This window comes from Perognathus longimembris, chromosome 28, assembly GCF_023159225.1.
Source record: "Perognathus longimembris pacificus isolate PPM17 chromosome 28, ASM2315922v1, whole genome shotgun sequence".
Classification (NCBI taxonomy): domain Eukaryota; kingdom Metazoa; phylum Chordata; class Mammalia; order Rodentia; family Heteromyidae; genus Perognathus; species Perognathus longimembris.
In genome coordinates, this window is record NC_063188.1 from 104,808,054 (window position 1) to 104,924,485 (window position 116,432).

At 39.4% G+C, this 116,432-nt stretch overlaps 3 protein-coding genes and 1 long non-coding RNA gene across 9 annotated transcripts; 1 reads left to right on the forward strand and 3 right to left on the reverse strand.

The window, feature by feature from the left end:
- Nucleotides 1-6,749: 6,749 nt before the first annotated feature.
- Nucleotides 6,750-36,853, reverse strand: Ca5b (carbonic anhydrase 5B). Of its 2 annotated transcripts, XM_048336271.1 has the most exons (9): nucleotides 36,748-36,828; nucleotides 31,384-31,612; nucleotides 27,989-28,160; nucleotides 18,717-18,914; nucleotides 13,003-13,121; nucleotides 11,778-11,873; nucleotides 10,939-11,001; nucleotides 9,759-9,914; nucleotides 6,750-8,232 (listed from the first exon to the last, which is right to left on the reverse strand). In XM_048336271.1, exons 3-9 carry the CDS (start codon nucleotides 28,122-28,124, stop codon nucleotides 8,053-8,055), a joined length of 948 nt encoding a protein of 315 aa, XP_048192228.1. In that variant the 5' UTR covers nucleotides 28,125-28,160; nucleotides 31,384-31,612; nucleotides 36,748-36,828; the 3' UTR covers nucleotides 6,750-8,052. The 2 variants fall into 2 exon arrangements, with proteins under 2 accessions (XP_048192228.1, XP_048192227.1); XM_048336270.1 differs by lacking the exon at nucleotides 31,384-31,612 and having other exon boundaries at nucleotides 36,748-36,853.
- Nucleotides 36,854-38,092: 1,239 nt separating this feature from the next.
- LOC125344173 lies at nucleotides 38,093-72,920 on the reverse strand. 5 transcript variants are annotated; one of them, XR_007209426.1, is made up of 6 exons: nucleotides 72,803-72,920; nucleotides 70,169-70,353; nucleotides 63,551-63,693; nucleotides 51,005-51,089; nucleotides 44,851-45,070; nucleotides 38,093-38,649 (listed from the first exon to the last, which is right to left on the reverse strand). XR_007209426.1 is itself a non-coding variant. In XM_048336792.1 (6 exons), the coding sequence occupies exon 6, from the start codon at nucleotides 55,102-55,104 to the stop codon at nucleotides 54,004-54,006; it is 1,101 nt and encodes a 366-aa protein (XP_048192749.1). In that variant the 5' UTR covers nucleotides 55,105-56,782; nucleotides 63,551-63,693; nucleotides 65,381-65,386; nucleotides 65,993-66,059; nucleotides 70,169-70,353; nucleotides 72,803-72,920; the 3' UTR covers nucleotides 51,327-54,003. The 5 variants fall into 5 exon arrangements, 3 of the variants coding, with proteins under 3 accessions (XP_048192749.1, XP_048192748.1, XP_048192747.1); XM_048336792.1 differs by lacking the exons at nucleotides 38,093-38,649; nucleotides 44,851-45,070; nucleotides 51,005-51,089 and adding exons at nucleotides 51,327-56,782; nucleotides 65,381-65,386; nucleotides 65,993-66,059; XR_007209425.1 differs by lacking the exon at nucleotides 51,005-51,089.
- A 3,477-nt stretch (nucleotides 72,921-76,397) lies between these two features.
- Nucleotides 76,398-99,499, reverse strand: LOC125344176. Its single transcript, XR_007209427.1, has 3 exons — nucleotides 97,817-99,499; nucleotides 92,310-92,316; nucleotides 76,398-76,408 (listed from the first exon to the last, which is right to left on the reverse strand). It is a non-coding gene; the product is annotated as an uncharacterized LOC125344176 (long non-coding RNA).
- On the forward strand, nucleotides 80,308-111,130 carry Cltrn (collectrin, amino acid transport regulator). Its single transcript, XM_048336793.1, has 6 exons — nucleotides 80,308-80,465; nucleotides 80,764-80,822; nucleotides 85,361-85,446; nucleotides 97,152-97,265; nucleotides 99,506-99,700; nucleotides 110,498-111,130. Exons 1-6 carry the CDS (start codon nucleotides 80,408-80,410, stop codon nucleotides 110,652-110,654), a joined length of 669 nt encoding a protein of 222 aa, XP_048192750.1. The 5' UTR covers nucleotides 80,308-80,407; the 3' UTR covers nucleotides 110,655-111,130.
- Nucleotides 111,131-116,432: the final 5,302 nt, after the last annotated feature.

Sequence of the window (116,432 nt, forward strand, 5' to 3'; positions counted from 1 at the left end):
CTGTAATCCCTCTGTATATCACCTTTAGAACAAAATTAAATTAAAAAATTGCCATGGGCCAGCCACAGCAGTCGACAGGGTAGAAAGAAGGAGTGTGGAGTCAGCACAGGAGTGAGAGACACGGAGTCAAAAGTGATGAGTTAGTCTCTGGCCCAAATAGCTCAGAGGTCTTTATTTATACTATTTTTAAGCAGCAAAATGGTTCCATAAAAGCATCTTTTTTTTAAAAAAAAGCAAGTATCTTTCACACATGACTCCAAGGTTCTTTTCTTTTCCAGTAAACACTAACCAATCATTTGCATATTGCTCAGCTGTCTATAGTTATTTAAATGTGTCCTGTCCAACTAGACATTGGGTTTCTGACCACAATAAAGCGTCGTCAGAGGTGTGAAACACGTCTTTACCTTAAAGCTTGCAGGTTCTGCATTATTTTTTTATTTATCCTACCAAATGCCAAGTAAATTAACCAAATATTTAACATGGTTAGTAATTGTAAAAGCTCAAAGGCCTTCTCCCTTTTTGTAATTGTGCTTTCAAATGCATTATCCTTTCACTTTACTGTCAGGTTCAAGATAGTCATAAGTACATCTTTTCTGTGGAAATTCTCCTGCACACATTTCCTTCTTTAAACACTTTTGTAACTGTTTGCATATTATTCTTTTATATGTTAAGTCATTTGTGCACCATGGCTTTCCAAATGACCTTATTTTCTCCCAAATACAAAGATTTGTGCATCTCACTGTCTTGCCATGAATTCTAACTTCCCTTTTTCCCTCATGGTCATAATATCCTGTTCAAAAATCTTTCCAGGCTAAGTGTGGTCAACAACCTTTTCCCATTAACTGCTGCTCCTGTGGGAGGCCTTCCAAATCCTACCTCCTATCATATATGCCTCATAGAAAGGTCCCCCTATGGTGGGAATTAACTGTTTCTCTTTTGTGGACGGGGTTGTAGGGCCCCAAATACCAAGTCCAAATTTGGGGATTTAAAATGGGTTTTCTAGCTCTTAAAGCTAGGAGCATGGGAGGCTTATTGGACTCTGGGTCTTTCTCTTCATCACTAATAGATTTCTTTCTAAGTTGTTCATACAGCTCTCTTGCAGGTTTTTCCCCTTGCAGCAATCCTGGGCTTTAACAGCTGCGATTTCCCCCACTGGTGAGGAAGTAGTTACTTTTGTGTCAGTCACATAGTCATGCACTTTCATCTCTACAATGCCCTTATCTCCTGGGAAATGTTACAAATACAAATATACTAGTTATAAGGCATGTCTTTAGCAATGCGAGAAGGAGTAGGAGAAGCAAACGCAGTCTAGGAGAAGCAAACGCCGGCCCCGGGCCTTGCCTACGAGGCTTTTCCTCCCGCAATCCATGTCAAACCGATGGAAGGTGACACGAGGCTCCTCCAAAAAATGTCTTCTAGGAAGGTACTCTTATTTTTAAAAGGATACAGATGTACACTTTATTTCATTTGATTTACTAATGAATGTAAATCTCCTTTGTGAAAGTTAGACCTTTATTTTCAACAGCCAACCACTGAATTTATTTTGATGAACAAGCTTTGGTTGCTCGAGTTAATTTCATTACAGAATGAACTCTAAAAACCGGTTCCACTTCCAAACTATAATTGCTATTATTTAAATTCAATACAGAAAGACAGTTTTCTGAACGTTTTTAGTAGAAGCTTGGTTTTGGAATACCAGCTTTACAATAATCTATGTGTGAGACACTTCTCCAGGTTACTTTGAACTAATCCAGGCTTTTCCCACTTCTAACTCGGAGTTCTCAAGAATAACTATAAGATATGCTGGAAATGCAATGTCCTGGACAAGAAGGAACTGTTTTGACCAGCTGCTCCACTCTTCACGGGAACAAGGATGTAGTTTGAAGTTTCCTAGACCCTAACCTACACAAAGAGGAGTGGAACCTGCCTTTTGGGGTCCCTTGGGTGTGATGGAAATGAAGCATATGCAATCAAGACTCCATTCACCATGAAGCTTTTTTGAGGGAGGGGCATATAAATGACCATAGACTTCTTTTGGCTCTTGCTGTGTTCCTATAAGTAACACACCTGCTCTGGGTAACTCCTTTCATATTAGTGGGTTCTGTTTTGCCAGACTCAGACAAGTTGGTAACCAGTAAACAATTAACTTGCTCTGCACCATGTATCTCCCTGGGAAAGAAGAAGGGGGCTGGAAGCTTGCCCTGTTTGGTGATGTTAGAAGAGTGTACACAGAAATAAGCGAGTTGTGGAAGATTGGCTAGTCATTCTTACTGGTTCTTCTCTAGTAAATATAGTTTGGATTTTCTGATGTATATGTTGAAGGGTGTCTCTAATTTTGCAAACTTCTGTGCCAAAACAACTAATGCAAATGAAAATTCATTCAACAGCCATTACTACTGTAAAGAAAGGGTTTACTGATTTTAACTTTAATTCAAGATGAGGAGCCAGATGGTAGAGCACTGGCCAATGAGTGAGAGCAAGCATCAGATACCAAGTTTGAGTCCTGGTCTAGGACAAAAAAAAGAGATGAGCAATGATTTTAATACACCATTCTATCTCAAGATCTTTGAGAGATCTTATGCCTTTTTTCCTCTTTCATGCATAGGAAGATACAAATTAAACACTTTGAAGGCATAAAAGTCATAAGAAGTTTTCCACTAGGATGTATTAGTAGCCAGGTAATCCACAGTACTCCTTGAAGGGTCACATAGCAAATACATGATGGTAGGAAAAACAACCCCAAAGCATTATTCATATTCTCTGTAGAGAAAATGACCAAGAATTGATCACATACACAGGAACTTGGTTGAGAGTGGAAGGGGATGTCATTGTAGTTACACTAGAACACCAAATCCAATTAAATAAAGTGTGGTAATCCAAGACACATGTGACTTATAAACACATCATTTGTATGTGTAAGATATAAAGGCAAGCCAGTCATTCTGTACATTGCTTCCTGCTCTAATCTGAAAGGTTAACTGTTATAAAGTTTTGCAGTGAGAGTTTGCAAGAAGGTAGAAAGAAAGCATGGGTACTCTGGAAAATGCATATATTGCATGTTTACCCTTTGAAAGGTAGCTATAATTTGAAATCAATGAATTGAATGGACATTTCTTTCCATCTTTGTTTTTATTTTACTTCATTTTATTTTGGAGGTGCTGGGAAAGGAATTTAGGGCCTTGAACATATTAGGCAAAGTGCTCTACCACTAAGTCATATTCTTAGTCCTCCATGTTTATCTTTTCAACCACTCTGGAAGGCAGTATGAAGGTTCTTCAAAAAGCGAATTACAGAACTATCCTATGATCCAGCAATTCCACTCCTGGGCATTTATCCCAAAGACCAAAAATCAGAATACAGGAAAGCCACTAGCACTAGTGCAGCACTATTCACTATACCCAAGGTAAGGAATCAGCCCAGAGGTCCCTCATTGGATGAATGGATCAAGAAAATGTGGTATATGTACACGATAGAATTTTATTCATCCATTAGAGAGAATAATATCATATCATTAAAAAAGAAACGGAAAGACCTGGAAATATTATATTAAGTGAAATAAGTTTGGCCCAGAGAAACAAAGGTTGCATGTTATCTCTTATATATGGAAGCTAGAATTCACTTATAAATGTTTAAGTAAATACATTAGGTGGTATGCAAGTAAACACAAATGTAACGGAAACATGGTGGATTCAAGAGAGAACTCAAATAATGTAATACCTTAGAAAGGCGAAGGCAAATTTCAACAAAATAAATACGAGGGATGGGCACTTCTAAGGAGTGGTGTGGGGTCAAGTGGAAAGGGGTAGAAAATGAAGAGGAGAATAGGGGAGAATGCAGTAGAGGAGCCAATGTATATCCTACAATATTGAGAAAAGCAAGGGGAAGAATGAGTGGGGAGAAATGTTGAAAGGGGTGACATTGATCAAGATGCATTGTATTCATAGACAGTGTTGTTAATCCTTTGTGAAGCTACTGAAAAATAATAAGAAATTTTATACATTTTCTATGTCATACTATTAAAAGTCTGAACCTCTAGTCTTTGTTTATTAAAGAGATATCTCTTGAAATTTGCATACACATTCCAAACCTTTCCCTATTCACTGAATTAAAATTTTTATATCTGCAATAAAATCCATATAAATGTTTCAGGCATTGGTGGCTCATGCCTGTTACACTAGCTACTCAGGAAACTGATAGATGAGGATCACAGCTCGAAGCCAGTCAAAGCAAGAAAGTTTGTGACACTTGTATTCAATTACTCACCAAAAAAGCCAGAAGTAGAGCTGTAGCTCAAGTGGCAAAGAGCTAACCTTGAGCAAAAAGCTCAGGGACAGCATCAAGACCCTGAGTTCATGCACCCGGACTTGAACACACACACACACACACACACACACACACACACACACTACCATTTTTTATTGGTATTACTGAAGTTTGAAGTCAGGGCCTTGTACTTCCTAGGCAGGCACTCTACCGACTGAGCCATACCCTTCTTGTTTTTGTTATTTTTCATATAAGGTCTCACTTTTTGTCCACTCTGGCTCAGACCTCAATTGTTCTATTTATGCCTATTTGATAGCTGGATGATAAGCATATGTCACCAGGTCCAACTTTATATTTCCCAATAACTTGCTTAGGGTGACTTCCATCTTCCCTCTCTCTGCTTCTTGGGCAGCTAAGATTAAAAGAATAAACCACCTTGTTCAGTTCATCTTTTTTTTCTAAGACATGATATTGTTATGAAGTACAGGTTAAACTTAAACTCACTATGTAGCACAAGCTGGCCTTGCACTCTCAAATCCTCTTGCCTCAGTCTCTTCAGTATTGGGGAAATTTACTATGTTAATGATGCTTCTTTTTTTTTTTTTTAAATTATCATCTTCTGGGAGAGAATAGGGGAAGGGGTAACATTGTCTAAAAAGAAATATGCTCATTACCTGATTATATAACTGTAACTCCTCTGTACATCACCTTTATAACAAGAAAAGATTTTAAAAAATTACCATATCTTTTTATCAATCAGTTTAGTGGTGGTAAGTGTGTTTGTATTCAACAGATCTCTTGAAATTTTTCATCTTACAACTCTGAAATGACCCACTTATATTAGACTTTTCACCATTAGGACTAAACCCTGAAACAGTTTAAAGCAGAAACACATTCCTTTTGGCTCATGGTTTCAGATATCAGCCTATGCTCAGTTGGTTCCATGTTTCTGGGCTTGGGGTGAAGCTGTAGATCATGGCAAATGGAATGGCAGAGGGGAACTATTCACCTCATGGCAGCCAGGAAGAAGAGCAGAGGGGTAAAAGGAAGAGGCCAGAGGCCAGATAGAGCCTCCAAGGACATTACTCCAGTCATCTTCTTCAGCCTGACTTTCCATAGTTCTACCACCTTGTAGTAATCTAATATTTTAATCCATCAATTGATTAAATTACTGGGTAGATCAGAGCTCTTATTATTTAATTGTCTGTGGAAAGCACTCCACAGACATATTTAGAGGTCGTTTTTTACTAGACTCCTAGGCATCTCTTAGTCTAATCAAGTTAACAATCATGATTAACCATTATAGTCCAAAAATGAATGTCCTCTTCTTTCCCTCTTTCCAACCACCTTTCTACTTTATTTCTATGATTTTAATGACTTTAGATACTTTATATGAATGAATCATACAGTATGTATTCTTGTGTAACTGGTTTATTTCACATAGTATGATATCTTTAAGTATTATCTACATTATGAATGTGAGAGTATTTCCACTAAGATAATGCTTTGCTTCCTTTATATTTCCTTTATACTCTTCTTCCTTTACCCATCCATTTGTTAATGGACATACATATAGGTTGCTTCTACCTCTTGGCTATCATGATGCCAAACATCTCTTTCAGAGGCTGCTTTAAATTCTTTTGGATATCTATCCAGAGGTGGGATTGCTGGATCACATGGTAATTCTTCCATTTTCAGTGCCTGTACAATGTTACATTCCTGCCAACAGTACACAAGGGTTCCTTGGAATACTTGTCATTTTTTTCTTCCTATGGTGGCTATCACAATGGGTATGCTGTGATATCAACAGGTTTAGGTATATTCATCCAATACTATTTTGTAAACTAGACAAGTAATACACTAATAAAATACTTCTAGTTTTGATGTAACATTGAATTTAAATGCAGTGAATCTAGAAATATTCTAAGATGTTTAGAAATAAAGCCAACTATGGCATGGAATCCCTCAGAATATATTGCATTTTCTACACTTTAACATACAAGTCTCTCTCCATCTTACTGTAACAAAAGTCTTCTAATCTACTGTATAAACTGGAGATTTAGGGTGATTGTCTGCTTGGTGAAGAACCATGATGAACGAGTAAATAAAATAAGTTCCACTGCAATGGTACACAAATAATGCAAAATAAGACTATAAAGTATGGACTAGATTCTAATCCTTTGAAGCATGTTTCTGTAAATGTACCATGAAAGAATTCTACATGCAAGCCAGGTACTGGTGGCTCATGTCTGTAATCCTAGCTACTCAGGAGGCTGAGATCTGAGGATCATGGTTCCAAGCCAGCCCAGGCAGTAAAGTCCATGAGACTCTTATCTTCAATAAACTACTAAAAAAGCTGGAAGTGGTGCTGTGGCTCAAGTGGTAGAGTGCTAACCTTGAGCAAAAGAGCTCAGGGTCAGTGCCCAGGCCCAGAGTTCAAGCCCCAGGACTGGTAAAAAGCAAAGCAAAACAAAAATTCTACATTGTGGCATTTAAAACATTTTATTAAGGCATCCTGCATATGCCTTCTATATGATTTCCAAGACTTTAAGTGGAATTATCTGATTTTCAAAAAATGTAAAAGGATTTCTAGAGATAGTAAATGTTCATATTATGCTTACGAAATTTCTTTTTTTTCTTTTAAATTAGCTTACATTAATACAGAGGGAGATTTTATTGTTACATTTCAACATGTGTTTACTATGTATTGTTCCAATCAACCTCACCACCTCTATTACTTAAATATATATATATAATAATAATTTGCTAATAGTTAGGCATTTCAGATGCTAGCAATGGGAGCTAAAAACTGGGGAAAATATGCTTACTAAGAAGCTATAATAAAAAATACACAGTCATGTTATGACATAAAATATATTTAAAATATGGCCAATGTTCAACCCGGCTATGGGCCTCACAGCTGTTTTCTTAAAGGCTTTATGTTCTATGATCAATGTGCCTTTACCAGTTAAATATTTTTTATTGTAATACTGGCTAAAAAAACTCTATAGAACCATTCATTGATGAACACAAAAAGATATCTAAAATATTTCAGATATAAAAATATATAAAACTACCCACTTGTTTCTGTAGAAGAAAGGTGTGTTTTGTGCTGATATTACAGTTGTTAAGCATTATTATCAATCAAATAAAAGAATTCATTTACTAAATAGCTTATCTCAAAGATGAGTAAATCACCCCAAAACAATGAATGTACACTTAATCCACAAATCAATGACCCCTGAGGACTGGCAGCCCAAAATGATGGTATTTCACAGTAGCACTAATGCATGTTGGTGGTGAAAGTCTGACCAAAGGGGAGAGACTACAAGCAATTATTTTGTACTAAACTCTTATAATAGGCTGCAACAAACTAAAGTCAAAATGGAGTCATTCACAATAAAGTTCCATTTCATCAAGCAGAGAATAAACCTATGTATTTTACCTTCCAGGAAATCAGGATTACACACAGAATAGTCAAATTTCCCAGAGACCAGTTTCAGTTGGCATAGTAACAACATCCCTTCAGCCCTAATCCTTTCACAAAAAAAGGGTAACATAAGTAGCTTGATATTAACTAATCAGTAATCTTTTCATAGAAAAAGGATAATCTAAATAACTTGATGTTAACCAATCAGTTATTTTGTTTTCTTCTGTCTCCCAGTCCCTGCCTAAGGATAACTTAGAAATGACAAAAGGTAATAAGTAATGTGCATTTGTGAATATCATGAAATGGAAGTGCTTAAAAGCTAATATGAATAAAGCAAGATACTGCCTATTATAAATAGTCTAGGGCACCATTTGGCTGGCAGCTGGCTTGGGTTTTGCTTGTATATTCAGCACATAATCATGACGGAAGGATGAGCGAACAGTGCGATTCATCAGTGGCTGGAGGGGCCGGAAGTTGTCCACCATTCGTTTCTCTTTCTCCCCTTTAGAAGTGATAAGAAGGGTCCGAAATTGCTCCAGCTAGAAATAGAATAAAAAATCATTTTGTCACTTATTGTTGTTGTTGTTGTTGTTGGTGGTGGTGGTGGTGGTGGTGGTGGTGGTGGTGTGTGTGTGTGTGTGTGTGTGTGTGTGTGTGTGTGTGTGTGTGCTGGTCCTTGGGCTTGTCAGGGCCTGGGTTAATGCCCCTTACCTTATTTAAGGTTGGCACTCTACCACTTCAGCCACGCCCCCTACTTTCAGCTTTTTGGGTTGCTAATTGGAGATAAGAATCTCATGGACTTTTCTTCCCAGGCTGACTTTGAACCATGATCCTCAAGTCTTAGACTCAGGGCTAGCTAGGATTATATTTACTTTTTTTTTCCCACCCTGGGGCTTAAACTCAGGGCTGCGGCACTGTTCCTGAGCTTCTTTTGCTCATGGCTGGTATTCTACCACTTGATCCACAGTGCCACTTTTGGCCTTTTCTGTTTATATGGTACTGAGGAATTGAACCCAGGGCTTCATGCATGCCAGGCAAGCACTCTACCACTAAGCCACATTCCCAGCCCACTTGAATTTGCTTTTGACCCGAGATAAAGCTCTTTTGTCATATTAAGGAAGTCTGTATTAATCACTAATTTATATAAAAAACAACCATACTAAAAACTGAATAGAAAATTTTGAAAATGTATTTCAAAATCAGTAATAATGACAAATTCACTGGTACAGTGAATTTTATTAATGTAATAAAGAGCCATTCCTTTTGTATTAGAATACTTGACTAAAGTATATACGTTAGTGTGCTGCTAGATTCTGTTTCTAAAGTTTTATTTTACATTCTTTCCTTATATCCTTCAGAGAAATCAATATTGGGGGGTAGATTTATCCTGGTTTCATAAAAAGAGTCTCAGAGATTTTGTTCTTGTGAATATGTTCCAGAATCAAAACATATCCCATAAAGCAAGTATTAGCAAATACTACTTAAGATTATGTCATATTATATTGTGAATTATATTATGAATTATATATTATAAATTGTATGTTATGAATTATATTATGAATTAAACAGCACTTTTTCAGATAGACATAGTAACTACCGCAGCTTCTTTTGTAAAGGAAAAACAGGTTAAAAACAATGAACTCACATTAAAATTTCTGGATAATCATTGCTGGACTGCCTTTATAATGAAATTCTACTGCCAGATTTTAAGGATTTGAACATGTCCATTTGTAGCTTTCATTTTTCCCTTTAAGAGGGTCTTGAATTTTTCAAAGATCCATCCTTATACATAAAATACATAGTACATAAACACATGTAATTGTCAAATATAAAATAGCTTATGTTCTTCCATGCTTTCTAGTTAACTTCGTGTAGAGATACAGCCTCAAATGCTCGCGTCTTGTGTGTTAGACCCTGTGTTTGATCTCTAGCACTAGAAAAAAAATCTACTTAATTGGAAGCATTTCCTAAGTCACATCTAAATAAAGATGTTAAAGTTTAGATCCAGCTTGTTTTAAAAGATCAGAGTAGGACTTTATGTATGTGAAATATGCAAAAACCATACCTGAGTATGATCAACCTCTACTGGCTGCTTCTTAATGATCCATGTTACAGACTCTGAGAGAGGTGGGGTCGTCAGAGATCCAGAGTAGGTCCAATAATCTGGGCAGGTGGGCATCAAGCAGGAAGGGTCAAATGAACCAAATTCTGCAAGGGTATCCTGGCCAAGAGAAAAGACCACCAAGTTGTTATTTACTGGAGAAGGCAATTAGGAATCTAACAAGGCCGCAAGTAGTATCCACTGACCGGCAGTGGTCTAGGGAGCTCTAGGTACCCTGGGCAACCTCCGTAACAATTATTAGCACTTAAAGAGCCAAGCTGTATATTCTATTCTGATGGTTCTCACTGGGAAAATAAGCAGAATTTTTTTGTCACTCAGTTTTAAGCAGCAGGTAGTACCCTGTAAGGAATATTGGGAGGTATTAGGTAATGGCTACTGTAGAAACAAGGAGGCTTCTCCCTTGCAAAAGAGACTAACCCATAATTATCCTTATAAAATGATGACAGAGATAGGAATGTAACTTAGTGGTGGTGCCTAAGGCTATGGATTCCCTCCATAGCATCATTATCATTATCATCATCAGTAAAATGCAGTACAAATAAGAAGGAGCTAGAATCTTACACCAAGGGAGGGGAGAAAGAGATGGAAAGGAATAGATAAGGGAAGTGCAGGAGGAAAGGAGAGAGAAGGAGAGAGGCATGAGCCCAGGCTTCTGGTGAGCAGCCCTTTGGGATTGGGAATATTGAGGAATTCATCTTGAGGGCTCAACAGAGGGTATAGATAACCATCTTTAAAGCCAGACAGCTTCAAGTTTCTGTGGACCTTTTCATTCTCTACTGGGTGACAGACGTAGCTAGAGAAAGGAAGACTGCTTTGAGTGTTTTGTCAGGAACAAAGGAGGGGACAGTCGTGGGTTCTTGAGTCCCTGAGAGCTCAACAATACAGCAGCAAAACCACTACTCAGTGCGGAACAGTGCATTGTTTCTGTGCCCTGCACCACGGAACACGGCCAGGGGCTCTGAACACAGCCTCATGCAAGGCAAGTGTCCACGTACCGCAAGGCTGAGCAAACCTGAACACAACTCACCTTAATTACACTTCCTGATTCAAAGTGCCTCGTTAATGTCTCCACTCTGAGGGTAACATTAACACATTTTTCAAGTGATTTAGGGAGGGAAATTACCTTATGCTTAATTGATGGCAAAGTATCAACCAATTTCTGTAGCTCTTTATGATGTTTGCCTAGCTAAAGAACAAAGAGAAAATATTAAAAACCATGGGCATCTCAGTGTAGAAAAGGCAACAGAAAGTGAATTAAAATTAACCACCTAGTGATTCTATATAAACAAACTACATGACTGAAATTAGACTTGAGCTGATAATTGAGATTATTATACACATCACTGAATTAAATTATACAAAGAACAAATGAGCAGGCTGTTTGCTGACAAGGCCATTGTGTCTTCTCAGGAAGGTATCTTTTGTATCATTTCTTACATTGTACTATTTCTCATTAATGAAATTATCTTGAAATTTATATTACTTAAAACAAAATCTGGTTTGCACATGAACTAATCATGTTTTTGTTTCTTTTGTGATAGGGTCTCAATTGCTACAGGTGGCTTATGCCTACTCTATTGAAATATATTCATGATAATCTTGTATTTTAACCATTGTTTATCTTTACCAGGATACTAACTTGAATATTCTTTTTTAATATCACATATTATACAGAATAACAGAGTTCACTGTGATATTTTCATATATGCATATAAGATACTGTCTCCTCCCCTCACATTGGTCCAAATATCCTTAAATAACATATATTGTAACATTCTAATGTCTATTATTCGCTTTAATTAGTTGTACAAAGGGGTTTCAATTCAATATGTCAGTTTATGAGTACAATGCATCTTGCTCAATGTCACCCCTTGCATCCCCCCCGCCCCCGACATAATGGTCTATCTTTTCATTCTAGAATATAATACATAATTTAAAGTTGATAAGGGGTTTTCTTTTTACCTTTAAAAACACTCCTATCACAGCCAATCCATTTTCTTCCAGGGCTGCATCCTCAAAACTTTCAAATTTTACTGCATTCCAATGTACCAAGTGCAGCTGAAACGTTATTAGAACTCTTTTTAACACATACCCACATAGGATTGTTCTCAAATAAACTGACAGCCTCATCCAACAACACAGTATTTAATTGTGTTTCCTATCCCAAACAAAGCCATTGAGAAAGGCATATAACAATCTTGTGTGAAATGAGACTGAAATAAAAAATAGAAGAAATTTTGGCAAGAGCAACAATTAATATTATTTTGGGAGACACTGATGTATTAGGAAGAAACATAAAATTCTTATAGCAAAGTAGCATTTCAGTGAGGGATCAACATTTCTTCATTCCTACCCTTATTTGCATGAAATACTAATATCCCAAATCCATTTGCATCCTAGGGGAGAGAAGGTGTTTCTATCAAGAGAAATAGATTCTCTCAGTGGAAATTACATAGGAGTTGAAGACAAATCTCTTCTCTGCTGGGTGACCTTTTAAAATGGTTTTTTTTTACATTTTTAACAGAAAAACTAAATTAAGGGAAATGTTGTAAGAAGAAAATCTATTTCCTTATGCTATTCCTAGAGTTCCCTTAGAAATCATTTCTCCTCCATCATTCATACATGATAGCATTATCACTCAGCCTACTAAGTGAAACACTCAAGGTCATAGTTAACTCTCCAGAAGAGGGTCCTACCTCCCAGTAATGGTGCTTTTATTTGACAAATATCTGATAAATATGTTTCTCTCTCTCCCTCTAACATTCTCTCTCTCTCTCTCTCTCTCTCTCTCTCTCTCTGTCACCACAGTCCTCATTTAGGCTCTCACCGTTTTTCTCATAGATTAATCCAAATTTGTGGCTCTGCAAGGTTGTCTGACTTGTTTTAGGCATTGATTCGAGCCTAGCTCAGAATTCTGGAATAGTTCTACTTGAAGATATTAAGTGTTATTTCAGCTATATAATTTAAGATATACACATTTTACATGACTAATCTGAGAGTACAAATTTGCCCCTAGGCAAGCTATTCGGCATTTACAGACAAGAGAAATAGACTGTCTTAGTAGAAATTAGATAGGAGTTGGAGACAAATTCCTTCTTGGCAGGATGACCACTAATTCTTCCTGATTATTTCCTTGAGCTAGAGATCTCAGAAATATCCTCATTTTTTCCTAACCTTCTCAACCTACCTCTGCTGGGTAGCATTTGCTGTCCACAGTATGCTCAGAGCCCCAGTCATCAATGGCTCCCCAGTGAAAATGAAATTGCTTCAATCGGTAGTTATTTTCCAGAGGTCCTCCCTCAATCACTGAAATAGCATATCCAACAATTCAGTTACTGTGGACAAAAGGTGGCCATTCTGTGTGAATCATCTTAAAATGAGTATGCTATATTATACATGAGCACGTATAAGCTAGATCCAGTGTAGTTAAGAGAGGATATGACATTGAGATCTAATCACAGAGGAAGCTACATACAAGTGTTAAAGGCTAATTTTTTGACTCATTTGGACATTGTATAGTTATTATGCCCAGTTTTCTTTTATGTGCATCGCCTTTCCTTGTAATCCTGCTTACCTAAGTCTCCCTAGTACTGAGATTATAGACAAGCACCATGCCCACTCTCTTTTCTATGCACTACCACTGTGCTTTTCAACTTTTACAAGCATTAGTGTTTCCTTCTCTTTCACCAAAATGGACTGGAAAATTTACAGGAGACATGTTTACTAAAGGGCATGCAGTCTCAGTGAGAGGGGGAGCACATTTTTAAGGTCTATTGTACACCACGGTTAACATAGTTAATAATAATGTATTTATAGTACAAATTTTCTAAAAAGTAAATTATACATGTTCTCACTACTAAAAATGGCATGTGAGGCGATGGATGTGCTAATTAGTTTGATATAATAATTCTACTGTGTATACATATATCAAATTATCACATTGCATAGCATAAACATATATAATTCTTGTCAGTTAATGAAAAGGATTACCCATCTCCTTTTGGACAGAGTAAATAATGTAAACCATCTACAATATTTAATACAATCATGGGCTTCTTTATGGTTTTGGATAATAAATAACTTTTACTTTATTTAGACTAGTGAAATAAAAACATTATATGAAAAATATTCAGAAAAAATAGATGCTTTTGTATTCATTTGTTTTGTGCTGATACTAGGGCTTTAACTCAGGGTTTCATACTCTTGCTCAAATCAAGATCCCCACATCCAAGCTTCCTGAGTAGCTAGAAATATAGTCACAAGCCACCAGCACCTGGACATTAATTGTTTTGATTGATTGGTTGGTTGGTTGGTTGTTGGTCTGCAGCTTGAATTCAGGGCCTGAGCGCTGTCCCTGTGCCTTTTTTCTCTCTCAAAGCTAGCACTCTACCCTTGAGCCATAGCTCCACTAGTGGCCTTTTGGTGGTAAATTGGAGATTAGAGTCTCATAGACTTTCTTGCCTGGGCTGGCTTCAAACTGCGATCCTTAGATCTCAGCCTCGAGTAGCTAGGATTACAGACATAAGCCACTGGTACCTGGCCACTAATTGTAAATGTAGGACCAAAAATTGAGAAGAAGAATAAATGTTTATGAAATTATTCTTACTAGATTCACTATCTGTTGATGTCTATAAACATGTGAAGTGAAGTAGTGAAGTAGGACGGGGCAGGAAACAACCATAAGAAAGCAGTGGCTCTCACATCTTCTACTTCTCAATGTTTTTGTTTGTTTGTTTGCCAGTACTAGGGCTTGAACTTGAACTTGGAGCCTGGGTGCTGTCCCTGAGCTTCTTTTGCTGAAGACTAGCACTCTACCACTTGAGCCACAGTGCCAGTTCTGGCTTTTTCTGTTGATGCGTACTGAGAAATCGAACCCAGTGCTTTGTGCATGCAAGGCAAGCACTCTACCATTAAGACACATTCCCAGCACTCCTTAATGATTTTTTTAACATTGCCTGTAAGAGGAAGTACAGGGCAGATAATTAGTTTATAGGAATCATCCATGTCAGCCCAGGGAGACTTGGGTGTCCTTCCTCATGATAGTTTTGTATTCCTCAAATGCATTCATGAAAATTGGTAACTATCCTATGCAGAGGAACCAGGTAACAAAGCCACCCCAGAAGAGGACAGCAGCATGAGATGCTTGCATACTTTCTCTTATAAATCTCTTGGTTTCTGTTGTCCCTGCTTTCATTCCAGATTTTAGTAATTTGAATCTTCTTTCACATTTTTCTTGGTCCACCTAACTAAATGTCAACTTTGTTGATCTTCACAAGGAAAGAACCTGGGATTTCATTGATTTCTGCTGCTGTCTTTTTAATATATTTTTTTTTGCCAGTCCTAGGACTTGGACTCGGGGCCTGGGCACTGTCCATGGCTTCCTTTTGCTCAAGGCTAGCCACACTTGAGCCACAGCGCCACGTCCTGCTTTTTCTGTTTATGTAGTGCTGAGGAATTGAACTCAGGGCTTCATGCATGCTAGGCAAGCACTGTACCGCTAAGCCACATTCCCAGCCCTTAACATTTTTTATGCATTCTTTCTTTTCTTCGTTTGGATTTAAATTATTGTTTTCTTTCTATTTTTTTAAGGTGGAAAATTAGGTTTATTGAAATGAGAAATTTCTTCTGTGTTATAGGTATTTTAGTCTATAAATATCCCTCTAAGCCCTGCTTTACCTGCACTCCATGATGGTTTGGTATGTTTTAGTCCCTGACTTTTTTCCCTTCGATTTATTCTTGGCTTGTATAAAACACATTGTAGTATCATTCCTTAGGGCGTTTTGTTTTGTTTTAATTTCTGGTATTTTGAAATTCATAGACATTAATATTAGATCCTTACTTTTCTAGAATTGTATCTTGCTTTTCTTTCTTTATTTTTTTAAATGTCCGTTTGTGCTTATTTTTCCTTTTTGAGTGCTATTGATTGTTTTTGAAACAGTATAGAGAAATACCAGCAAAAATAAGCAGGAAGTAAGAGGTAGTCACTAAAAGGAAAAAGAAACAGAGATAGAGAAAATTAGATACTTATCAAAGACTAATGGTACCTTATAGAAAATAATCACAAAAGCACAATAAAATGGGGTTACCCATTTTATCCTCTCTGACAAAGCAAGTAAAAAATAGCCTCTGTACAATTTTTCTTGAATATTTGTAAAGAAAGAAAGCTATGTGAATGATTCACCTAGAGTGGCTCACTTGGGAGACAGATTCGGGGTTGATTTAGTTACTTAGCTCTGTAAGTATCTAAAGAGCTATTATGATGAGAACACGGGTCAGTTGTTTTCCATCTGAGATTATTCATGCAAATGGTTGGTGAAGAATTCTCTCTTTTCTTTTGGTATTGGGGATTGAACTTAGGGCCTTGTACTTGCTATGCAAGTGCTCTACAAATGTTCTACCCTTGAGCTGTGCAGAATTCTTAAATCTATAGTTCCAAAAGAATGAGAAACTAAAAAATTAAAACAAAGAAACAACAACAAAAACCCTCCAACTCTTTGCCCTGAAAAACTCTTGGACTTGTTCGTTAAGAAATTCATTAAACAAATTCCTAAGATTTCCAACTCAACATACCAATGATATATTGATACCTGTCATAACATACTGTCCCTAGACTATCAAGAGCTCTAAAGGCTGGCCAACCCCAGGTTGGTAAACCTTTACAAAGGTATACAAAGGTTACTAGGGACTTAGACAGGTGTTGAAAAGATTGCTATTCATGCAGAATGTATGCTGAGAATAGCCATAGGGAAAATGTTAAGCAAGGCATGGGGACCCTGTCATACCATAGACATGGTGAGGCTCAAGGCCTTAAGGATAGATTCAAATACTTGCTGAACTGAAGCAGAATTGTCTATCAGAGAAAGAATGGGAGAGAGAGAGAGAGAGAGAGAGAGAGAGAGAGAGAGAGAGAGAGAGAGAGAGAGAGAGAGAGAGAGAGAGAAGAGAGAGAGACAGGGTGCCCACGGAGGAATAGCCTATGTTCAACTGGGACAGAGAGACCTTAAGTATCAGAGCATCACTACAAATGAAGTTAAAACAAAAGTGCTGCTGGCTCACACCTGTAATCTTAGCTACTTAGGCTGGGATCTGAGGACCACAGTTAGAAGCCAGCACAGATAGGAAAGTCCATGAGACTCTTATTTTCAATTAATCACCCAAATAGCCAGAAGTGGACCTATGGCTCAAGTGGTAGAGCAGTAGCCTTAAGCAAAAGAAGCTCAGGGACAGCACCCAGGCCCTGAGTTCAAACCCTAGGACTGGCATAAACAAACCAAAACCCCACAAACCCCACAAAGGTATAATTGAGACTCTTAGAGCCAGACAGAGTGAAAATTGATGCTTATGCTCTAAGTTTTACTTTTTTAATTTATTCATTAACACTTTTTCAGACTCATTTTATAATGTTCATGAGAAAAAAAAATTCAAATTTCCTGGCAGTCAGTTCTCAGCCTCCACTGCATTGATATTTGGGGTAGGATGATTCTATATTACTGTGTAGGATCTTGAGCACTATCCCTGATTTTATCCACAAGCTGCTGGCTGTATTCTCCTTCTCCACTGTCTGTTACAACTAAAATATACCAAGATGTTGCCAGGACACCCCAGTCCAGGTCAGAGGGATAAAGATATGAGGTTCCGGGCAGCAACATTTTCCTGGATTGAAAATCACTACTGTTTGAGAGCTATTTCAAATAATAATAGTTTGGGATCAATCATGACTATTTGATACCATCAAATTCAGTTGGGAAGCCAAGTACTGGTAGCTCAAACTTGTAACCCTATCTACTCAGGAGGCTGAGGTTTGAGGATCCCAGTTTAAAGCTAGTCTGGGCAGGAAAGTCCATGAGACCCTTATCTCTGATTAACTACCAAAAAAAAACTGTTAGGAGAGCTGTGGCTCAAGTGGTAGAGTGCCAGCCTTGAGCAAAAAAGCTGAGGGACAATGCCCAGGCCCTGAGTTCAAGCCCTAGTACTGACACACACACACACACACACACACACACACACACACACACTTCAGTTGGGAAGAAAGGTACAGCTCAGTGACAGAGCCCTCATCTATCCCACACAGTGTTTATTCTTCAAAACAGCAAAACATAACTAAAAGAAATAAGATTTAGGAAAAAAGGATACGCAAAGAGTTGATAATACATTATGTCTCCCATAGACACCTAAACATTCAGGTAAATTTGAAATCATTCACATTAGTTTATATCCAGGAAAGCTAAATAAATAATTAAAGTACAAAATAATATCTGAATGAAAAAAAATTCTTTCAAACTGTTTAAAATAAGGTAATACTATTTAAGAAAATTGAAGCAATGTAAGTTTCCACTTTTCTAATAATATGACTAGTCTTAGTAGGTTGTGAGGCTTGGTTCAAGTGGTAGAGCATCAGCCCATGAATGAAAGCATCATACACTGTTTAAGTCTCCGTCTCAGAAGAAAACAAAGCAAACCAAAAACGAAAAACAATGCAACTTAGTATATACAATAAGTATACATTCTGCCCCATTTTGCATGAATTGCAATCGGATAAGTTAAATATGATTAATAATAGTTCTATTTAATATAATAGTTTGCATAAATCTAGTAAGCAAGAAAAATGAGTGCATATTTAATATATGTATGCAAAATAAATTGAGAAAGGATTAACTTCACATCTTGTATATCAGCTATAGAATCTATGGAGATATATGCAATTAGTAATAAAAGTATCATCTACAATAGTGGCAGACTATGTGCATAACAACTAGAAGGGACTTTTCCATATTTGGACAAAGCAAGACCAATGCATTTCATGCCATTGTTACCAATGCAGTGGAGGGTGTTTAACATGTTCTATATTGGTATAGCAGGGTTCCTTTTACTAGAGACAAGAACACTGGACCTTGCCTTTACCTGATTTATCTGTAGAATCTTCAAATTCCACCAGGAAGGAGTACCCATTATTCCAAATGTGGAGACAGGTGGCTGGGTCATAGGAGATGGTGAGTGGTTTTAAGCCAGGGTCATAAACACTGTCCCTCCACCGGATGTTGATTGGTGACTGTCGATCACCTGCTGGAACAAGGTCGAGATTTTCCCAGAGAGGCGGCACTAGGAGAGAGCAGTACAGGCTGATGAGCAAGGCTGTCTGTCCACTATCCAGCATCACATGCAAGCCAATGCCACTGGAGAAGAAACCAGTGACAACTAAATAACGGTCTTAGAAATTAGCACTTAAGACTTTCAGTGTCTAAAGCAGAAGGTTAAAAAATGTCAAGGGAGGGAATTGTGAGGGGGAAAGGTGGGAGAAAAATGAGGGAGAAGGTAACAAGTTGGATAAAAAATGTACTCGCTGCTTTACATATGAAACTGTAACCCATGTGTACACTGCTTTGACAAGAAAGAAATTAATTAAAAATGTCAGAGAACACTTTGGGAAGGACATCATTCTGTTATCTTGTAAAATTATTGTGTCTCAGTCTGCACAATAATGTCACTTAAGCCCAATGTCATCAGTCAGTCGTTTATAAGTATTACAGATGGGAAGAATGAAGGCCAACAGGAAAAGGAAGAGAAACAAATTGACAGAAGCAATGACCCTACACATCTTGCTCAATCACTAAGAATGAGTCTAAGGACTTGGCTATTGTAGCTGCCTTGTTACCCAGTCAAATATGTCGGGATCGTCTTCCTATTTATATGAAAATAAAAACCCCAAATCTTGGCTCTGGTTAACTTTTATGTCCTAAAGCAGAGCCTGTTTGTTTGGTTGTTTATTAGCTTACTTGTTTTAGTTTTTTTGTCTGTTTACAAAAGTTTCCAAGCAATGTAGAAATCCACCTCTCCTGGGTAGAGCAGTGGTCCTTAATAGGAGTTAAGCAGCCTCTAAGGACATTTGGCAAGCTGTTGGAAACTGTTGCATGACAAAACTGGAGGAAAGCTGCTACTGACCTCTAGTGGATAGAGGCCAGAGGTGCTGATCAACATCCTTTATGGAAAGGTTGAATGAATGGGCTCCACTACCAAGAATTACATGCCTCTCCCCACAAAATATCAGCAGTACCAAAGCTGGGAAATGTTCCCTTGTCTAGAGCTCAAAAGTATGCATAAACTCATAGTATTTTTTCCTTTAAACATATATATATAACATAGTAATTTCATCTCTGGAGAAGTTTGAAGCCAATGTTTTATATTTACCTCCTCCCGATGAAAGCATGTGTGAAACACAGGAATTCACCTTTGAAAAGAACAAGAACTTCCTGTTTCAGAAATATAAAATAGGAAATAGGTAGGATGTACTATGATACCACCATATTTTAATTGGATCAGAATGCAAACTTGTGGTCAAGAGCCAAATATCATCCTCATCACCTTCATCCCCATCCCCATCATCATCATTCTCTCCCCCCTCCTGTTTCCCTGAAGTGCTGCTTTAAGTATATATCCTTAAATTTTGAGTATTGGTAATCCAATTGTTATGGTCAGGTGACAAAGCTATATTTGATTCAAATTGTGTTCTTTTTCTTAATTCATTTTTTAAAAACTCCTAGAAAATCTTACTATCCCTGGCACAAAAGAACCCACATCTAAATCTACTCAATCTATGTCTGTTAACTGGAGAATTCACACCCTTAAAAGCCAAGGAATAAGGGTCTCCTGTGGACTAAGGAAGAACTGGAACAGTGACTAGGTCCCCAAGATAATGTCCTTGGTCATCCTAAAAGGAATGGGAGTATAGGTTTTTCATTGTTTGTGTAGCCTCCCAAGCTAAGCTTGGTACCAGGCCCAAACAGGCACTAAATGCTTATTTCCCTGATAGAGAAAACTGGAGTCAATACCAGACTCTCTACCCTTACCTCACACTTGTCATCTCTAACAAGTAAATTGGTTTATCCCCAAAACTTCTGTAGTTCAAATGACCAGATCTGTTTCTCTCACACTTAAAAAAAATCTACCAGACTCATCAGGTTCAATAGCTCAAGCTTGCAATTCTAGCTCGGAAGGCAGGAAACAGCCTACCACTGTTTGACACCAGTCATGGCATAAAGTTGGCAAGATGCAGCTCAACTTAACCAATTGGCTGTACATCTCCAAGCAACAAGGGGAAGCACAAGTAGGGTGACTGAAGTCCAGTCCATCCTGAGCATCAAGAATCTACCCTGAGGGCTGGGGATATAGCCTAGTGGCAAGAGTGCCTGCCTCGGATACACGAGGCCCTAGGTTCGATTCCCCAGCACCACATATACAGAAAACGGCCAGAAGCGGCGCTGTGGCTCAAGTGGCAGAGTGCTAGCCTTGAGCGGGAAGAAGCCAGGGACAGTGCTCAGGCCCTGAGTCCAAGGCCCAGGACTGGCCAAAAAAAAAAAAAAAAAGAATCTACCCTGAAAATAACCAACGCAAAAAGGGGCAGGAGGCATGCTTTAAGTGGTAAAATGCCTACCTAGCTGGCATGAGACTCTGCGTTCAATCCTCAGTATTGACAAAAAACACCCCAAACAGTCTACTACACTCTCAAGGTCAGTTCAAGTTCCTTCTTCAACAATCTCACCCTAAATTAAACACCCCTTCCTTTGTTCTTACTGCTTAGCATCCACTGTCTTGTTAAGCAAACCTCTGAGACCAGACTACAGGGAATCTCTGAAAAGAAATAAAAGGGTTTATTGGGCCATTACAGATATTGGCCTGAAACAAAGGGGGTAGTCCTGGGCAAAGTTCCTATAGGTCCCTGAAGCAAGGTTGAATAGCAGTTGGGAAAATGTCTGCTGGACCTGAAAAAAAAAGACATAGTACTTTAAAATGAAAGAAAGAAGAAAGAAGGCATAAATTATTTACATTAAACCTATGTGAGCCATGAGTTAAAGGAACAGGAGTACTTAAAGCAAGGAAAGCTATGAGATGGGAAGACAGCCCATTAGGTAAAGCTATTAGCCTCTCCTCCCCCATCCTTCCTCCCTTCTAATCTTAGGCCCTTAGTAATTAAATTTAGGACATTTCAGAATTGTCTCTCTTATCACTCTCTACCTGAGACTTTCAATATGGTAGGTATTTACCCCATGTGGGTAGTCGAAATTGAGATGTGCTATAAATGAATGAAATTAGGGACTTTGAAGGCTTAGTTCAAAATAATACCAAAATCAAAATTTCTTTTGTAATTCTAATAGTAATTTTATATTAAAATGATAATATTTTGAAAATATTGGGCGAAATAAAATAGTTGAAATTGATTTTCTGCTTTTTTGTATTTTCTTTTTAATGTGTTTATTAGAAAATACAAAATTACCTATGTGACTCAGGCTATAGGAGAGGTGGGAAAACTTTTTTGTGCCAAAGTCCATTTGTATATTTATCATTCAAGCACCTTACAAAATTATTAATACAAGCATCCAACAAGAAGCATATGAGAAGCATATAGGCCAATCCTACCATATACCAAATTATTTGGGGGAGGGGCTTAGGTCCCCACCCCTAACGGATAACATTGCTTTATACCTTCATTTGTTTTCTACAATGTACCTTGCCATGTACTGATCTTTTTTTCTTTTCTTTTTCTTTTTCTTTTTTTTTTGCCAGTCCTGGGCCTTGAACTCAGGGCCTGAGCACTGTCCCTGGCTTCCTTTTGCTCAAGGCTAGCACTCTGCCCCTTGAGCCACAGCACACTTCTGGCCGTTTTCTGTATATGTGGTGCTGGGGAATTGAACCCAGGCCTTCATGTATACGAGGCAAGCACTCTACCACTAGGCCATATTCCCAGCCCCGGTCTTTTTTTCTTTGATTATGCTATTTCCTCACATCATTGAAGGCCATCTTTGCAGGCTTTGCCCTTAGTGCAGTGACAGGATACACAAGGACTCTTCAAGTGGCTTTGTTGAGGAGGAGGATGAATCACAAATTGCCTTGTGGGAGCATTAGTGCTTTAAGAGACACTTGGACACTGTGTCCATTATCCACAGCATATTCAGGCCATTATCAGCAGTGGACACTAAAACCCATATATCCTCTGGTCAGTTCCAGGGCTATTTGTTGGTCTCAGGTAGCTGAAGATAACTCTGAGACTACTATGGAATTCCAAGAGGCTCTTAATAGAGCTGTCATTTCTCTAGATATTTGAATGTTAAGAGGATAGGTTAGAAGTATTCTGGGTGTCTGTTATCTGGGGATTACCAGGTTTCTTTGAAATAACATGGCAACACAAAGTTTACTAATATTATTTGCCAGGCTTTATTTGTGTTATTCACAATAACATGGAAAAATAGTAGAACAATACTGTAACAGTTCAGTTATAATATAGATCAGTGATGTCAAACAGAGCTTTCTGAGGATGGAAATATCTAGTATCTATTAGGCACATACGATTATAAAATGTTAATTAAATGTACATGCAAATACTCATATGGAGTTAGTGGCTACTTCTTATATAGTTCAAGTCAAGGCCGAACTACCCTAAAATGTTTCTTTTTTTTCTTTTTTTTTTTTAACCAGTCCTAGGGTTTGGACTCAGGGCCTGAGCACTGTCCTTGGCTTCTTTTTTGCTCAAGGCTAGCACTCTACCACTTGAGTCACAGCGCCACTTCTGGCCATTTTCTATATATTTGGTGCTGAGGAATCGAACCTAGGGCTTCATGTATATGAGGCGAGCACTCTTGCCACTAGGCCATTTTCCCAGCCCTCTTTTCTTTTCTTTTCTTTTTGATTCTTCTTAATTATCTTTGAGCAGTCTTACAAAGGAATTACCATTCAACAAATTGTTTTAAAGTACAATGCATCTTGATCATCCCTTTCATCATTCTCCTCCATCCCTCACCCCACTTTCAAGTGCCAGTTTCCTGATGTTCATTTTTAGTACTATGAGTTTGTTTTTCTAAGGAATTACACTGTTTGAATTCTCCCCTGCAAATCCCATACTTCAGCTAATACATTTGTGTATACTTGCATACATCCACGTATGTGCTCATTTGTACATTCATAAATTGGTTCCCCATGTGAAAGAGAACATGTGTCCTTTGTCTTTCTAGGCCTGACTTACTTCACAAATTAGGATACAAGGAAATGTTTCTTTTCTAAAATTAGGGATATCATAAACATTAAGATATGCTCGGTTAAATAAAATACATTAGTAGAATTAATTTGATCTGTTTATTTGTACTTTTTTAAATGTGTTCATTAGAAAATAAGGATTACCTATATGGCTCATTACAGTAAGCACAAATGTATACTTTCTCCATTCTAAAGTACATTGCTTATAATTTCATTAACTTAAGAATTACTAAATGATCAAATTCATTTTCCTTTGGTCTACAACCTTATGTCTAATTTTTAAGTGTGTCAATTAGGCTAAATGTTACTAGATTATACTCTAAAAGAAATTGTTCTTATTTTCATCTAGGGTAATAGCTGTATAGCCTATTAAATAGCCTTCTTGAGATAACAGCAAACAACAATTTGAATTGATAGCCAATGATTACTTGGCAGGAGCTTAGGGAGCAAAGTAAAAACAAGGAGCAGAAGAGCTGTCCTAAAATGTTAGGTTTTATTAAGTTGCTACAACCTCCTACTTCAGGTTTTCTCTATTCTCTTATATTATAAAACAAATCATAATGTTAAAAGTAACTGCCAACATTGAGTCTCTAGTCCTCAACAACATAGGTTATATTGGTCACCAGTGTCACTGTGCCTTTAACAGGTGCTTAAAAGCTGATTTGGTAGGCAGTACTGACCCCTAACTTGTGTCCACAAATGAACTGAAGGCAGGCTAAAAGTTACACAGCCCAGGCTCCATTTTGTGTCTGTGTCCTTTGCTGAGTTAGGCTCTCCTACAACTACTGTGTAGCCATCTTGAAATCCAGGAAAGACTGGACTACCTGACAGAGGTTTTTGATGCCCCTTCTCCCCCTACATCCTTCCTGAGATAGTGAGCTGACAGACCATTATGCTGTTAGCCAGCTACACCTCTCACCTATGTGCCCTCAATTCTTCTTCCTATTTAAAAGCTAAAGAAAATGTCTGTTGAGGAAGATGTGCCAAAGTGTCCATGTCACTTCATAAATTTCCTTTTTCTGCTCTTCACCATCTCTCAACTCTTTATTTAAGGAGTTAGGGAGAGAAGATGGACCTTGAAGGATTGATTCCTGCCTTATTCCCCCAGGTCAAGCAAGACAACAGGTGTACGTGAACCGACTTGACCGCATGCCTGTCTGCAGGCTTGTTATTCCAATTTGGGCCTGGCCAAGGACACCACTCTGGGCCCCCAAGAGACCATAGCCCATTTTTCAATTTTCTGCTTCCTTGTTAAGACCTATACAAGCCCACCCCCAAATCCATTCCCTTGCACAACCTCCAAACCTGCAGGAAGGTCTGTGCCCCTGGCTGGCAATAAACAGTCCTAGCCTGTTGATGATCAAGTCCAGCCTATTTCTTTTCTGGTCTCCATTTTCCTAACAGACCAGACCTATGAAATTCGGGAGTTGGAGCTTAGGGCCTAAAATGTCCTGTAACTGGACTTTTCTCTTGGGCTACTGGGCTGCCAGAAACAATGAGTATTGTCCTTACCACTAGGCAGGTCGAGTTAAGACATCAAAAGAGGAAATATTCTCAGTGGGGCAACAAAGACCTAATAACCACTGGGTAAAAACAGGTTGGGACAGTGCAGCATGCCAAGAACTAACTAAATGGTAACTGTGCCCTGCTTTTTTTCTCTACTGATTTGCAAACATATGTTGTACAGTGTGAAATATTAAGTAAAGCCCCACCTCCTGAGGTCACAAATGTTCATTTTTTAACCACTGAAAGCAGCAAACTGTCCTATACACATAAACATACAAGATTTTACTCGTTTAACTTTTAGTGTTCTGTCTTTTTTAAAGGAAACTTTTTGTAGCTAGATAAGTATGACTAATTTTTTCTGTTTTTTGCCTTAGACCACAAAGTGCCAGAGTTGAGAATGAGCTGGTCTGGATAGGATGTGGGCATGCTGGTAGGAAGCCACACCCAACAACCAGAACTTTATTATGATTCCAGACAGTTTACTTTGATGAGACTATAGTCAACATTAAAGGGAAGGAAACAAACTTCCAATTAAAATATATTTATGAAGCTGTTTCAAAACCTTGGATTTATGGGAATTATCATTAATTACTAATATATTTTCCTCTTTTGGATTTGGGATTTTAAAAAACCACAAAACAAAACATCCTCTTCAAGTAATTGTACAAAGGGGTTTCTATTTAATAAATCAGTTGCAAATTTAACAAATCAGTACAAGGCATCTTGATCAATGTTATCTCTTCCATTGTTCTCCCCAATCTTTCCCAACCCACCCACACTGTATAGTTACATTGTATATTGTATATGTAGATTAAATATGTAGATTAAATATTAGGACCGTGTTCCCCTTCCCTTTCTCTCACCATTCAAAGCATTCCATTTTATGCATTCTTTTTATTATGTACATATATGATAAAAATGGAGAAATCTAGTTCTAAATGTAGACCAACATTAGAAAAGCCCATGTCCCTTTCTTTTAAATAATGGAAAACATGAATTAAATATTCTCTTTAATGATATGCCTTCAAAGAAATCATCTTTCCATAAACCCAAATTCAACTTTCTACAAATGCACATTTTATTCTCCAATTATCTTAATGGTTCATAACCAGAGGGCAATTTTGTTCCCTAGAGTGTGTTGGGCAATCGCTGAAGACACTTTTTGGTTCTTGTAACTGGTGGAGGAGGATGTTAAAATTATCTTGCCAGTAAAGGCCTACAATTCTCAGGACAGTCACTAAAGCACAGAGCAATCCATCCTCTATGTGAATGTCACAATGGAAAATTTCCACACTCTCATGGCATGGATACCACCTTCTATTTCCAGGGGAAAATTGAGAGGTTTGAAGAACATCATCTGCCTCCTCACTTACCTTCCATATTTAGCAAAGCATGCACCTGCAAGCCTGTCAGCCCGAACTGACTCGAGGATTTGCACCTCAGGACAGAATAGTCCAGAGCACAAAGAGCTTGAAAATATTAATACGTAACTTCCAGACACATGAGTCATTGGAATAATTTGCCCGCAGCCTATGAATCAAACTTAGTAAAAAAAAAAAAACTGCCAACAACAAGTGATAAAGATATAAGATTCCAAGATATTTGACATCGGATATCTGTTGCTCAGTTTGCCAATGAGATCATCTTAAAACTGAACAAGTTGGGTGCTGGTAGCTCCTGCTTATAATTCTAGAAGATCAAGGTTTGAACTCAACCTCAGGGCGAAAAGTCCTCAAGACTCCATCTCCAAACTTATACTAAGTGAAGTGAGCCAGACCCAAAGAAACATGGACTCTATGGCCTCCCTTATTGGGAATAATTAGTACAGGTTTAGGCAAGTCATAGCAGAGTATCACAAGGCCCAATAGCTATACCCTGATGAACACATAAGATGATGCTAAGTGAAATGAACTCCATGTTATGGAAACAATTGTTATATCACAGTTGTAACTACTTTCAACGTCCTATGTGTATCTGTATCTTCTATTATTGATGATGTTCTTGTATCACCTTCCTGTGGTTGTACCTACACTATCTCTGTAATCTTATCTGAGTATATTGGAAACCGTGTTTACTGGTATTGGAAGTAGGAAATTCAAAGGGAATACCAAATTTGAGAGACACAGGGTAAAAAAAGAGAAACAACTACAAAAGCAATACTTGCAAAACTGTTTGGTGTAAGTGATCTGAACACCTCCGGGGGGGGGGGGGGGGAAGGGAAAGAAGGGGAGGGGGGAGTATGAGGGACAAGGTAACAAACAGTACAAGAAATGTATCCAATGCCTAACGTATGAAACTGTAACCTCTCTGTACATCAGTTTGATAATAAAAATTTGAATAAAAAAATAACTAGCAAAAATCTAGGCTGGAGTGATGGCTGGTAAAGCACCAGCTGAGCAAGCAAGCAGAGCAAGTGTGAGGTCCTGAGTTTAAACAGTGTGCCTGGGTCAGGGGAGGATTGGTCAAAAAAGAACTTCCCACATTTACTTTAATGAATCATTAAAGAAACAGTTATTCTCCTGGGTCTTAGGCATCTAAGTCTGCACTGGAATGTTAATGACATCATACCTGCACATGTATAACACATGTGAATGTTATAAACTCAACAAGTATGTTTGCTCTATTTAAGGAAGTGGAGTACTCACAGGCTCGGTTGCGGGTTCTGTAGGTGCAGGTATAGAGACTGCAGGGCCTCACTGGCATGGACGTTGGAACCTGGAACCTTCTCCACAGCAAAGTGCATGGAGATGTTTGAAGGATCCCCCTCAGTCGATTCATCATCCTCTTTGAGTTGAAATCTCCGTGACTTGCAGGGACCTAAAAATCAGAGAAGGGCAGAGGAGGAAACCCTATGAGCAACAGAGACGAAAACTCATGTGGAAACATCTAAGTAGGACAACATTCAGACTGGTAGTTTAGCTCACACCCTGAGGTGGGGGGAGGGCAAACAAAAGTCAGTAGTTTATTTGCTCTTGTTGCTCAGTCTCATTGGTCCCTCAGTGGCAGGCAGAGTTCAGAAGACTGACTCATGTGCTTGGCCTTTCCCTCAGGGTTTTTCAAATATTAGAGGCCTAAAGAAAAGATTCTCTTCAGTCAGATGAATAAACTGACTGTTTAGGGTATCACATTCTAAAATTAAAAAAAAAAAAGACTCCCTCGAATCCCCATTAAGTATCCCAAAAGGAATTGAATAAAAACAAGCATATGCTCCATATGCTGAATTGCTTGAGAGAGAGAGAGAGAGAGAGAGAGAGAGAGAGAGAGAGAGAGAGAGAGAGAGGAAAAAAAACAAAAGAAGTCATATCCTGCCAATATAGTCATGGGTGGTTTTGAAATCTAAGTTTAAATATAATCTGTGACTCTGCCAGTATTTGGTGCAATGTGATGGTATGGGTATATGAAGGGTATGGGCAAAATTACTGTTTAATTCTCTCTCTACCTCTCTATGTTTCCCAATGAAAGTCTCAGAAGGCAATGGTTTCTAGGGTGTTCATTACAGAATCTTTACATTAAGGCAAGATTAACTTCAGATACTTCTCCAGCTCTCCACCCCTGCTCTGATATTGCTTCATCCACATTTCCTGAAACTCTCATCTCTGTACCAAGTGAACAAGCAAGTTCTGAAATTTAAAAAAAAATCTTAATTCTACATTCATTCCACTGAAGATTTTGAAATGCTTAGAATGACTATTTGCAATGCATTCCGAGAGCTGTTTGGGATACCACTTGGGCAACCATGACTGCAATGTAGCTGGAAGCTTTCAGAGCCTGGCTCTGTCGAGGTCTCAGCCTCAAGTCCATTTGTGTTTGGACCTGCTCACCTGCCACGTGAACTTCACTTTCTCCCATTTTTGTTGTCTCTGCCGGCCTGTGCAGACATTCTTCCTTGGCTCATACTCCCTCAGTCTGTGTTTGGTTAATTCCTGCTCATTCTTCAGGTGACTCGAAATTCACTTCCTTACAACTTGCCCTGACCATGTGACCAACAGGTTAGCCTAGCACTCTTTTTTTGTTGTTGTTATAGTGTGTATTCTAGTTGAATGAAGTACCTAATCAGTAATGTCCTCCCCAGATCCTAGCCCCATGTGGTCGGGACAGTATCTGTGTCAATTACAGCTGCATTACAGACCCTTGTAAAGATGGGTGTTGTTAGGTGGCCAGAACAGATGACAGAAAAGATGCTGATCCTTATTTCAAGAACCAAACCTATCATTTGGCTGACAGCACATTCTAGAATGGAAGTTTATGTTTAGCATGAACTGTAACACTTATAGATGAAGTTCAGCAGGACAAAAGGATTATATGAAATGAAGTGTTTAAGGTAAAGTCTTAATGTGTATTCTTAAACTTACTCAGGAATCTAGAACTAGAGGAGCAGGAAAAATAGCTCAGTTAACACTATACAAGAAGCTGACTCTATGACCTCAAATAGTACAAGTTATAAGAAAGCTCTCGGGGGCTGGGAATGTGGCCTAGTGGTAGAGTGCTTGCCTCATATACATGAAGCCCTGGATTCGATTCCTCAGTACCACATATATAGAAAAAGCCTGAAGTGGCGCTGTGGTAGAGTGCTAGCCTTGAGCAAAGAGAAGCCAGGGACAGTGCTCAGGCCCTGAGTCCAAGCCCCAGGACTGGCAAAAACCAAAACAAAACAAGAAAGCTCTCTGGAAAAGATGATAAGTGTTAGATAAAAACAAATTATTAGTGCTCAATGCCAAGATGCTACTCAAGATATAAATGCAAAAACTATTAAAATAGAAAGTAGTTCTGGATGACCTTTAATGTCCTTTCTTAAAGTCAATAACATCAAACAATTGGAACTAATCAAGTTTCTCTCTGATAAATTGATTTGACATTAAAATGAAATTTCAACAACAGTCAAGAGATGTGGGGGAAACATGCCTTATCACTGAGCTTCCTTTGCACTGATTTCCATTCCCGAATAGAAGGAATAATGCACAATGACCTTATGTACAACAGTGTACTGTTTTAGAAATGAAAAGGTCATGCTCTTCTTGACTCTCTAAATCTTGGAATCTACAAGGAAAAAATACATTTCTTTCTTTTCAGTCCTCTTTGAAAAAACAATGATAACACATACATAATATTTACAATGTAAGCAATCATAATTGTACAAATGCAGGGACACAAAGTATATTATATATATATATATGCCATCTATACCCAAACATCCTCCACCATCCCTCCTCCCCATATAAACTCTGTACTCAGTAAATACAACTCTTTCCCTGCCCTTTAGTGCTTGGCAACCTCTGTTCTACTCTATGTCTCTGTGTATTTGCTTATTCTTGCTCCTCATGTAAGTAGAATCGTATAATATTTGCTTTTCTGTGGCTTATTTGCTTAGCATAACTGAACAGGTATCTCTTCAAGTTGAATGCAATGACACTCTCAATCTAGTGCAATAAAAATATAGGAGTAAAGACTCAAAGTTTTGAAGAGTGGCGGTGCAGCTGGAACAATTCAAGAGGATGGGCCAAGGCCCTAGGACAGGGGAAGCTTCAGGAATGATGAGTATATAAGAGGGTGATTCGGCCTCAAGGCCAGAGGGGACAAATTGGGAGTGGAAATAGGCAGAACTTAGATGATTTCAGTGTTAAGGGGGTATGGGAAAACAATGGCTAAAGAAGCCTTTCTTTTCTACAATCTAGTTGAGAAGAGTGACTTAGTAACTTCCAAAGAGACAATGCTGGGTACAGTGTATAATCAAGAGAAGGGACCTGGCTCAGCCTTCACTGGGAAGGTTGCGATAAGACCGGGCAAGGACGTGTTGCTACCGGCAGAAATTGTACAAACAGAATGTCCAGAACACAGGGCCCTGCACAAGAAGCTGAATAGGGGATCTTAGGGTGGTTATTACAGGCTCTTGGAGAAGTCTGAATAAATGGCCTTTGGCCTCACTCCTCCGCCAGTTCTCAGGAGAAGATTGAGGCAAGATTGAGCTGGTTTGGCAGTCTGGGCAAAAAGCCAGGGCCTTGGTTACATCATAAGGACCACCCCATACTCAGTAGTCACCTATGTATGGACAATGTCAAGACTGCTGGTGGATGACATCTGATCCAGAGGAAGTATCACATGTATACCTTCAGCTCTTTAGTGTTAGAGGGCTTGATGTCACCTGCATTCTTTCAATCATTCACAAAGCTCACCACCTAGTGGTGGACTGCCTGTAGGGGCCTGGAAGTCTAAATCTGTTCCCCAGACAATTCCTGATCTCATTGTAGGGGGCCATGACTTTCTTTAGCATCCTGTAGATAAAACAGAGCAACAACAGAATTCCAAACGTGTGTGTGTGTGTGTGTGTGTGTGTGTGTGTGTGTGTGTGTGTTGGTACTGGGGTAGGGGGCTTGAACACAAGGCCTGGCCACTGTCCCTTAGCTTTGTTGTTCAAGGCTAGTGCTGTACCACGTGAGTCACATGTACTTCCAGCTTTTTAGTGGTTAATTGGAGATAAGTATCTTATGGACTTTTCTGCCTGGGCTGGCTTGGACTACAATCCTCAGATCTTGCCCTCTTGAGTAGCTAGGATTACAAGCATGGGTCTGACTCTCAAACTCATTGTGGAAACCATAGGGAAAGACTGTCTAAAGTTTCTTCTCATTATCCCATGTCTGCTGTTAGGATTTGTCAGTGTGCAGACCAAGCAGATGCCTCAGGATGCAGTACAAGGTGGGATTCCATGGTGATTTGAGATTATTTTGGGAACTATGAAGTTTCAAGAGTCTGGAAAGCTTTTATATTTTATTCTGTGTATATTGGGAAAGCAGAGCACAGGATGGATGGATGTTAAGCAAGGGGTGCAGCTAGAAAAGTCAAGAATGATGTGAGTCTTTAAACTGTCCCTTATTCAGTCCATTACTCTTTTATTCTTTCTTCCTTCAAGATAAGAAATGAAAATGGAGTCAATGTTGGGGAAATGAAACACGGACCATCCCTTTGTGATGCTTACATTCTAGTAGGGAGATACAGATAACAAACAACACATGTAATAAATAAAGCAGTTCTAGAGATAGTTTGAATATGTCCAGTGAAATGTAGAGCAGTATAAGGTGTGAATCTGGAGTTACACTGGGGACAGGGTGTTGTATTTGGCCTCATTGAGAAGGTAGAATTTGAGCAAAGGATTGAAAGAGGTAGAGAATGCACTATATACCTCTCTAAAGAAAGGTGAGGGAGGAGGTTTGTGCAAAGACCCTGAAGAAGGAGCACATTGGACACATTCAAAAGATGGCCATATAGTTGGAGTGAAGAGAAGATATTTGAGGTCCAGAAGCAATGGATGAGAGATCAATTTGACTTCTAGGTCATCATAAGGGTTCTTTTTCTCACTCAGAGTTTCTGAACCCTGGAATTACTGACCAGAAGGTTGAGAGGAGCTGTTCTCTGTACAGAAGAATTCCTACTGGCTAGTAGTGGCTAGGGGACCTACAAAACTTACAGTAGAGTTATGATAACAAAAAAATGTCTCCTGCCAATAATCCCAGTTACTCAAGAGCATGAGATCTGAGGATCACGGTTTAAAGCCAGCTCTGGTAGGAAAGTCTGTGAGACCCTTATCTCCAATGAATGACCCAAAAAGCTGAAAGTAGAGCTATGGCTCAAGAGGTAGAGGGCTAGCCTTGAGAAAAATGAAGCTCAGGGATAGCAGCCAGGCTCTGAGTTCAAGCCTCAGGCCTAGCACAACAGCAACAATGAAAAAGTGTCTCCAGCTATTGCCAAGTGTTGTCCAGTAACAAGTGAGCTGAGGTGGAGAACTACTGTTCTAAGTGAAATGAGATTTTTGAACAGAGGAACAACAATCTGATTTACAGTTTTATTTTTTTAATTTATTCATTAATTTAATTAGTGTTGGCAGTACTGAGGTTTGGTCAGGTCTGGTGCTTGCTAGGCAGGCGCTTTACCACTTGAGGTTCTGGGCCAGCCTGCTGATTTACATTTTTAGATTACTTGGTGTTACCTATGAAAAATCACCTTTGGAGTAGTAAGGATGTAGCACAGTGGTAGAGCACATGTGAGATCCCTGGTTAAATCTCCAGCAGGGGAAAAAAGAAGGTATCTTAGGATAATCCAGGGACATGACCTGAGCAGGTCACAGTAAAAGTGTTAAGATGTACTTGGATTCTGGATAATATCCTGGAGATACAGCTTATAAAATGTGAAAGAAAGGGGTTAAATATTGCTGAAGGATTCTTAGCCTAAGCAACTGGAAAGCTAGAGTTGCTGAGAGTAAAGAAAGTGGGGGAAACAGTTTTGGGGGTAGACAGGTCAAATTGGGGTCATGCAGACTTTGAAATAAAATTCCAGTAGTCCAAGTGAAAGAATATGAAGCAGTGAACTGGCAGTGCCAGCAGAGATAGGCAAGGTACATTGTGTTCAAGAAATAGTCATTTTGGTTAGGAGAATGGGTAGAAAGAAGAGGAGAATATGCTGAGCATAATGGCTCATACCTGTAATCCTAGCTGTTTGGGAGGCAAAAATTGGTAGGATCACAGTTGGAGGCCGTGAGACCTTATCTCAATAAATAAACAAGGCAGGGTGGCAGGCATACAACTTTGATTGGAGGTACATAGGAGGCATAGGTAGGAGGATCAAGGTCTGAGGCTGGCCCAAAGCAAAACCCCAAAAACCCTATATGATAAAATAACTAGAGTGAAAAAGGACCGGGAGCATGACTCAAATAGTAAATTGCCTACCTAGCAAATATGCGGCCTTGGATTCAATCTTAGTACCTAAAAAGAAAAGAAAAGGGGGTGGGGAGTAGGGTTTTATATTTGGTGAAGAAGTAGAGGCCTAGTGACTTTATGGCTGGAACAATGTTGGTAGAATGAAGATGAGGACCAGAAGTTGGTATGAAAAACAAGGAAGGGAAAGATTTGAAATGCCAATGGGACAGCCAGAAAGCAAGGTCTCTGAGAGGGTTAATAATGCAGCTCTTCTGTTCAGGAGCCATCACAAAGTTAGAGACAAGAGGAAAATCCCTCCCTGGATAAGTTACAGATGTACTATAAAAGAACTATTTTAAAGATGCCAGGACAGGTGCCTGTGACTTTTATCTGTAATCCTAGCAAATTACGAGGCTGAGATCTGAGGATAGTGGTTTGAAGTCCGCCTGGGCAGGAAAGTCCATGAGACTCTTATCCCCAATTAACCAGCAAAAACACTAAGGGATGGTGATCAGGCCCTGAGTTCTAGCCCCAGGAATGACTCCCACATACCCATATGCACACCTCCCCTCCCCCCACCTCCTGTCAAGATCCTAAGAGATTGTGTAAGAGCCAATAGTCATAAAAGGAGCAGAATCTGGAATATCAGAGATAAGGAGTGTTCTAGGAAAATCCAAATAGAGACTCAATTCGGAATCACTAGGCCACAAAACTTACAATAGATGAGGATTTTAATGCTCAGGGTTAAATTCAATCCCTTCTGTTAAATTCAAAATAATAAGTTATTGAGAGTTAGTTATTTATAGCTCCCTTGCTGAACTCATCATAGCTAAGTCTGTGATATCATAAATAGTAGTTTAGGCATTAAACATAGCATTAACAATGGACTACCACATGATACTGTAGTTCCTAAAAAAATAGCCTGTGTTTAAGTTTGTCTATAAAGACATACCCATGGACTCAATGGGTCACAGGAAACTAAGCTTTGTATGCTATAGGCACTTTGCTATAGCTGATTATTTATATGTATTCTCAAACTTGACTGACATGTCCCTTACCCGTTGTTTTTCAAACATAGAAATGTGTGGAAAAAAAGAAAATCTGAAAGCCCTTAAAGAATCATTTGAAAACTGTATGTTTATTATAACAAGTAGCTTAACCTCTACTTCATCAAATTATTTATATCTATGCAAAACAGATAGCAAAAAAGGAACCATACTCTGACTCTTGCATTGAAAGACATTACTTGGTTCCCATCAGATTGACCTTTCATTTCCTTGCTTCTTGATTTCCAAAAGAAGCAGATCTGTTGCAATTGCCTGAAATCTAGAGATTAGGTTGCCATATCTTGATAAGAAAGCTTAGCTTCCTCCTCTCACCCTTTTCTAGGAGTGTGATCCCAGTATGAGATGTTTCAAAATACATGTCTAATAATTGTTCTGTGTGGCACAAGTGTCTGCCCCAGTGAGGCCATGAGATGTAACGCATTTTCCTCTTTTCATCACATGTCAAAAATGCTCATATTAGCTTATTTACTCACAATCCACTCACACTTTATTTTGTTCCAGTTGTGAGCGCTCACAGTCTTTTGCCTAGCTTCAGGGAGAACAGAGCAACAGTATTCAGGCACAGACAATGGCACCCTTGCTGCTTTTGGTCTTTCGGCAAAGGTGAGTCTTGGCATAGGTATTGATTTTAAAAGATCTGAGAAAAGGAAGAAAGACCTAAAAAAAAAATCCTGAGAGGGCCTTCATTTTCAACAGACCCATGACCCCTCTGAAGAATGCAGGGTTATTTCTCTCCAGATTCTAGAAAGGCTTTAAACAGCAGTGTGAAGATCATTCCGATTATCAATCAGTAAAGCAAGTGGGGGAAAGAACCAAGGTGGTTTTCAGTGGTTGAGAGAACAAGTTCTAAGGTATATACATATACAATGAACACCTGGTATTTCTCAAACTTTCCCAGCGGAAAATACATGGGAGGGAGAACACTGACATTAATATTAATGTGTTGTCACTAGCCACTAAATAGAAGTGTTTAAGGATGAAAGCCACAAAGAATATCAGCTTCTAACAATTTTGTATTTGGAAGGTTCCTCTCCTTCAGCCCTTAGGATGGGGCACAAAACCAAAGGGCCAGGAGAAGAAGTTGGGGAGTGGAAAAACAAAAAAAGCTCAGATTTCTCCACAGGCACAGCTGTGATGGTAACTCCTGCCCTGGGGGTGACTAGGAGGCTGTCCCCAGTTCCTGGCACCGTGGGGATGGGGGTGGAGAAGAAGTACAAAGCAGTGCTCAGTGAGTTCCAGCATACTGCCTGCCTCGGTTTCTGGAACTGTAACTTAAGATGTGTCGCCTTTACCCTGGTCTGCAACTATTTCAGAGCCGGCTGGACTTGAATCGATTAGATTCATTCACCGCTGGCCACATGCCCTCTGAAGTACTTGGCCTTCTGTCCCCCACAAGTTCTCTGGGACAGCTATTTTGTGGTGAAATGCAAAAGACCATAGTAGAGGAAAAGGGCTGGGATCGAGAGTACGAAGTCCTAATAGGCCCTCTTCAGTCAGGGGCGCTCCCCGGGAGCTCAGGAAATACTGGGAGACCAACAGCTGCCGGGGCTTGAACACCGGGGCAGAGTCGTGGGGAGGGTCGCGGCTTTCTCTGGGTCTGCCCTTCCCGGCTCCGATAGGGGGAATCCCACTCCACCAGGCAGCCATCCTTACCTGAGGGTTTTCTTAAAGAGTATTCACTCAGCTCACAGTCCGCTAGTATCTCAGGACCCCGAACTGGCTATCCACAAAGCCACGCCCCACAAGCCCCGAGCCACGCCTCTTCCTCGAGGCCACGCCCCCAGCGGATTGTAGCAGGGCTCTGCTGCCTTCCTAGAACTTCAGCCCTGGCCACACCCTTCCCAGCCCAGTCACACCCCGTCGCCACGCCTCTGGGCTGTATTGCCGAAACTCCGCCTCCTATTCTCTGCCTGCTGCTGGCCACATTCGTGGGGGTGAAATCAAGACTAACCTAAGAGACTAGTCTAAAAAGTGGCTTTCCTACTTACACTTTCTGGGTAGCTGATCTGACAGGCCCGTGACAAACTGGCCTGCCCGGGCAAATTGGAAAAATAAAGAATGCTAAAAGGAGTATGGCATGGCCGAAGTGGTAGAACCCCAGCCTGGCTATGGCTAACAGAAAGCCCTCAGTTCAAATATCTGTTCAAACATCCGCCAATGTTAAGAAAAAGTGATTTTCCTCAGGTCTCTCCTGTCTCCAAACAGCATTTGTGGTAGGCACAGGCGACCCACTTGGGAAACAAATATGGAATGTATTTTTGTGTCCAATTGACTCAAGTTTCTAAACATCCCTTGAACTTGAATGGTGGGTCCTTGTTTCTTCTAGCCAGGTTTCAGGTGTTTTTTTTTTAATTGTTTATTTATTTATTCTGGTCCTGGGACTTGAACTCTGGGCCTGGGTGCTGTCTCTGAGCTCTTCAGCTCAAGGCTAGTGCTCTACCACTTGAGCCACACTGCCACTTCTGGTTTTCTCGTGGTTCATTGGAGATGAGTCTCATGGACTTTCCTGCCTGGGCTGGCTTTGAACTGCGATCTTCAGATCTCAGCCTCCTGAGTAATTAGAGTTATAGGCATGAGCCACTGGAGTCCAGCTTCATTTTTTAAACCAGAATATGTTTTTAGCTGATCTTAAATGCTAAGCGGCTGTATGGAGTAAGCACAATCCTCTATTGCCTGTTGTCTCTTCCCGGTGAGTTTTTCTAGGCACCCATTAACTTCTTGCTGTCTAAGACTTGTCTTGACTTCACCCCACTTACACTAAGATTCTGATTATGCTCTGAGACTATTCTTGTTCCCATTAACAACTCTGAGGTACACACACACACACACACACAGAGAGAAAGAGAGAGAGAGCGTGCAAAGATTATACATCTAGAAATCTTGTACTAGGGACTTGTGGGAGAAAAGCATTCTCCTTTAGCCACTCAACTACTCATTTATTCAAACTACACTTTTTTTAGTTAAAAAAATAAGACAAGCCTCAAGGAGTTGATCCAACTTGGAGTTTGACAAAGCAAAAACTGATGAGAAAGTAAAAATGTGTTAAGAGAGTTGATAGGTTAGAAAAGACTTGGTAATTACAGGCTTTGGTGTCATTAACAGGGTATTTGGGGTAAACCATTGGAAGGTACTTTCATATTCCTTTATAAAATCTTTCTTGTATGTATGCTGTTTAACATGTATAAAAACAGTCTCTTCCACCTTGTAAGCATCAAGTTTTTCTGCATATAACTCTTCATACGGCAGCAATAAATTTTTATGATTTTTATTAGCATACATTGGTGGTAGAAGGAAGGTTTCATTGTAACATACATACATACAATGTACCCTGTTCAAACTAATCCCCTCTATTGCACTACCTTATCTTCTATCCTTAAAACAATTTCAACAGGTTTCACCGTTGTTTTCATGAACACAATGAGCTACTTCGATGATATTCATACTCATTTGCCTTCTCCACTGGCCCTCTCCCTTTCCTGCTGAGGACACTTTCATTCTCTTCTTTCCCACCTCTCATTCCATCTTTCCCTTGGAAACAGTGGCAACGTCGTTGAGCTAGAAGGAACACAAAGAAAATAATTTTCAACAAAATATTTTTATTCAGTTCACTTTGACCTTGATGACTCTACCTTATTTATATAAAATGTCTCAAATGTATATCATTTCTTTCGTGAACAATAAATAAACATGAAATAGGATCAATTACAGCTTGGACAAGTTACAGGTGATCATCTTTAATGTAGCTATCAAAGAATTCATTTTCTTGTACAAATGATTTTAGGCATCTTACAAAAATAAAGCCAATATTGGATAAAAGAATCAGTCAAAGGAATCACAGGAAGAAGAGTTTTTAAAAAGAAAATAAAGCAGTAATAAAATATAGTTAGTGATAAACACTTAAGTAAGCAAACTAAACTTTTTCTTTCTGAACAAAAAGGAAAATGTCCTGGTTAAAAGTGAACCAGAGGGCTGGGGATATGGCCTAGTGGCTAGAGTGCCTGCCTCGTATTCATGAGGCCCTGGGTTCAATTCCCCAGCACCACATATACAGAAAATGGCCAGAAGTGGCGCTGTGGCTCAAGTGGCAGAGTGCTAGCCTTGAGCAAAAAGAAGCCAGGGACAGTGCTCAGGCCCTGAGTCCAAGCCCCAGGACTGGCCAAAAAAAAAAGTGAACCAGAGATTTGGCTGTATTATGTTTATTGCAGGAGAAAAGACAATCTTTTTAAGTTATTTTTAGTTCTCATAAAATAAAGGGCAAGACTTGGTTTGATTGTGTTTTTTTAAAATTATCTTTAGGTAGTTGCACTAAGAACTTAAAAAAATTAAACTCTCAAAAACTCAACAGCCCAATTAATAAATGGGCTAATGAGCTAAAGAGAATCTTCTCAGAAGAAGTAAAAATGGACAATGGGCACATGAAGAAATGCTCAACATCTCTGGCCATAAAGGAAATGCAAATCCAAATATTGAGATTCTACCTCACCGCAGTTAGAATGAACACATTTTAAAAATACCACAGAAAACAAGGATATGTTTGAATGATTTTTGAGAAGTCTAGTTTTTTTTTTTATTTTTATTAGCAAGAAAAAGTCCTGAGGCTGGGAATGTGGCTTAGCGGTAGAGTGCTTGCCTAGCATGCATGAAGCCCTGGGTTTGGTTCCTCAGCACCACATAACCAGAAAAAGCTGGAAGTGACACTGTGGTTCAAGTGGTAGAGTGCTAGCCTTAAGCAAAAAGAAGTAGGAACAGTGTTCAGTCACCGAGTTCAAGCCCCAGGACTGGCAAAAAAATAATAATAAAAAGTCCTGAATCCTTATGAAGATGTTGTAAACAAGAAATAAATGTCCCAAAGAACTACACACAGCTCCTTTCAGAGTATACTGTTGCCATCGCAACGCATAATGCATTAAATCAGTTGTACAAGCTCTCCAAATTTCCTTGTTTAACTGAGTACACAAGTTGTAGAGCGGCACACACTGGGTTACTTCATTGTAGCATTCAGATCACTATTTCTCACGATGGCAAGTAAATTTCAATCTGGATCTCAACTCTTAACCATTAGTATTAGCTGCTAGAATAGACATTCTCGTGAAATTCTGTGACTGAGTGTAGGCTCAGAAGGAAACAGTTCTATGGAAAACAACTATCTCTGTTTCTTATCTGAGTACATTGGAAACCGTGTATACAGGTATTAGAACTAGGAAACTGAAAGGGAATACCAAAATCGAGAGACACGGGGTAAAAAAGACAAATGATTACAAAAGCAATACTTGCAAAACTGTTTGGTGTAAGTGAACTGAATACCTCGGGGGGGGGGGAAAGGGTAAGGGGGAGGGGGGAGGGGAGTATGAGGGACAAGGTAACAAACAGTACAAGAAATGTATCCAATGCCTAACGTATGAAACTGTAACCTCTCTGTACATCAGTTTGACAATAAAAATTTAAAAAAATAAAAAAGAATAGGCAACTGGCTGCAGATAGAATCTATCAGGCATCTCTGATTTGTATGAATAGAGACTCTATGAAATAATTTAAAGTTCTTCCAAAGCATTTCTTATAATTACAACATGATAGTTCAGAGTCACTGTTATTAACCAAAATAGAAGGCCAGAAAATTGGAGATGTTAAATAATTCATGTTTGGTGTGTCAACCAGAATTAAAATAATTAGTTAATGTTCTGTTATGTAAACAACAGCATCTAACCAAAGCCATACATGGCCTAATTGTCTCCCCACCATCTCTTCCAAAAGGCTGGTAAAGGAAACACATATGGGCAGGGCTAAACACATTTGTGAAAATTACAAGATTCAGCCAAATTAGTGATTAAAGATCAAAAATCCTATTTCCTAACTCAATGTGTGTCTGTGAGAATTTTAGCCCAGAAAAACAAGTATTATGTGCCAAGATCATGAAAAGACTTCAGTATAATGCTCCGGAAGCAGTGTAAATGATTGAACATCCAGGAGGAAATACCAAAATATTCAGTATAGCTTTTGCACTTACTGTATGTGACTCATTATGATTTGCTGAGGGATGTTCATTCACAAAATGCAAGAGACAAGTTACTTAGGCACTCTGTATAAGAAACCATCCTCTTAATCCTTACTATAGGAATATAAGGTTGGAAAAATTACATTCACTCAGTTTGTGTGGTTAATTTTTATTTTTTAGGCAGTAGTGATTAACTTTTCCTGAGGTAAAAACAATGCTAGCCTGTGGAAAAAAATCAAAGTTCATAGTGGTTACACTATTAGTTAACCTACAAAATTTTGATGAGCCTTTTGAATGTGCTAGGTTTATAAGATATTTTCATCTTAAATGGGCACAAAATAGAATGACAGAGACAAAAATATTAAAAACCTAAGTTTCTTTGTTTATGCTGGAAGTTGAATTCTGTTCTTTCTGGCTAGGAATGATTAAAAATGTAATAGAACTCCAGACACTTCATTCTGAATAGTTTTGGGTTTCCTGAAGCTCTAGTTTATGACTACCATAAGCAGTCAATTCAATCATATTCAAATAGTCATGACAATCTGATACCAGGAGTTCTCACATATAATCCATGTGGCCTGGATATATACACAAAGGAACCAAAGTCAGTATAAATAATAAAAATGCAGCCACTATGGAGAACAATATGGAGCTTCTTCAAAAACTAAAATCAGACCTACCATATGATAGAACTATTCTGCTTTTAAACGGATCTGAGGTAGTATAAGCGAGCACACAATAGAGGTACCTGAATATCCATGTTTATTATAGCACTATTTAAAACAACTAAGTCAGGTGCCTATCAACTTGTGAATGGATAGAGAAAAAATGGTGCATGTACACAATGAAATATTGTGCATTCATTGAAAAGAATGAGAACATGTCACTTGCAGGAAAACAGGATTGGAGATGATCATATTATGTGAAATAAGCTAGATTCAAAGACAAGTATCATGCTTTTTCTCATATAAAGACACTATACCTAAATACAAATATGTGCGTATACATAAAGGTGTGCATATAGAGACAAGATCTTACTATGGAGCCTCAGCAGATCTTGTATTTTTTTTTTTTTTGGCCAGTCCTGGGGCTTGGACTCAGGGCCTGAGCACTGTCCCTGGCTTCTTCTTGCTCAAGGCTAGCACTCTGTCACTTGAGCCACAGCGCCACTTCTGGCCATTTTCTGTATATGTGGTGCTGGGGAATCGAACCCAGGGCCTCATATATACGAGGCAAGCACTCATGCCACTAGGCCATATCCCCAGCCCCTGCAGCAGATCTTGTATTAGAAACCCTGTCTCAACTTCCTGAGTCCTGGGATTACAGCTGGGCTACAGGACACATTATATTTTAACTGTGTTTCATCAGATTCTGTGGTATAGTAATGTTTCTGCTAGAATAAGGAAAGAGGTATCATCCTCTTCTGGCAATGCCACAAGGAAACAAAACAGCAAAAACAATCCAGGTGTTTTGATGCACACTTGCAATGCCAGCAGGCCGAGGCAGGAGAATCAAGAATTCAAGGCCAGCCCCAGTTACATAGCAAATTCCAGGCCAGTTGAGACTCCATAGTGAGACATTGCCTCAAAAACAGCAAAAATGAAAGGAAACAATAAAAGGATCAATGATGAAGTTGTGTTGAGAAGCAGAGAGGAAGAAAGAGGGAATGATAGAGGAAGTGCCATTGATGGGATACACTGTACATATGAGTGAAAATGTCACAATGAACATCCTCCATTACAAATAATGTATGCTAGTGAAAATGGATCCCCAAAAAGACTAGGTATGATGTTGAAAAGGCAAGGAACCTGTGTATAGATGACATAAAATACAGCATTGCCTTTTGAAAAAAATGCAAGAGAGTGATGATAATAATGAATTGAAAACTGGGATGAAGGAGAGAGATGGAGGGGGTAAATATGATTGGGGTACATGTATGCATTATATGCATGTATATGGAACAATTTAACCCCCCCTTTTACAACTAGTACATACTAACAAAATATTTAAAAAATTGAAAAGTGAACTGGTAAAGGATGTCTGTACATATGCAAATTCATGCACAAAAATGAGAACCATGAACACTTTGGTAGGCTAAGGGATAAAGATAATTTTATCGTCAAATTTATAAAAAATACACATGACCCCTCAACAAACAAAAATGTTCAACTACTCTATAAAACAGAGGCACAAAATCAATGCAAGATTAATATACTTTATATACTGATGTTCCATTTGTTTTGCCAAAATATGAGATCACAAGACCTGCAGTATCTGGTGAGGAATACTGGAAGATAGACACCCATATGCTATAAAAAAATGCATGCTAACACATCACTAAAAAAATTAAGATGCGGGCTGGGGATATAGCCTAGCGGCAAGAGTGCCTGCCTCGGATACACGAGGCCCTAGGTTCGATTCCCCAGCACCACATATACAGAAAACGGCCAGAAGCGGCGCTGTGGCTCAAGTGGCAGAGTGCTAGCCTTGAGCGGGAAGAAGCCAGGGACAGTGCTCAGGCCCTGAGTCCAAGGCCCAGGACTGGCAAAAAAAAAAAAAAAAAAAAAAAAAATTAAGATGCATTAAAATCTGTTCATCATACCCTTTGACCCCAGAATTTGTTTATAACAGGTATTAATAGAAATGTGTGAAAAATTGGTAGGTTATAAAACATGTATGATGATTTATTATGATTCAAAAGCATTTGATAGGTCCTTAAATGACTGCAATATTAGTTGTATTATAGACTATTTAATGATGCAGAAATATATCATTAAGTTAAAGTAAGATGACAAAACTATAAGAGTATGCACATACCCTGTCATTAATATATATTGATTATATAAAGGGGTTTAGTTTGGGCTTTTCCATACATATGTATATTTTGAATATATTTACCCTTATCCTTCCTACTGGTTTTAAAAATCTGATCACATTTTAAAATTATCTTTCCATAGTGTACAAAGAGGTTTCAGCTCAACATGTCAGCTTATGAGTATAATGAATCTTGACCAAGTTTTGTTTTCAAGAAGAAATGTGGGCTGGGATTATGGCCTAGTGGCAAAAGTGCTTGCCTCGTATACATGAAGCCCTGGGTTCGATTCCCAAGCACCGCATATATATATAGAAAACGGCCAGAAGTGGCACTGTGGCTCAAGTGGTAGAGTGCTACCCTTGAGCAAAAGGAAGCCAGGGGCAGTGCTCAGGCCCTGAGTCCAAGGCCCAGGACTGGAAAAAAAAATCATGAAAGAAGAAATGTGACTGCATTTACACACCTAAAATACACATTTACACACAATAAAAACCACAGGTTAAAAAAAAACAACTCAATATGTCCTAAGTATGTGGGAAACAATAATATTGGTCATTGATGCTGGTGGAAAAAGTTATTTCTACTTTTCTTTTTTTTTGTTTCTCTGTATTTTCTAGAAAGAATTTCTTGGTATTACAAACTGAGAAATCACAATTCAAAGATTGTCACTTCTTCTTAAAATTTTTAATTAGCATATATTATGTATCCCAGTCAATCTCACCCCATCCATCCCTTTTTCATAAATGAATGATGCGCACTAAAACTCAGTATTTACATTATTTTTAACTTAGTTATATAGTTAAATAAAAGCAAGGGAGAGACATTTGATACTGTTCTGAAATGTAAAGCTAGAAGCATATTTTACTCAAAGAAAGGGATTTTAAAAATTTCTAACATGGCTGTGTTCTTTCATGCATATAAAATGCTTGGTTAAATTGTTATGTGTACTGACCTTTTCTTCCCAGGATAACTTCATCTCATCTGACTTTTTTTTTTTTCCCAGAGGCAGTTGAGTAAACGCTTCCTTTTGGGAAATTTCCATTGCAGTTAATAGTGAAATTGCTAGGATGGCCGGGCTGTCTCCGTTGCCTCTCTCTCTGGGACAGCTTGGAGACTTCTTCACGTGGATTTAGATAAGAGAATTGGTCATCTCCAACAGAATACCAGTTTTCCTTGAAAGGAAAAAATAATACATCTCTCAAAGTGTCCTTATTGAAGTGTCCTTATGAAGAGATCACATTTGAAGCATCTACATTTCCTGTTTCTCACCAGGGTTACCCAATCTAATATTTCCATGAGTTTTTTAGGAATGAGGTGGGATTTGGGGGCTGAATTCATGAAGAGGCAGCAAAAAAGTGAAAGGAAATCCCTAGCATGGGGTGCTAGGGCAGGGCTTCTGTTGGCATCATGGTTGATAGGCTGCTCAGCAGGCCAATGTCTTTTACATTCATGATCTCACAAGTCAGAGGATCGCTGGGTTTTATTTCAACTTCAATTTGGACCTTGAGAACTACAGATGCAGCGAGGCTCGGCGTGGTTGAGATAGGGTTCCAGTGTTAGCCAGGCTGGGAAAGCCCGCCCCTTCTACTCAGGTCATTGCCACCCATGAGTTCGACTTAGTAGCACAGGTGCAAAATATTTCCATCATCCTAGAATGTTCTATTCGACAGCACTATTGCATATAATTTACACACACAACCGCAGGAACAGTGGCAGAGGACAGTGTGTGTGTGTGTGTGTGTGTGTGTGTGTGTGTGTGTGTGTGTGAGAGAGAGAGAGAGAGAGAGAGAGAGAGAGAGTCTGAATCAGGGGAGGAAATAGGTAAAGTTGGGGAAAAAACAACTAATCTGTAGATTTCCACAAATAACTGGCCCAAATAATGAAAGTTAATTATTAATCTTTATAGATGGTACTTCAATTGTTTTTCTGATATTGTAATCTGACCATAGAATGGCTAAGGGAGCTTGAAAGAGAGGGTGTATTCTCTCTCTCTCTCTCTTCCTCCTCCCCCCACCTTTAAGTCAGGGCCTCATGCTCTTGCTCACCTTTCTCGTCCACAGCTAACATATAACACTTGAGCCAATCTGCAGTCCTATCTTTCTTTGCCTTGTGTTTTCTCCTCTGAGATAATGCTGCCTAACGGCAAAAGAACTAGGAGAGGCATAATGGTGTATGTGCTAGATTACTCGCCTCTCTTGCAAGGTGGTGGCTTCGATCCCCAGTAGTGGAAAAAAGCAAAAAGAGAAGAAAAATCACCCTGAGAAAAACAGCCCCTAAGAACACCTGTGGAGATAGTGTACAAGCTGCGAGTGGATTCACAAGAAGCCTGTAAGGGGAAAATGTTCAAGGCCAGATGTTGGCTCTTGGCAGGGTGCTCTATATGGGGGGATGTGGTACTCTTGCTGCCAGACCGTATGAGTCCAGCAATAGTGCTGTCATGGGGATGAGTAATGGGGGCTATTCAATGAAGCAGGATGTATTTAAGATGCAACTCAAGTACACACTGGATTTCACATAAACTGCCATCTGCATTCTTCCATGCACAGCCTTTTCCCATGGGAAAGGGATCCAACCACACGAGGCAAGATGGGATTGGAAATCTTTGCCGAAGGGCTTTCTTTTGAGAGTGGCAGACATATGGAAGACATCAGTAAGTAAGCCAACTTGGTCAGTTTTTAAATTGTCTGCCTTCCAAGCTGCAATCCCAGCTACCCAGGAGACTAAAATCTGAGGATAGAAGTTCAAAGCCAGCCAGGTCAAGGAAGTCCATGAGACTCCAATTAAGCACACACACACACAAAAAAGCCAGAACTGGCTCTGTGGCTCCAGAGGTACAGTGCAGCTGTTGAGCAACAAATCTCAGGGACAGTTCCCAGGTCTTGAGTTCAAGCCCCAAGATTAGCACCAAAAAAAGAATATTCCAGAAGTCTTTGGGTGGCAATATGGGCAGAGTGCATTCTAAAGGGCGACTGGTGTGATCTGAATTGTGTCCCCCTGCAGTTCATATGTTGAAGCCCCCATTCCCAGTACCTTATAATGTGCTTATATCTGTTTTGGATGTTTGTGTGTGGGCCAGTACTGAGGCTTGAACTTAGGACCTGGAAGCTGCTTTTTTGTTCAAGGCTGGCACTCCACCACCTGGCCCACAGCTCCACTTCTGACCCATTTTTTTCCCCTGGTTGATTAGATATGAGTCTCATGGACTTTCTGGCCCTTTGATCCACAATCCTCAGAACTCAGCTTCCCGAGAAGGTAGGATTGTAGGGGTGAGCCATGGGCAACCAGCTTCATCTAACCTTTGATGTGGCCTTTACTGAAAAAGCTACCGATTACATTTAGTCCTCACCAATTATTCAGGGCTCATTGTCTCCTGACGTTGCCTCTTTATATATGGCAAATACCTGCAGCATAACCTTGATCATTTAAGAAAGAGAACATTCAGTTGGAGCTGTTCATGAAGGGTAGAGCTGTGTGTAACACGAGAGGCTGGGGAACATGGCTGCATGTTCAACTCACAGATATGGAGTTACTGCCTGTTGAGCTGAGAACTAAGCACAGGGCAAGCTGGGTAGGAGAGCAAGGTTGGAGGTGTGCAGCTGGAGGCAGAGCCCAGGGAGCGTGGAAGATGAGGCAGGGGACAGGTACCTGGAGGGGTCTCCAAAGATTCCACAGGAGCACTCTGAATGCAGAGCGTCTAGATGCCTGTCACCAAGGACCACTAACACCAAGTGGAAACCACAGAAGGTTCTGACCAAGGAAAGGCCCTGGCCTTCCTTTTCTTATCTGTCTGACCCTCCCTCCCCCCAACTCCCTTTCCTACCTATAATGAGGGAGAATGAGCGTGCGGGAGGGTGGGCATCAGGATAGAGGGCAAGGGCTGCCACTCAGGGGCCCTGTTTGGACGGAACAGCTGGAAGGAGACTAGCTGCCTGTTGGTGGGAGAAGAACAGTGGATTGGACTGGCATGGAGGATGTAGTGGCCGTAAGTGACAGGCAGGTTCCACCACGTGTTCCAGATGCTGTCTGGAGGTGAGGAAGAGAGCTGTTGGGGCAGCCAAAGGCAATGGTGTGAGTAAAGAAAAACATCTTCTTTCATTGTGGTCAGTCGGCTTCTCGAGTGAAGTGACATTCAGGACCAGATGCTAGCAAATCTCAGGGCAATGGCCAAATCCAATCTGATGCCTGTCTGTTTCTATGTGGCTCGGAAGGTAACAATAGATTCGGACTGATTTTAAAATGAAAGAAATTGGTGATATTTGTTACCTGAATTTCCAATTTTAGTCTCCATATGAGGTTTGTTTTTTTTTCCCAAGTAAAAAGATGGATTTATTGGGGAAGTAAAAAGCGAACTGACCAGCCAGGGCCGCAGCCCAGACTCGGGAGCTGGGATCGTACCCCATAGGTTTTATTGAAAACAATGCCTTAGAAATGTATGTATCTAGTGTCATATGTCCACATTCCTGCTAGAAATGCAGACACTACATGCTTTTAGAGGCTCACATTGCTACCAACTGGCCCTTTTGGAAAATCTTGTTGACCCCTACAAAACACCACGGTTTCTGATCCTAAAGGAACTCAGTGTGGGTTGCAATAGAATAGGACATAAAAATAATTGCAACAACAAATTATTGTTTTGATTTTTTTTTTTGCCAATCCTGGGGCTTGAACTCAGGGCCCAGGCGCTGTTCCTGAGCCTCTCTGTGCTCAAGGCTAGTGCTCTACCACTTGAGCCACAGCACCACTTCCAGCTTTTTCTAGGTGGTTTATTGGAGATAAGAGTCTTACAAACTTTTCTGTCTGGGCTGACTCTGAACTGTGATCCTCAGATCTCAGCATCCTGAGTAGCTAGGATTATAGGTGTAAGCCCCCAGTACTTGTCTTTGAGATTTTAAGTTTTAATGATACAGTCCTTAAGAGTGCAGTGGTCTTTTTATTTCACTAAAAGCTAAGCATCCATCAATTTTACTTTTGAATGAAATTAGGTGGTATATGTGAAGCACTTTGGAGGATATAAAAAAAACATGAATATGGCATATTATTAAATTGCATGGAATTCTTATTTTGATTCTCTTTGTAGATACTTGGAATAAGCTTTGTAGTTTACAGAGCCCAGTGTAAGATGCAAATGAAGGGCTCTTGTTCAAAACCGATTAAGAATTTCAAGTATTAAACCAACCTCTTAAGGGTAGAGACTCATGTGACTTCACAAGACTCAGACCTAAGAAATTAGTGTAGGCAGAAATTATACAAAGATGGTCTAAATGTGAAATAAGGCAATTTCCTTGAAATTGTCAGTGCTATATTTATTTGTGTGTGATATGGAATCTTACTATGCTATTCAGGCTGGTCCTGAACTCCTGGGTTCATGTGGTCCTCCCACCTCAGCCTCCAAAGTAACTGGAAATATAGCCATGCACTATTACACCCAGAGGCACATCTTGGTAGCAAATGATCTTCTGGTAATCCGTTCATTTTTCTTAAAAGTAGAACACAAGATGAATGAGAAAAATTGTTGGATAGAAGGATCTTTTTATTAGCTTATATTATACGGGGGGGGGGGGAGATTTCAGTTACATCTCCACACATCTATACTATATTCCAATCAATCTCACTCCCTCTATTAGACTCCCTGCTCCCATTTCCCCTCAAATACCATCCTCAACAGGTTCCCTTGCTTCATTTTCATAGTTGCAAATAATCTATTTCAATGTCATTCAACGTCCTTTAGAAAGCTCCGATTTTATAGGTCATGTTACTGGAGATTTTCTTAGGACTTGAATTAAACACAGAAACAGGGTGCTTTCAACTATTTACAGAAAGACATCACATCTACTACAGTGACTTCAAAGGAATTTTAGAAGTCTTGAAAGTAGTTTCTACAGACCCTATAATCTAAGTTTAAAGTTTCATCTATTTCCCAGGCAAACTGGCTATTTTATCTACCTAGCTGATTCATATATTAGCTTCAGATAATTTACTACTTTCAGCTAAAGAGAAGTGTATGTAACCCTACTTCTTTCAATCTTTCTCATTTAGATGGTGATGGACATGTAATGGGATTGTTCTTTTGATTATTTAAGAATGAATCTTGAGATGTAAAGGAGTAACATGGTGGTATAGCCACATTAAGGTAAGATTAATGGCCGTGTGCCAATAAAATGGCAAGCCAGCTCCCATCATTTAATCCTGATTTCCAGAACCAAGAGCTGGATTCTTATCACCCCTAGGAAATGATTAGCATCTCGAACCCATTGATGAGAAATGGCACTTAGAGCCACTTAGAGAATTAGCATCAGACTAGGGCTTCTTACACTCAAGAAGTGAGGAGCCCTTTTATTTCTTACTAGTGAGTTGCTTCAAGCAGCTATTTGTGTATGTTTTATAAAATCATCAGATCCATCTGTATTAAACATCTTGGAAATGTAGACTTTGAATTGTGCTAACAGCACTGGAATTTATTACATCAAAACATGCCTTATGCAAATCTTGAGAAGATTCATTTGGAAGATCAGGAAATCACACAATTGGTACATAGTCTATAATTAGGAGGAGGTCAATTGGTATCCTGATTCCTTAATACTAAACCTTTACAATAATATGTCCTTTTTGCCTGTCCTGGGGCTTAGACTCAGGGCCTGACCACTGTCCCTGGCTTCTTTTTGCTCAAGGCTTACCACTCTGCCACTTCCAGCTTTTCTGGTTTATGAGGTGCTGAGGAATCTAACCCAGGGCTTCATGCATGCTAGGCAAGCACTCTACTGCTAAGCCATATTCCCAGCCCCTGCTACTTCCTTTTTTAAAAATTATCAGTTTTCTTTCCTCATATTTATTGTTCCTCTAAAGTATATTCAGTTTTCTTAGTTTTTGTGCTATAATTAGTCTGAATATTTGTGCCTGGTTAAGGGGACTGCTAGTACTCTTTCTCCTGCTTCCTTCTCATGCTTCTTACTGTAGCCTCTACTCAAGTGAATTCTCATGAGGTATTTCAGAGAAAAATGTTATAAACAATAGGATGTTAGCCTTATTTCCTCCATCCATTCATTTCACAATCACTGAGTGCTAACGGGCCACCGTTCAGGAGCTCACAGCACAGGACAGACTTGTACCTTGTCCTCATGTCCCAGGGCCCAGAGAACTCTTCTGTCTTGCAGGTGGACAAACAGTATGATGGTCTTCCTGGTGATCCTGCAGCTGATTAGCAAGTGATAAAATTAAAGAGAGTGCTCTTTGTTCAGATACCATTAAGTTCAACACACAACAGGGACTCGAGTGACCCCCTCCCCTTCAAATAAAGACTTTGAATAAGCCACATGAGATCTAGAAGCCCTTTGTCCTTCCCCTGTCTTGGGGGTCTATTCTCAGAGCATTGAACTGTGGGCATCATTGCTGGGGTTACACACACACACACACACACACACACACACACACAACATTGTCTTCAGCTTCCCTCCATTGAGGTAGTATCTTGGGGGCTTCCCTGACTGTCCTAGGTATCGACTCACATCTGTAATCTTAGCTACTTGTAAGGCTAAAAATGGGAGGATTGCAATTTGGAGTCAGCACAGGAAGAAAAGTTCTGGATTCATTGCTGGAGGTAAGAGTACATGTATATCATTCTAAGCTACAGAAAATGTTCAAATTTAGGATCATTGTACCAGGACAGCCTGAGCAGAAAAATCCACGAGACTGTCTCCATGGAAGGGAAGCTGCATATGTGATCCCAGAGATGACTAGAAGCCTGAAGTAGGGAATAGAAGCTCAGGAGGGCACTGGGTGGGAAGACTCTATCCTAAAAATAATTAGTGAAAAAAAACAGGGCTGGAAGCACGGTTCAGTGTTGTGCCAGCCTAGCAAGTGGGAAGACCTGAGCTCAAACCCCCTAGTATGACCAAAATCAGAGACTAAAGGGTGTGGTGGCACACAATGATAATGCCAACACTCTGTGGGCTGAGGCAAGTTCCAGGTCAACCTCAGCCACCTATTGAGATCCTGTCTCAATAAAGGTTTGGGGGGGGATGGGGCACTAAAGTTTGCCCCATATAAGTTATGGTTCTTGATCTATGGCATTTTATTTCTTCACAAGGTCACAATGTTCCAATCAGCAAAGGTGAAATAATTGGGAAGTTCTTGACTATAAATGTGGCTTCTTTGGAAAACTTCAGTTTATAGTCAGGGGACGTTAGAGCCACAAGACATCACTGCATGCTCACGTTGCTCTCTTGGATTGGATAGCAACTTGTTCGTTTCTTTTCCAAACAGAATCGGTTAGAAAGAACTCTTTAGGCCCTTACACCCAGGGGAGAGGAAGAAGTATAATAACATTATTATACCATTTTATTTGGATTAATTGACAAGTGAAATATAAGTCTTGTGGAAAGGAACTTTAGGATGAATGTTCACAGAAACATACATTGAATAAACAAGACAGTATTTCCAGGAACGAATTGTTCTGAGAACTCTATAAAGCTATACAATTAAAAATACTAAAAAAAAAAAAGAGAATAAATACAAAGCCAAAATAAATGATCATCAGTTCTTGCTTAGAGTCACAAAATATGATTGTAAAACACAATTTTTGGTAAGAAGTTTGAAAACAAATGCTACAGAGGTACAAGGTTTTCTTACACAGACGGGTCTGACTCTGCCCAAGAAACACGTAGCAATGGAGAGGTGGGTTTAAAGTTTTATCCATGGCTGGAATGAGGTATAGCATTTAGAGGGTAGATCTAAGAGACAAACGATGTGGTCCAAGGCTCAGGAGAGTCCCATTCATAATGCCCAAAGTATTTTCACCAAGGCAGTCCAGTCCAAGCCGCTTCTTAGGCTTCATTTACATCGCAGGGTTGTATCTTGAAGATAAGTGGTGCTTTTTTCTCCTAGTTCCAGGGATAGAACCTTCAGGTTCAGATATGCTAGGCAAGCATACTACTAGAGAGCTACACTCCCGGACCTACTTTTTCTTTTAGAGCACTTGGCATTCTTGTCTTCCCAGTGTATTTATTTAATTACTCATCATCAGCTCCACCCTCTTAGAAAGCAAGTACCATTATATCCTCTCTCCGTAATGGGAAAAAAAATGAAAATCATATTTGAACAATACGCAAAGAGGCTGTAGATGTAAAGAACAAAGTATGAAATGACCCTGTACCTGGCTTATGGAGTTTTATCATGCCAGAAACACTATTTTGTATTTGTTTTCATATAGTTTATACAAAGAAATAATATTAATCGTATTGAACTTAGTAAAATATTGCCAGTACTAACATCAGTATTTCAAAATAATTTCAGTTAACTTTATTAATTTATATTTAATTGAAAATACATGTAAGAACAATTCTAGTAGTATATAAATGTAGGTATAAAATATAGATATGAATTAAATAATTTTATTAAATAATATTTTATAGAAAGGGCATTGCGCTACACATATTTGTAATCTTTTCCTTCAAAAGTATAATTTTAAGATTTCACTTGTGTTTCTTTTGTAAGTGGATGCAGCTCTGGTTCAGTGGTTTTCATCAAAGGGTGATTTTGTACTATGGGGATATATCTGCAATGCCTGGAGACATTATTAAGTCACAACTGGGGTTGTGCTACTAGCATCCACTGGTTAGAGGTCAAGAATGTTGCTTATGCCCTTTACTGCTCACGAAAGGCTCCAATCACAAAAAAATGTTCGGGCCCCAAATGTCAACAGTGCCAACTGGAGAAATCATGATGAACACTAGTGCTTACAAGAAAAAAATAAGACGATGAAACTTCCGGTCTTCACTATTATTTAGCTACACAAACTGGGCACTTTGAGGGGAAGCCTACCTATCTGCCAAGTCTGGTCTCAGGAAGGCAGGATTGAGTTGGCAGGGGAAAGGCCTAGAAAGTCTCTTAGCTGTGAGCTCTGCAGGGTAAGGAGGGAATGGCAGACCTGTATCACCTGAAGGAGTGGGACGTTACCTGATTGTCCAGTGACTTCTGTGGGTGTAGAGCAGGGGTAAGTAGGGTGCAAAGGCTGTGGCTTCAGGAGGCAGGGCCCTGCCCCGCAGGAGCCAGGGGGCCATCAGGGTGGATACACTCAGGGGCCAGGGGTCCCAATGGGCTGCTGGGATGGTCAGGAGGGTTGGTGGTTGGCAGGCAGCTCAGGACTTGCTTGCGATTCTCCAGTTGAGGCTATGAAACCCAGTCCTGAGCAGGTTGGGCAGCAGGCTGGGCAGGCTGAGGGAAAACTGCAGCGCTCTCTCTCCATCATCTCGGTGGCATCGACATTTCTATTCAGTGGCCCTGGCCTGGGCCTAAAGGGTTGGGCCACTCCTTTTCTGATGACAGGTGTGAAGGCAGATGGTCGAGGTGCAGGACTCTGCCCACTTCTCTTGGGGTGCAGAACCTCAAACCAAGGAGGGTTGTTGAACTTCCTTTGGCCCTGTTGCACTGGCTCTCCTTGGAACAGGCATTCAGCCTCTCCTTGTGGGGTGGATGGCTGGTGTGACACACTAGGACACGCATCTGGCCTCTCATCGGGCTCTGGGCCTGGTGAAAGAACTTGAGGAGACCAAATCCTGTGCTTCAGGTAATGGTTGTATTCGCCACCAGGATAATCGGGCCTCACTGGGAGCCAGAGAGACAGCTTGCGAGGAAAACGGCTTGGAGCCGGAGTGGCAATCGCGCCCTGGACTCCGTTGGGGTCAGGGTCAGGTGGCACACTTGGAGTACGCACCCTGAGACCTGCGTACCGTTGAGTATTCCCGGGCCTCCCGGCGTGGTGCTTCTGGACAAAGCGCTGCACGGTGGCCTTGCGTGTAGCCAGGTAGGTGCTCAGGCACTTGTCCAGGTAAATGCCTATAGAGCTATTCATGACTGCATTGCGACATAGGCGCTTAGGCCGCAGAGAGTGGTACTTCTGGATGAAGGGCCGCATTGTGGTCTTGCGTGTAGCTAGGTAGGTGCTCAGGCACCGGTCCAGGTAGTTGCTGATGAGCTCACCACGCCGGGCGGCGCTGAGCCTCACAGAGTTGTGCTTCTGGGCCGAGGGCTGCAGCACAGCCTTGCGCGTGCGCAAGTAGCTGCTTAGGTACTTGCCTAGGTAGGTGCCCTGGAATGTGGCCATCAAAGTGCTGCGAGGGGTGCGCCTAGGCTTCCGAGAGCAGGTCTTAGAAGCCTGGGGCTGTGCAGCGTCCTTACTTGGGCTCAGATAACTGCTCAGGTAGCTACCCATGAGAGCACTGAGCTAGGGGGTCCGGAGACCTCAAGTGGGGATCTTGTTCTCGATGTCAGTACACTGCTAGCAGAGAAGCGCCCAGGACTCTAGGGACAGTTGGCCTCAGGGGAGAACAAAAACCACAGGACACAGGGGACCCATTGTTCTCGGGGTACTGCATGGGCCAGGGACCTGTACAGGGTCAGGAAGACACAGCACGAGGCACAATGGCAGCCGGGGTGCCTCAAGCTACCTGGACGACAAGGACAGCTCCAGCTTCTTCCTTTCTCATTGCTGGTCTCAGACACTTAGCTCCTGGCCGAGGGGCCTGGCACTTGCCTCTACTTTTGTATCAGACACTGAAAGGGAGAAAATATGAGAACTTTTGCAGAAAGCTATTGACAGAAGGTGCTTTCTTTCATCATTGTAAAATTGAGCATAACACACTTGGTTGCTCTTTTATGGGAAAACAAATAACTAATTTACTCTTTTCAGTAAAACTGATTGATGCGTCTCATTCTTGGAGGATGGATGTAAACGCCACACTTTGCAATTTAGCTGTTAAGGAAATGAAAAAGCCATCCAAGATTTACATTTAGCACTGGTGTTGTTGCTTTTACACGGACTCTCGTATAATTTCCAGCCTTCATACATTCATATACAGATGGTGGATGTTTACCTTTCCCAATATTAATGACATTACTCTCATTCCTTGCAGGAGAGTGAGGCACATTTTCTGCTAACAGTTGAAAAGACATAACATCAAAAACAAAGTATCCAAGGGCTGCAGAGTAATTGGAGTACTCATAGTTGGAGATCGGTTCAAGGTGGTGGTCATAATTTTTTCTTGAGGACATTCCCTTCAACATCATGTGACTGTTACAAATTTTAACAGTGCTGAAGGGAGAAGCCTGCAACACAGGCAAGATGGGGCAAGAGACTCAGTCTAGATCTGAAGTAGAAAGATGAGTGGCGGAAGACATCTAACAGAGCTTTAGGAAGCAAGGCAAGGTCTGAGTTTAGAGGGGCCTAGAGCTTTGGGAGATGTAGGTTAGGTCAGTCAGCAGTGGAGGGGAATGAGATGCTCAACATTCTCTGCTTTTTGATGAAGTCGGGTTTTGGCCAGTTCTAATAAGGAATGATGCCCGTATATGTGATTTTGAAAACAAACACATTCCTATGGTGTAATCTTCTCTTAAGACAGACTTCATGACAAAAGTGACTTTTCAAACATATCTGAGATATCTCTTAATACAATAATGGCACCCCAGTTCAGTGAACGGTCTAATGTCACTGAGTATAAACTTCTTAGTAGGTATTTTTCGTTCCAGTGTCTATCAGAAATCCACATGCTTTGGGCAGTATTAGCCACTAGTTTGTAGTTAAAGGGCCTGTGGCAAACCACAACCTTCTGGTCACCTACTCTAAGTATGCCATGTACTGGTAAATCAATGTGTTGATAAACTTGATGTTTTGGTGTTTTTCTTGAGTTCTTTATATATTCTGGATATTACTGCCCTGTCGGATGGATGAGTAGCTGGTAAAGATTTTCTCTCATTCTGTAGTCTATCTTCACTCTGTTGTTTCTTTTGTTGTGCAGAAGCTTTTTAATTGGATGCAATCCCATTTGTTAAGTCTTACTATCATGTGTTAATTAAGTCATTCTCATAGACACTGAAGACATTGGATTCTTCTTCTTTAGCACCAAGAGACAAAGATTTCACTGGTCAGTTGATATTACAGATTAGTTTCTATCAGTGGTATTCAGGCAGGGCTGAGTTGACAAGTAGTAAAACAATGTCCAGAGACATTTTTCTTTGTCAGAGGGAAGGGGGGGGGGATGGCATTCCACAGGCTGTTATTCAGTGGGTGCCATTAAAGACCCTGCAGTTCAGTCGGGCACTAACGGCTCACACCTGTCATCCTAGCTACTCAGGAGGCTGAGATCTGAGGATCATGGTTTGAAGCCAGCCCAGGTAAAAAAAAAGTCTGTGAAGCTCATCTCTAATTAACTACCAGAACACTAGAAGTAAAGCTGTGACTCAAGTGGTAGAGCACTAGCCTTGAACAAAATAGCTAAGGAGTAGTGCCCAGGCTCTGAGTTCAAGCCCCAGTACAGGCACACATAAAAAGGAAAAAAAGAATCTATAGTTATTTATGGTTTCCCACAAAACCTCTAGAAATACTATATCCATTTAAAAAACTATATGGGTATTTTTATTAAGATCGAATTACAATTTTAGAGACCTCACCTTAAGGGAAACAACCTCAAAGGCATCTTCAGAGCCAATAACGTAATGAATTTTATTAAATCCTGTCTTCTATATTTCTCAAGAATGTTTTCGTTTTCTTATTTACATTTTATATTAAGTTTATTTAAAGTTACTTGAAGTTTTTCATTTTCATTTTAACTTTTATTGTCTTCTCATTGTAAGCTATACTACGCTCAAATAATTGATTACCGCTGGGTGCTGGTAGGTCACACCTGCAATCCTAACTACTCAGAAGGCTTAGATCTGAGGATTGAGGTTTCCAAAGCCAACCTGGACAGAAAAGTTTGTGAGACTCCTCTCTCTAATTAACAAGCAAAATGCTGGGAGTGGGGTTAAAGCTCAAGTGGCAGAGTGTTGGCCATGAGTAGGAACGCCTAGCAAGATCATGAAGCCCCGAGTTTAAGCCCCAGACCCAGTGCACAACACACATGGGTGTGCTCACATACACACACACAAATTGATTTCCATAACTTAGCACAAGACTCCCTAACTGATGAATTATTTTACCTTTGTTGTTATATCATTCTCCCAATAGTCTTTATCCTTTTTGGTCTAATTTTAACAGGCTCCTATTTGAGTATAACTCAATTTAATACTTACTATGCTAATAAAGGGTTAGTGGATATCTTTCTGCACTACTTTTACTATTTATTTTTGTGCTGAGATTAATCTATTTCATAAAAGTAGAGAATTCTCCTTTCATATCTGTTGTTTTAGAAAATGATACACGGAGATGGGGAATTTTGTGTGAAGTTGAGACCTTCTTACTTGAACATATCCTACTGTACAAATTTTTCTAATGTAGTGCTGATTTCTAGTTCTAATGTTTTGTTTAGCGTTTTTTCCCAGAAATTATTTATCAGTATACTACATTTTTAAAAAAGGGAACGCATACAACCTTTGTTATTCATGCTTTGTAAAACAGTTTCACCAGCTTTTATTCTGGTGAAAACAATCTAATCAATGAAAGCCAATATAAACATGAAAAGCAACGATCATTATTAGAGTTTAGTTGATTTATGAATTAAACAGGATTTTGTGATTGCAATTACTTCAAATTCAAATCCAAAGTTACATGAAAATTTTTGGAGAGTCACTGATGGATTCTCTTTACTCTGATATTCTATTGCAAAACTAACTTTATGGATTTAAGGGTTTTGAACATATCTACTCACTGTCACTCTTCACCCTTCATTTAGAAGTCTTAAGTTTTCTAGATTGTACACATGTATAAGCAACATATCACTGTCCAAAATAGGAGTTGATTTTTTTTCTTTTTGCCAGTCCTGGGCCTTGACTCAGGGCCTGAGCACTGTTCGTGAACTTCTTTTTGCTTAAGGCTAGCAGCCACTTGAGCCACAGCGCCACTTCTGGCTGTTTTCTGTATATGTGGTGCTGGGGAATTGAACCCAGGGCTTCATGTATATGAGGCAAGCACTCTTGCCACTAGGCCATATTCCCAGCCCCTCAAGTTGAAATTTTTGTTCTAAGTTTTAGCTCTTCTCATTAAAGCCCCTGCTAAATTCATGTCTAAACCATCAGCACATCCTAATTAAATGAACAAAAATTATAGACTTTCAAACTGACATAAAAGTTTGAGCTCAGCCTTGTCCTAAACAGGGTAAATTAGCATTTTTCTTAGGTGAAAATGTGAAAAGAATGTATCTAATGAGGATAGATCCTACCAGCTGCTACTTAATCAGTCAGTTGACAGACTTGGGAGAGCGTGGCAGGGTAGTCAGAAACATCAAGTAGGTCCAATGATGGGGACAGATGAATACTGCGTGAGGAGAGTTAAACGATTCACATTCTACAAGAATATTTTGGTGAAGAAAAAGGGATACTGAGGCATTATTTAATGGTGAAAGCCATTTAGCAATCAGAATATTAAGCAGTGATTCTCAGGGGTACCCAGGGACCAGCAGTGAGTCAAGGATACTCATAGCACCCTGGGCAGCTTCTGGAATAATCACTACTGCTTAGGGAAGAATCACGCTATGTATTTCTGACAATTCTCACTGGGAAAATAGCAAAAAACACTTTATCATTCAGTTCTAGTGAGTTGACACCTCTGAAAATTATTGGGAGGTATTAGGTAGTTGCTGCTTTATAAACAAGAACGCTTCCTCCTTTGCAACAGAGATTAAGACTTACATTTAAAAAATGTGCATCCTTGCACGGGGGCCACATTGAACCAATTTTAGGATATAGGCTTCTGAAGTGCACATGACAATTACCCTTTTGAACAATTTTTTTTTTTTGCCGGTTCTGGAGTTTGAACTCAGGACCTTATGTTTTTGCTAAGCAGGCACTCTACCACTTCAGTCAATAGAATAAAGAAATGTCCCTATCATTTTAAAATGCAGTACATATCAAGAGATAGCACAATCCTGAACTAGCATGCATGAAACCTTGAGTTCTAACCCTTTCACTGCAAGCACACACACACACACACACACACACACACACACACACACACAATCAGTAGGAATGAAGAAGAGCTGGAATCTTAGACTAAGGGAGAGGGGAAAAGAAGGAGGATAAAGGGGCAGACAAAGGAAGTGCGGGAGGAAAGGAGAGAGAAGGAGAGAGGCATGATGAGCCCAGACTTCTGGTGAGCAGCCCTTTGGGATTGGGAATATTGAGGAATTCATCTTGAGGGCTCAACAGAGGGTATAGATGACCATCTTTAAAGCCAGACAGCTTCAAGTTTCTGTGGACCTTTTCATTCTCTACTGGGTGACAGACGTAGCTAGAGAAAGGAAGACTGCTTTGAGTGTTTTGTCAGGAACAAAGGAGGGGACAGTCGTGGGTTCTTGAGTCCCTGAGAGCTCAACAACACAGCAGCAAAACCACTACTCAGTGCGGAACAATGCATTGTTTCTGTGCCCTGCACCATGGAGCACAGCCAGGGGCTCTGAACACAGCCTCATGCAAGGCAAGTGTCCACGTACCGCAAGGCTGAGCAAACCTGAACACAACTCACCTTAATTACACTTCCTGATTCAAAGTGCCTTGTTAATGTCTCCACTCTGAGGGTGACATTAACACGTATTTCAAGTGATTTAGGGAGCGAAATTACCTTATGCTTAATTGATGGCAAAGTATCGACCCATTTCTGTAGCCTTTGGGTAAACCTATTGTGCCAGACACCCAGGGACAGCACCAGGTCCTGCGTTCAAACCCTAGGAACAACACACACACACTCCTCTCTCTCTCTCTCTCTCTCTCTCTCTCTCTCTCTCTCTCTCTCTCTCTCTCTTATCACAGTCAATTCACCTCATTCACGGTTTATGTGTCCTCAAAGCTTTCAAATTTGACTGTATTTCAACTGCAGTCTAAACATGTTAAAAGTGGGCTTAACAAGGACCATGTAGAATTGCTCTAAAATAAACTGACAGTCTCAACCAACATACAGTATTTAATAGGGCTTCCTCACAAACCCACTATGAAAAATCTAACAGAACACTGTGTGAAGTGATATAAAATTAAAGAAGGAAAAAAAGAGAGGCAGGAGCAACTAATACTGTATTATTTTGGAATAGGGGGATTTACTTGCAGAAATATGAAAGAAAACTCATATAGTACACTGAGGAATCAGCATTTGTTTATTTCCACTCTGAAATAATCAGAATCCATTTGTATCTAAAGGTGAGAAGATGTTTATATTGAGAAAAATAGGCTCTCTCTGTGGAAATTAGACAAGAGTTGATAACATGAAGACACATTTCTTCAATGAGGGATGGCCACTTAAAATGTGCTTTTTAACTGACATATTTTACTACTAAATTACAAAGCAGTAAAAAAGAAATCTATTCCTTTATGCTCTGCCTATAATTCCCTATAAGTTACTTATTGCTCATCACTCATAAACTTCATTTCTGACACTTCTATTCTTTGAGCCTCTTAAATGATATTCCTAAACATCATGAATAATTTCACTTTGTGTCCTTAGATCCTGCCTCCAAGTCTAATTGCTTTTAGTTCAGAAATGTTTGCTGAAGTTCTTTCTTTTGGTATCTCACTGCCATTGCCTTCATGTAGCCTTCCCCCATCTGTCACTTGGATTAATCTGACCACCAGCAGTTCTAAATTGTTCCCTGGGTTATCTAGAAAAACAAAGTAACTGACTAATGAAATGAAAGTACACCATGATACTCTTTATTTCAAAAAAGTAACCAGTGTCTGATGTGTCTGTCTATCCTCTATCTATCTACCCTTGTTGGCGTCAATAGTCACCATTCCTCTGCCTCTTCCCACAATGTCCATTCTACATTCTGCATTGTTTGGGGGACAATTTCCTGAACATGGCATGACATCTGTTCCTTCAGTGTAGAGTACCCTTCTAATCCTCCTTTCAAATTCCTTATCATTAAACATCCAATATAAACATACCCTCCTTAAGGAAAGCATGACACTTCTCTGAGTAGTACATGTACGTACCTTCCGCTGCAGCTCCACAGCCCTTCTATAAATCTTTCCTAAATCCTAATTGCTTTAGAATTCTAATTTCAAGTATGTTCCTTTCACTAGACGTTGAACACTGGGTGGCTGAAATCAAGTTAGTATTCTTGTTACTTTTTGTACTGCCATATGCTCAGTAAATGATGATTGAATAAATGAATGAAAAAATTAACACATATTCTTAGGTGACTAAAACCTCTAATTATGTTTTTTGACCTAGTTAAATAGTATTATAGGTTTTTTGTTTGTTTGCCAATCCTGGGTCTTGAACTCAGGGCCTAAGTGCTATCCCTGAGTTTTTTTTTGCTCAAGGCTAGTGGTCTATTGCTTTGAGCCACAGCACTACTTCCAGTTTTCTGGTGGTTAATTGGAGATAAGAGTCTCATTGGATTTGCTGCCCAGGTTGGCTTAAAACCATGCTCCTCAGATCTCAGCCTCTTGAGTAGCTAGGACTATCTATAGTCATGAGCCACCAGCACCCGGCCAGTATTATGTTTTAGTACAGAAGTTATTTGTAAAATGAGCAAGCAAAGGAAAATTAGCACCTACTCAATATGCATACACACACACACACCCCTTATCCTCTATACTAATTATAAAATTTGTACATATATATACTTATTATTAGAAAACATTAACTCTACTAAACAGAAGGAAATGTGCATAGAAAAATAAGATAATTATTTTTCATGCACTCAAAATAGTTCAACAATTCTGTTTCTGGAAATATACACCAAAGAACAGTATAATTTGTATACACATGTTCACAGCAGTATAATTCCTACTAATTAAAAGGTGAGGGATAAACACAGCCTATCTACATAAAGGAAATTATTCAGCCTGAAAAAGGAAGGAAATCCTGTCATATGCTACAACATAGATAAATCTTGAGGACATACTAAATGAAACAAGCTAGTCATAAAAGACAAATACTATATAGTTCGACTCAAGACAAATAGAATGGTGGCAGCCAGAGGCTGGAAACACAGAGAATATAGATTTGTTAAATGGGTACAGAATTTTGGTTTTACAAGATAAAGAGAGTTCTTTAGATAGTAGTGATAGCTGCAGAATAATATCAATGTGGGTTAGGAGTGTGGCTTAGTGGTAGAGTGCTTGCCTACCTGGGTTCGACTCCTCAGCACCGCATACACAGAAAAGTGGGAAGTAGCACTGTGGCTCAAATGACAGAGCACTAGCCTTGAGCAAAAGAAGCTCAGGGACAGTGCTCAGGCCCTGAACTCAAGCCCCAGGACTGGCAATAATAGTAACATTGATATCAATGTTTCTAATATTCCTTATCCATATTTTTTGGTGCCAGTCCTTGGGGCCTGGACACTGTCCTTGAACTTTTTTCTCAAGAGTAGAGCTTTACCATTTGAGCCATACCTCTTCCACTTCTGGCTGTTTTTGCTGGTTAATTGGAGATAAAGAGTTTCACAGGCTTTCCTGACCAGGCTGGCTTCAAACATCAATCTTCAGATCTTAGCCTCCTGAGTAGCTAGGATTATAAGCTTGAGCCAGTGGTGCCAGGTCCTACCTATATTCTTAAAAGTTAGTATGATGACAAATGTCATGTGATGTAAATTTTAACACAATTTTAAAAAGATCGAGTTTCATATCCTTTTTAACAAAGAGGCCAATACTCCCATGGAGACAGTTTGATATTTTTTATGCTGACATGATACTCTTTAACTGTAGACCAGACCACCAAATCTTGTCCTTACCTGATTTATCTGTAGAAGCTGAAAATTCCACAAGGAAAGATGATCTGTTACTCCAGAAATGAAGGCAGGTGGCTGGATCATAAAAGATGGTGACTGTCAACTGTCTGCTGCAACAAGGTCCAAATTCTCCCAGAGAGGAGGCACTAGAAGAAAGCAGTACAGGCTGATGAGCAAGGCTGTCCACTACACTACATCATTATGAGGCAATCCCACTTGGGGTGATCCCACAGAGCCCAAGGATGACCAAAGGTCTTAGGAATGAACACTTAGGACCTTAACCAATGGCCTAAAGCAGAGTATTCAAAAAGAAAAAAGAGCAGCAAGCACCTTAAAGAGATCATCATAGGTCATCTTGTAAAAACAATTAAGATGTAATAGTCTGCATATTAATGTCACCTAAGCCTAGTGCCATCAGTCTTCTCGCGACCACAAAAGATATGGAGATTAGAAGCATGTGGAAATACGAGTTTTCACAAATGAGTTTCATCTCACCATTAATTTCCTGAGCTCTGACCATACAAATCAGCCTTAAAGACAAAAATACTTTTTTGTATGTGTATGTTCTGGTACTAAGGCTTGAACTCAGGGTTTTGTGATCTCATTTGGCTTTCTAGCTCACTGCTGGCACTCTACCACTTGAGCCGCGACTCCAGTTGGGCATTTTGCTGGTTAAGTGGAGATGGGAGTCTTGGGGACTTTTCTGCCTGTGTTGCTTCTGAACGTTGATCCTCCAGTTCTGAGCCTACAAAGTATCTAGGATTATAGGCATGAGCCATTGGCACATTATAAAGAGAAATTTAATTTTCAGCAACAGATTTTACTTTTGACCAAGAAATGGTGGAGAGAACTTTTGGAAAGCAAACATTCAATAAGTATCATCAGCATTTAATTATTTGGCTAGTAGATATAAAGGCTCATGTAACCACTCCGGCAAATTGCTCCCATTTAACTGTGCATGACGAGTTCTCCTTTAAGCAATTCTGAGAGCGCGGCAGCCACCATTCAAAATCTGAGTTTATTATCAGTGCTGCTAAGATTCCTCAAGGTCATAGTGTATCACACTGTGCATATAATCTATCACAGCATGCACAAATGGTCTGTCCCACACAGGAACAGACTAATGGCCGATGATTCCAGTACAAATGTGGGCTTGAGGTATGGCTCAAGTACTAGGGTGCTGACCTAGCAAGTACACAAACAAACAATGAAATTTAACATCTTATCTATTTTAAAATATGAACATAGAGCGCTATATGATGACTAGAAGCCACTTCTATTTGTATGTATCAATGACTTGATTCAGCTTGTGTGGGGCATTTTAGAACTATCACAACAGACCAAAAGGAAAATTAGGAGAAATATGACTTGACAAAGGTCATTACAATAACATTCTACATCTTGCCCACCACTAAGAATAATTATTCTAGAAAGTGAAAATAGCAGCCACCTAGTCAAATTCCTCACGGTATGACAGTCATCTCCTATTTTCTTAAAAAAAACAGTAACCTACCTCTTATTTAAGTTGCTGCCTGAAGACAGAAATCCACAGTTTTATCTTTGTCTCTTCTTTTCGGGGGTGGAGGAGGCAAAAATGTCCCAGCAGCATAGACACTGAGTCAAGCCTGCGCTCCTGGAAGAGTCTAGACCAGTGTTCTCTACAGAGGCAGTGATCCTGCCCTGAAAAGATACTGGCAATAGCTGGCAAGGTTTTTTAAACTGTTGCAACAGAAGAAGGGTGCTATTGCCACCTAGTGGGCAGTCCCTACAATTATGACCAAAATGATGAGTGACGCAGTTAAGCAATCTTGGTCTATGAAAGCAGAATATTACTTTTTCCTTTATTCCTTCCTAAACCATCTTGTGTAGAGAGATCAAAGTACAACAGTTTTTTCTTAATATAAAGAACTTAGAGAAGATGAAAAAATTTCCTTAGAGAAGATGAATCATTTCCAATTTCAGAAGCTCGAAACAGAAAATGCATTTGTTTTGAACTGGAAATTTTGATATTATAACCTAACAAGAATGTAGATTCCTTCTAAAAAGTCCTTATATGACTCTGATTTTTTTAAAATTCTTTGTACGAGACATGGGGCTTGTACTCAGGGCCTGAATGCTGTCACTGAGCTTTTGTGTTCAAGGCTAGCACTCTGCCACTTGAGCCACAGCTCCACTTCTGGCTTTTTGGTAGCTAATTGGAGATAAGAGTCTCTGTACAGACTTTCTTGCCCAGGCTGGCTTTAAACTGCAATCTTCGTATCTCACCTTCCTGAACAGCCAGGATTACAGGTGGGAGCTACCAGTACCTGGCTTTGATTGCTACTTTGAGCTAGGTCTCCCCAGGTGGCCCAGGCTAGCCTTGAACTTAAAATCTTCTCATCTTCCTGAGTATTAAGATGCAAATTGCCCCATCACACACCGTTCCTGATTAAAGATGTCTACTACCCCTCTGAGGTACTGTGGCTGATAACTGGAGAATTCACACTCTTCAAAGCTAATGAATAAGGGTCGCCTAAGACCAAGAAAAGAACTGGAACAGTGATCAATCAGGTCCCTAAATCAATGTCCTGCCTAATTGTTATTTTATTCAGGAAATAGGTATTATCAACGCACACATCCATGTGAACACCAGCTCAAGAAAACTAGGCCCTTTAGTTCTTTCAACTGCCCTTTTATGACCATCAGGTTTTGGTCGGCAAGTATTTGTGTCTGTTTTCTTTTTTAAAAGATAAACTCACTCATTCTCCCCTCTTCTTTTTTCCTCCTTCTGAACAGAAAGCAGATTGAAATAATGTTCGACTTATATTCCCTTCAAAACAGGAAGAGGAAGGGGTGTTCTAAGAGGCTTTATTTTCAGAATTTTCTTACATGTAGGAAATCAAACAAACAGATTGTAATTTTATTAGAGATAGTGATTCTATCAACCAAAGTTTACACATGCAAAGGTACACTGTCAATTAAATGCTATCAGTGATCCATTATGAGGAGCAAGACCAGCCTTTAGATTTCATGGTAACGATTATTTAGTTTTAGTTCTTGCTTTATGGCTAGTTCTACCTAGGTTTGATTTATTTTATGCTCATGCCATGCATTTCATCAGCTCTCTGAATGTGGAAAGCTTACTTCTGCATTAGCCCCTTAAGTCTGTGAGCTTTCTCCTTTGCTCCAATGTCTCCTCCTTCTGCTTGGCACGTGCTTCTATTTATTACTCCTTGCTAGCTCCTTACTTCTCTGCCATTCTTCCAGTCTCCTTTTGGCTTTATTTCCTTTTACGCTACTGATCACCACATTATTTCTTCCTATGGATCTTTCATAGATATTTCTATGTTATCAAGCCTTAGCACCCCAGACTTCATAGGAAGCCTTGTGGTGGCTTTCTTCCCTCTCTCACATCTCTCTATCCCCATGTTCTGCCACTTATAAGTGCCCTTACCGGCATTGTCAAGCTGTGCCTGAGCTGAAGGCTGTACATCAGGCCATGCTTTCTGTGTTCACACGCCCAGGGGTTCCTGTCCAAGCCCATCTCTCTCATCTCCTCTCATTCCTCCTCTTTCTTCCTAGGCTTTAGTCTTCCCTGTTGATCCCCTTGGTCAGTCCAAAATATAAGGTACTAGAGATGAAAAACAGCCACCAAGCTTTGAAAACTTGGTAGAAAAAATGGAAATAAACTCACGAATAACTGTTACACTGTTTACACATTAAATTGATGAATAATCCTGCATATATGGGTTTAAAGAAAATATAGTGCTAAAATTATTTCCACTTATTATTTCTAATGTGACTAATATCCTGCATATATTGGTTTAAAGAAAATATACAGCTAAAAGTATTTCCACTGATCACTTCCATTTCTTTTTCCTTTTGTAATCTATTAGAATAGAATTACCTTTGTGGCTAATAATATATATCTATTGTCATGCACTGTCCTTTTTTGTTAGGTTGTGCTATTTCTTCACATAATTGAAGATCATCTTTGCAGGCCTTGCCTGCAAGTGCAAAGACAGGATATACAAGGACTCTTCACATAACTTTGGGGAGGATGATGACAGAATCGTAACTTGCCTCCTGGGAGTATTAGGAATGCAGAATGCACTTTGATACAGTGTCTGTGATTCACAGGATCCCTAAGCCATTATCAGCATAGGAGACTAAAGCCCACATTTTCCTTTGGACAGTCTCAAGGCTATTTGTTGTTCCCAGGGAGCTGAAGATAGACTGGAGGCCACTAATGGATTCCAAGACGTTTCTAACTGGCTCATTGTTTCCCAAGGTTATTGGAAGTAAATGAAAGACAATAGAGTCTAGTTAGCCCTTAGTCTCAATCAGTTTTTGTGAAGACACTGCAAAACAAGCCTTTTAATGTTGTTTTTCAACAGGTATGGTATGGTGGCTTTCAAATTTAATTGGAATAATAAGAGAACCTAGTAACACAGTTATAACATTGATCGTTATTATACATACCTTCCTCTGACCATGAAAATACGCACTACAGTACAGGGTAAGCTACAAAATTATAATGAAATTAAATTTACATCTCAATAACTACAAGTAGTCTGTTGCCACAGTTTAGACAGTGCCATTCAGATTCAACTTGTTTTATTTTTAAAGACATCTTGCCATGCAGAGCCATTTGGCCTCAAATTTGTGAACCTCCTGCCTCAGCTTTTCAAGTACTGACATGACTGATATGTACTATCACACATGGCTTCCAATTTATCTGAAAAAAAAAAACCACACCTTTCTAAAAGTAGAACGATTATGAACAAGAATAACATAAAACTTGCCTTATTTCCATTCTAGCTGATACTTTATATCTCATTAAGAATTAATATTATTAAACGCAACTTCCTGTGACTTAAGATCTTATGCCTACAGTTTGTCAAAGTGGCGACTGGGCTCAATCTCACAAGAAAATACACTAAGTGAAATGGATTTTGTTTTTATCTTGACTAACAGGCTTACGCTTTTATTGCTATTTACTTATAAGTCTCAAAGTTAGAGCTGTCAAGAATTATAGTCTATAACTGTGATAACAAAAGCAATCAGAGCTGATAGCCAAAATAGCAAAAATATAAGCACAAAACATAGGACTATCATGAAATCCTATTTTCCAAATATGCCATAACTGCCTATTTCCCTTCACTCTTCTGCTGCTTTGTTTCATCTTAAAAGCAGCCAAATTTATGGTACAGGCAAACTGGATCAAATGGGAAACTCCCTAAGAAGCTTGAGATCCTGATTTCAAATCCCAGAACTGCCAAACAAAAAAGTAAGATTTGAACATCTGATGGAGGCACTGATCCAATGAAGATTAAAAAGATGATGATGATGTCTTGCCAAAATTAGTGGCTAACACTGAGTCCCAGATATGTGGTAGGCACTAGGATTCTGCTGTTTACCTTTTCTTTTTATCTTATCTTTTTTTTCAGCAATTGTGGGTGGTAGTTGGTCATTAGTATTTACTGGGTCTTCCATTGGGCTGCTAGAAACAGTGAGTATTTTCTTTACAACTGAGCAGGTAGGGCATAAAATACTCAGTGAGGCAGCAAGATCATTATGTCCTACTGGGTGAAACAAGTGAAGACAGTGCAATATGCCAAAATCCAAATAAATGGTGACTGTACCTTGCATTCCCTACCAACTCAGAAACAAGAACATATCATACAAAGTAGGAAATGAATCAAGTAAAGCCCTACCCCCTCAGGCTACTACTATTTTCCTTTTGGTTTTAATTGTAAAGATATGTGCCTAACCATCTCTACCTGACAATTCTCCTTTTTTTTGCCAGTCCTGGGCCTTGAACTCAGGGCCTGAGCACTGTCCCTGGCTTCATTTTTGCTCAAGGCTAGCACTCTGCCACTTGAGCCACAGTGCCACTTCTAGCCATTTTCTGTATATAACACATATACTGGGGAATTGAACCCAGGGCTTCATGTATATGAGGCAAGCACTCTTGCCACTAGGCCATATTCCTAGCCCCTGTAAATACTTTTGAATGTGATCATTTGGGTGAGTAGAGATCAGAATGCCATTCAGTATGTACAATGCTCAGGACAGACCCCACAGCACAGAGCAATCCACCCCCTTATATTGATGTCACAATCGAGGATCCCTACAACGTCATGACATGGCCACCTTGCATTTCCAGGGGAGAATTAAGCGGTTTGAGAAATATCATATGCCTCCTCACTTGATCTTCCATGTTTACAGCAGAGCACACACCTGCATGCCCATCAGTCAGTTAACTCTGGGATTTGGACCTCAGGACAGAATACACCAAACTGCTTACAGATATTAATAAACAAAAGAGTAAACATTCGCAGGAATATTCTGAAGTCTGTGAGTCAGCCTTAATAAAATGACACAGCTACCAGGAAATGACACAGCTACCAGGTTATAAGACATCTTCTGCATAGTTTCAGTACGACGTCATTTTGACAGGATAAAAGTGGTCAAAAAAAGGACTCCCTAGATTTAATGAATCGTTAGAGAAAGTTATGTTCACGGTTGTTCAGCATATAATCCTACACTGGAATGCCAATGATGGTATATCCTCTTAACACGGATACCTGTTACAAACTCAGTGAGACCTTTTGCTCTCTAGGGAAATGGAGTACTCACAGGCGTGGTTCTGGGTTCTGTAAGTGCAGGAAGAGACTTCAGGGCCTCACTTGCATGGACCTCAGTACCTGGAACCTTCTCCACAGCAATGTGCATGGAGATGTTTGAAGAATCCCTCTCACTTGATTCATCACCAACATCTTTACCTTGAGATCTCCATCAGCTGCCAAATAACTTGCAGGGCTCTAAAAACATGGAGAAAGTCAGAGGATGAAAAAAACTGTCAACAACAGATTGAAAACTCACATGGAAACTTATTAGTAGGACAACATTCAGATTAGTAGTTTATACCCTGATATGGTGCTTGTTCTGTAAAAATCTTTCCTAATAAGAAGGAATCATAAAGTTCTTCTCAATCTCAAAGAGACTAATGAATACGAACCTAATCTAAGTTCAAAGGTGGAAATTCTGTAGAATGCATTGTTTCTTTTCTTTTGTTTGTGTGCCAGTATGGTACTGGGGCTTGAACTCAGGACCTGAGTGCTATCCCTTAGCTTTTTTATTCAAGGTTGGTACTCCACATTTCTACCTCAGACCTTTTGCTGGTTAACTGGCAATCTGCCAGGGCTGGCTTTGAATCAAGATCCTCAGACCTCAACCTGAACAGAACAGACAAATAAAGCATTAGAGATATTACTGGCTGTACATCTTGAGTTCATTGGACATTTAAGTCTCAACTCATGAGGTCCAGTAAGCAACCAACAATGATCAAGCATAAAACAAATGCTTTGTAAACTCCAATACACTATGGTGACAAACAAGAACAGTGCATGAACCACAGGTGCCCAGAGAGTTACGTATTTTCATTCCAACATTTACTGTCAGTTTCTTTGCTCTTGGCAGTTTTGGGCACTATGATGCAAAGATGAAGATTTGAAATCTAGTCAAGGTATGCCATTTCTTCTCTTAGGAGTCTCCTGAAATGCACACAGTATAAGGGAAGGAGAAAGCAAACCAGCTCATAGCAAGGTATTCAAGCTTTTTTAGATTCTACCTTCTACTCTCAAAAGGAATATGGTCATGGTCAGGGAATCAGGTGAGGAGCAAAGGACACAAACAGCAGCTGAGGGCACTAGCTCATTTACTTACAGACTTAAACTTTATTTACAATACCTTTCCAAGAGTTCACGATATTAAATAAAAAGTCTCCAGCAATGTTAAGCAAGGAAGTAAATGAGAATTTCATCTGCCCTTTTTGTTGTTTAATTTTATTGTCAAGGTACAGAGGGGTTACAGTTACATATGTAAGGTAGTGAGTACATTTCCTGTCAAACTTGTTATCTCCTCCCTCATTTTTCTCCCTCCTTCCTTCCTCAGTTCCCCTCCCCAAGTTGTACAGTTAGTTTACAACACATTATTTTGTAAGTATCACTGTTACATTGGTTCCTTTGTCTCATCATTTTGATGTTCCCCTTCCCTCCCCTTTCTTAAGCATATCCTTGCTCTGAACTGGCTCTAGTCTGTACTGCTATCCTTGATGTTGCTCCTCTCTAAGCTAAAGAGAGAAAAGCTCCACCTAGGTGCAAAGATGGGAACCATCTTAGTGTGCTATACCCAAGCACAGCAGATGACTTGGTGAAGGAGACATTCTGCTACTTTGTACTATACTCCAAGAGGCAGGGATCTTTAGCCATTAGTCACACAAAGGAGAGTAGTAGGAACTTTGGGAATTCCATGGAGGTTCCTGGGGCATATGTAACTCCATGCCTGCATTCCTTAGGGTTGCATTTCTCACCAGATTTCTGGCAGTTTTGTACATTTTAGCAAGACTTTTAAATAGCACAGTGGAGAAAAACAGTAAAGGAAGCAGGAGAAACAAAAAGCAATGTGGTTTTCAGTGGCGAAAACAAAACAAATTCTATCCAATAAGGTGCAGACATTTTTGTTAACTTTGCTCCCAAATGAGATGATATTACAACGATATTAACACTAACGACAAGCACCAGTTTCTTACGCCTGTAATCCTAGCTACTCAGGAGACTGAGATTTGAGGACCACGGTTCAAAGCTAGCCCAAGCAGAAAAGGCTGGGGAGACTCTTATCTTCAGTTAGTCACAAAAGAAATGTCACAAGTGGAGGTGTGATTCAAATAGTAGCAGCTAGCCTTGAGCAAAAAAGACAATTGAGAACACAAACTCTTGAGCTTAAGCCCCAGTACTGGCACATAAACAGAGCCTCCTGTAGCTCAGGACAGTAGCTTTTAACGTCAAACGCTTCCAGAGAATCTTAGCCACTAACTGTACTTTAGAGGCTCCTCTCCTCCAGCTCTGGAGTAGAATACACACCCACACAAGGAAAAGCCTGAAGAGTGAAGGCTCAGGTTTGTGCAAAAGACACAACTACACAATTATGCTGTTGGTCTCCTAGCCCAGAAGTGGCTGAGTCTGTTCATACTCCTGGCACAGTCAAGGAACAACAATACAGACCCTAGGGAATTCCAGCCGCGAAGTCTAGAAGTGCAATTTCCTTACCTTCAAGGTCGCCGGGACAACTGTTCTACCTTTAAATGGACAGAACCTTAAGAGAGTGGGGACCTTTTATGGAGGACTAAGTCAGAGTGGGAAAAGAATAATTTGCCGTGGCCGCCACCTCCCCATCCATATCCTTCCGAAAAGCTTCCAGGCTTCAGGGTACCTGTGAAGTCCACGGGATATTGCCGGTCCGCGGTGGCAGGCCACGCTGCACTGATGTTCACCCTGCAAATCGTCCCGCGCTCCCACAACCCATGGTAATAGCGCGCGGCCATTTTGGCCACGCCCCCTCGCACTCGCACCGCCCCCTCGCGCCAAGAACGCCATTCGCTAATCCGCCCCAAGAGGCCGGAAGTCCCGCCCTAGCCAGGTTCTCGGCGAACTTGCCAGGCTCCTCACCTCATCTCATCGCGAGATTCTCGCGGCGGTTACGCGCCAGCGTACTAAATTGCTTACGTTCCAGCTGTCGGCTTGCTCCATCTTTCTCTCACGCGAGAGCAGGAAAGCTATCCCCTCGAGCACCAGCTGGGCCCTCAAATTCAGGTCAGCTCCGTGCCCCGCCTACTTCGTGCTTTTCCTTCCTGTGTACGTCACCGGCCCTTAGTGGAGTCACGCCGTACCTCGAGTCGTCTTCGTCTGTCGCCACGCCTCTGCATTGCGGCAGGCTAATCTCTGTGCAGTGTTTAGTTCATTTCTCTATAATCTGCGGGACACACACACACACCTTCCTCTTTTGTCTCCCCCTCCCAGTTATGCACTCTAGAAAATGCACTCTAGAAACTTCGTCGGGGATCACAAGTCGATCTCTTCTGCCACGCCCCTTATACATAAATCCTACTTATTCTAATCAAGTTGTTGGGAGACGCCCAGGCCACGCCCCTTCCTCTGGGCCGTACCTCTTGTGCATACTGGGGCGGGGGGTCCTTTCCTGCTCTCTGGTTACACCAGACCTCTCTGGTTCTCACCACAACACTTCCGACCTGCATTATGCACCCCTCCCGGCCATGCGGTTTAGTGGTCCTGACAGGATACAAACCAGGATTATGGGAATTGCATTGCTCAAGCTCACCCCGCGCATGCGCATTTACCTGCATTAGATTTGGGCCGCGTCTTGGGTTGCCAAGTCACCCACTTTCTGTTATACCGTACTGTGACCACGCCTCTCCCTCCCTAGGTTTCCTCCCAGTAGGAGCCCAAGTTTCTTTAGAAAACATTCCTTGGTCCCACAACTGGATGTTAGCGTTTATAGAGTAAAATGAATCAGTGGAGCCCTGATCCTCCTTAAATTTATTTCATTTCTCCCAGCTCAAGGCACCACCACTCGATGAGAAGAAATTGAGTAGGAAACCAAACTTGTGGGTCAGTGGTGGAACTGTATTCTTTCCAGTTGGGGCTCCTGTCCTCCTAGGGGACCACAGGTAGGAGGGTTATCGTTCAGGGATGGCCAGGACAAAAAAAAAAGTGAGACTGTGCCTTAAAAATAAAGGAAAAACAAAAGGTATTAGTGTGGTTCAGGTGGTAGAACAACTCTGTCCAGCAAGCCTAAGGCTCTGAGTTCCTACCTCAGTATTGCCAAACAAACAAAAACATACTGTTATGCAAGTAAAAGTATGGAACCTAAAAATTACATGGCCTGGTTACCACCTTTGTAGAGATTAGCAAAGGAAGTACCTATAGACAGGGCTGTTTGTAATTATATAACTTCTTCCAGCAAAATAGATAACTAAGGATGGTTAATACTACTTCACAGAGCATGGCTGTAAATTTTTTAGCCCAGAAAAAAAATTATGACTTGCTAAAACCATGAGAAAACTCTTAGAACTGTTTGGAGACAAAATAACAGGAAATTTAGTTATAGATATAATTGGCTTTTGTGATTCATGAATTGGGTCAATTTCTATTTTACAAAAAAAAGCACAAAAGATCATACTGGGCAATAGTAAAGCAATAAATTTTAAAAGATGGGAATAAGACAATAGAAAAAAAAAAGTACTGATTGGTTTAAGTTCCATAGGTTTCTCTTTTGTGAGGGTAAAACCAAAAGGGACTTTCTTAGTATGTATGCTGAATGGAGTAGACTAGAATTTCTTTTTTCCTAGGAATAGCTGATCTGTTTCAGATTTCTCTGCTTCCTTAATCTTTTCGTTTGATAGTGTAGCATTTAGCACAAGGGACTCCGTTTGGGTTTGGAATGGCTTGTTGGGCTTAGTGCAGGAGCTGAATCCAGGACAGTAGCCCACCATAATTTTTGTTTACTCCAGCAACATGGAAACAGATGAAAACATAGAAACATCAGTAAAGTGTTACTTTTATTACATGAAACCTGTTATAAAGCATTGTTCTTTTTGCCCAAGATGAGACATGCAGATACTTAATATATCCCATTTAAGAATCTGTTGTTTAAATTCCCACCTTAGGAATATAAAGTTGGCAGAATTACATTCACCTAGTTTGTCTGAATTAATTTTTATTTCTAAGTAGTAGTGATTAACTTTCTCAGAGGAACAAAAATGTTAACCTGTGAATAATAGAACAAAGTTCATAGTGATTATGGCTATTGATTAACCTCCAAAATTTGATGAGCTTTTTGAATATTTTGGATATAATTTTCTCATTTTAAAAAGGGAATGAGGGGCTGGGAATATAGCCCAGTGGCAGAGTGCTTGCCTCCTATACATGAAGCCCTGGGTTTGATTACTCAGCACCACATAAACAGAAAAAAAAATACCCGGAAGTGGCAGTGTGGCTTAAGAGGTAGAGTGCTAGCCTTGAGCAAAAAGAAGCCAGGGACAGTGCTCAGGCCCTGAGTCCAAGCCCCAGGACGGGAAAAATAAAATAAGTAAAAAGGGAATGAGGTGAGGGAGTGTGGAGAAAAAAGCAAGACTCCCAAGCCCAGGGTTCCTTGTTTATCAAGGATACAAGAAATTATTTTTCTGTGACTAGGAATGAAAAAATAAAATTGCAGTGTCCTTTATGGTACTCTACTTCATTTCCAATGCTTCAAGCTTATTAGAATTTCAGTTTATGATTCTAATTAGTTCTATTAGTTTTCTTAAACTATTCATGGAAGTGAAAAATGAACAAAATAAAGTCTCTGGCATCTAGAAACTTACAGTGTTTTGTAGCACACAATAATAAAATCATGGTGGTTATAGACTGATATACAAATGCTTTGAAAACATGGGAATAGGTCAGAGTAAAAATTAGTGAAGTAGACAAAGTGGTTATAAATCTGAATAAGAAAAGCAAAAGAAAAGGTGACAATGAGATAGATTTAGAACAATGGTCAAGATGATTAAAGGCAAAAGAAATTAACAATTTAGTTTCAGGAAATCCTGTGGGAAAAAATGGACACAAAGAACAGAGTAAGCCTTGGTCAAGTTGCAGGAATTACCTGGGAGACCAGTGCAGAGGAGGATGGAGGGAAGGAGCCTGAAGTATATGCCTTTTCAAAGCCAAGTTAGTTTAGATCTTATAAGATAAGGAGTTTAGATTCTCTTACATCCACACTGGCTTGTTACTGAAGATTTTCATGTGGAAATGACTTAAGTATAGATGATAAGAACAACAATGGAAGGTGAAAGGGTATTCCATGACAATGACTATACCCCACGTGCTGGTACTTACTAATCTTGGGCCATTTAACTGCCAGCCCATTAGTTGTGCCTAGGAATTCCAGTAATGAGGCAATTATTATTTTTTTTATTATCTATATGCGTAAAAAGAAAAATAAGCCTATTTGAATAAGTAGTAATTTGGGGAGATAGAACTAATGATGTTCTATCTATGTCGAATACATCTTATAGTATGCTTAATTTTAAACATACCTGTGTCCTTTCATCACCTGTTCTTCCCTGTATGGTGTGTTTCCATTAAGCCAACTGCTCGGGGAGACATGTTACCAGATACTGACCTATGTGATATCTGTAAAGGTTGTAGTATGTTTACCGGCATCCCTGCCTTCTACCTGTCCGCTACCAGTTGTACTTCTTTGCCATTTGTGACAGTCAACAGACACTGCCAATGTCTTCCAGAGGACAAACATCATCATGACTGAAAAAAATCCTTGAGTTAAAATTGAATATGTTTGCACAATAAATATAAATATCTCCCTATCTTAGTACTGACTGGCAATTTGAAAAAAATAAAATTATTCCTGTTTGTGGCAATGAAATAGAATAATCAAGGGCAAATTTAAAAGTATCCTTCATCCTCCATACCTCTTGTTTTATTACAGGTAAATGGAGCCTACACATTCCTACATTCTCTTACAACTCTAGTAAACATTAAAAGCATCTCACAAGAGTCAAAAGAACATACATGTTTTCATTTTGTATGATCTCATATTTTATTTACCCTACAGCAGTAGATCAATAGTTATGTGCCCAGAAACTGCTTTTCAGTAGTGTCATGTAGTATAAGAACATGGAGAAATCAATTTCTCTTTCCTGTCTCAGGATACTGGAGGCCCTATTTTGTTGTTCATGGTGACAGTAGTCTAAACCTTTTATTTATTCCCTCTAAACTTTGAACATTTGGGAGTAAATAGTAGTATATTCACAAGGATCAACATTTCTTCATTTGTCATTACCGGGTACTAATATGTTATTAAGTACTCTTGTGAAATTGTTTAAATGAGCAGTTTATAAAACAAGTTACACAGATATAAAACCTTTGGAAGCTTGATATTTAAAATCTATACATCAAAACAAACACTAAATTTGTAGAAAGTTATGTTCTTTTTTTTTTTTGGCCAGTCCGGGGCCTTGGACTCAGGTTTCTTTTTGCTCAAGGCTAGCACTTTGCCACTTGAGCCACAGTGCCACTTCTGGCCATTTTCTATATATGTGGTGCTGGGGAATCAAACCCAGGGCTTCATGTATAGGAGGCAAGCACTCTTGCCACTAGGCCATATTCCCAGCCCTTGTAGAAAGTTACGAAGTGTGGGGAAATACAGTAAGGTTGAGAAGTGAAAGCCTGGCATCTAGCTCTGTTTTCCATCAACTTTGTTGCGATGTTTATTAAGCTACCATTATCTCATATTCATTATTTGAACTTTTGTGTTTTTATCTGCACAGCAGAACACGTACAAGTATAATACTGTATTATTAGTTTCATTTTTGGCTGCTATTTCTTTGGTTATAGTAAAAACTTTTCTAGGCAATTATTGTGTGGAGTATAGAAAAATTAAAATCTATAATTGTGAACTATTTAGAAAATGTGAATGATATGACTGTATATCTTATATGTAATGATATGTGGGAAATATTAAAGGTATTTTAAGTTTATATGAGCCTACTAGCTAATTCAAGATTTATAAATATAACAAAACAAATATATCCCAGCATAGTGACACATATTTGAGTCTTAGCACTCAGGAGGCTAAGCTAGATGATTATAAGTTTAAGGTCATGGTGGACTCCAGAGCAAGTTCTTAGGCTGTATAGAAATACCCTGTCTCAAAAGCAAGAAAACAGCAACAAAAAGAAAACAAAGGTAATGACTAAAGAAGGACATTTGTTAATTGATGAATCAGAAAACAGAATAGAATTGAAAATTAGAGCCATGATCGTGTTCTTTGCATAAAACATAATAACAAAAGGTAAAACTTCTGGCAAAGTTAGTGAACGATGAGAAAAATTAATGCATACATTAGAAAATATAAGGGGAATTTAGCAACAGATGTGCATATTTTATGGGGAATATTTCAAACATTCCATGAGAATATTGTAATATCTTAGTTAATATCATAATTAAAATGAAGATAGGTTTGTGATAAAATATAATGCCAATTACTAATAAAAGGCAACTTCAGTAATTAGAAAATAATACTTTTATCACATAAAATATTATTTTTAAAGCAACTCATCAGATTCTGTGGTGAAGCAGCATTCCCATTCAAGTAAGGAAGAAGGAAAGTATCTCAATTATATGCCACTATTTTATCAACTGTTCAAATGATGTCTAATGAAACCAAATAATAAGAACAATAACACCACAGAAGAATGCACAAGAAGACCCAAACTAAGGAAAGTGTGTTTCAACTATTAAATGTGCATGTTTTCTACTTTTCATTGCTTCTCTGCATTTTCTATGACGGATTTCTCTTGCTTTTTTCCCTCCGTTTTTTAAATGAGACAACAAGCATTGAAAAACCATAATTGAAAAGTAAGGGATTTTTATTTTCCTTTCAAATTGGTAGCTCAAACTGACTAAGACTCAGCATTTTACTGTCTTTAATCCTACTCATACAAGTGTTAAGTAAAATCATAGGGAGAAATTTGTTGCTTTTATGAAACTCAAGATGAAAGGAAAAACTTAATAAGTTTTGTGTCCCTAATAAGCTGTGTTCCTTGATGCAAATAGAACACTTGGTTCAATCTCTTTTCTCTATGTTTATTGACTTTTCATTCCCAAGCAGTAGTTAAGTAAACTGTCTTCTAGGAAATTTCCATTGCACCTAACATTGACATTCCTTGAATGGCTGGACTGACTTGGTTTGGGACAGTTTTTCCTGTCTTAGTGTTCTGGCATCAGAAGTGAAGGAGATGAGAAAAGACTTCTTCATGTGGACTTAGACAACAGAAATGAGTTGTCTCCAATAGAATCTCAACCTTCCTTAGACGGGAAAGGGCTACAAATGTATCCCTGTTCATATATTTCTATGAAGATACCATGCTTTAAAAATCCTAATTTCCTGTTTTTCACCAGGGTCAACTAATCTCATCTTTCCTTTTATGATTTCTGAGGAATGAGGTGGGATGTGGGGACTGAAAGAGCCAGCATAAAAGGAGAAAGTCCCTGGCACAGAGCTCGGGGTTGGGGGTGGGGGTGGGGGGGCTTCTGTTGACATCATCATTAGGATGCCCAGCAGGAAAAGGTCTTTTGCACTTATCATCTTAAATCTCAGATCATCTCTGGGTTTTCTTGCAATTTCAGTTTTGACCATGAGGACTAGAAATGTAGTGTGGCTGAGATAGAGTTTCACCATTACTCAGCCAGACTGGGAAAGTCAGCCTTTCCACTCATGCCATTGCAGCCAGTGAGCTCAGCACTGGCTTTGTAGTTATCCATGTCTAGTGGATATCATACTGAGTAGCACGGGTGCAACACATTGGGCATCCATTACTCCATAGAATTCCATTTTATTCTACATAGCTGTCAGATATTAGGGCTAAACAAAACAACGAAGATCGTTAGTTTGAAGTAGAATCTGTCTTGGATGCCTGTTTACCTGCCAAGGTGAGACTCAGGGGAGACATTGTAGGAAGAATATGCTTAGTTCACTAGAGAAATGAGTGATACTTGCTTCCCAAATTAGTCTATTTATGAGCCAGATAACTTAGCCCCGAAAGGAGGAAAATTTATGCCAAAGAAATCTTCTGGAGACAACTCATTTCTTTCCACTGTTCCTTACCCAGACAACTGCAGAAGCAGTGAGGGTGTGTTGGAGTGTGTGTCGGCGGGGGGGGGGGGGGGGGGGGGTAATTCTGATTGTGTCAGCAAGAGAAACATTCTTTTCAGGTAGAGTTTGTTAAAAAACAACTCCTCTGTTTTCCAAACACATTTTTGTAAGGAACTGACTGGAGATGGTCTGCTTATATGGTAGCCTTAACCCAAGTGATGGATGTTAATTATTAAACATTTTAGATGGTAGCTGGCTGATTTCTCCGATATTCTAATCCGGGTCACAGAATGGCTAAGACAGCTTTAAGTGGAAGGTGGAATTTTTCCCCTGTGTTTGTCTCCTGTTTTCAACTCTGAAAGAATGTTGTGGCTGCTCTTTTTCTTGGTAAATGCTATTCGGGCTGAACTCTGTCAACCGGGTATGTTACCTTGAAACTTAAAACTAGATTTTTCTAAATGATTGATGAGACATTGACTGAACAAACTATACTTTTCTAAAACTGCAGGCATGTTGTGGCTTGAAAATTGAACATACGACTCATAAGTTTTAGAGAAATATTGAAACTAATATGATTTTCATTAAATTTTCAGAAGTATTTGGGGGCAACTTAATGGACATTCTGTATTCTGTTGATTTGAGTTGCATTAAATAGAAATTTTCAAACTGTGATTTGATAGATTTTGTTATTTACTGCTTTCTTTTTTTCTTTCTGGCAGATGGAGAGAATGCCTTTAAAGTGAGACTTAGTATCCGAACTGCTCTTGGAGATAAAGCAGTAAGTGGCACCTGCGTTTTCATTTTAAATTTTCTTTGCTAATCACACTATACTGAATGTAACAATGTGCCTCTCTGTATAGTAATCTTACTATTGAGTTGGAAGGCATATACCAGAGGGAATTTAAAACAAATGGGTGATGTGCATGTAAAAATAGAAGTGTGAACATTTCCTTTAAGGATTTTGGGTAGGAAGGGATGGAACGAAGTTGAGTAGTGAGTTATTTTTTGTTTATTTTTATCTTTTGTGTGTGTTTGTCAGTCCTCAGGACTTTGGTATTGTCCTTGACCTTTTTTACTCAAGGCTAGCCCTCTAACCACTTGAGCTATAGTGCCACTTCTGGCTTTTTGGTTTTTTTGGTGTTTAATTGGAGATAATACTATCACAGACTTTAGTGCCTGGGCTGGCTTGGAACCACATTTCTCAGATGTCAGCCTCCTGAGAAACTGGGATTACAGGTGTGAGCCAGTGATGCCTGGCATACTTTGAGCATGATTAAAAGTGAATGGACAAGCCAGGCGCCGGTGGCTCTTGCCTGTTATCTTAGCTATTCAGGAGGCTGAGATCTTAGGATTTCGGTTCAAAGCCAGCCTAGGCAGAAAAGGTCATGAGACTTACCTCCAATAAACTACTCAGAAAAAGCCGGAAATGGCATTGTGGCTGAAGTGGTAGAGCGCTAACCCTGAGCATAAAGAGGCTCAAGGACTGTGCCCCAGCCCTGCGTTCAAGACTTAGGACTGGGGGAAAAAAGTGAGTTGATAAGCTTCAGATAGATTTGAATATACAAAGTATAGAGGAGAAACAGTTATGCTTTAGATTCTGAGAAGGACAGAGGAGATCTTTCCTAATAGAGGTGGAAGAATTGGCTATTGACAGGAAAGAAACAACACCCTAGGAGGTAAACAGGTAGGATGAGTGTCTATGGAGGAAGTTTAATATCTTGGTATCAGGAGGACAGGGAAGTTTAAGTTTATGACTTGAACTGTATCTATAACTGATAAGACCAGAGAATATAGTGAGAGTGAGGTGTGAGGGAAGGCATGGGCATGATGATTTAGGGGGCCTGTGGGAAGTTGGAAATAGTCATGTGACTCACGAGACAAAGCTAATGGAGAAACCAAAGGGATTTCCAGGCAGTTTTGAGGTAAGACATTATAAATTCAGCATTAAATTTACAAATCTTGTTCTGTGACTTCTCTAGGTATGCTTTATAGATTAGCTATAGTCTGTTCTTAGATACATGCATAAAGCAAGGTGAGCAGGGCTCTGAATGAGCCTTGGCACAAGTAGTATTGAAATGAGGTGATATGAAACCAGAGAATATCAAGAGGTAGGCAAATATATGCAACTAGTATGCACTATGTGATGTATGAAATTGCACATGGGCTATAAAGGTATGTCCAATTTCAAACCTGCTTCTTGAGTACCTGTATGTGAAGTATATGTACAATAGGTGCTTAAACTACTAAAATATTCTAAACTCTTTTCTATGTGTGCAGTTTTTTGGGGGGGCAGGCGAAGTAGGAAGTATTTATTCAGGAATGAAATTGTGGGTTAAAAAGTACATGTGTTTTAGCTTTAGTAATTCTTCAGTTGTACATTTCTTCATTAGTATATGTGCTTGAATCCTTTATATTTTGGAGACTATGAAACATTTTGAATAATGTAGTAGAAATATGCCATGACTAATACACAAGCTTTCAATCATTTCACATTTACCTCAAGATGGGTTGGTTCCATTGGTAAAATACCTAACTCACTTTACAACTGGTTGTTCTTTTTATGATCTATAGTGCCTTGGATTTGGCTCTGTGACCAAAGCAAGTGCTCAACCACTCCAGCCACAGCTCAGCTTCTGATTTTTTTATTTTGTTTTGTTTTTTTCCAGTCCTGAGTCTTGAACTCAGGGCCTGAGCACTGCTCTGGCCTCTTTTTGGTCAAGGCTAGCACTCTACCACTTGAGCCACAGCGCCACTTCTGGCTTTTTTCTATATATTTGGTGTTGAGGAATAGAACCCAGGGCTTCATGTATACGAGGTGAGCACTTTACCACTAGGCCATATTCCCAGCCCCAACTTCTGACTTTTTAATGATTAATTAGAGAAGAATCTCACTTATTTTCCTGCCTGAGCTCGCTTTGAACCATGATCCCAGATCTCAAACTTCTAAGTAGCTATCGTTATGGGCGTGAGCCACCAGCATCTGATCATGTTTTTGTTTTTAAGAGAACCAGTGCAGAGGCATGAGATCTGGTCAAATGTTCTCTAAGATTCTAAAAAGCAACTTAAATCCATGCTCTGACAGATTCTCGTTTGTATCTTCATTTTCATTAACTGCACTGACATTATCATTATTACCTGATTTTGTGCAGGTTTATTCCTCATCTTCACATTATCGTAACATACCTTCCCTGTCTGAATAGTATTTATATGCTAATTTTAACCAAACGAGTTTGTCCTTTGTGTTTCCTATTCACTTATTAGATTGACCTGTAGCTATTCTTATTCTGAGTAAAATAGGTTTTGGAAACAAATTCATTATTCAAAATTAGGGGTTATTCCATGAACCATATCAAATGAAACATTGAAAGAAGATAGCTTGGAATGGTGGTGCATAACTATAGTTCCAGTACTTGCAAGGCTGTGGCAGGAATAGTGCTTAAATTAAGTCCAAGAATTTGAGACCAGCTTGGGTAACACAGTGAGACCCTATCTCAAAAATGAAAAGAAATGGAAGAAGTACTTCAAATAATATCTAGAGTTGGCATTGAAATGCAACATTTGGTGCTTGCATATGAAATAGAGATTGGGGTTTTCATTTTGATGACATGTAAAATAGAGAAAAGACTGAAGAATTGTTTCAATAAAGTTTAAATGACCTGTTAGGGAAATAGAGATGAAGTTATAAACGTTCAAAACCTGAGAAGTTAACTGAACAGTACATCTTTTTTGTTATTTAGATTCATCAGATTTTTTTTCTTTTCTTTTTTTTTTGGCCTAACCTTTGGCTTGAACTCAAGGCCTGAGCACTGTCCCTGAGCCTCTTTTGTGCTCAAGGCTAGCACTCTGCCACTTGAGCCACAGCACTACTTCTGGCTTTTTGTGTGTAGTTTATTGGAGATAGGAGTCTCACAGACTTTCCTGCTTGGGCTGGCTTTGAACTGTAATCCTGAGAACTCAGTTTCCTGAGTAGCTAGGATATTGGCATGAGCAACCAGCACCCATCCTACTCCAAATACAAGAGTAAAACACATATAATAGTCAAATTCATTTTCTCTCCAGAGTGGAAAATAAATCCTGACAATGATTTGCCAACTCCAGCTAGACCCAGAAACTCATCTCTTTGGCCTTGCTCCCTTTTTTATTTGCACAAGCAACTTTGGTGGTCCCTAAATGTGCCTATCTCCTTTGGCCCCAGGTTTTTACAATTGCTGTAAGATGTAACAAGATGAGTCAAATACACCTCCTTAGTTTGCTAGGGCTGCTGTTACAAAATGCCACCGACCCAAGGGCCTTAATCAACAGAATTTGTTTTTCAGTTCTGGAAAGTAACAGTCCAAGGTGAATGCAGGGTTAATTTCTTCTGAAGACCGTGAGAAAACAACCAATTCCAGGCCTTTCTCCTAGACTTAGAAATGGCCACCTCCCTTTTATTTTCACATTGTATTCCCTCTGTATGAATCTGTATTCAGTTTTCCTCTTCTAGTAATATCCATCTAATAATTTCATTTTACATTTAACCATTTCTTCACAGATACTGTTTTTGAATATGGTTACAATCTGAGGAATTAAGGATTATGACTTTAACATGATTTGTTTTTGGTAGGGAGGAGGATATAATTCAGCCTGTCATACCCATATACCTTAATATTTTCTGGCTTTGAAAAATTTAAAAAATTTATATGTCACAAGAAAGGAATCTGGGAGGGAGAGCCAGTTTATGAGGGAACAGAGAAAGGAAGGGATAGAAGGGAGCATATATGGTCAAGATGAATTATCCCAATGCCCAGTTTGTGGGCTCGCTAATGCCACTGAAGCTTCTAAGGAAGTAATATAGTAAGAAATACACCAAACCTGGGGCTGGGAATGTGGCTTAGCAGTAGAGTGCTTGCCTAGCATGCATAAAGCCCTGGGTTGATTCCTCAGCACCACATACACAGAGCAAAAGAAGCCAGGCCCCGAGTCCAAGTCCCAGAACTGGCAAAAAAAAAGAAGAAGAAGAAAAGAAGTACACCAAACAGTGTGAACATGGTTCAGTTAAAATGTTCAAGAAACTCAACACTGGACCTTAAGGGACATGAATTTTCCTGGTCTCCAACTTTCAGTGTTTGAGAAAGATGTGGGTTCAAGACAGAGAGGAAGAGAGAAAGGGAAGAAAGAGAAGGAGAGGGAAAGAGGGAGGCAAAAGAGATAGAAAGAGAGGATGGCAGGGCAGGAGAGAGGGAATGGCAATGAATGAGAGGGAGAATGATCTAATAAACTACCTAATGGATTTTTTAAAACCCATTTTTTTACATTTTCTATTTCCTTTTCTTTCAGTATGTCTGGGATACAAATGAAGAATATCTTTTCAAAGCAATGGTGGCTTTCTCCATGAGAAAAGTTCCCAACAGAGAAAAAACAGAGTAAGTAAACAGTTCAGAATTTCAACTATTTGCAGTATTACTTGAGATTGTTCACTATTTCAAACCTTGACCTTGAAATGATTTCTTAACCAAAATCTTTTGTCTTGTCTTTCTTCCTTTCTTCTTCTTTTTTTTTTTTTTGGACTGGGGATTGAACCGAGGACATTGCACTTGCTAGGCAAGCACTTTGCGACTGAGCTACATCCTAACCCTCGTAAATAATTTTTAAGAGGCATCTCATTTAAAAGATCTTTTGCAATATGTGTGCCCTTAGAGCTTATATCATGTTCCAACAATTTTCTTTGTTCAATAGACAATATAGAGACAAATTACTTACAAGATTGTAGTTATATGTCTTGAGATTTCTATATTCTATTGTATACATATAATTTTTCTTGTAGAGCGGTAGATACTACAGATTCTACATTCATTTAGGAACCCCCCTGAATACACACACACACACACACACACACACACACACACACACACATTATTCTTTTTACATTAGCAGCTATCATAGTACCATGCTAATTTTCCTAAAAGCAATCAGCACTTCTAATGGTTTTACATTTTGTTTCAGTCCTCTAGCGGAATCTTCTCTATTTGTAGTGCTTCTTTCCCTTGTTTGTGGTTAGGGGAACACTTCTGTTATCTCCTTACCTCCACTACCTCATGTCTCTCCTTAAGAAGGAAATCGCTTGTCTGATGAGCTAGAAGGAGAGTCTTGGTTTGGGTTCCTTTCTCTTTGGAAATTAGCTTGCCCTCCCCACTCCTCCAGGCATTCTTAGTGCTATTCTCTAGTTAAGTATTGAACCAGGATGCATGCTCTGACAGGCACGCATACCCGTTAGGCAGTACTTTACTATTTTCAGTGAAGGAACATTTAGATTGGTAGGTGCCATATCATGTGTTGCTCTAGTACATGGTTCTTCTTGCCTCAGATCAACTCACCATGAGACAGGATGGGTAAACTTACTTCATTTCAGAATATTCTGAAGTTAATGTCGTATTCTCCAATGTAGTCTTTTATTTTGATCTCCTATCTGTCTTATTCTTTGGTCTGAGTACTGTAATGACTCAGAGCCTAGAGAAGAAGATTAATATTAATCATCTTCTCTTAAATTCACAATATCTGGTTATGAAAAATAAAAGAGGAGATGTTAAGGAAGCAGAATAAACATGATATATGTATTTGCATATACTGTTGCATATATTTTAATAAATACCCCTCCTATCCAGAAAAGAGGTAGCTTTCAAAGGTGACTAGATGGAGTTGTTGCCCATTGAGCTGAGAACTAAGCACAGGGCAAGCTGGGTAGGAGAGCAAGGTTGGAGGTGTGCAGCTGGAGGCAGAGCCCAGGGAGCGTGGAAGATGAGGCAGGGGACAGGTACCTGGAGGGGTCTCCAAAGATTCCACAGGAGCACTCTGAATGCAGAGCGTCTAGATGCCTGTCACCAAGGACCACTAACACCAAGTGGAAACCACAGAAGGTTCTGACCAAGGAAAGTCCCTGGTCTTCCTTTTCTTATCTGTCTGACCCTCCCTCCCCCCAACTCCCTTTCCTACCTATAATGAGGGAGAATGAGCGTGCGGGAGGGTGGGCATCAGGATAGAAGGCCAAGGGCTGCCACTCAGGGGCCCTGTTTGGACAGAACAGCTGGAAGGAGACTAGCTGCCTGTTGGTGGGAGAAGAAGAGTGGATTGGACTGGCGTGGAGGATGTAGTGGCCGTAAGTGACAGGCAGGTTCCACCACGTGTTCCAGATGCTGTCTGGAGGTGAGGAAGAGAGCTGTTGGGGCAGCCAAAGGCAATGGTGTGAGTAAACAAAAACATCTTCTTTCATTGTGGTCTACACAGTCAGATCTGCAGCATTAACTATTATTGAAAGCATGCTATATTCTGGGCACTTAAAATGATGGATAAACTAGGTCTACACATCTCTGGTCGGACTCCCATGACCCTGGCTGTGGTAGACACAAAAAAGAAGGGCTATCATGTGACTGAAACAAGGGAATTCTTTCAAAAATTATTTTTGTAAACAATGACAAATAATTTGTACTGCTGTTTGCTGAGTTATTTTTTGAAGAAAAGTGAAAGATGTATGAAGAATTAATCTAAGTGAAAGCTCTGCTTACATTTGAGTGAGTTCCTAGTGATTTTATTGAGCGTTCAGTTGAAAATGCCATCTAGATATTTTCCATGGTTTAAAATATGTTTTTGGCCAGGTTTGCTAAAAATAGAGGCACAGAAAACTTGAAATATTGTAAGCAGTTAATAAGAATGGTATGATCTAAGTTTGAAGTTTAGTTTATTCTCCAGGCAAACTGAAAACATTACATACTTTCTTACTCCAATTTTGGCTTTTAGGTAATTTACCACTTTGAGTGAGACAGGTAAATGTCTATCTCAAGCATAGTTTTCTCTTTCTGAGTTAAAAAGTGTAGAGCATGTAGTGGATTTGTGTCTCTGTTTAATTATTCAAAGATAAGTCTTGTGATTTAAAAAGGAACAATGTGAGCTCTTGTATCCATGGTAAGGTAAGGGGATTAATGGTCTTGTGCTTGCAAAACAGTAGCCCAGCTCCCAGCATTTAGTCCTGATTTTAGAAACAAGAGCCAAATTCTAACCACCCCTTGGATACCATTTGCACGCCTGGCCCCCTTGATGAGAAATGTCAGTGGAGCCAATTCTGAGAGAATTAGCATCAGACCAGGGTTTCCAATACTTCCTATTGGAAGGTATATTTATACTTCTTAGTAGTGATTTGCTTCAAGCAGCTACTTGTGTATGTTATGTAAAAATCATCAGATCCATCTATACTAAACATCTTGGAAATGTAGAATTTTAACTGTGCTAATAGCATTGCAGTTTATCACATTAAAACGTGTTTTGTGCAAAACTTGGGGATATTTATTTGGAAGATCAGGGGTAAGTCACACTAGTTGTACATAGTCTATAATTAGAACCGGTGTATATTGATTCCTTAATTTTCTAGGGCCCAAGAGAATTCTTTTAGCTCGTAGGTGGATAAACTGTAGTATGTTCCTGATGATCAACAGGTGATAAAATAAAAAAAGAATGCTCTTTGGTCAGATACCATGAAGTTCCTGACAAAGACTTTGAATAAGTCACATGAAATCAGAAGCCCTTTATTCTCCCCCCATCTTGGATCTATTCTCAGATAGGGCATGAAAATATGAAGGTGAATTCTGGCATCTTCTGAATTCCAGGCTTTTCCTTTGGTTTTGAATGTCTATGGTTATGGAAACACAGGAAAGTATTTGGGGCCAAAAATGTGATGAAGGAATGTTCTGTGTTCTTCCACTGTGCATAGCACCCTCCCAAGTACATGCATTTCTTTATTTACTTGTTTTTCTTCTGCTTTTACACACTTAGAAGTAAGTTCCATGGGAAGACTGCTTTGTTTATGGCTGTCTCCTCTGACTCTTTTAATAGAGATTCTATGAAGTTCATGTTTGAACATGTAATGACGCTGTAGATGGAAAGAACAACACAAACCAAGTTTTTAGGTGACCTTATACCTGGATTTTTGCCTCCTATATTATGAAATGTTGGGTGCTGGTGGCTTATGCCTGTAATCTTTGTTAATCAGGAGGCAGAGATCTGAGAATACAAGTTCAAAGTGAGCTTGAGCAAAAAAATCTGAGACTTTATCTCCAATCAACCTACAAAAAAAACAACAACCTGAAGGCTCAGGTGGTTCAAGTGGTAGAGCAGTAGCCATGAAGGGAAAAAGGCCAAGTGAGAGCTTGAGGTCCTGAGTTCAATCCCTGGTTCCAGAATACATATACTTACAAAGAAATACTATTTTTCATTTATTTTATTTATGTAAAGGGTATATACTACATATAATATTCTTTTTCAGTTGGTGATTTATTTTAAGATTGATCTTTTTATTGAAAATATGTAGCTGTAGTTCAGTGACTTCCACTAAGGAATGGTTTTTTTTCCCTTTGCTGGTACTAGAATTTGAACTTAGGACCTCATGTTTACAAGGCAGGCACTGTACCAGTTGAGCTACTCTGTTAGCAACTTAATGTGTTCTTTTTGAGATAGCGTCTTACTTTATGCTCATACTGACCTGGACTGAAACTTTTCTATTTGTGATTCCTTTTATTACTAGGCTAATAGGCACATGTTCCTGCACCCAACCACTGTGCTCCTCCTGTAGTTTGGGATGACACGCATGTGGCACTATGACAGCCAATGGTTGAGACAGTCTCTTGAATTTTATTTTAAAAAGCCAATGCTGGCCTTGAACTATGATCCCCCAATTTCTGCTTCCCAAGTAGCTAGGATTACAAGCCTGAACCAGGCCAAGCGATTATTTCATCCTTTACGAGATATTTGGATGTCTGGAGACGTTTTCATTGTCATAAGTGGAGGGCAATACTCACAGTATCAGGTTTGCTGCTATGTACCCGACAGTTCACAAGCCAGGACCGTTGTGCATTGTTCTATGCACAAGCAAGGCCTGCTGTGCATTGTCCTACGTAATATAAAATTATCTGACCTGATTGTGCTAAGCTTAAAAAACCAGGGTGATTTCTTTCTTCTAATCGGTGGAATAGTATTTTCTTGATAGTATGCATTTGATTTATTACTTTATCCATTCTCATATTAGTGGACATTTAAGTTGTTCTTATTGTCAGTTGTGATAAAAAGGGCTGCAAGGAACATCCTTGTCAGCCTCTTTTGTGTGTGTGTGTGTGTGTGTGTGTGTGTGTGTGTGTGTAAGATAGCTTCTGGCATCCACACTCTCTCTTTTAGAAAACATGTCCAAATACTTCTCTGAAGTGGCTGGGCCTCTTGGTTCCCATATTATTTCCTAGATCCCAATTCCATGCATTTACCAGCATTTGTTATTAAGTTTTAATTTTGTTGCCAGTTTGAAACTTTAAAATTAGTCCTTTTAAACAATTTTACATTTCCTAAATACCAAGACCAGATAATAAGCATTTTTTTCTAAAACAAAGCATCTCATAAAAGCGTTAAAAACCAAAGCAGAAGCCCATATTTTCTAAGAAACCAGAATAAACATATTTAAGTAATTCACAGAATAATAGACACTCTTGTTCCATCTAACCTCCTCGGTCAATAGAGTTTGGTCACCAGCAATATCTCATAGAGCTTGTCATCTCCCCAAGATGCTGTTTCATATTTGAAAATACTTGCAGCTCACTCTTCATTGGCCAAGAGATCAAACATGACTTATAAGGAGAGGTCCTGATCACAACCATGCGGGACTCTCCAGAGAGATGACCTGGTTTCTTCAGTGTCACCCCAGGTGGACAGTGGAAAAGAAGTCAGAACTCCCTAGAAGATAAGAGAGATTCTGAATGGGGGCATGAGAGAGAGCTAGCATATTCCTTCCCTCAGGGAAGGGGTGGGAATGGAGCAGTGCTTACAGCACAGTGCATCGAAGCAAGAATTCATACACACACTAGTTTTTTTTTTGTTCCTATCTATGCCTTTGTTATGTATTATAAGCATACATAACAAAAAGACTTAGCTTGACTCTTTCTTGCCAGTAGAGGTCAGTAATGCTCAGTGGTTCTTTACCACTGTGACTTATGACCTCCTGATTACAGTGATTATTTGGCAATGCCTAGAGATACTGCTGATGGTCACAACTTTGAGTATCCTACAGGCACACATTGGTCAGAGGGCAGGTAAGTTGCTTACACCTTCTACTTCTTGGGACAATCCCCAACCACAAAGAATGATCTGTCCTTCATACCAATCGTACCAGTTGGAAAAATCATGAAATAGTCTTTATTCCCCCATTGCCAGGATCTCGCTCAAGGTAGAGAAGTGCTCTATCAGTGGGCTATACTCCAATCCTTTGCAATTTTCAATCAAGATAGGACTTTGTATCTCAGTCTCTCTTTTCACTTGTATCCTGCATCAGCCTCGCGAATGCTGGGATTGCAGGTATCAAGGACCACACTGAACTATGATGTATAATCCTAATAGAAAGAATATTAGTGCTATGTGCCTGCTATCCCAGCTGTGTAGGAGATTGACATTGGGATGGATCATGGTTTCAGGCCAATCTGGGCAGAAAAGTTCTAAAGACTCCATTTCAGCAGTAATAAGTAAGGTATAGTGGTTCCTGCCGGTCACCCTACCTATGATAGGAAGCCTACTATAAGTGTGTCAAAACCCAGGTATACACTGGGCAGCAAGTGAGATCCTATCTCAAAAAAGGAAGTAAAGAAAAGGTCTAGAAGTTCAATGGAATAATGCCTATGTAATAAATGTGAACCCCTGAGTTCAAACACCAGTACCCCCCCAAAAAAAAGACATTTTAAAAAATTCAGTGTCATGGTCAAAGTATGATATTTAACCATTGATAGCCTGATGCTGCCCATTGTTTAGAATGGCTACTAAGACTCTCATTGGTTGTTTCAAAACTCAGTCCTCAGTGTTCCCTAGAGGTTTATACTCTTCAGGAGATTGACTTCAACAGGACAGCAACAGAGAAAGAGACATTAAGGATGGATTCTTGATGGAATCTGCAGCTAGTGAATATATCTCCAAGCTTATTTTGATTGTATTTTTGTTGGTCATGGGGCTTGAACTCAGGTCCTCGGTGCTGTCCCGGAGGTTTTTTAGCTCAAGGCTAGCTAGCATTCTAACACTGAGCCACAGCATCACTTTTGGTTTTCTGGTGGTTGTTTGGAGATGAGTCTCATGGCTTTTCCTGCCCAGGCTGGTTTGAACTGTGGTCCTCAGATCTGATTCCTGAGTAGGTAGGCTTAGAGGTGTGAGCTACTGTGACCTGGCCTCTTATTTTGTTTGTTTACTTATATATTTTTGCCAGCCCTGGGGCTTGAACTCAGGGTCTGGGCAATTCTCTGAGCTTCTTTTGCTTAAGGGTAGTACCACTTGAGGAACAGAACCACTTCTGGCTTTTCTAGTTTATGTGGTACAGAACAATGGAACCCAAGGCTTTATGTATGTTAGGCAAGCACTCTACCACTAAGCCACATCCCCAGCCCTGCCCTCTATTTTCTAAAGAAGGAACACTGCCTCAGTATTTAATAGAGAAAACGAACAAAACAACAAAAAAGACTATGACAATTTCTTGATTAACAAACTTCTTGTCTTTATTATACAGAACAGAAACAAATATTTAACTACACAAACTGGGCCCTTTGAGAGGAAGACCAACTATCTAAGTCTGGGTTGGCAGGGGAAAGTCTCTTTCAACTGTGGGCTCAGGGTAAGGAGGGAAGGGCAGACCTATCAAGTGAAGGGGTGAAAAGTCTCCAGATTGTCCAGTGACTTCTGTGGGGGTAGAGCAGGGATAAGTAGGGTGCAAAGGCTGTGGCTTCAGGAGGCAGGGCCCTGCCCCTCAGGAGCCAGGGGGGCATCAGGATGGATACACTCAGGAGCCAGGGCTCCTAGTGGGGTAGTGGGATGGTCAGGAGGGCTGGAGGCTGGCAGGCAGCATGGCATCTCCTCCTGATTGTCCACTTGAGGCTCTGGCTCTGCATCCTGGGCTGGCGTGTCCCCTGGAGCAGTTCCGGCAGTGGGCTGGGCAGGCTGAGGGAAGGCTGCATCAGCTGGGCAGCAGACTGGGCAGGCTGAAGCATAGCTGCAGCTCTTGCTCTTCATCATGTTGTGGGAGTCGAGGGTTCGGTTCCGGAGCCCCAGCCTGAGCCTGAGAGACCCGGCCATAGTTTTGCTGGTGTCATGTGGTTGAGGTGCAGAACTCTTGCGGTACAGAGCCTTAGACCAGACAGGTCTGCAGAACTTGCTTTGGCCCGGGTCCACTATCTGTCTTTGACCTAGGCTTCTAGCCTCTCCTCGTGGGGCGGGCCACTTAGGTGGCCCCGTTGCCTTCCAGCAATGCACATACGACCTATTCCTAGGCTCTGGATCCCTTGAAAGAACTTGAGGGGACCAAATCCTGTGCTTCAGGTAATGGCTGTATTCGCCACCAGGATAATCGGGCCTCACTGGGAGCCAGAGAGACAGCTTGCGAGGAAAGCTTCTCGGAGCAGGTGTGGGGACCGCCCCTGGGCCTCTACTGACCTTAGAGCTTGGCAGCTCCATCTGGTTGCTCCCCGTGGGCTCCGCGTACTGGTGTGCAAGTGTGGGCCTCACGGACTGGTTCTTCTGCATGAAGCGCTGCAAGGCGGCCATCCGCATAGCCTTGTCCAAGTTAACGTTCATGGCGCTGCTCGTGATCGCGTTGCGATGTTTGTGCTTGTGCCTCACAGAGTGGCGCTTCCGGAGGGGCTGCTCCATGGCCTTGCGTGTAGCCCGGCAGTAGCTGGCGACCACATCCCACCGCGCGGTGCCGGGCCTCACAGAGTGGTGTTTCCGGCTGAAGGGCTGCTTGCTGGCCTTGCGCATTGCCCGACGGTAGCTGGTGAAGTCACCGAGAGGGGCAGGCCTGGGCCTCACGGAGCTGCGCTTTCGGGCTGAGGGCCACAGCCAGGCCTTGCACATGCTCATGTAGTGGATCAGGTACTTGCCCAGGTAGGTGGCCTGGACGGTGGCCCAGAGAGATCTGAGACGGCCGTTCCTCGGCTTGCAAGAGCTGGGCTTGCGCGCCCACGGCTGCACAGCGACCTTTTGTGGGCTCAGGTTTTTGCTCAGGAAGCTGCCCATGACGAGTCTGGAGCCTGGCGTGGGGATCTCGCTCCGATGTCAGTGGATTGATAGCGGACAAGCAGCCAGCAGTCTCCCAAGACCGTTGGCCAGCGAGTGGGGCATGCGCACTGGGTTGCGAAAGCAAAAAATTCATTGGATGCATGTGTAGGGCCAGGCATGCGCACATGTTTAGGGAGGCAAGGCCTGGAGCATGTGACCTGGTGGAGGCCCCTATGCCTGCATACTGGGCCTGCGCAGTGGGTTAGGAAGACCACGTGAGGGGCACGTAACTTGGAGGGTGGGGTCAGAGGTGGCCAGGCCCATTAAGCATGCGCACAGGGTTAGGTAGACAAAGTGTGTGAGGCCTGTAAAGGGGGCCGAGGGGAGGAGCTTGTCAGTACACTGGTCAGGTGATATGAAAATGTTGTATACTGGACACCCAGTTGGGCCTCGAACCCATGACAGTAGCCACTAGCGCTTAGTCAATCGGACTAGGAGTCTTTTATTTAGCTGTGCACAGCATCTGATCGCCACCACCACATTGGTGACAAACAGCACTGGACCTCACTAGGGCTGGGCTTTTAAAGGCAAAAATCACATGTACCACATGCAGGTGATAGTGCCTGTGATAGCAAGCAGACATCCAGAAGCTGAGTTGGCAGTGTTTACAAATAGCGGTTGTAAAACTCTGGCAAATAAAGCAATGAACCATTTAAGCAAGCAAACTATTCTTTCTTGGTTTAATTCTTGGTTCTGGGTGTAACTGGTGTTTACTGAATACCCATTTAGCTTCTTTAAAACACACAAATGGAGTAACAATTATGCTTGGTCTCTCTCCTTCCCATGTTTTTGCAAGGGTCAAACAGCTCTAGGTCGAGCTGCTTTTCACTTCCTTGGGATGGCTCAGCCTCTTTAGCTAGGACTAAAGGTGAATTTCCTGGTCTGGATGTCTCCAACTTGACATATAAATCGAATTAGGACAATAAAATATGTGGGTACCTGACATCGGGGACTGTCAGGGCATTTGCTCCAGGTTAGGAAGACAAAGCGTGTGGGGCATGTGACAAGCTATGGGCCAGGCATGTACACTGGGCAGTTGCACGAGGCCAGGAATTGCCTCCGCCACCACCTTCCTCCTGTGCACAGTGGCATGCAGTGTTTCTCAGGTTAATCGTTGTCACCCACATAACAAGGGCAGTTTTAGCTTCTTCCTTTCTCATTGCTGAGCCCAGACACATAGCTCCTGACCAATGGGTCTGGCACTTGCCTCTATTTTTGTATTGGACACTGAAAGGGAGGAAATATGAGAAGCCATTGACAGAGTGTGCTTTTTCATGATTGTAAAAATGAGCATAATATACTTATAAAAAGAAATAACTACTTGCTTCAGTAAATAAAATTGATGTGTTTCATTCACATAAGATGATGTTAATGCGAGTTTTTTTTTATAATTTGGCTGTTAAAAATTGAAGAATAAAGCCATCTAGGATTTATGTTTAGCACTGGCAGTTTTGTGGTTTCATAGTTTCTTCTAATTTCCAGCTTTCAAATATCCATGTCTAGATCATCTTTTTCCCGACCACGAATGTCATTTCTTTTTTTTTTTTTTTTGCCAGTCCTGGGGCTTGGACTCAGGGCCTGAGCACTGTCCCTGGCTTCTTTTTGCTCAAGGCTAGCACTCTGCCACTTGAGCCGCAGCGCCACTTCTGGCCATTTTCTGTATATGTGGTGCTGGGGAATCGAACCAAGGGCTTCATGTATACGAGGCAAGCACTCTTGCCACTAGGCCATATCCCCAGCCCCCAACGAATGTCATTTCTGTCTTTAACTGTACTGGTAATTGATCTATAGAAAATAGAATGAGTCACATTTCCAATTTGCAGTGGAAAGCATATAAATACAAAATATATTGCTCAAGGATTCCTGATGAATTGATGATAGCACTTAAAATTGGAGATGTGTTCAATGCATGTAGAAGAACTTACTCTTGAGAACTTTTTCCTCAAAAATGTACATAGAAGACCTATCTGTCTTCTGATGGTCCCAAGGCTGGGGTGGTAGAGGCAGACACAGCAAGTATTGCATCAAGAGGAGGCTATAGTGCCTGCCTCGGATACACGAGGCCCTAGGTTCGATTCCCCAGCACCACATATACAGAAAACGGCCAGAAGCGGCGCTGTGGCTCAAGTGGCAGAGTGCTAGCCTTGAGTGGGAAGCAAGCCAGGGACAGTGCTCAGGCCCTGATTCCAAGGCCCAGGACTGGCAAAAAAAAAAAAAAAAAGAGGAGGCTATAGATTCTGTTTCTTACCCAATACAGAACACTAGCACACTTGGTGAGGACCCATCACAGCCTTCTGTGATTCAGAGAGGGACCAGATACTGAAGTAGTAAAGGTGTCAGCCACTAGCTGATGGAGAATGAGATTCCGAATGTTCTCTACTGCTTATTTCATTTTTCATTCTAGCAGATCCTTTATTTAAGGAACGGTCATCAAGTATATGACTTTGAAAGAATGAAAACCTTTGTAAGAAAATGGTAGATCTGCGAAACCGAAAACTTCTTGTCAAATGATATTTCCCACAGGTTTGGGTCAGCAACCTACATTATGTAGGTACTCAACATATAAAGACCAAAAATAGACCTCTCAGTGGATCACAACAGCTCAAAAGCTAGTATGTACATTCATATAAGACAAGGATAAACTCTATTGTTGACATTATATTTAAAGTCCTAGGTGAATTTCCTTTGGCGTGGGCCACGTGGCTACTGTATATGTTTTTGGTACACTGTGTAATGTATATATGTCTACCTGCTCTAGGGAAGGGAAAGAAAAACAGGGTGTAAGATATCACAAGAAATGTACACACTGCCCTATTATGTAACTGTACCCCTTTTGCACAACACCTTGTCAAAAATTTGTTTAATTAATAAATAAAGTATAAAAAAGAAAATGGTAGAAATTACTTTTTGCACATAGATCAGAAGTTTCATAAGATGATAATTACTACAGGAGGAACAGTTTAATGTCATTTGTAGTGACATTCTAAATGTATATTTTTCTTTCCATCTTCTGCAGAATTTCCCATGTCCTTCTTTGCAATGTAACCCAGAGAGTGTCATTCTGGTTTGTGGTTACAGATCCTTCAAAAAATCATACCCTTCCTGCTGTTGAAGTTCAGTCTGCCATAAGGTAACCACCCCTAAACATGCCTTGTGTTGGTCAATCAACTTGCTGATGAATGCTTTTCATAAATAATGAAGAGTCCCCACTCTTTCCCCACGTGATTTAATAATTAAAATGTCAAAAATTATGCTCAGCTAATTTCATTTGTATTAACTTACATAGTTGTGTAGAGGGAGATTTCATTGTTAAATTTCCACATCCGTTCACTGTATCTCATGCATCCTGTTAGAGATTTGGCAATATTTGGACACATTTTTCTTGTCAAAACTGATGAGGGACTGCGTTTATTACCAACATTTAGTAAGCAAAAGCTAGGAATATTGCTAAGTATCCTATCATACACAGGACAACAATTCAGACAAAGAATTATTTGGTCGCAGATGTCAACTGTGCTGTCATTGATACATTGTGGTATAAATATAAGTTAAGAATATTTACTATTATCCTCTTTTGACAAGAAGACTGAATGGACATTCTGACTTTCCCTTTGTGAGCTATTTGATCATAAAGAAGTTAACTACTCTCTTTTTTCCTTCATGTCATCATCTGTAACATACGAAGCAACTTTTTATTTTCCTATAGTTGTATCTTAGCAATGGAGTCCATTGTTGTGTGGAAAGGTTTATATTTTCCATATTATCAATATTAGATTATAAAAATATTCCACAGCTTGATAAAATTACATTGAAATTACCCTTTGATAGAGATTATTTGACATTTTGCTTTTCCATCATGCCTTAGCTCTTTCTGTTTGTGTGTGTGTGTTTGTATGTATGTGTGATCTTGGGTGTGGAGCCTAGGGCCTGTGCATACTGAGCAGGGCTCTACCTAACTGAGCTACATCCCCGGCCTTCAGCATAGGTTTTTATTTGCTGATGGAGATCTTCTCTGCTGGTCTGACACAGATCTGCAGATATTTTCCAGCCAAAACTATTAGGCTTTGAACTTTTAGCTACTAGCCATAAGTGCCTATCAATCACTTGAACCATAGCTAATAAAAATGATGTGCACACTAATACACCAGATTTCAAATATTGTACAAAATAAAATGTCAATCAAGTCATTTCTACGGGTTACAATTATATTTTCTTGGCTATATTGAACCATGAAAAATTCATTTTTTATTTCTTCTTACATTTTATAAGTGCAACTCCCAGGAAATTTTAAATCACACAAGGCTCATATTATATTTCTACTTTCCAGAGCTGCTGTAATGGTAGATGAATCATTGTGTGAATTCAGTAAAGGGTATAAAATATCTAATTACATCATGTAATTTACCTCTTTTTCATTGAATAAGTCTTTGCTACCAATCCATTCCTAACTGCCACCACCACTTAAAATGCAGATTTTCCCCAGGAAAAGTAATACATTGGTGTTATACTTTTTTTCCAGACCTTTGAGCTCCCAGGTCTCCATTAATTTTAGTTCTAGAAAGCCATTCACAGTTCCCTGAAGAAGTTATACTTTACCATGACTTCATTCTTACACTCACCAGGTACTTAGATTCAAAGAATTTCTACTTGTGTTTCAAAATACAGCTCACAAATTATTCCACAGGAAAGCAGCCCTGACTTCTAACTTTTTCACCCTCTCCTGTGTTCCTATTGTGCCCATATTTGTGCTGAGTATTTTGTACCGTACTGAGGTTGTGAATTTACTAATCTGGTGCTCTTCTAGACTGTATACTCCCGAGAATTCTTATTTGACTTTGAATCTCCAGTGCCAAGCACAATATCTGATACTTGGTTATTTGTGTTTGCTGAGTTAATGGAGAAAAAAAATCAAGTTGATGCATTTTTTGCTACTCTTGAATCATGTTTTCTTTGCTGCTTCCACTTTTCTTCTCGTGTATATTACTCACATTTTAAGTATCTTTTATTTTGTGAGACTATTGGTATTTAAGCCACCTTAAATGGAGTTTTTGCCATTCTAATATAGATTCCACCTCTCAGGAATAACAGAGCTCAAAGCTCAGGACTTTGGCTTACTTCTAGGACATTTGCAAACAATGAAGAATAGTAGAGCATGGATGGGTAGCACCCGGCAGCCAGCAGTGTGACTTATTAAAAGAAACCACAGCATCAATACCCTCAGCAAGCTTTCTAGTCAACTTGAAGTCTTATGCTAGGAGGATGCTTTGTTTATAAGGATATGTATAATTATGGAAGGACAAATACATACTTTGTTTCTAATGTTTCTCTCTGTAGCATTTCACTTGTTCTTTAATTATGCTTATATTTTAGAATGAATAGGAACCGGATCAACAATGCATTCTTTTTGGATGACCATACCCTAGAATTTTTAAAAATTCCTTCCACTCTGGCACCACCTACAGAGCCACCTGTGCCCATCTGGATTATTGTATTTGGTGTGGTATTTTGCATTGTCATAGTAGCTACTACACTACTGGTTTTATCCGGGATCCGGCAACGTAGAAGGTAAGATATTTAGTGGGCATGATAAGGAGCATTTGATTGTTTTGCATGACTTGGAAAAAGGAAGGAATTTTCCTCTGAGGAAAGAAATACCTTAAACTTGAAAAATTGGTCATTAAAAAAAAACTATCTCTTATGATTTTTCCCATTTTTCAGAGTCCAGTAGTCTTTATTTATTGACAATCTTTTGTTCTATACTATATGAATGTTTCATGTGCAGATTTGATTTGCATTATCCCTGTTGTCATTTTATAAAGCAGATATACAAAAATATGCATACTTTTTGGATAGGTAGCATTCAACCTTGGTAGTGATACTGTCCAAATGACAAGTTTCACAGTTCTTTCAATGCCTCTCCACCTTTGGTGGCTTATTTTTGAGTCCAGGCCTGTTGTTGTTCCAGACACCGTGTGATATTTTAGTTTTCCCTCTTATTGGTAGATACTCATCACTCCTAATGCCTATGACAGAAATTTACCTTACTTGTTGCCTTTGAATCAACTACCTGCATCAAAATTGTCTGGAACATTTGTTTAAAATGAAATTTCCTTGGCCATATCTCAGATTCTTAAAATCTCTGAAGTTGATGCACTGTGTGTGTGTGTGTGTGTGTGTGTGTGTGTGTGTGTGTGTGTTACACTACCACTTCAGTCATACCTCCAGTTGGGGAATGCATGTTAATGTCATTCAGATTGTTCTAATTTATTCAGTTTAAGAGCTCTCAATTGAGCAACTTACATATAGAGTCCTACTTCTTGAGTTCATTTACTTGGATTCTATGGCATTTGTAAACTTAGATGTCAAAATTATTGATACTGATTCCCAAGGGAATTCCATACCAGTGGGAGAAAGTTACTGAGATAGGTAGTAGGAAGGCAGAATTTCTCAGCATGATAAAAAAGAAAATGTTTTTGCTTTATAAGTACCTGTAATCAGAGAGGAAGATGGCAAATTCCTCATTCCTTCATTAAACACTTTAACTATTGTAATCTTTTCTTTCTGCTTCTGAGGAATACCTATTAGTGGACTCATTGGCACATGCAAGAATTACAGGGAGATGATTTTCAAAAGGATTGGTTATATGTGGAACATATGGGATATGATTAGAAAAGTATTGGACTATACGTTTCTCCTTATATTTATTACTTTCCATATGCTTTACCCTAGTAGCTAACAAGCAGTAAGCATTTAAAATCTGAGACATTATACTTTTTCATTAGCAAGTCAGATGCTATAGAATAAATGTTCTAAATGTCTATGCTTCCAATTAAGTCCGAAGATTAGGCATGAGGGACAAGGCAACAAACAGTACAAGAAATGTATCCAATGCCCAACGTATGATACTGTAACCTCTCTGTACATCAGTTTGATAATAAAAATTTGAGAAAAAAAAAGTCCGAAGATTAGGATCAAATTGTACTTTCGTTGATTTCCTTGCTTTACTAGTTTGGGTCTTTAGAACAGTAAGAAATGTTCTCTTGCAATATTTGAATAGTTGGGTTTACTATTTTTAAGCCTTGTATCAATGCAGAAATGCTGTTAGTCTGTGGTTTCAAATAATTGGAAAAGCATTTATTTTCTCTGATTTTCAGTTTCCTCAATAGTACTTATAATGTAGTAGTTGAAAGAATGGATTCTGAAGTTACACTACTTAGATTCAAAGTATTTATCTCTTAGATTTTTGCTTTTATATATAACCTCTTTAACTGGATATTAGGAAGCACAGGCAATGAGCCAGGGAAACTGAGTCTGGAAGAATATGGTTTGTGGTACTAGAGTCAAGTTGGTTAATTTATCATTAAATGTATGTACATAGATAGATAACTTGTATATAACAACAGCGAGGTGTACTGGAAATGATTAACTTGATAGGATAAAAGAATTAGTACAGTAGAATGCCTAGAGTGGTACCTGGCACACAGTGAGTGCCGAATAAGTGTGACCTGGAACTAGTATTTTATAATCTTGCCATTTGATGGCCTTTCACCTAGTTTCTGATGGGATCAGCTCTCCCTTTCTGAACAGATTCTGCAGTTATATAATAATTAGGTGTGTAGCATCATAATCTGTTGCCTGGGAGAAGTGAGACTGTTGTTACAACCCTGTCTTGACAAACTCATCTCATGTGCAAGCTAGGAAAACAGATGGACAAATCTCTTGTGTAAACCTGGAACATATCAATAATTAGCAAATATAGTCAGGACAATTATGATAACCTCCTAGAGCTATATTACATTATTTGTTCTAAGTTTAAGTTTGATACAATTGATAGTCAATTTCTCTAGGGCAAAATATTGCTTGAAATATGAGGAGAGAGTACAGTTTTAAGTCAGGGAGAATCTTCATTTCATAATTGTGATGAAACCCTAACTATGGAAAAGATTGGGGTTTTCCTTACAGCCTTCATAGAACATGGTTTGTATGATCCCAAGCCTTAAACTTAGTAGACCTGGAGAGACCACGGGATCTTCCAAGTTCCTATTTGCTTTCTTCTATTTTTTGTTGCCAGTCCTAGGGCTTGAGCACTGTCCCTGGCTTGTTTCTGCTCAAGGCTAGCACTTTACTACTTGAGCTACAGCACTACTTCTGGCCTTTTCTGTTTATGTGGTACTGAGGAATTGAACCCAGGGCTTCATGCATGCTAGGCAAGCACTCTACTGCAAAGCCACATTCCAGCCCCCTATTTGCTTTCTATGGAGAGGAGTTCCAGAGTCATCTCTGAAGTTATTAGGAGCAAAACATTAACAATTCTGTAAATGTCAAAAACAGCAGATATGTTGATTATTTACAGCCACTCAGTGGAAAGTTTAGACTGTAGTTGAAACTATATAAACTCAAGTTCCAGCTTTGCTATTTATTAAATATATGACCTTGATTGAGTCAACTAATTTTTCTAGGTCTCAGTTTTCTCATCAGCAGTAGGGAGATATTTCTTACAGAGCTTTTGTAAGGATTGTGCCAGAGATATGCATGAAGTACCAAGGTCTACATTGCTAAATAAGCAGCAATTATTATTAAAAATCAACTTACCCCTTGTGATTAAGGGATTCTATGAAAAGACCTTTTTTTCCCATACAAATATTGCCAACATATTGCAGAATAGTCTTCCATTCACTGACTCATTGCTTGGGATTTTATTAGTTAGTAAACACCTATTTTATTTTAATAAGATATAGTTGACAAATAATATATTTTATAGTATACAGGCGAAGTTTATATATATATATGTTGTGAAAGAAAACTAATTTACATATCCATGACCTCATATACTTGTCATTTTTTTGTGGTGAGAACAATTAAGATCTGTCTTAGCAACTTTGAAATATACAATACACTGTTATTAACTATAGTCACTATGCTGTATGTAGATTTCTTAAACTTATTCATCCTGTGTAACTGAAACTTTTTACCCTTTGATCCTATCTTCCAGTCCTCCTGTCACTACTTTCCAGCCTCTGGCAAGCATTATGCTCCTATGAGTTTGACTTTTAGATTCTACATGTGAGATCACATGGCCTTTTGCTTCTTGCATTTTCATTTAGCATAATATTTTCCAGGTTCATGTTGCAAGTGACACAGTGTTCTTCCTTTTTCAAAAAAGTCAAATGTCATTAAAAATGCATTAATATTTCATTTATGGCTTGTTACAGGTGTCAATAAATCTTGTTCACCTAAATACCTAGAAAGGAATGACATTTTTGATATAATACAATCAGTCAATTCAATTTTTTTTTGGTGCTAGCTCTTGGGCCTGGGCTCTTTCCCTAAGTTGTTTTTACTCATGGCTACTACTTGAGCCATGGCCCCATTTCAGGCCTTTTTGATAGTTAATTGAAGATAAGAGTCCTATGGACTTTCTTTCCTGGGCTGGCTTTGAACTTTGATCCTCAGATCTCAGCCTACTGAGTAGCTAGGATTTATAGGTATGAGCCACTGATACCTGTTCCTATCAGGTTTTTTTAGAAAGACTTTTTTAAAAATCAACATTCATAGCTGTAAATGTGGAGTTTCACTGTGGTATTTCCATATATGCATACAATATATCTCATCAACATTACCCCCTCTAGCATTCTTGCTTAGTCTTCTTCCTTCTTAAGACAATTTTAATAGGTTTTATTGTTCTATTTTCATATATACATAAAAATACTTTGGCCATATTCATCATCCTTATTCCCCCTTCCCCCTTCAACTGATACCTACCTTCCCAACAGAGCCTGTTTTGTTCTCCTGACATTGTTCATTGTTTTTCTTTTTCAGTGTACAACCTGACTTTCTTTCTAAAAGGCTGAGTACATATATATATATATATATATACATACATACATACATACATACATACATACATATATACACTATATTTTCTTTATCTGTTTATCAATTGATGGACTATTAGGTTGATTTCATACTTCGGCTATTATAAATAACACTGCAGTGAGTGTGAAAGTACACATATTTCTTCAGCAAGCATACTGATATATTCTCAGAAGTGAGACTACTGAATCCTATGGTAGTACTATATTAATCTTTGAGGAACTTCGGTACTGTTTTTCATAACGGCTATAGTAATTTACATACCACCAACAATGGACAAGTGTTCCCTTTTCTCTACATCCTTGTTCTCTTTCCTCTTTTTGATAATAGTTATTCTAACATGTGTGAAGTTGATATCTCATTGCAATTTTGATTTGCATTCTCTAATATACCTTAAAATTTTTCATGTACTCGTTGGTCATGTGTATGTCTTCTTTTGAAAATTGTTTATATTGTTTGCCTGTTTTTTTCATTGGGTTACATGTTTTCCTGCTGTGTGGTTTGCAGATATTTTCTTCTACTCCATGTGGTATTCTTTTACCTGATTGTTTTCTTTTGTGAATAGAAACTTTCTAGTTTAATATAAAACCATACATCTATTCTTACTTTTATTGCATGCACTTTTAGGTCACATTAAAAAATTTATTGCCCAAGCCAGTGTCATGGAGCTTGCAATATGTTTTTTCTAGTAATTGGAGTACTTTGAATTGGTCTTTGTATTTGATATGAGATTATGATGACATTTCATTTTTCTGCATTTGAATGTCCAGTTTTCCTAACACTATTCATTGAAGACACTATTCTTTTCCTGGTATGTGTTCTTGGTATCTTTGTCAAAGATGAGTTGATCATAAATTTGTGGATTTCATTTTTGTTTGTTATTCAGTCCCCTCAGTCCATGAGTCTGTTTTGATATTACTAAGATGCTAAGTAAATATATATCTTGATTGCAAATGGTCTTATTCATTATACTGGCCACTATAATAGTGGTAAAGTTGATAATCAGCTCTCTAAAAATTTTCTCCAATTTTTAGTATTTTCCAGTTTTGTATCAAATGTGAACAATTCTGAATGCTTGACAGCCTTTGAACCCCTATTTTTTTTTTTGCCAGTTTTGGAGTGTGAACTCCCTAGCTTCTTTTTTGCTCAAGGCTAGCACTCTACCAACTTGAGCCACAGCACCACTTCTGGCTTTTTCTATATATGTGTTGCTGAGCAATCAAACCCAGGGCTTCATGTATACGAGGCAAGCACTCTACCACTAGACTATATTCCCAGCCCCACTTGACAACCTTTGAAAGTCTTTAATAGTCATCACACCGTGACAACTATCATATCTCTGTGAATAATTTGAGGTCACTGGTAATATCTAATTCAGAATAGTAGTTTGTGGAAAGGGGATATTTGTTGAAGGAAACCAATTGGAAAATGATTTTTTCCACTTTAGTCTCTGGCAGCAGTCAGGGAGCTGGTCAGGTAGGAAAGCAACCATGATCATGCATATTCTTCAAAATGATGTGTATGCTAAATCTGTGTCTACCCATAGGCCAGAAGTAGTAGACATATTAGTTATTGGCTCAGCTTTATGACAATAATGATACTGATGTTACTGATGGTTATTGTGATAATGATGGTGATAAAATCGATGATGTAATGAATATTTTAATAGAGCATTTGACCAAGACCCCTTGTTTTGGGTTCCAGGCACTGGAATTTATTTGCTGAATGACCTTAAGCAAGTCACATATGAAAAGTGATATTTTTTTACTCGGATGGTTATAATGACGTGAAGACAAAAATTAGAGTGCATATATACACATGCATTATGTACCAGAAAGTGCTTTATCAATATAAGTTAGTAGATTGTCATAAAAATCGATTGTAAAGTAATTATTTTATAGAGCTTGATATTTTATGGTATATGAGAACACAGGACACAGCACACTTTCAGGTTCACATGTACATAATGATGTTCATTTATGAATCTAGTATATAAATAGACTATTATAAAGTTAGACTTTCCTTAGATCTAAGGTCACAACTGGGTCTTAGGAAGGGCCCTTACCAGTTATCTAAATCCAACTCTCCAGAAGCCAAAGCATATAAAGGTAAAAGTATTTTATTTCTTTATTGATTATTCATCCTGTGATAGGAAATATAGTGTGTATCATGGAAGAGATAATGCCATATAACATGACTACTTGCTTACAAGTAGATTGTAATCTTGTAGTTGGTAACAAAACCAGGTCAAGGACTTAGGACATAGAACCCTGTGTAATGTTCATAGCTGAACAGTCATTAGAAAATTTGCTTGGTTAGTTTCTAGATATATTTCTTTTCTTTTAAAGGTGATAGTAAATGGAAGTGCATTTGTATTGCTAACAACTCTTGCTTTTCACACAAGGATATAAGGCCTCAGTCAACACATTCATATATTCAAACTTCACATTCTTATGAAAACTAAATAAATTACATTAAAAATGCCTTCATATCCATTTTCATTGCTACACTATTCACAATAGCCAAGATATGGAAACAGCCTAGATGACCCACAATAGATGACTGGATCAAAAAATGTGGTACCTATACACAATGGAATTTTACACAGCCATTAGAAAGGATAAAATAATGTCATTTGCAGGGAAATGGATGGAACTAGAAGAAATCATGTTACGTGAAGTTAACCAAGCTAAGGGACAAACAGTGCATGTTCTCCCTGATATGCAGAAATTATATCTAAATACATTGGAATATGATAAATTATAGAGGATTCCAGATATACATAGTGAGACCAAAAGAGGATATTCTCAGGAGAGAAATACAAAGGTGCAATGCCTAAGTGTCTTTTCATACTTACATAAAATAATATACATACTGAAATGAACTCTAAGATATGGAAACAAGAGGCTTCTTTTTCCCTTTTCTTTCTTTTTTTTTTAGTTTTTGATGATTCTGTCTTCTTTATCTTATGTACTATGTATTCAAGTGTACATCTTCAGAAGGATTGGGGGGGAAGGATACAGAACTTGAGGGAAGAAGGGTGAAAACGTGCAGCAGTGGAGCTCACTGGACATTGATGAACATGAACTATACAAGTCGTTGGTGGAGATGGGAGGGAGGGACTGGGAGAGAATGGAAAAAGAAGAAAAGACATTATGAAAGGAAATGCTCATTACCTGACCAATGTAATTGTAATTGTAATCCCTCTCTACATCACCTCTATAGTAACACTAAATTAATTTTTTTAAAAACATAATTTTAAAAAGTCATAGCTAGCTATTTTCCTTTGTTGTCTTTAGAATATACATACCCCAAAGGAAACCTGTGGTGTGTGTGTGGAGGGGTGGGGGTGGGTGTGGGTGTGTGCGCGCGCGTGTGTGAGAGATAGAGAGAGAGTGTCCTGGGCACTGTCCCTGAGCTTCTTTTTTTTGCTTAACCACTTGAGCCACAGTGCCACTTTTGGCTTTTTCTGTTTATGTGATACTGAGGAATGGAACCCAGAGCTTGCATACTAGGCAGGCACTCTACCACTAATCAACATTCCCAGCCCTTAATTGTGTTTTAGGTGGACCCTGGGAAGACTGAAATATAATTCTATGTCAGTTTTTTCACCAATCTTGTTTTATTCTGAAAGAACAGTTTGCTATACATATTTGAAACTGTTTATCTGAAAAGAAGGATAATAATAAAATCCTCATAACATCGTACTGAGAATAAATGAGATGATGTATGTCAAATGCCTACTCTGAGGATTTCTTTTGCCAGTCCTGGGGCTTGAACTCAGGGCCTGAGCACTGTCTCTGGCTTCATTTTGCTCAAGGCTAGCACTCTACCACTTGAGCTACAGCACCACTTCCTCTACCCTGAGTTTTTGCATGAAATAAATACGAATTATTTGCATTCTCATTACTATTACATGGCAGGTGTAAAATAACTTACATTCAGTACTATGGTTAGAAAATTATTTCTGGTTTGAAAATCACATTTGTCCTTTATTATCCTGGCCATTTTGGGGCTCTTTGCCCTATTTTGTTTGAAGTGAGTTAGAAATACTAGATCTGCTTTTAGTCATCATTATTTTATTTCAAACAGGGCAAATCCTGTTACTGTATACTTTATAAACATGAGGGTTACCTGAGATTATTGTATCCTCTCTTGTGCCCCTCTTCTCCTGAATTTATCTTTATGAAATCATAAGGTGCTAACTGCTTAAATTATTCTATTTTTCTGACAACACAGGAGGAGTTTAAGCACAGGTTTTTCATTCCCTTTCTGAACCACTCAGCATTGCAGGAGTGATAGAAGTCATTAACATTCAATGTGACTTTTCAAGAAAAATAGCTCATATTTTTAGCAGAATATCAGACCAGAATGATCCAGAAAGACAGTCAAGGTTTATTACAAGAGCAACACAGAGACAGTGAATCAGTTTACTGCTGCATACACTGTGAAATGTGACAAAGTGCTATATTACTGTTAGATAATCTTTGAGCTTCTTATCATGTCTACCAGCTAGCAAGTTGCTGACATTGCAGTTTATGAGGTCCAGTAATACGAAGATGCTAAACAACTGGGTCTAAGGTCACAAAAAATATATGTAGCTAATTTACCACTGGGTCAGCTCAGTTTGATAAGTTCCGACAGTGATTTCTCTCTAATTCTTTTTGGCTAGAAATTTATTCTAGTGAAGAAGACCTTCTCTTCATCTGATTGTATGTTCCTTCTTTCCCATTTGGTGTGATGCCTGATGGATTACTTTTCCTTTGTGGCTGGGGATGGGGAGATAAAATTCCTTGCATTGATTTGCACATATCTAGCTTGCTGTCATTTTCCTTCTAATACAATAAAATCATCTTTTACTAAAGAAACTGGCAAATAGACACAGATAATCCATTATTTCTTAGACTACTTTTACATTGCTACTGACTTCAAAATACTCCAGTCAACATGTTTTCATGCTTACAGCCACAAAATTCAGGGTAAGACTTGAGAACTTAATATCTATTCAGTGTTATGGAAAATCATTATTCAAGATCAATAAAGAGCAATTTTAGAGGAGTTTAGACTTTCTAATTATAATTTATAAATTTACATTTTCATTTTTTTGGGATAATACTTGAGTTTGAACTTAGGGTTTCACACTTGCCGTATGGGTACCTATTGACACTCTGTCTATCTGTCTGTCTGTCTGTCTCTCTTTCTCTCTCTTTCTCTCTCTCTCTCTTTCTCTCTCTCTCTCCCCTCTCTCTCTCTCTCTCTCTCTCTCTCTCTCTCGATCTCTCTCTCTCTCTCTCGATCTCTTTCTCCCTCTTTTATCTGTTGCTAGTCCTGGGGCTTAAACTCAGGGCCTGGGCAGTCAAGGCTAACTCTCTACCACTTGAACCACATCTCTACTTTTGGCTTTTTGCTGGTTAATTGGAGATAAGAGTTTCATGACTTTCCTGCTCACACTGGCTTGGACCTGAGATCCTCAGAGCTCAGCAATGTGAATTTGCTTTTTTGATATTTCAGTTGATTTTTCACTGGACATTTGTATGCTATTAATTTGTCTAATCCTATGAAAGGAATTTATTACTGCTTAAAATTTGATGTTATTGAAGTTCTCCTGGAGCAAATTTCTTTTTTTGTCAGTTGTAGGGTTTGAACTCAAGGCCCAGGCACTGTTCCTGAGTTTTTGTGCTCAAGATTAGCATTTACCATTTTGAGCCACAGTTCCACTTTCAGTTTTTTTGGTAGTTAATTGGAGATAAGGGTCCCACAGATTTTCCAGGCTGGCTTCAAACAATGATCTTCAGATCTTAACCTCCTCTGTAGCTAGGTTTACAGACATGAGCCATCAGCACCTGGCTTCTAGAGCTAATTTTTAAAATTCATCAAAGTAGCTGGCTGCTGGTGGCTCACACTTGTAAGCCTTGCTACTCAGGAGACTGAGATCTGAGGATCACAGTTCAAAACCAGCCCGGGCAGGAAAATCTGTGAGACCATTATCTCCAGTTAACCACCAGAAAATTGGAAGTGGTGCTATGGTTCAAGTGACAGAGCACTAGCCTTGAGCTGAAGAGCTCAGGGACAGTACCCAGGCCCAGAGTTCAAGCCCCAGGACCACCACCACCCCAAATTCATCAAAGTACCATATATTTTCCTCAATTGCTTCAAATGGTTTTTCTTGGTATATGTGTATATGTATGTGTATACTCATATATCCATTCACATATATGTATACATATGGGAATTCATATACATAACTATATATACTTAGTGTTCTAAATAAGATCACTTGTTCTAATAAATATGTGTATGTCATTGATGCATGGTTCTTACCGTGATAGTATCTTTTCACCTCATCAACTGTTTATGGTCATACAACATCAATGATTATTTCATTACTCTTAAGGTTCCTATGACCGTTTCTGTTCTCCATGTTTGTGCAGAAGACCATGCTCAGCCATGCTGCCTTCTAGATCCCAATCACTCTTTATATACTTTTAGGAAGAACAAAGGACCATCTGAAGTGGATGATACAGAAGATAAGTGTGAAAACACAATCACAATTGAAAACGGCATCCCGTGCGATCCTCTGGACACAAAGGGAGGGCACATTAATGATGTCTTCTTGACAGAGGATGAACGGCTCACCCCTCTCTGAGAATAACACTTGTTTCTATGCTACTACTGAACATCCTAAAATAGTTTCTTTTATAAGGAAATTTTAATGTGCTTGAGAGTGATAAATTATACCCATAAACTGCACTGAAATCATAAGATGCCAACTAAAATATTTTTGAAAATGCAGTAAGTATAGTTACGTGGTGTTTTTATTGATTTAATCATTTATAAGACTAAGGAAGTTGTTTTCCAGGGGAGAATAGCTATAACACGGTAGAGCAATAATTGGAAATGAATTCTTTTTGAATATTGTATATATCACCTTGTATATGACTAAGTAATAAAAAATAAAAATGGAATGGATAAAAATGACAATGTTGATTCACAGGGTGAAATTTTATCCTGCTCTCATATTTATGGTTGCATGCTTATTTTCTGAATATCAGCCTTTAATAAGGCAGATCCGTTTGTTGACTATTTGCCAATTTAATAAAGCACTAATCACCTCTTTTTGAATGTGGTCTAAGATTTATTTTTATAATGTAGAATAGGGTAATTCTGATTTTTACTAGTTATGTATGATTTGCAGCCTCAAAATGAGTTATTTTAACGTGAGTATCCTAGTATGAGTATTTTTATTTAAAATTACATTTGACTGATACATAAAAATCATACACATTTCTAAATGTTCAATACATACATAATACTACATATATATCAGAATGTAGTACATACACGTTGTCATATTTCAATACATGTATACCCCTGTAGTTCCATCAGTTTAGACATATCGCTTTCCTCAAGTGTTTGCCATTTGTTTATGGTAAATTACCTTATAGTCAAATTATTTTTGAATGAATGTATCATCATCATTTGAATGCTTTTAGGAATTGGTAGTTATCAAATACAGCTTTCAATCAACAGCACTCTAGCAATAATTCAAACAGGAGATATTTCCCTTGCTAAATATCCAGACATGAAATGTAGTGTGGCTAACCATTTGCAGCCTAGGTAAAGTATCCATCTAGGTTGTGCCCAGGCTTGTAGCCATGGACATAGGGAGATGATAAACATGCACTATTTGAGAAAACAGCCAGGTCTTGTATCTCCACATTTGGAGTCATGCTTTCAAGGGAGAGGATCCTCTCTTGGGATAAGACCTGATTTCCTGTTGAAAGACTGGATAGTGAGCATTCAAAAAACAATATTCCTAGAATTTGGAAATGTATGCCTTGACCATAAAAAGGTATCCTGGAGGCCTCTCAAAATATCTACTGTTCAGTTGTCTGGATGTAGCTTCAATAAATGACCGAAACGCAAGCCTGTTCTTGTTAGTTACTAAAACTGGGATTTGGGCATCATTTCTCATAATCTTTAGAATGAAGTCAGACTTTTGAACACAAGGTTTGACACCCATCTCCATCTCTAACTATTTCTTACTTCTCTCTTTTTCTTTGTCTCTTTTTTCCCACTCTCTATCTCTTTCATCCAGTAATCCATAGATCTCTTACTTTCAGGCCTTTGCACAAACTGTTTCTTTCTTTTTTCCTGGTCGTGGGGCTTGTACTCTGGGTGCTGTCCCTGAGCTCTTTCTCTCAAGGTTAGTATTCTACCAGTAAGCAACAGCAGTCAACTCTCAGTGCATTTTCTCCTTCTCCTTTCTCAATAAACAGCTGTCTGGGCAGTATCTTGACATCGACAAACTTCAAGACAAAAGTACTCTGTGATTTTCATCTATTTTTTAAAATACAGATTATTTTCTTCATCAATTGTGCTAGTTCTTTTGAACCTCTACTGTATCTTGTGGAAAGAGACAGGGGTTGCACTGAAAAACACACTGATAAACCGCAGCTCTCTTACTGGATGACACTAACTATTTATTAATCTAACTAATACAGGTACTTTATGGCAAGTATTTCTAAAAAACCCTTTCCCTGATATATTGAACATACACAACATACTGATTTGTACTCTTATTTAATGGAAATTAATAGTTCTTTTCTCATAGGGTGACTAAAGACTCAGGAAGGTGGTAATTGTAAAGTGTTTCACACAGCACCTGGTGTAGAAATGTTTACCATTATTAATAATTTACAAAGTGAAGTCTGTCCTTGAGCGGATGCCATGGAATTCTCTCCCTCATCCTCTCTTCCCTCCTTACTCCTTTCCTTTACGCTGTTAAAGATAAGCTAAGTAATTTCCTATCCATTCTGCCCTATGTACTACAGACTCTCCCACCCACTTCAGTGCTATACTCGTTGGCAGCTTGTCCAGTGATTCTCCTCAGCTGTCAGAGGTTCTGTCACCCCAGTGGAACTCTCCAGGGTGCTGGATTGGCAATTCTTAATATTCTTTGGTGGATATCTTAAAAAATATTATTTTGAGCAGTTGAACAAAGGGAGTTCAATTCAGCATGCCAATTTATTTTTCCCATCTCTTCCAACTCCACCTCTCCCCTCAAGTTGCCTAGTTCCATATGTACATTGATTATTGATTATTAACTATTCACTCACCCTCTCTCCATTCTTCTGCCCCACTTGGACTCCCCTTGCTTTCTGACAATACATGGTGTATCTTCCTTGTATTGATATAGTTAAACTATGAGTTAGTGGTTTGAAGGAGTTACACCATTTCAACCCTACCCTGCACATACCATGCTTTAGACACAATGTTTATGTATATATGCATATGACCCTATGTATGTTTTCATATGTTCATAATTTAGGTCTAACTACCACATATGAGAGAAAACATGCACTGTTTGTCTTTCTGAGCCTGACTTACTTCACTTAACATAATTAAATCCCAATAGAATAAAATACCCAATTAATAAATGGGCAAAGGAGCTAAACAGACTTCTCAGAGAAAGAAGTAAAAATGGTCAATAGATACATGAATAAATGCTCAACATTTCTGACCTTAAGGAAATGCAAATAAAAAGCAACACTGAGATTCTATCTTACTCCAGTTAAGATTGGCTCTCATCCAGAATATGAGCAGCAACAAGTGCTGTTGGGGAAAAATGAAACCCATTACACTGTTGGTAGGAATATAAGCTAGTGCAGCCATGATGGGAGGCAGTTTGGAGATTCTTCAAAAATATAAACATAGAACTACCCTATAATCCAGTGATATCACTACTGGGTATTTTTATCCCAAAGATTGTAAGTCAAGACATAGTAAAGACACTTGCACATCCATGTTCAATGCTGCACTATCCACCATATCCAAGCTACAGAAATAGTTCAGACGCCCTAAAGCAGATGAACCAAACAATTGTGACACACACACACACACACACACACACACACACACACAGAACTGAATTTTATTCATCCATCAAGAAGAATAATATGTCATTTCAGAGAAATAGGTGGACCTGGGTGTCATTTTTAAACAAAATGGCTGATCATTGAGACAGGATTTTGTTACTGCTCTGAGACCAAGCTTGCTTTAAACTCTTTATCCTCCTGCCTCAGCTTCTGGTGTGCTGGGATTACAGGTGTATGTCACCATGCCAGGCAGATTTTTTTTATTACCATTAGTTCTGTTTTTAGATCAGTGCCTGGCTGAAATCCCAAATGAGTAAACATGAATAATTATGCCTTCCTACACTATTTCTCCAGGTTTTAAGAAGAATGTTACTTTCAGGCACCAAAGTATCTCTACAATGCTCCATCTTCACCCCATTATCCAGAAATATCTTATGGAAGCAGTCCTTGAATTTTAGGTTCATAGTGAATTTGGAATTAAATTGGAACTTGAGCTTAAGGACTTCTTTTATATTTTATTTTTTAATAATTACTTATTTATTGTCAAAGTGATGTACAGAGGGGTTACAGTTTCACACGTAAGGCAGTGAGTACATTTCTTGTACAATTTGTTACCTCCTTCCTCATTTCCCCCTCCCCCTTTCCTCTTCCCTCATGAGTTGTACAGTTGGTTTACACCAAATGGTTTTGTAGGTATTGCTTTTGGAGTCATTTGTCTTTTTTAATTTTTTTAAAGTTTTTATTATCAAACTGATGTACAGAGAGGTTACAGTTTCATACGTTAGGCATTGGATACATTTCTCGTACTGTTTGTTACCTTGTCCCTCATACCCCCCTCCCCCTCCCCCTTACCCTTTCCCCCCCTGAGGTGTTCAGTTCACTTACACCAAACAGTTTTGCAAGTATTGCTTTTGTAGTTGTTTCTCTTTTTTTACCCTGTGTCTCTCGATTTTGGTATTCCCTTTCAATTTCCTAGTTCTAATACCAGTATACACGGTTTCCAATATACTCAGATAAGATTACAGAGATAGTGTAGATACAATCACAGGAAGGTGATACAAGAACATCATCAATAGTAGAAGCTACAGATACAATGGGACGTTGAAAGTAGTTACAACTGTGATATAACAATCATTTCCATAACATGGAGTTCATTTCACTTAGCATCATCTTATGTCATCATAAGGGTATAGCTATTGGGCTCTTGTGATTCTCTGCTGTGACTTGCCTAAACCTGTGCTAATTATTCCCAATAAGGGAGACCATAGAGTCCATGTTTCTTTGGGTCTGGCTCACTTCACTTAGTATAATTTTTTCCAAGTCCTTCCATTTCCTTACAAATGGGGCAATGTCATTCTTTCTGATAGAGGCATAAAATTCCATTGTGTATATGTACCACATGTCATTTGCCTTTTCATCCTTTATGCTTAAGGACTTCTTGAACAGATAAATTCATGCAGGAATCAGCTTCCCAACATGATCTAGCTGCCCAGTAAGACAATCAGAGGCCTTGCTTTCTATTCTATTCTACTCTATTCTGTTCTGTTCTGTTCTATTTATTTTTGTCAGTCATAGTGCTTCAAGTCAGGGCCTACCTCTGAGCAGTTCATGCTAGCACTTTACCACAGGGCCACTTCCTGTTTTCTGGTGGTTAATTGGAGGTAAGAGTCTCAAGGACTTTCCTGCCCAGGCTGCCTTTGAACTGTGATCCTCAGATCTCAGCTTCTTGAGTAGCTAGGATTACAGCCATGATCTACCAGCTCCCAGCCTCCAGCTATTCTTTATATTCTCTTTCTCTTTCTTTCTCTTTTCTTTCTTTCTTTTGGTTATTTCTTGGATAGACTTTTATGTCTTTTCCCTGGGGTAGGCTTTAGACCACTATTATTTTTCTCATGACTCCCTATAACTAGAATATTGATGTGAACCACCACACCTGGGTTATTGGTTGAGATAGGGACTCTAACTCTTTGCCCAGGCTTGCCTAAGAATCTGATCCTTCTGATCTCTTACCTCCAGAGTAGGTATAATTATAGTGCTATAGTACCACACTTAGCTCCCTTCTCTGCCAATATTGAAACATTGATTATCATTGGGCTATAAAAATGGCACTTTGTAGCATGGTAACATCTAAATGTTAAGAGAGTAGATTTCTTTCTTCGTGTGTGTGTGTGTGTGTGAGTGTGTGTGTGTGTGTGTGTGTGTACTGAAGTTTGAACTCAGAGCTTTTCATTCCTGCTTGCTTCGATTTTTCTGCTCAAGACTGGCATAGATCCTTTCTGGATAATATCCAAATTAATATTTTTTAGATTGACTGCATTCCAGTTGTCCGCAGAAAAGATAGAATGCTGCCATGAAATTCATGTTCTCTAATTTCTAGGCAGTGAACATATTTCTAAGCTCAAGAAGACTCCTGAGGAGATTCAAGAGAAGCAGGCATATCACATATTACGAGGGTCCTCAATAGCCAAAATGAATACTCAGGCTTTTACCCAACTAGGTTTCTAGTTTTTACATATTCATAAAATACAAGAGAATTGTACTTAAAA

Bases quoted from the DNA above. Each gene is read 5' to 3' on its own strand.
- Ca5b (XM_048336270.1), bottom strand. From the start codon at position 28,124: ATGATGAATCGACTGAGGGGGATCCTTCAAACATCTCCATGCACTTTG. The intron at 18,915-27,988 runs GTGAGTACTCCA...GCTCTCTCCTAG, and splicing joins CAGAACCCGCAACCGAGCCT to TGCCGCCTCTCTGGGAAAAT. The intron at 11,874-13,002 runs GTAGGTTGAGAA...ATAACGTTTCAG, and splicing joins GCAAATGCTACCCAGCAGAG to CTGCACTTGGTACATTGGAA.
- LOC125344173 (XM_048336791.1), bottom strand. From the start codon at position 55,104: ATGGGTAGCTACCTGAGCAGTTATCTGAGCCCAAGTAAGGACGCTGCA.
- Cltrn (XM_048336793.1), top strand. From the start codon at position 80,408: ATGTTGTGGCTGCTCTTTTTCTTGGTAAATGCTATTCGGGCTGAACTC. The intron at 80,823-85,360 runs GTAAGTGGCACC...CTTTTCTTTCAG, and splicing joins CTGCTCTTGGAGATAAAGCA to TATGTCTGGGATACAAATGA. The intron at 85,447-97,151 runs GTAAGTAAACAG...CATCTTCTGCAG, and splicing joins CCCAACAGAGAAAAAACAGA to AATTTCCCATGTCCTTCTTT.